This window comes from Camellia sinensis, chromosome 6 (assembly GCF_055761805.1).
Source record: "Camellia sinensis isolate YWXY chromosome 6, ASM5576180v1, whole genome shotgun sequence".
NCBI classification, from domain to species: domain Eukaryota; kingdom Viridiplantae; phylum Streptophyta; class Magnoliopsida; order Ericales; family Theaceae; genus Camellia; species Camellia sinensis.
The window spans coordinates 60,436,158-60,574,373 of NC_138966.1; the positions used below are offsets into that span (position 1 = coordinate 60,436,158).

At 40.5% G+C, this 138,216-nt stretch overlaps 1 protein-coding gene across 1 annotated transcript; it reads left to right on the plus strand.

Annotated features, from left to right (window-relative positions):
• The first annotated feature begins 9,986 nt into the window (after positions 1-9,986).
• LOC114256811 (serpin-ZX-like) lies at positions 9,987-115,535 on the plus strand. The gene is made up of 2 exons (XM_082873843.1): positions 9,987-10,391; positions 114,476-115,535. The coding sequence occupies exons 1-2, from the start codon at positions 10,005-10,007 to the stop codon at positions 115,253-115,255; spliced, it is 1,167 nt and encodes a 388-aa protein (XP_082729969.1). The 5' UTR covers positions 9,987-10,004; the 3' UTR covers positions 115,256-115,535.
• The last annotated feature ends 22,681 nt before the right edge of the window (positions 115,536-138,216 follow it).

Sequence of the window (138,216 nt, forward strand, 5' to 3'; positions counted from 1 at the left end):
ACAAGTTTTGTGAAGGCACAAATTGATTGGTAGCCAAGTCCTGGTTGACTAATACTAAGTGTATGCTAGATGCGCTTTTGACCACATATGAGGCAGATTGAGTATGCCTCATTGCCCTCAAATTTTCCAGTTATGCGCTCAAATGTGAGACCCTTAACCTTTGTAAAACCTATGAAGGTCCTTGACTTTTGAATTATTTCAATAAAGACCCTCAAATCCTTATTTGTCTTCAATTTTAGTTACATAGTCAAAAATGGCCAAGCGAAAACTTGAAAACCCTGATTGAACCTGGAGCTCAAGAATTATTCCAAAACCCTAATAATAATTAAATTAATTTTCTATGTATATTTTCCATTCAAGAAACACAATTCGTTGTTTAATTCAAAACAAATAAACTTTAACCGAATTAAATTTCTAGACCTCAAATAAATTAAATACTACACTTAATTAAATGTTCAAATTCATAACTTAAGATTTTGGTCCTCATATTTTTCTTAATTCACATGTTGACCCCAAACTAGTACCACTATATATATATACATACTTGTTCCAATTTTCTTAAACAAATAAGTTTGTAAATAAATATCTTCACAAAATATACAAATTGTACACAAAACAAATCATAGAAATCCCTCAAATCCTAGAGGATATGGGCGGCCACCCCATTGTACACATATGTAGGGTACTTTTTGTGACAAATTTGCATAATTTAAGGAAGAATAATTTGACCTAGTACCAATTATATATGTATAGATATGCATATGCATGTACTTATAACTAGAATGAATTAAATTGGACCTAAGCCTAACTAGATCATAATTAAGTACATAATTAAGGCTCTAATCATCATACATTCCATTCTATCCTAACTAGATCCAAGCCTATTCAATTGAATTGAAACTAAGGACATTTTGTGTTACGCCCCAATTTTTAATTACTCGGAAATATTACCAAAATCCTTTAATTTAGGTCCCTTTTTTTTTTACAAATATCTATTACCCTTGAGTAATAGAAACATAATTTAAACAAATTCTTTCTTGCAGTAAATACAACAATAATAATAATACATGCCAAGCTTCCGCTATGAAGTTACAAATAAATAATTACAAATATGAATGTACAAAATTCATTTCCTTCACATCTACTATGAGATTACAGATAAGAGATACATGGACTCTAAAACTCTTCAACTAATGAAATCTGAATTTTCCCTTCCTGAAAAAATAAAATAAAATAAAACAACGAGGGATGAGCACTAATGCCCAGTAGGAAATCTCATAGTTCTAAAGCAATAACTATCACATATATAGAAATAATCATGCATGCAAGGTGATACCATATAGTAAGGAGACGTTTTGTAAGTTCAAAATATTATACATAGAGTATCTTTTTCTTAAAATTTCATTTGAGCACTTAAGAAAACTCCCTGCCCTAAATGTTGTTTCTTATCATTGAGAGCCATAAATTCTCTTTCAAAACAAGTACACTTAAGAAAGAACATCACCTTACAGTTATTAACCCGATTCCAAATTACTCCTCATTTCATTTCCATTTTAATATTCCTCACTTCATTTTCGTTTTTCCCTTATACTATTTCCAATTACTATAACTACATAACACCAAAATCCAAATTTCCTTTATATTCAAAAAGACATTCCTCATACCCTTAACTCCCACTTGTCTAACAATTACATCACATTAACATTTACATTATCAATTAGAGTTCAAACATAACCCAGGAATAACAAACCCTTTTTAATACAATTTCTCAATTATTTACAAAATCAAAACTAATAATTTTCCTTTATAGTCACAAGCAATCCAGTGAGTCCATCATCACCAACCTCTAATCCAATTACCATTTCATTTTCCATTCTTTCAAATAATGTCATATCAAATACCGGATCCATTAACAAGTCATCTCCATGAGTCACACGATTTACTAGTCACAAGTCGAAAGGAATGCAAAACCTCACGCTTTACCGGTCACAAGCCGGAAAGAACGTGGAACCTCACGCTTTTCCGGTCACAAGCCGGAAGGAATGCGGAACCTCACGCTTTATCGGTCATAAGCCGGAAGGAACGCGGAACCTCACGCTTTACCGGTCCTAAGCCAGAAGGAACGTAGAACCTTTACATATCCCAACATACCATACACTTTACCAAGCGCTACTCCGGAAGGAAAGAAAAACCTATTTTAAGCGCTACACTTTGCCATCTCAAAATACAGTGAGAAACGGACCCCGAACAACATTACATTTCATGAATTTTCTCAAGTCATTCATCATTGTGATTAGTGGGCAAAGCCGACACATCATCCATTATTCTCGTAACACATTTGTTCAAAAAACACATCCATAGAGGCATAAAGATTCATCTTTAAAGTGTTCGCAATTCTTGGGTTCAAACTATTTCTTTACTCTTCCATATTATTATAATTCTTCAAATTCAATTTTCATAACACATTGATTATCAATTACTACGTGAGGCTATAAATTAAATCTCTTACATTAATTTCTTTGATACAACTCATTCATGTAACACCGTCATATTTCACAATCTCCGATTTATCATTACTCACACTCATCTTAACCCAACCTAGACTTAACACAATTTAACATAACTCAATGCAATTCAACATAACACAATGAGATTCTTAAATATCTGCTTCATCATTTTATCACAAATCTCATATCATCCATACCATTAGTAATTTCTTTCCCCCAAGTTTGATTTCATATCATAACATATTTAAAATATCAACGTTAAGAGTTCGATCGCAACTTTTACATAAATTTTCAAACTCTTTAAAATTTCAATTAGACTTGTACATGTGTAATTTAACACCTTAATTTCATGATACTACTTTCAATTTAAGCAAAACCAACATCTATCTTCCTGAACCAAACTAGGGTTTTAAGAGAAATTAAAGTTTTTCGTGAAACACCTTTTATTCTAATTCTCCCATTGATTATACACCCAAATTCATAACCCAAAATCATGACCCAACAAGTAAATCCCAACTTTTCAAACCCTAAACCCCCAATCTTATTATTTATCATAATATGCTTAAAAATATAAATTTTGTATTTATATAAGAAAATACCACAAATCTATCTATAAATGAGAGTATTGAAGGAGAACTAGAAATCCCTACCTCTTGAAGAAAGGAGATGACAACCCAAAAATCACTGGCGACGAAACCACGAACTATTTAGACCAAAAGGAATCCCTTGATGAGATCTACAATCTTTCTCAAAGGACCATGGTGAAAAGATCACTCTAGGTGAGTAGATCTAAAGATCTAAGCGAAAAAGTTAGAATTTAGAGAAAGAGAGAGAGAGAAGAGAGCTCACGGTGTAGAGAGAGAGGAAAGAGGAGAAAAATGAAATGAATATATGTTTGGAGCCTATTTATAGTAGCAAGGTAATAATAGAACAAAAGCCCCAAAGCCAAATGAAAAGAACAAGTCAAAAATCCCCAAAAAGTAGGGCCCAAACCAGCACAAAAATCTGAAAATTACACACAGGTGTTGACCCTTACGAAGAAATGCTTAGACACCAATGTGTGCAGCAAACAAGGGTCGACCCTTGCAACCAGAGGTGTCAACCCTTTATTTCATAATGCAACCCAGAACAAGACAACAATGGAAAGTTCGATACTAGGGACTCAGGTGTCAACCCCAAAAACTAGCGAAGGCACTAAGAGCAAGGCAATAAGATGGTGTCGACCCCCAGGAAGGAAAGTGTCAACCCTAGAACAAATTTTCCAAGTTTTCAAAGAATTTTCAACACACACAAATGTGAATGAACAATCCCAACAAGTTTAAATCAATTTATACTCCTCCAAAACACATATACAACAACTCCAAAGACTCCCAAGAAACAAAATAAAGGAATTAGATACACCCTTAAAGAGGTTAAAGGATACGAGTGTTACATTTTGGACTTTTCACCATTCTTTTTTTTTCTATAAATACACCAAGTCCCTCTACACTTTTGAGCACAAAAACACCCTCAGACACTTACATTTCAGCTGAGAAAGAGAGGGAGAGAGAGTGAGCTTTGGTGGTAGAGGAAAGGAAAAAGAGAAGAAATTGTGCAAACACTTCACTAGGCAATCAAGTAAGCCACAACACAACTCTCTCTTCTATTTCCTTTTTCAAATAAATGTTATTAGAGGTTTAAAATAATATTTTTAGATGTGTTGTAATGGTATTCATTTGTTCAAATTTGATGAATTGGGCTTTGATCCTTTTTCTACTCATATTTCCTCTTAATAGAAGCAAAACTACATTTTTTTCCCATATCTCACATTATTTCCAAAGGCATACCATCACTCTAAATATTTGAGTTATTGATACATTATTTAGTATATTTTCATCACAAAAGAAGTGAAAAATTTCCCTTAATTGGCCTCTTTTCTTACCAATCTTCTTATTTTGAGTATTGTACATGAAAAACTAGTTTTACGGCCAACTTTTGAAAATTCTAGAAACATTTAGAAAAATCTCCTGGATCTTAGTTTTATGTTAAAAACTTCCTTAAAGAGTTATATTTCAAGAAAAATTGGTTTCATTGCAAAAGAGTGAGCGGTTTGTAAGAAAATCCGATTTTCGTAACGATCGACGAATCTAGACAGTGCTGGAGTATTTCTTAAATAACTAAAAATCTAGAGAAGCTATTCCATTTCCAAAAAATGTTCTCAAAACTAGATAAAATTCTCTATCAACCATAGGAAGGCAAGGTTTGGGAAAGATCTGAAATGGTCCTTTTGATTTTAATCTTTAAATGGTATTGAATCTAAAGATTTAGTTTTCCATTGATGTTTTATGATCATGTCTTCATGAAAATGCTTATTAGTATATGATCATGTTTTGGTATGATATTGCATGTGTTATGGTTATGTTCCTTATCTTCTTCATCTGATGATTTTCATGCTTATGTGGATATTACTATTTTGTTAAGTTGTTCTGACCTTAATTTAAGACATCTAACTCAACGAAAACCTTAATTGGGGTGGTATTGGATTTTCGATCACTTGAATAATGAAGAGATGATAATGTGTTATGTATGGATTGATGGGATGTGCTCCCTAATTAAAGGTTAAGTCTTGCGCAAACAGTTATCGCGTAAACCCTAGAATGGAACGGACATATTCGGGCTTTTGCAATAATTTGATTTGGTGAGATAAGGTTTGGTCCAGATGGGACATTTAGAAGGATAAAATTTTTTTTTGAAAGAATAAGGTTGGATTCAGGATGATAAAACCTTTTTCTTTTTGCCGTCCCTTTTGAGGTCCACCGATGGTGTTACGTAGTATGTAACTATTGCAGGCATCCATCATAAGGTCTGCAAAGCAGCAAAAAGGGGAGTTCTGAATAGTCTGGTGTCCAATTCTTATGGTTGGAAGGATGAAATCTCTTTGAGACATTTCTAGATTACTAACATCTAACCTTGTAATCCTTTATTATTGAATGATTATCATGCTTCATTAATTGCTGGTTATTATTGTGATGGTGTATTGGATAGGGAAAAAGGGACGGGGTATGTCTGCATTTACTAGGCATTCAAAGCTCATGGTGTTTCATGCCAGGTTTTGAAGACTATTAGACCGATCAAAGGCAAAGCTGAAGTATTTGAAGGCGTATGGCTACCCTATGAGAGTTAGGAGCTAGTATTATAAACGCATTTTGAGATTGTAAGTGATTAATTGCTTGTTGTATTTAAGAGAAGATCTCGTAATTATTATATAAATCATTTGTAATCTATCCTTATACTCTGTAAATTCATGTAGACCTTGTGTTAATACCTTATCAAGATCTGTCAAAAATGTAGTTTTTCTATCTAAGGTATATTGACTCCTCCGACCTTCCTGAGATCTTGCTTGGTTATTAGACAAATGACTCATTAGTGGCGTTTCCTACTCTTATAACCTTAGATAAACCCTATATTTATTTGTTGATATATTCTCTGATGTTCCCAATTTTTGGGACGTCACATCTAATGGTGAGAGTCTTTGACTTGGAGATGTCCACATGAAAGCCTCCCTTAGGCCTAGTTTGTGATTTGTTTTATGACTACTTCTTCTCGAGGGTTTAGCAGGAAAAGAAGAGAGAGGACTTCTTACAATTTCATTAGAGGGACTTGTCTGTGAGCCAATATGAGGCTTAGTTCTCTTCACTTAGCTAATTTACCTAGCAATTAATCCCTAATGATATACACGAAAAGCTATGCAAATGAACAATTTGGATCATCAAAACAGGACCCGTGGTGGGTCTCACAAGTGCCTTAATATCTTCAAATTGAATGTCAAATTGAGAGAAGCCTAGTCAATTTATATATTGGGATAGATATAGAATAATAATATTAAATTAATTTTCCAACTATATTGACAAAGTTGTGTCTTTTTTACACACAATTTTTCAAACACGAGTTGCTTTAAATTTATTTCCAAAACTCAAGTTATTTTTAAAATGTTTCAGTTTTTCTCAAATTCAAATCTTGAAGTTGAGAGAATTTGAGAGACTTTTGAGGCCCACCATGAGTTTTGGTTCAATGATCCGAACTGTTCATTTTGTAGGGCCCACAGTTGATTTGATAATAATAATCTTTTTCATGATAAGATGAAAAAATATTCACCATGTTTGTTTCTAGTTTTTTTGAAAACACTTTTTAGAAAATTCTAATTTCTTGTTTTTCATATTTTTTTTTTTTGATTTTTTTAAATATTTTAAGCAATTTTTTAAATTTCAGACACACCTAATATAAACACACTTAAAAGGTATAATTTTTGTGAAAAAGTATTTAAAAAAATTCACTAAATACCAAAAATACAAAAATATATATATATATATATATGGAAATTCAGTATATTTTTCGTATTTTTGTGTATTTATTAATTTTTTAAAATATTTTTTCACAAATATTTTACTTTTTAGATACATCTAAATACGGTGCATCTAAAAAAGTAAAAAAAATGCTTAAATTTTTTAAAAAAAATTTACTAAAAACAAAAAAAAAAACGAAAAACAAAAAAAAACTCAGTTTTCAAAAAACTGAAACCAAACACACTAATTGCGATTATTGAATCGTTCTAATTTTTTTTCATGGATAATATATGTTGAAGGGCCTATAAAATAAACTATTCAAATCATAGAAACGAGACCCTTGGTGGGCTATACAAGCCCCTTAAGTTCTCTCATGTTTTCATTTTTTAGTAGGGCATTTAGACCAGAGGTCTATTTGTGAAATTGTTGGGCCAATAGGTCCAAACTTAAACCTTTTTTGGGCCAAAAAGATACCTATCTGTCTATCTATTCAATGTCACTTGTCTATCCAACTATTTGTTCAAATGAAAAACTACCTATTCAAATGTCACCTATATGTACACGTGTTACTTATCTATTTACCTAATTGTTCAATGTGACCAATTTGTGTACCTCACCACCACTAGTTGAGGGTCATTGCCAGTCGCTGTCTGCCAACAACTTTTCCCGTAACCTTTTCAACCAATTTTCCAGTTACTTTTCCGGCAACCTTTCAATGTGTGTCCTTATCATGAAAAAAGATTAAACCTTAAGTTAAATAACATATGACCCCACACAAATGAACTTTTCACAAATTAACCCTTTTCAATATCATATTTTCAAACACAATTTTAATTATTTGAAATTGTGTCTTAAAAGTAAGGTTTGAGTTTTAAAATTGAAGTTATGTTTTAACTTCAAATAATAACATAAATTTAAGAAGTTTAAAATAGGTAAGGTTTCTCTCATGTTGGCTATCTTAATTTGAGAGAGTGTTTGGGTTTGATAGGTCCATTTTATTATCAACTTTGGTGATCTGAACCGTTCACTTTTTAAGACTCATTGAGTAAAATATTCATGCAAAAAATAAGATGATTGGATATTGATAGTTATATATTTGAATCAAATTTGTATTACAAAAAATGAATGGCTTTTCTTGAAATTATATTTGGAATTCATTTTTTAAAAACAAATATGATTCAAACATATAGCTACTGATATTCAATCTTTATTTTTTATATGAATATTCTACCCAACAAGTCCTAAAAAATGAACGGTTTGAATCACAAAAATCGATACCATAATGGGCTTACCAAGCTCTCAAATTGATATGACAATTTGAGAGAAGTCAAATCCTTTAAAATAATTTGAATTCGAAAAATCTATTTTAAAATAATATGAATTAGGTAGAGCAACAACCATGATTTCTCGTAGGCCTCGTTTGTTTGGCTCCATAGGATTGAGGAGATTAGGAGTATGGTGGGATTAAGTGATGAGATTATTTGTGTGGTTGTATTAGGTTAGAGATGTAAGATAAAGAGTGTTTGTTTGTACACTATCAGATTAGAAATGCTACAGATAGTATTAATATATAAAATTAATATTTTTTTTCTCATAGGGTAATGTTGTGCAACATATGTAAGTTATGACATTTATATGATTAATTAGTATAAATATCATAACTCAATTTTATGAGTCATAATAAAATATTTAAAAAAAATTACAACAAAACACTACATAAGATATAATGAATGAATTCTTGATTCAGAATCAAAATAATGTCATAATTAGTATTAGAATAATGTTATATGTACTAATTAATGTAGTAACTAGTATACTAACAGATGATGTGACATAATTTTAGAGGTTTTCGATATTTGTAATTTGTATAATAGGTAAGATCAGTGTACTAATGTGTACATTAATTAGTACATGTAACACTACCGTTAATATTAAATCTTAATTAATATTCTAATATATGATAATTAAAACTACAAAAATCATAACTAGGATGAATAGAATTTCCATTCCATGCATTTATTTTCCTCGGCCGTAAGGTACCTTGCGGTGCTCAAAACCATAAAAGTAAAAGCAAACACTGCTTAACGGGTACGCAACGGTCTCCCAAGTCAAACACAAAAGGAGCCATCTGTGGACACGTGTTTTCATTTAAAAACAGATGATTCATCGTGATTCGCATCCCAAAAATTTTAGAAATCTAAAAATTTTATTAAATATTTTACATATGCGTGAGATTTACATAGACCTATTATATGAATTCTACATTCATATAAGATCTTTAATAAAATTTTTGATAGAATTTTTAGACCTTTACGTTACTATTCGCATCCTTAACCAGTAAGTAAGTAATTTTGGGCCCTCAATGATTTGGAGCTGCTTTTTGCACCGGTTTGCTGTGTGGGTGAAGAAGTGGAGATGTCTTGGTCTGAGATGCTGCAGTGGTTTGCTTCTAGCTGCTACAGTATTTGTGGGAAGCTTGGGCTCAAGGAGTGGGGTTTATGAAACTATAGTTGAGTCTTGATGATTATGGTGGAAGCTAGTTGCTAATGGTTGCTCTCTGCAATAGCTGCAATTTTGGTTTTGCTTTATTAGCTAGTTTGATGCTGGGAGTTGATTAAGTTGGTGAATGGAGTGCTAGTTTTCTGATACTCAGGGTAATGGGGCAACTGCTGGTATATTGGCTGTTTTTGGCTGCAAAATTCTGTGTTGTTACTGAACTGGTTTTGTGCTACAGAGTTCTCCATCAGGTGATGCTCAAGTAGTGGAGGCTTTGCAAACAAAGGCTTTTGCTAGATGTTAGCTATTGGTGACCTTTTGTTGTGCTGGTTTTTGTGTTGTCTGTTGCTTTTTGTTTTGTTTTTCTTCTGGTTGGTTGCTCACCAACTGTGATGGTGTGCTTGCAAGGGATTAGACGGTTATATTGGTGCCAACTTAGTTGGGATTGGTATATTCTCTATGATACTTTTGTACCCATCTATTTCCTTTTTTGGTATAATGTTTTATCGTTCATCAATAAAGGTTTTTTTTTTTTGCCAATCAAAAAAAAAAGTAAGTAATTTTGGGGACCCTCTATATATTTAGTATTTCCACCCGACTTGACTGACTTTCCTCTTTCTCACACTTTCTCTTCTCTTCTTTAAATTATTTTTTGCGTGTTTAGTATTGTGGCACGAAAATGGACCTCCGGCAATCGATCAACAGGCAAACAGGCGTCTCGTTGGCCATCGCGAAGCAAGTGGTGCTAAGCGAGGCCAAGGACTCGAACCTCGTCTTCTCTCCCCTCTCCATCCACGTTGTCCTGAGCTTGATCACCGCTGGCTCCAAACCCCCAACCCTTGACCAGTTGCTCTCCTTCCTCAACTCCAAATCCTCCGACAAACTCAACTCTCTCTCTTCGCCGCTCGTCTCCCTCGTCTTTGCCAATGGTGGACCCACCGGTCCGAGGTTGTCCTTCGCCAACGGGGTGTGGGTAGACCAATCTCTCTCTCTCAAGCCTTCTTTCAAACACATTGTCGACACTGTCTACAAGGCCGCTTCCAATCATGTCGATTTTCAGACTAAGGTAACTTCTCTCTCTCTCTTTCTCTCTCTCTCTCTCTCTACTACAACATCCTTATAATTACCATAATGTTAACTGTAGAACTTTAGAATTGATTGGTAAACAAGCTATCTATCTGGAATTCTATGAGCTTTTCTATGGTGAAATATGGAAGCCTAGATGTTTAATTAGATCAGTATCAGTGTCGATAAACCCGAATAAAGATTGGCATTTCGACTGTGTTGACCATTTGCAGGAGCATAGGGGGTAATTCCTACTTTGATTGCATCTTTCTACTATTTTTTTTTTATTTGCAAAAATAACAGTTCGGATTTGCAAGAAAAAAAAAAGAAGACAAACTTATAACAAAAATACCAAACACCATATGAGGTGCATAACCAAAAATCTCATCAATCAAAACTAATATATTGTCATAACTAATGAAAAATTGGTCGTAACTGAATAAAGAATTTTAGAAAATGGTATAACTAGGGGTGGTTATGGTACACCCTTTCAAGGGGTGTGTATGGTAGAATTTCCCAAAAAACAATAAGAGTTTGTGTTCCTTCCAAAACAATAAATGACCATTAGCTTTGAAATGTAACTGTTGTCCAAACAAATTTGAGCTGAAAGAAAATTTTGTTCAGGGTGTTGTGCCCAGGGAGAAACAACTACCAATACACGCTATCAAAGACAACAAGATTTATGTGGTTCAGCAGTGCGCCTATCCACAGGGAGAGAGAGAGAGAAAAAATTAACTAACAATAAACTCAATACATAGATTACCCATAGGAGGAGGAGCTTACTTAGCTCTACTTGTAGACCGCCCAAACTTCCTCCGCGCACCCCCCTTTCGGAGAGGGCGCGAATTGGGTTCTAGCTACTACAGTTCAGACTCCTATCACGATTCTGAATCTAATCTCACAAAGTGCAATGTAAGACTAATAAATCACCAAAGAGTCCAAATTCGGCAAAACGTTTTGGAAAATCGATTTTAATCAAAAAGTGCCAATCATGGACTGCTTTGCCAGATTTCAGAGTCGCCACCTAAATATTTTATTTTGGGAAATTTTGGAAACCCTGACTCGTGCCTAAGGCCACGTGTCCGTCATGACCAAAGTTGCCTCGGCTCGGGAACTTGGGTACAAGAGGGGAAGGTCCTGAAATGAGCACCCCCGCTCGCCCGATCAAAGGATCGGCCTCTACTACTCATGATATGTTGTTTTGAAAACACATGTGTTCTTATTCCGGTTATTTAGCTAACTTACTAACTTACAAGTATTCTTATTTAGCTAGCACATGTGTTCTTATTTAGCTAACTTACAAGTATAGACTAAATCACTCAATTTGGAACAACTCAACTCATGTTTATTTTTTTGAAAATGGTTTGAAAGTGCTACTCGTAAGTAGGTTAAAGCGCGGATTTGCCACCCTTAAGTGGGCTTGAAAACATGATGATTTTGCCCCTCTGCAAAATGGGCTTCAAACGCACATTTGATGAATTGTTCCAATTCAAGCAATAAAGCCTTGATCCATAGGCATTCGTGCAATTAATCATTTAAGCAAGTAGCCCCATGGCAAGCATGCTATCATGGCAGTCACTTACACACATGCAAGGATGCTAAAGCGAAAACACTTACAGTGTACTCCGAACCAAAACAGAAAACTAGTTAGAAATCAATGCATGATCCTAACTATGTTAAGTGCCTAATGCAACACATACAATAATCCAACTAAATAGGCTCGGCTATCTAATATGGCATATGAATGCAACAATTCGATAACATGCTTTTAAAACACGTATTCAAATATGTATTAAAATACAATGCAGTTTGAATGATGCGTTGAGCCCAGTGCATGCAAGACAAATGAATGGATGCAAACATGCAAGCATAAGATATGTTAATTGAAATATGCCCTAAACTAACCATCGTAAGCGGTTAAATAAATGGAAGAAAGACGTGGGGTTGGAAGACATTCACACACACACGCATACTTATTACAACAATATGCCCTAGCGAAGGAGGGTCCGAATACATAAGAACTAAGCTATGCTAAGCTGAGCTACTTATTACAAAACAACTAATTAACTAACTTAGCTAATTAATTAGTACAAACCAAATGAGATTGAATAACTAGCTAATCTAAGCTAATTAGAATATTACAAAGACGAATTGAATTAGCTAAACACATTAACTAATTAATTACAAAATCAGTAAATTAACTAGCTAAGCAAAGCAGTAAAATGGCCACGAGAGAGGATGACATGCATGCTCGGTGTGCTTCACCCAAAAATGCATTGCCTTGCCATGAGTTGCCTCTGTCTGCACTCATTGTGATCTCTGAAAATTGTGCCAACCTCCAGACTGCCTTTACTTTAAAACAGGAATCTACTGGTGGGCTGCCAGCCAGAAAAAGTGGCTGCCAGCCACTAAAATTGGCCGGTCGGCTAGTAAAACTAGCTGGTCGGCTAGTTGCTTCTCTAGGCTTCTAGTTTTGCTGCAACAAAGAGCAATAGAGCCAAGACAATGTATTTGCAAGGAAATGTGTGTGCAGCTACTCTCCTTATCATGCCTCAAGCTCAAAGAAGCGTAGTACTCGGCTCTCAAGCCACCAAGCACGCATCTCAATGCATGATGGCCAAAGAGCCAAGCTTACACAAGCTTAGTGAATGCACAAACAATACACAAAATGCCTCCACCCTATCATGCATGATCAAGGGTGTTGGCGACCAAGAAATATGGCACGTTTCATCACTTTGAGTATGAAACGTCCCACATTTCTCGTGTTTGGATTAATGTCCAATCCAAACACAATGCAATGCAAACAACATGCTTATCTTTCAATGCTAAAGTGGCATGCATACGACTCTATCATGTAAGCAATGCATGCAAGACATGTTAAAGGCCAAGAGCACTAAAGCTAGTGAAGTGTATTATACATGAGGCATGCACTATCAATCTCAAATGGTCAAACCAGCTATGGTCAGACCTTATGCATGCCAAAATAGTGGTCAAAATGCTCTAAAATGATAGCATGGAAGGCAAGAAAATGATGTGCATGCATTGGCTCATCAACAAGGCATGAAGCACAACTCTTAAACAAAATTAAAGAGTGATATACATGAGAGCATGATAGAGGTATAAGCACTAAAATTACATGTCAAATGATGACATATCATACGAACATCACAAGTATAGCATGCTAGAGGGCTTAAAGTAGTAAAGGTAGCGAAGTACACAACACTAAGGCTATGCAATACAATGCACAAACAACCAAACCAACCAAAAACAGAGTTATATCATGCCAAAACAATAGCCTAAATACGCTGAAATTAAGGCATAGAACACAAGGAAAGCATGCTCATTTGATGGCCCGCAAGCAAGGCATGAAGACTCAACTCTCAAATGCAATGAAAGAGTGATATATGTGAGAGTGAGACAATGATATATGCTCTGAATTTACATGCCAAATGATGCCATATCATGCAAACATCACAAATAAGGCATGTTAGGGGCTTCAAAACAAGAGACTAGCAAGGCTAACTATACTATAGCTATACAAAGCTTGAACCACATGGCCAAAACTATTCAAAACAGTCCTAAAGCATGCTAAATCAAAGCCAAAAACATGCTGGAGTGGAGTTGTAGACCGCCCGGAACTCCGCTCCACGCGCGAGGGCGCAAATTGTGGTTCTTAGCTAGTACAGTTCGGACTCCTGTCACGGTTCTGAAGCTAATCTCACAAAGTGCAATGTAAGACTGATAAATCACCATAGAGTCCAAATCTGGCAAATCGTTTTGAAAAATTGATTTTAATCAAAAAGCGCCAAACGTGGACTGCTTTGCCAGATTTCAGAGTTGCCACCTAAATATTTTATTTTTGGGAAATTTAGGAAACCCTGACTCGTGCCTAAGGCCACGTGTCCGTCATCACCAAAGTGGCCTCGGCTCGGGAACTTGGGTACGAGAGGGGAAGGTCATGCAATGAGCACCCCCGCTCGCCCGATCGAAGGATCGGCCTCTACTAACATGATATTTTGTTTTTTAAAACACATGTTCTTATTCCGGTTTATTAGATTAGCTTACTATGTGATGCGCACAACATACAAGTATAGACTAAATCACTCAAGTTGGAACAAAACATCTCATGTTTGTTTGTTTGAAAATGGTTTGAAGTTGCTACTCGCAAGTAAGCTAAGACGCAGATTTTGCCACCCTCAAGTGGGCTTAGAAAACATGATTTGCCACTCTCAAGTGGGCTTAAAACTCTCATTTCGATGAATTGTTCCAATTCAAACAATGAAGCCATCATCCACAGGCATTCATGCAATTAATCACTCAAGCAGAAAACCTCATGGCAAGCATGCTGTCATAGCAGTCACTTACACGCATGCAAGGATGCTAAAGCAAAAAAGCTTACCTAGTACTCCGAGCCAAAACAAAAGCTAGTTAGTAATCAATGCATGATCCTAGCTATGTTAAGATGCCTAATGCAAACATGCAAAAATGCAACTAAAATAGACTCGGCTATCTAGAATAGCATATGAATGCAACACTTGATAACATGCTTTGAAACACGTAATCAAGTACTAAGATACAATACAGTTTGAATGATGCGCCGAGCCCGGTGCATGCAAGACAAATGAATGATGCACGCATGCAAACATAAGTATGCTAATTGAAACATGCCCTAAAACTAACCATCAAAAGCTGGTAAATAAAAGGGAGAAAGACGTGGGGGTTGGAAGACATGCATCACACACACGCACGCTTATTACCACTGTTGTGCCCTCTCGACGGAGGGTCCGAATAATAAGCTAACTAGCTAATCTAAGCTAATTAAACTAATTATTACAAAACGAAACTAATTGACTAATCCTAGTTAACTAATTAGTTATTACAGCACAAATTGAATAGTTAAGCGCATTAACTAATTAAGTACAAAACCAAAGCATTAGCTAGCTAAGTAAAGAAGCTAAGTAAAGCAGTAAAAGAAGAGGTCCTCAGGGCGAGAAGTGCATGCATGCTCGGTCGCCTCGTTCGGAAATCCATCGCTATGCTCCAACTTGCCTCTGTTTGTAATTGTTCTCAGGACACTGCGCAAAGCTCCAAATAGCTTCTACTCTATCATGGGAACCTCCAGGAGCATTGCCGACCACTTATTGGTGGTGTAGACCACCTGCCGACCACTTACACTTGCTGCAGACCAGAAAAAGTGGTCGGCCAGCTACTTTTTCTGGTCTGCCGACCAAAAAATTCTACACAACTCTGGTTTGCTGCAACAGAGAACAAGAAGGGGCACAACAGTGTATTTGCAAGATATGTATGCACAACCACCCTCTCTATCATTTCTTAATCTCAAGGGAGTGCGGTTCTCGACTCTCAGGCCATCAACCGAGCATCGCAATGCACGATGGCCGAGAAGCCGAGTTTGCACAATTCAATGTAAATGAATGCACAAATAACAGATAAAAAGCCTCCGCCTCTATCATGCTTGATCAAGAGGGTCGGCGACCGAGAATTGAGGCACGTTTCATCACTTCAAGTATGAAACGTCCCTCGTTTCTCGTGTTTGGATCAACGCCCAATCCAAACACAATGCAATGCATGCAACATGCTCAACCTACCAATGCAAATGGCATGCAAGCACAATCCATGCATGCACATGCAAACAAAATGCAAACGCAATGTAATGCAACATCATGCAATGCAACAACATGCAAACTAAATGCATTTCTATGAATGCTAGAATGGTATGCACAAGATTCTAACACATGGAGAATGCATGCATGGCATGTTCGGATGCTAAAGCATCAAAGCTAGGAAAGAGCATCTCACAAGAGGCATGCAAAACAATGCTCAATGGACTTAAACCGAATATGGACAGACCTAAATCATGCCAAAACAATGGCCATGATGCTATGAAAGGATGGTATGAAAGGCAAGATGATGCATTCACATGCATTGGCTCACCAATTAAGCATAAGAGCACAACTCTCAAACATGAGCAAGGAGTGACAAATATGAAAGTGTGACAACACTACAAGCTATGAAATTATGTATGAAATGATGCCAAACCATTCAAACAACCCAAGTATGTCATGCAAGAGGGCCTAAGGCACAAGGCTACTCAAGGAGACTACACAAGAGGCATGCAACACATGGTATAAATGAAGGAACCAATCATGGATAGAGCTCAAATAGGTCAAGATAAGGGCCAAAACAGGCTGAGATAGGAGCTCAAAGGTCTAGGCATGCATGCATACAAGCTAGGCCACAAACAAGGCAATAATGCATGACCCTTAGAGGCTCTCAAAGGGTGAAAGGGGTGAGAATATGGCAATGCTATATGCTCTAAAATATCATATTAAATGATGCCAAATCATGTACATGTCACAAATGAAGCATGCTATGGTGCTCAAAACTCAAGGCTAGCAAGGCCAATTGCACTACGGCTATGCAATACATGAACCATATGGCCAAGGCAACCCAAAACAGTCCTAGAGCATGCCAAAATGATACTAAAACATGCATGAACTAAAGCTAACACATGCTAACATGAAGGGCATGAAGCATAAAGTATGCAAGGCCAATAAGGAGGATTACACTACACCTACCAAAACCAAGCATGAGATGACTTCACCAACAAAAATTAGAGTTGTAACATGGCAAAACAAGACCAAAAACACACTGATGTGGCAGCCCAAAAGCTTAGGCAAGATGGCATACACAATGGCTCATGTTCAAGGCATAAAGCACCAACCCTCCAAAGCATTGAAAGAGTGAAAGATGTGAGTGCATGACCACACTAAATGCACTGAAATCACATACCAAATCATGCCAAATCATGCAAATGGCCCAAGCAATGCATACTAGTGACTTGGAAACTCAAAGCTAGTGAGCTAGAATGCACTAAGGCTATACAAAGCAAGGCATGCATGACCAATACAACATAAAACAGAGCTCAAGCATGGTAAAACATGAACAAAAGCCTCTTTGAGTAGAGCCAAAAGCATGCTAGAATGATGGTCCAAAGCATGATGCATGTTAGGCTAGTGAATGAAAATGCACTACAAGTGCAAGGAGCATGTAAGATGCTATCAAACCAACCTAAAACAGAGCTAAGGCATGCTAAAACAACACCAAAAACATGCTGAGATAGAGCCAAAATGGGCTAGCAAGACATGCTAAAACATGAGGCATACAAGGCTGGCAACCAAGATACAAGGAGAGAGGATGACCCTCTCCTATTTAGGACCTCAAAACACCCTTTCCACCACTGAAATTCCTCTGAGTTTCAGTGGTGAGAAGGTCAAAAAGAGGTGGTCCTGATAGCTTGAAAAGATAGCACAAAACAAGACCAAACAAGGCACAAGAGGGGGTGGACCACCCCCAACACCAACAAAGCCTTAAACAAACATGTTAAGCACTAAAAATCAGAACTTTTTGTAGTTTAAAGTTAGGCCTAAAACATCATGCAAATGGGGCCAAAAGCTTAATCAAAACAAAGCTTTAAAGGGGTTAGAGACTTACCCTTGTAGAACAACTTCAAGGAAGCAACTCCAGCAACCTTTTTGGATCAAAAGCAATCCAAAAAACACAAAACCAGCTTCAAGAAGCCACATCAACAAGAGTGTGGTGTTTCACTATGTGTTTGTGTGCAAAAGTGTGAAGGAAAGGCACGTTTAAGCACAAATATGAAGAGAAGAAGCAATATAGACATACAGTTGTATATCTATAGCTCTAAGCAAAAATCTGAACCTGAAGCAAGAGGGAGGAGGTTCCCACTTATAGAAAATCAAAGTTCAAGCTTGTTGAGCAAGCTAGGAGCTCCAAGCAAATATCTGCAGGAAACTGCAGGAAAGCTGCCGACCAGTTGAAGTGGTCGGCCAGCTACATCCACTGGTCGACCGACCACCAAAAGTGGTCTGCAAGAAGGCCAAGTGGTCGGCAAGGGGGGAAAGGTGGTCTGCACCAAGAAAGCAAGGTGGTGGCATGGCTGCCGACCACTTTTGGTGGTCCAAAGACCACAAAGACCAGTTGGCTGACCAGAAAACTGGTTGGCGGGGGAAGAAAAGTGGTTTTCAGGGAGAGAAACTGGTCTACAACCCTTATTCCACCCTCTAAGCAAGGAAAATAAGGTTTGTGCTAAAAACAAACCAAAAATGATGAAAGACGAAAGTCTGCCGGACAAGACACGCAGCCGGAAGCCTCGAAAACTAGTCTACGAGCACGAAAAGTGGTCTACAAGACCTCTGTGTCCCTCTAGGCAAAGGCAACAAGGCATGGTTCAAAAACCAAGCCAAGAGGAGAACATTAAGCGGTCCCGAGACAAGGCGCGCAGCTGAAGACTCTGGAAATCAGAAACTAGTCTACAAGAGGGAAAAGTGGTCTACAGACCCCTCTCTCCCTCCAGACAAGGGCAACAAGGCTTGGTCCACAAATCGAGCCAAAACACAAAGAGTTCAGAGGCCCAGAGGCAAGGCACTCAGCCGAAAACTCTGAAAACTCGAAACGAGCACAAACATACGCAATCACCGCGTGCTCAAACAATGACGTCTGAGTCTTAAGTTCGGTCAAAAATGGGGTGTCTATAATTGCCCCCTTTGACAGAACTCGGAAGTCAAGAAGTGACGGGAGTGAATGTCAAAGCCGAGAGATGACCCATTTTTGACAAGGCCGAAGACTTAGACAAACAGGCAAGATAACAAATAGATGCGCCCGCAGGCAGGGGCAAGATGCAAATGACATGCACAATGCCGAACATAACTTATGATCATCCAAAGAGTGCTGTGATGAAGAAATTATGCAAAATAAATGCAACATTTTAAGCGAATGCTATACGAAGAAATGCTACAGCAAAACTCATACCTAAGCAAGTAAACACGAACTAAACTACATTCCATACAGAAAGGATGTAAGAAAATTATGCAATCTTAGCGCACATGTGCGATAGATACACAAAGTGAGCATGTGTGATAGATACACAAAACGAACGTGTGATAGATACACAATGCGAACGTGTGATAGCTACACAAAGTGAGCATGGTGTGATAGATACACAAAGTGAGCATGTGTGATAGATACACAAAGCGAACGTGTGATGGATACACAAAATGAATGAAGTGTGATAGGTACACGAAGTGAGCATGGTATGATAGATACATAAAGCGAACATGTGTGATAGATACACAAAACGAACGTGTGATAGATACACAAAGTGAGCATGGTGTGATAGATACACAAAGAGAACGTGTGATAGATACACAAAGTGAACGAAGTGTGATAGATACACTAAGTGAACATGTGATAGATACACAAAGTGAGCATGTGTGATAGATACACAAAGCGAACGTGTGATAGATACACAAAGTGAGCATGTGTGATAGATACACAAAGTGAACGAAGTGTGATAGATACACTAAGTGAGCATGGTGTGATAGATACACAAAGCAAACGTGTGATAGATACACAAAGTGAGCATGTGGTAGATACACAAAGCGAACGTGTGACAGATACACAAAGTGAGCATGTGATAGATACAGAAAGCGAACGTGTGATAGATACACAAAGTGAGCATGTGTGATAGATACACAAAAGGAACGTGTGATAGATACACAAAGTGAACGAAGTGTGATAGATACACTAAGTGCGCATGGTGTGATAGATACACAAAACGAACGTGTGATAGATACACTGAGTGAATGAAGTATGATAGATACACTAAGTGAACGTGTGATAGATACACAAAGTGAGCATGTGATAGATACACAAAGCGGGCGTGTGATAGATACACAAAGTGAGCGTGTGTGATAGATACACAAAACAATCGTGTGATAGATACACAAAATGAACGAAGTGTGATAGATACACTAAGTGAGCATGGCCTGGTAGATACTCAACGTGAACGTGTGATAGATACACAAAGTGAGCATGGTGTGATAGATACACAAAGTGAGCATGGTGTGATAGATACACAAAGTGAGCATGTGATAGATACACAAAGAGAACATGTGATAGATACACAAAGAGAACATGTGATAGATACACAAAGTGAGAACATGTGATAGACACACAAAGCGAACGTGTGATAGATACACAAAGTGAACGAAGTATGATAGATACACTAAGTGAGCATGGTGTGATAGATACATAAAGCGAACGTGTGATAGATACACTAAGTGAACGAAGTGTGATAGATACACTAAGTGAACGTGTGATAGAAACACAAAGTGAGCATGTGTGATAGATACACAAAGCGAACGTGTGATAGATACACTAAGTGAACGTGTGATAGATACACAAAGTGAGCATGTGTGATAGATACACAAAGTGAATGAAGTGTGGTAGACACACAAAGTGAGCATGGTGTGATAGATACACAAAGCGATTGTGTGATAGATACACAAAGTGAGCATGTGATAGATACACAAAGCAAACGTGTGGTAGATGCACAAAGTGAGCATGTGTGATAGATACACAAAGCGAACGTGTGATAGATACACAAAGTGAACGAAGTGTGATAGATACACTAAGTGAGCATGGTCTGATAGATACACAAAGCGAACATGTGATAGATACACTAACTGAACGAAGTGTGATAGATACACTAAGTGAATGTGTGATAGATACACAATGTGAGCATGTGTGATAGATACACAAAGCGAACGTGTGGTAGATACACAAAGTGAGCATGTGTGATAGATACACAAAGCGGACGTGTGATAGATACACAAAGTGAATGAAGTGTGATAGATACACTAAGTGAGCATGTGTGATAGATACCCGAAGCGAACATGTGATAGATACACAAAGTGAATGAAGTGCGATAGATACACTAAGTGAAGAGAGTGTGATAGACACACTATATGAACAAAGTGTGATTGATACACTAAGTGAAGAGAATGTGATAGATACACTATATGAACAAAGTGTGATAGATACATTAAGTGAAGAGAGTGTGATAGATACACAAAGCATAATCAATTTTAAACAGAACTTCTCTGAATGAACCGCATATCCAATATCGCTTGGGTGCGCCATCCTCAAATGAACCGTACATACAATATCGTGCATGTATGACAAAGAAACTTGATAGGTACAATGCAATACAATGCATGATGTTTAAAGAATGCAACAAACAAACACAGCGGCGCTTTAGAAAGCACCTCACCGGGTGAGTGGCGATGAACCGCTCTACTCTGACGGGGATCTCCCCTTGTGTTCCTCAAACACTTACCTTCAACTCACAGTACAAAGGTCCTGAAACGCTGACAAGGGGTAACTTCTGCATGTAGAAACCACAAATGCCGTTTTCCTTCCTGATCATATTCACAACCTTCCCTATTCTCCAATGGGGTGACAGACTAGGTTGGTTCAGTGTCCTGAATTGAGGTGCGCACACGCTATCTCAACCTATGGGGCTCCATACAGATTTCAAGCCAGGGATACACCCCTGGGTATTTAAACCAGACTTTAGCCTCAGAAATCCCGAACCTTTGCATTCTAGGCATCAGCCATTCGAACTCTAGTTTCCACTGTCGCAGTTGGTCTCTTAGGAACTCATTGCAAACACAACCAAGATGCCCTTGGCAGGGACCGCTACTCAGGGAGAGCAATTCTGATTGCCATTCTGGCTTGAAGCAGACTTGATCTTGAGCTTGAGGTAAAGGCACACTCATACTTCGGAGCATTGAAAAGGCCTGAGGAGGTGCATTTGGAATGCAATTTCAAAACTTTTCTGAAGTTAAAACAAACTCAGATGCTTTGATTTTCCTTCTTTTCTTTTGCTTTGCAGTCTGGAACCCATATAGCTTCAGATAGGTCCTGGTTCTACCGTTCTGACATGACCTGGGTTGAACCCTGCAGTTCATGAAAGAAAAAATCTTGTTTTGCACATTTGTGGAGAACGGCATAACACTCTGAGCACAAAACAATTCATTTTGAAATTGAAATTGAGGAACGAGTTCTTAACCGGGTATTGAGCCTACGACTGACCACAGCCAAAACGACTTAACAAAGAGAAAGACAAGGTAAAACAACCTAAACACATCTATAGACACCCGAAACGAGTCAAAACAAGAATCGAGACAAACAAAACAACACACACGACACTCAGACATATTCCAATGGCAAGAGACCTCTCAGTCTATGGGGAGCCCACAGCTTCTCCGGGTATTTTTTCCCACCCTTTCTTATTTGTGATTCTCACATCACTCTGACACTCAATCTCTTTTTCTCTGAAAAGCCATTTCCTCACTTTTCTCTCAGCGGACATCTCTCTATTCTTCAATCTCTCATTTTTTTATCCCTCTCCTGGGTAGTTGATGGATAAACAAGAAGTTGCGGGCTCTTGCCCCTAGCATTATGCTAGATTCTCTTTCTTCCGCTCACAACAGTGAGCTTTCCCACAGAGGGGTTGCAACAGGATGTGTAGTAGATCCACAGCTGAGATCGGTTGACAATGACCTTGGCTTAGCTTGACCGAGGTGAGTTTTAGCACGTCCCACCGGCCAGGTATACAATTGATTAGTCACACAGACATTGCGTTTTCTAAGTCCCCATTCTAGTTCAGACGCCAATTTTTGATTTGATCATCCAGATGAGGGAACCGAATATCCCGCTCCAGTTCCAATTCGTGCTTCGCACTTGTCTTGATACCCCGTTGCTTGGAGGATGTAAGAGCTTTATGCCCTTTGCTGTTAGCTTCAGTTGTGCCCTTTTTTGGCAGGTGGAGTGCCCTTTCTGGCAAGTACGTTGACAACGGGGAAAAGATAGGAAGTCTGACTCAAATGTGCCCCTAGTTCATCATTCTGACCATTTTTTGTTTTGATTTTCTACTAAAACAATTTTGACCAACATAAGAGTAAGATTAACACGCTTGTTCAACTTTTCTGATTCAAAATCATGCAAGTCAGGCAATGAGCACTGAAAATTTTCCTTTTTTTGGGTCCAAGAAATGGTCCAGTTTTGGAATAATATTCGAGAGAAAATTAGTCAACCTCATTAAAAATTCTCAAAAAATGTTTTTACAAATGGCCACTATTCGACCAACACAGAATTTACTCTTGAGATGCACAACCGCAGATCCAAAATAATGGAAAATTTCCCCTTGTCTAAATGGCACTGCACAACAATGAAAAGTTGCCCCTTGTCTGAATGGCACCACAGTGCACTGTAATCAGTCCTCAAAGTGACAATCACAATCGAACTCTCGGATACAGAGAAGACAAAGATGGTGTCATGACCCGAACCCGCCCTCGTGGGTTAAGGACAAAACCGGCCAGTAATCATGAGATTACCTACGGCCTCAAACTAAAACAAATGTATTTTTAACAGAGATATTGGGGGCCAAACGGAAGCAGTTCAAAACTTTGTCCATAGAGCTGTGCTTACATGGCACATCCATACAACCAAACACATATACATTAATAACTCCCAATAGAAATGCAGTAGCATATGTTCTATACAAACAGGATCATCCAAAACTAAGTCAACCCATGACAACTATATACAGACATATGTAAAGTCCTCGCCAACATGACAAAAATAAAATAGTATAGCAGAAAGGCGAAGACAGGACTCGTGCGTGAGACACTATGGCTGACTCTCCAAAACTTGGTTGCTCCACACAAACTTCACTGGGGCTGGGTCTGGACCTCTCTTGGCTCACCTACAAACACATGAATAAGCGTGAGCAATAGCCCAGTGAATAATGTCAAATAAGAAGATACAAACAATATGTAGAATAGCATACTCCGAGCGACCTTAGGCCCAATTCACATTTTTGTTTCACATTTATATACGCAATTTAAGTCAAGTGACTATGGTTTCAAACGTACTGGCCTTTGGCCCATTTATCTTTCATTCCTGTCAAACGGCCTCTGGCCCACTCATTTGTATCAAAACGGCCTCTGGCCCACTCATTTGTATCAAAACGGCCTCTGGCCCATCCATTCATGTCAAAACGGCATTTGGCCCATCCATTCATGTCAAAACGGCCTTCGGCCCATCCATTCATGTCAAAGGGGCCTTTGGCCCAATCATTCATGTCAAAACAGCCTTTGGCCCATTCATTCATGTCAATCGGTTGTCCATAATTCAAACTAGTAAACTAGTAGAGAAATAAGCAATTGGACAATTGACAAACTTCAAAATATCGATGTTACTCACAGTGATCGGTTGGTTGGTTTGCCCTAGAGCTTGACCCTACACAGTCTATGAACACAAAAGGGTCACCAATAATTCAATCCGTTCTTAAATTCACATTTTCCTCTTTAGGCTTTATTATTATCTCTTTAATTCAATTACAATGCTTAATGCATGCCTAAGAGTACTTAGAAGTGAAAGAGAACGGAAAACGGAACTCAGAATGCATAAACAAAATTTCAGAAAGCAGGGTCCCCGCTCGAGTGGACCCTTGAGGCCTGCAAAAGTACTGGGAGCATCAAAATTACGCTCAAGCTTGAAGTCTAGTGCTCGAGCGGAAGGCCTCTTGTCCTGGCTCCCCGCTCGAGCGTGAAATTACCCCGCTCGAGCGGACGCCATGTCTGCAAAAAGTGCTAGATGCATCATTTTTACGCACGACCGTGAACTCAGACGCTCGAGCAGAAGGTCTGTCTACATAGCTCCCCGCTCGAGCGTGGACTTTCCTACTCGAGCCGACATCCAAGCTTGCAAAAATACTGGGAGCACGAAGTTCACGCTCGAGCGGCGATTTCCCCGCTCGAGCGGACTTCAAATTTCTGGAAAATCCAGAACATGTTCTTGAGCTTCAACTTCAAATTCAAAGGCTCCAAATGCATGATTTTGACTCAAACTTCATGTATATGTGTACTAACATGGTACAAACACTAGATTACAACATTTTGAAACTCAATTTCATAAATCAAACCCATGCATGGCTCATTCTCCACCAAATTCATTATTAACATAGTAACTTCATGCATTCAAGGCTTCTACTCCCATAGATTGTACATGCATGTGACATATAACCCTCATTCTCATCCCATATGATGAAAAGATGGTCAAACACATGGATTTCGACCAATATTCAACATGAGTCATGTAATTCAAGCCCAAATATGCAAATTCAAGACAACTACACATATGCATGCATACATTGACCTTCAATTCAACAAAACTAACCCAATTTCATGTCAAACTTACTCTTGATTACCCAATTAGCTTGAACACACAAAATTACAAACTAGAATCCATGAGATACTCACCTAGGTGCTTAATTCTCCCAATCTATGGCAAAATCTTGGGTTTAATCTTCCAATTCTCCACAAACTTGAGCCAAACACAACTTTTCTACTCTTACCCTCTCTAGCCGACCCTCTCTCTACTCTTAGAGTAAAAATCAGCCAAGATGCAACAAAATAGGAGAACTGAGGTGTGGTGCCCCTTTTACAACAATTCCCACTAACTTAATTTAATAATAATAAATAATTGGGCACTAATTCAATAATTTAATCAACTTAATTTGGTCCGAATCAGTTTTCAATTAAATTTCACCGTAGGCTCTAAAAATCACGCTAATCACAATGGCATAATCAATTTTGGGTTCTGTGGCCGATAAGGCCTTCAATTTAATTTTCAAAGCAGACAGTCGAACAGATATTCCTACGGTGAACAGATAGAAATTCAAAACCACATATTTTCACATAATGGCACACAAAATCATATTAAACACATAATCATACTTAGGTTAAGGACCAATTAACATATTACGGGACAGGGGTATCACAGTCTTCCCCCCTTTTGGAAGTTTGGTCCTCCAAACTTAATTTACCTGCGTCGGGAAACAAATGTGGATAGCGTAGTCGCATTTCCTCCTCTTTTTCCCACGTGGCATCCGCCCCATAGTGTTCTTTCCATTCAACTTTCACCATTGGGATGGACTTGTTTCTCAGTTGCTTCACTTGTCGGTTAACAACTCGTTCCGGCCATTTAGCGTATTCCATATTTTCATCCAAAGCTACCCGGTGATAATCAATCACATGAAGCGGGTCTCGAAGGTAACCCCTCAACATCGACACAGGAAACACATTATGGATTTGTTCGAATCCCAGTGGCAAAGCAACTCTATAGGCTACAGGGCCAAGCCTTTCCAAAATCTGAAACGGTCCGATGTAACGGGGCGACAACTTGCCCTTCTTTCCAAACCTGATTTGGCCTTTTATTAGGGACACAGGAATGAACACATGGTCACCAACCTCATACTCAAGAGGTCTTCTCCGAACATCTGTATAATTCTTTTGTCGGTCCTGAGCTATTTTGAACCTTTGCTGAATGATCTTGATTTTCTCAGAAGTGTCTTGCACAATTTCAAGCCCAAATAAAGCTCTATCCCCGACTTCTGTCCAACAAATAGGTGATCTACACCTTCTACCATACAAATCCTCGTATGGTGCCATACCGATGCCGGAGTGGAAGCTATTATTATAATCAAATTTTGCAAGTGGCAAATAGTCTTCCCAAATCCCCTGAAAGTCTAAAGCACACATCTGAAGCATATCTTCCAAAGTCTATATTGTTCGTTCTGATTGCCCATCTGTCTGTGGGTGGAATGCAGTATTGAACCTTAGTTCTGTCCCCATAGCTTCCTGCAAACTCTTCCACAATCTAGATACAAATTTCGGATCTCTATCCGACACAATGGATACCGGAACTCTGTGTAAACAGACAATCTCATCAACATATATGGTAGCCAGTCTATAAGCATTAAACGTAGTTCTAACTGGCAGAAAATGTGCAAATTTAGTCAGTCTATCAACTATAACCCAAATAGAATCCATACCTTGAGAAGTCCGAGGCAGGCCAACAACAAAATCCATAGTCACATGCTCCCACTTCCATTCAGGAATAGGGAGAGGTTGAAGTAGACCGCCTGGTTTCTGATGTTCAGCTTTGACTTGCTGACGTTAAAGACACTTGAACACATATTCTGCAATCTCTTTCTTCATTTCAGGCCACCAATAGGTTTGTTTCAAATCCTGATACATTTTATTATTACCCGGATGCATGGCAAATACGGATCTGTAGGCTTCATCTAAAACCCTCTTCTTTAGTTTTGGAATATCTGGGACACACATTCTGTTCCGGAATCTCAACATTTCATTCTCAATGCCAAATTCTGCCTTCGAACTTGTCTCATATTCATCAATCACTTTCTTGAGGAATTCATCCTCTTTCGGTTTCTGTTTGATTTCATCAATGATTGTGGACTCGGCTGTAATAGCTGCTATCAATCTGCCCTGTTCACACATCACTACAATTTCAGACTTCTCCAAATCTTGCAAGATCTCTTTCTATTCAGTAAACAACCAAGCCATACTCCCCGTTGATTTTCTACTCAAGGCATTGGCAACTGTGTTAGCTTTCCCGGGGTGATACTGAATCTCTAAATCATAATCCTTTATCAGTTCCAGCTATCTCCTCTGTCGCATATTCAACTCCTTCTGCGCGAAGAAGTATTTCAGACTTTTGTGATCCGTGTAGACTTCACACTTTGCTCCATACAGGTAATGCCGCCAAATTTTCAAAGCTAAAACAACTGCGGCTAGTTCTAGGTCATGCGTTGGATAATTCTTTTCTTGTGGCCTCAACTGTCGAGAGGCGTAAGCAATAACCTTTCCGTTCTGCATTAGCACACAACCCAAACCTTTATAAGACGCATCCCTGAAAATTACAAAATTCTCCGTACCTGAAGGTAGTGTCAAAATTGGTGCGGTGGTCAATCTTGTTTTTAGTTCATGAAAGGCAGCTTCTCTTTCGTCATTCCATTCAAACGGTTGCCCTTTTCGTGTCAATTGGGTAAGAGGCACAGCTAATTTTGAAAAGTCTTTCACGAACCTTCTGTAATAACCAGCTAAGCCCATGAAACTGCGAACTTCTGTCACATTTGTCGGTGTAGGCCAATTCACAATTCCCTCTATTTTCTGTGGGTCCACTGAAATTCCTTCCTTGTTGATCACGTGCCCTAAGAAAACAACTTTGTCCAACCAAAACTCACATTTCTTTAGTTTAGCAAATAATTTCCTTTCCCGAAGTATTTGTAAGACAGTTCTCAAATGATGTTCATGTTCAAGTCTATCTTTAGAATATATCAAAACGTCGTCAATAAAAACCACAACAAATTCGTCAAGGTAGGTTTTGAAAATTCGGTTCATTAGGTCCGTAAATGCTGCCGGAGCATTAGTCACTCCAAATGGCATAACAATAAACTCAAAATGTCCATACCTCGTTCTGAATGCGATTTTCTCAGCATCCGCTGCCATAACTTTCAGCTGATGATACCCGGATCTCAAATCAATCTTACAAAACACCTGTGACCCCTACAACTAGTCAAATAAGTCATCAATACGGGGTAGGGGGTATTTGTTCTTTATTGTTACCTTGTCCAATTCCTGATAATCGATACACAGGCGTAGGGTTCCATCCTTCTTTTTCACAAACAACACTGGTGCACCCCAAGGTGAAGTGCTGGGTTGAATAAACCCCTTGTCAAGCAGGTATTGCAACTGTTCTTTCAATTCTTTCATTTCGGCAGTAGCCATTCTGTAGGAAGTTTTAGAAATGGGCTAGGTGCCTGGCACAGTCTCAATAGTGAACTCTATCTCCCTGTCCACCAATTCCCCTGGTAGTTCATTTGGAAACACATCTGGAAATTCTCTAACAATAGGGATATCATTTAATTCAGCATTTACAGATTATTCAGACAACACATAGCACAAATAACCCTGACACCCTTTCCTGATCAGTTTACATGCTTTCAATGCAGATATCAAATAAGGTGGAGGCACTACCCCATTACCCACAAACACAATCTCTTTATGTTCTGGTGGTTGAAATACAACTCGTTTTGTCACACAATCAATGGTGGCACAATACTTGGTCAACCAATCCATGCCCAAAATTACATCAAAATGCCTAAAGTTCAAGGCCAACAAATCTACATATAGGATAGCATCCTCAACATGCATACCACAAATCCGGTATATAGATTCACATAACACAAATTCCCCAGATGGAGCCGACACACATAGTAGATATGGCAGTAATTATAAAGGTCTATTCAGTCTAGATGCAAATGCATATGTCACAAAAGAGTGTGTGGATCCGGAATCAATTAATACAAAAGCATCCTGATTACATATGGAAATAGTATCTGAGACAACTGCGTTGGCAATCCGTGTATCGCCTGGAACAAGCGCAAAGACTCTCCCCTGTCTCACGGTATCCCCGGTGGTAGCAGATCTCAAAGTATTTCCCGGCTTTGGGATCGATGCAGTGGAACTAGCAGTTATCTTTCCACTATTGTGATTACAATCTCGGGCTATATGCCCTTGTTTCCCTCATTTGAAACAAGCTCCTGACACACAGTAACAAACTCCACGGTGCTTTCTGGTACAAATGTTGTACATGGGAGCTGTGTCTCGGAAAGAATTTGAAGTATTTGAGGAGCCTGTATTTTGCTTCTTTGAAAAGAAGCCCTGTCTTTTGTTGCCTTTCCACTCTGTTGTTGGCTTAGTTTGTCTAGCTATGTTAGCCTCTGATATGATGGCCCTGTCTAGCACCCCAATGTAGGTCTCTAGCTTCAAGACATTCACTCTTTCTAGGATGTCACTTCGGAGCCCACCTTCAAAGTGTCTCACCTTCTTATAGTCAGTATCAATTACATGTGGTGCAAACCTGGCCAATTCGGTGAATTTGGCCTCATACTCAGCTACAGTCAAACTGTCTTGCTTTAGTTCCATGAACTCAGCTACTTTCCTATCCCAAACACACTGCGGGGAGTACTTGTCATAGAAAATTTCCAGAAATTTCACCCAATCAACATCTCTATGATTTTCCCTCATTAACATCCACCATCTTCTTGCCTCGTCTTCTAGCATAAAAGTGGCTAGAAGCACTTTCTGTGTCTCCGAGTAGGGGAACACTTCAAACAATTTCTCAATGCCGAGAACCAATGCTTCAGCTTTCAACGGATCTAATCCACCATGAAACTGTGGTGGTTTCATTTTCTTGAATTCTTTGGTGAGAGCTATGATTCGGTCATCATTCTGATTGTCTGGCACGGGTGGTGCCGGAGGTGGAGGTGGAGGTGGCGGATGTGGTTGCTGCCACTGTTGTTGCCACTCCTGTTGTTGTCTCAATGTTTCTGCCATTTCCTATATCAGTCTTTCCATTCTGTCCATTCTGGCAGTAAAGGATTCCTCTATCTCATCACCTCTTGTTCTCACCATCTGATTAAACTTAGATTATGCTTCATACAATAGATTTACAAGTATGCATATATTAAAGAGCATACATATTCGAATAATTTGCAAAACAAGCAAATCACAGCTTATAACACATAATTGTTCACATTTAACAGTTAAGCGTATTCTTGATGCTTTCAGATTCATACTTATCACATGAATGCATCCTAGATCTTTTCTAGACGCTTATTGCTCTTTTGGATAAGTGTGTGAGTTATTAACTCGTGCTATGATACCACTCTGTCATGACCCGAACCCGCCGTCGTGGGTTAAGGACATAACCGGCCAGTAATCATGAGATTACCTACAGCCTTAAACCAAAACAAATGTATTTTTAACAGAGATATTGGGGGGCCAAACGGAAGCAGTTCAAAACTTTGTCCATAGAGCTGTGCTTACATGGCACATCCATACAACCAAACACATATACATTAATAACTCACAACAGAAATGCAGTAGCATAAGTTCTGTACAACCAGGATCATCCAAAACTAAGTCAACCCATGACAACTATATACAGACATATGTAAAGTCCTCGCCAACAAGACAAAAAAAATAGTATAGCAGAAAGGCGAAGTCAGGTCTCGTGCGTGAGACACTAGGGCTGACTCTCCAAAACTCGAATGTTCCACACAGACTGCACTGGGGCTGGGTCTGGACCTCTCTTGGCTCACCTACAAACACATGAATGAGCGTGAGCGATAGCCCAATGAATAATATCAAATAAGAAGATACAAACAATATGTAGAACAACATACTCCGAAAGGCCTTGGGCCCAATTCACATTTTTCTTTCACATTTATATACCCAATTTAAGTCAAGTGACTGTGGTTTCAAACGAACTGGCCTTTGGCTCATTTATCTTTCATTCCTGTCAAACGGCCTCTGGCCCACTCATTTGTATCAAAACGGCCTCTGGCCCATCCATTCATGTCAAAACAGCCGTTGGCCCATCCATTAATGTCAAAACGGCCTTCGGCCCATCCATTCATGTCAAAACGGCCTTTGGCCCATTTATTCATGTCAAAACGGCCTTTGGCCCATTCATTCATATCAATCGGTTATCCATAATTCAAACTAGTAAACTGGTAAAGAAATAAGCAATTGGACAATTGACAAACTTCAAAATATCGATGTTACTCACAGTGATAAGTTGGTTGGTTTGCCTTAGAGCTCGACCCTACACAGTCCATGAACACAAAAGGGTCACCCACAATTCAATCCGTTCTTAAATTCACATTTTCCTCTTTAGGCTTTATTCTTATCTCTTTAATTCAATTACAATGCCCAATGCGTGCCTAAGAGTACTTAGAAGTGAAAGAGAACGGAAAACGGAACTCAGAATGCATAAACAAAATTTCAGAAAACAGGGTCCCCGCTCGAGCGTGGACTTCCCCGCTCGAGCGGACCCTTGAGGCCTGCAAAAGTACTGGGAACATCAAAATTATGCTCGAGCTTGAAGTCTAGTGCTCGAGCGGAAAGCCTCTCTTCGTGGCTCCCCGCTCGAGCGTGAAATTACCCCGCTCGAGCGGACGCCATGTCGGCAAAAAGTGCTGGATGCATCATTTTTACGCTCGACTGTGAACTCGGACGCTCGAGCTGAAGGTCATTCTACATAGCTCCCCGCTCGAGCGTGGACTTTCCCACTCGAGCGGACATCCAAGTCTGCAAAAATACTGAAAGCACGAAGTTCATGCTCGAGCGGACTTCAAATTTCTGGAAAATCCAGAACATGTTCTTGAGCTTCAACTTCAAATTTAAAGGCTCCAAATGCATGATTTTGACTCAAACTTCACGTATATGTGTACTAACATGGTACAAACACTAGATTACAACATTTTGAAGCTCAATTTCATAAATCAAACCCATGCATGGCTCATTCTCCACGAAATTCATTATTAACATAGCAACTTCATGCATTCAAAGCTTCTACTCCCATAGATTGCACATGCATGTGACATATAACCTTCATTCTCATCCCATATGATGAAAAGATGGTCGAACACATGGATTTCGACCAATATTCAACATGAGTCATGTAATTCAAGCCCAAATATGCAAATTCAAGACAACTACACACATGCATGCATCCATTGACCTTCAATTCAACAAAACTAACCCAATTTCATGTCAAACTTACTCTTGATTACCCAATTAGCTTGAACACACAAAATTACAAACTAGAATCCATGAGATACTCACCTAGGAGCTTAATTCTCCCAATCTATGGAAAAATCTTGGGTTTAATCTTCCAATTCTCCACAAACTTGAGCCAAACACAACTTTTCTACTCTTACCCTCTCTAGCCAACCCTCTCTCTACTCTTAGAGTCAAAAATCAGCCAAGTTGCAACAAAATAGGAGAAGTGAGGTGTGGTGCCCCTTTTACAACAATTCCCACTAACTTAATTTAATAATAATAAATAATTGGGCACTAATTCAATAATTTAATCAACTTAATTTGGTCCGAATCAGTTTTCAATTAAATTTCACCGTAGGCTCTAAAAATCACGCTAATCACAATGGCGTAATCAATTCTGGGTTCTGTGGCCGATAAGGCCTTCAATTTAATTTTCAAAGCAGACAGTCGAACAGATATTCCTACGGTGAACAGATAGAAATTCAAAACCACATATTTTCACATAATGGCACACAAAATCATATTAAACACATAATCATACTTAGGTTAAGGACCAATTAACATATTACGGGACAGGGGTATCACAGTCTTCCCCCCTTTTGGAAGTTTGGTCCTCCAAACTTAATTTACCTGCGTCGGGAAACAAATGTGGATAGCGTAGTCGCATTTCCTCCTCTTTTTCCCACGTGGCATCCGCCCCATAATGTTCTTTCCATTCAACTTTCACCATTGGGATGGACTTGTTTCTCAGTTGCTTCACTTGTCGGTTAACAACTCGTTCCGGCCATTTAGCGTATTCCATATTTTCATCCAAAGCTACCCGGTGATAATCAATCACATGAAGCGAGTCTCGAAGGTAACCCCTCAACATCGACACAGGAAACACATTATGGATTTGTTCGAATCCCAGTGGCAAAGCAACTCTATAGGCTACAGGGCCAAGCCTTTCCAAAATCTGAAACGGTCCGATGTAACGGGGCGACAACTTGCCCTTCTTTCCAAACCTGATTTGGCCTTTTATTAGGGACACAGGAATGAACACATGGTCACCAACCTCATACTCAAGAGGTCTTCTCCGAACATCTGCATAATTCTTTTGTCTGTCCTGAGCTGTTTTGAGCCTTTGCTGAATGATCTTGATTTTCTCAGAAGTGTCTTGCACAATTTCAGGCCCAAGTAAAGCTCTATTCCCGACTTCTGTCCAACAAATAGGTGATCTACACCTTCTACCATACAAAGCCTCGTATAGTGCCATACCGATGCTGGAGTGGAAGCTATTATTATAAAAAAATTCTGCAAGTGGCAAATAGTCTTCCTTACTCCCCTGAAAGTCTAAAGCACACATCCGAAGCATATCTTCCAAAGTCTGTATTGTTTGTTCTGATTGCCCATCTGTCTGTGGGTGGAATGCAGTACTGAACCTTAGTTCTGTCCCCATAGCTTCCTGCAAACTCTTCCATAATCTAGATACAAATTTCAGATCTCTATCCGACACAATGGATACCGGAACTCCGTGTAAACAGACAATCTCATCAACATATATGGTAGCCAGTCTATAAGCATTAAACGTAGTTCTAACTGGCAAAAAATGTGCAGATTTAGTCAATCTATCAACTATAACCCAAATAGAATCCATACCTCGACAAGTCCGAGACAGGCCAACAACGAAATCCATAGTCACATGCTCCCACTTCCATTCAGGAATAGGGAGAGGTTGAAGTAGACCGCCTGGTTTCTGATGTTCAGCTTTGACTTGCTGACATTGAAGACACTTGGACACATATTCTGCAATCTCTTTCTTTATTTTAGGCCACCAATAGGTTTGTTTCAAATCTCGATACATTTTATTATTACCCAGATGCATGGCAAATACGAATCTGTAGGCTTCATCTATAACCCTCTTCATTAGTTCCGGAATATCTAGGAAACACATTCTGTTCCGAAATCTCAACACTTCATTCTCAATGCCAAATTCTGCCTTCGGACTTGTCTCATATTCATCAATCACATTCTTGAGGAATTCATCCTCTTTCTGTTTCTGTTTGATTTCATCAATGATTGACGGCTCGGCTGTAATAGCGGCTATCAATCCGCCCTGTCCACACATCACTACTTCAATTTCAGACTTCTCAAAATCTTGCAAGATCTCTTTCTGTTCAGTAAGCAACAGAGCCATACTCCCCGTTGATTTTCTGCTCAAGGCATCGGCAACTGTGTTAGCTTTCCCGGGGTGATACTGAATCTCTAAATCATAATCCTTTATCAGTTCCAGCCATCTCCTCTGTCGCACATTCAACTCCTTCTGCGTGAGGAAGTATTTTAGTCTTTTGTGATCCATGTAGACATCACACTTTGCTCCATACAGATAATGCCGCCAAATTTTCAAAGCAAAAACAATTGCGGCCAGTTCTAGGTCATGCGTTGGATAATTCTTCTCATGTGGCCTCAACTGTCGAGAGGCGTGAGCAATAACCTTTCCGTTCTGCATTAGCACACAACCCAAACCTTTATAAGACGCATCACTAAAAATTACAAAATTCTCCGTACCTGAAGGTAATGTCAAAATTGGTGCGGTGCTCAATCTTGTTTTTAGTTCACGAAAGGCAGCTTCTCTTTCGCCGTTCCATTCAAACGGTTGCCCTTTTCGTGTCCATTGGGTAAGAGGCACAACTAATTTTGAAAAGTCTTTCATGAACCTTCTGTAATAACCAGCTAAGCCCATGAAACTGCGAACTTCTGTCACATTTATCGGTGTAGGCCAATTCACAATTGCCTCTATTTTCTGTGGGTCCACTGAAATTCCTTCCTTGTTGTGCACGTGCCCTAAGAAAACAACTTTGTCCAACCAAAACTCACATTTCTTTAGTTTAGCAAATAATTTCCTTTCCCAAAGTATTTGTAAGACAGTTCTCAAATGATGTTCATGTTCAAGTCTATATTTAGAATATATCAAAACGTCATCAATAAAAACCACAACAAATTCGTCAAGGTAGGTTTTGAAAATTCGGTTCATTAGGTCCATAAATGCTGCCGGAGCATTAGTCACTCCAAATGGCATAACAAGAAACTCAAAATGTCCGTACCTCGTTCTGAACGCGATTTTCTCAACATCCTCTGCCTTAACTTTCAGCTGATGATACCGGATCTCAAATCAATCTTACAAAACACCTGTGACCCCTGCAACTGGTCAAATAAGTCATCAATACGGGGTAGGGGGTATTTGTTCTTTATTGTTACCTTTTTCAATTCCCGATAATCGATACACAGGCATAGGGTTCCATCCTTCTTTTTCACAAACAACACTGGTGCACCCCAAGGCGAAGTGCTGGGTCGAATAAACCCCTTGTCAAGTAGGTCTTGCAACTGTTCTTTCAATTCTTTCATTTCGGCAGTAGCCATTCTATAGGAAGTTTTAGAAATGGGCTGGGTACCTAGCACAGTCTCAATAGTGAACTCTATCTGCCTGTCCACCAATTCCCCTGGTAGTTCGTTTGGAAACACATTTGGAAATTCTCTAACAATAGGGATATCATTTAATTCAGCATTTACAGATTGTTCAGACAACACATATCACAAATAACCCTGACACCCTTTCCTAATCAGTTTACATGCTTTCATTGCAGATATCAAATAAGGTGGTGGCACTACCCCATTACCCACAAACACAATCTCTTTATGTTCTGGTGGTTGAAATACAACTCGTCTTGTCATACAATCACTGGTGGCACAATACTTGGTCAACCAATCCATGCCCAAAATTACATCAAAATGCCTAAAGTTCAAGGCCAGCAAATCTACATATTGGATAGCATCCTCAACATGCATATCACAAAACCGGTATATAGATTCACACAACACAAATTCCCCAGATGGAGCTGACACACATAGTAGATATGGCAGTAATTCTAAAGGTCTATTCAGTCTAGATGCAAATGCATATGTCACAAAAGAGTGTGTGGATCCGGAATCAATTAATACAAAAGCATCCTGATTACATATGGAAATAGTATCTGAGACAACTGCGTTGGCATTCCTTGTATTGCCCAGAACAAGCGCAAAGACTCTCCCCTGTCTCATGGTATCCCTGGTGGTAGCGGATCTCAAAGTATTTCCCGGCTTTGGGATCGATGCAGTGGAACTAGTAGTTATCTTTCGAATATTCTAATTACAATCTCAGGCTATATGCCCTTGTTTCCCTCATTTGAAACAGGCTCCTGACACACGGTAACAAACTCCACGGTGCTTTCTGCTACAAACGTTGCACATGGGAGCTGTGTCTCGGGAAGAATTTGAAGTATTTGAGGAGCCCGTATTTTGCTTCTTTGAAAACTTCTTCTTTGAAAAGAAGCCCTGTCTTTTGTTGCCTTTCCACTCTGTTGTTGGCTTAGCTTGTCTAGCTATGTTAGCCTCTGATATGATGGCCCTTTCTAGCACCCCAATGTAGGTCTCTAGCTTCAAGACATTCACTCTTTCTAGGATGTCACTTCGGAGCCCACCTTCAAAATGTCTTGCCTTCTTATAGTCAGTATCAATTACATGTGGTGCAAACCTGACCAATTCGGTGAATTTGGCCTCATACTCAGCTACAGTCATACTGTCTTGCTTTAGTTCCATGAACTCAGCTACTTTCCTATCCCAAACACACTGCGGAAAGTACTTGTCATAGAAAATTTCCAAAAATTTCATCCAATAAACATCTCTACGATTTTCTCTCATTAACATCCACCATCTTCTTGCCTCGTCTTCTAGCATAAAAGTGGCTAGAAGCACTTTCTGTGTCTCCGAGCAGGGAAACACTTCAAACAATTTCTCAATGCCGAGAACCAATGCTTCAGCTTTCAACGGATCTAATCCACCATGAAACTGTGGTGGTTTCATTTTCTTGAATTCTTTGGTGAGAGCTATGATTCGGTCATCATTCTGATTGTCTGGCACGGGTGGTGCCGGAGATGGAGGTGGAGGTGGCGGATGTGGTTGCTACCACTGTTGTCGCCACTCCTGTTGTTGTCTCAAAGTTTCTGCCATTTCCTGTATCAGTCTTTCCATTCTGTCCATTCTGGCAGTAGAGGATTCCTCTATCTCATCACCTCTTGTTCTCACCATCTGATTAAACTTACATTATACTTCATACAATAGATTTACAAGTATGCATATATTAAAGAGCATACATATTCGAATAATTTGCAAAACAAGCAAATCACAACTTATAACACATAATTGTTCACATTTAACAGTTAAGCGTATTCTTGATGCTTTCAGATTCATTCTTATCACATGAATGCATCCTAGATCTTTTCTAGACGCTTATTGCTCTTTTGGACAAGTGTGTGAGTTATTAACTCGTGCTCTGATACCACTCTGTCATGACCCGAACCCGCCCCCGTGGGTTAAGGACATAACCGGCCAGTAATCATGAGATTACCTACGGCCTCAAACCAAAACAAATGTATTTTTAATAGAGATATTGGGGGCCAAACGGTAGTAGTTCAAAACTTTGTCCATAGAGTTGTGCTTACATGGCACATCCATACAACCAAACACATATACATTAATAACTCACAATAGAAATACAATAGCATAAGTTCTGTACAAACAGGATCATCCAAAACTAAGTCAACCCATGACAACTATATACAAACATATGTGAAGTCCTCACCAACATGACAAAAAAAAATAGTATAGCAGAAAGGCGAAGTTAGGTCTCGTGCATGAGACACAAGGGCTGACTCTCCAAAACTCAGTTGTTCCATACAGACTGCACTGGGGTTGGGTCTGGACCTCTCTTAGCTCACCTACAAACACATGAATGAGCGTGATCGATAGCCCAGTGAATAATATCAAATAACAAGATACAAACAATATGTAGAATAGCATACTCCGAACGGCCTTGGGCCCAATTCACATTTTTGTTTCACATTTATATACGCAATTTAAGTCAAGTGACTATGGTTTCAAACGTACTGGCCTTTGGCCCATTTATCTTTCATTCCTGTCAAACGGCCTCTGGCCCATCCATTCATGTTAAAACGGCATTTGGCCCATCCATTCATGTCAAAACGGCCTTCGGCCCATCCATTCATGTCAAAACGGCCTTTGGCGCATTCATTCATGTCAAAATGGCCTTTGGCCCATTCATTCATGTCAATCGGTTATCCATAATTCAAACTAGTAAACTGGTAGAGAAATAAGCAATTGGACAATTGACTAACTTCAAAATATTGATGTTACTCACAGTGATCGGTTGGTTGGTTTGCCTGGGAGCTCGAACCTACACAGTCCATGAACACAAAAGGGTCACCTACAATTCAATTCGTTCTTAAATTCACATTTTCCTCTGTAGGCTTTATTCTTATCTCTTTATTTTAATTACAATGCTCCATGCATGCCTAAGAGTACTTAGAAGTGAAAGAGAACAGAAAACGGAACTCAGAATGCATAGACAAAATTTCAAAAAACAGGGTCCCCACTCGAGCGTGGACTTCCCCGCTCGAGCGAACCCTATAGGCCTGCAAAGGTACTGGGAACATCGAAATTACGGTCGAGCTTGAAGTCTAGCGCTCGAGTGGAAGGCCTCTCTTTGTGGCTCTCCGCTCGAGCATGAAAGTACCCCGCTCGAGCGGACGCCATGTCTGCAAAAAGTGCTGGATGCATCATTTTTACGCTCGACCGTGAACACGGACGCTCGAGCTGAAGGTCTGTCTACATAGCTCCCCACTCGAGCATGGACTTTCCCGCTCGAGCGGACATCCAAGTCTGCAAAAATACTGGGAGCACGAAGTTCACGCTCGAGCAGACTTCAAATTTCTGGAAAATCCAGAACATGTTCTTGAGCTTCAACTTCAAATTCAAAGGCTCCAAATGCATGATTTTGACTCAAACTTCATGTATATGTGTACTAACATGGTACAAACACTAGATTACAACATTTTGAAGCTCAATTTCATAAATCAAACCCATGCATGGCTCATTCTCCACCAAATTCGTTATTAACATTGCAACTTCATGCATTCCAAGCTTCTACTCCCCTAGATTGTGCATGCATGTGACATATAACCCTCATTCTCATCCCATGTGATGGAAAGATGGTCAAACACATGGATTTCGACCAATATTCAACATGAGTCATGTAATTCAAGCCCAAATATGCAAATTCAAAACAACTACACACATGCATGCATGCATTGACCTTCAATTCAACAAAACTAACCCAATTTCGTGTCAAACTTACTCTTGATTACCCAATTAGCTTGAACACACAAAATTACAAACTAGAATCCATGAGATGCTCACCTAGGAGCTTAATTCTCCCAATCTATGGCAAAATCTTGGGTTTAATCTTCCAATCCTCCATAAACTTGAGCCAAACACAACTTTTCTCCTCTTACCCTCTCTAGCCAACCCTCTCTCTACTCTTAGAGTCAAAAACCAGCCAAGATGCAACAAAATAGGAGAATTAAGGTGTGGTGCCCCATTTACAACAATTCCCACTAACTTAATTTAATAATAATAAATAATTGGGCACTAATTCAATAATTTAATCAACTTAATTTGGTCTGAATCAGTTTTCAATTAAATTTCACCGTAGGCTCTAAAAATCACGCTAATCACAATGGCGTAATCAATTCCGGGTTCTGTGGCCGATAAGGCCTTCAAATTAATTTTCAAAGCAGACAGTCGAACAAATATTCCTACGGTGAACAGATAGAAATTCAAAACCACATATTTTCACATAATGGCACACAAAATCATATTAAACACATAATCATACTTATGTTAAGGACCAATTAACATATTACGGGACAGGGGTATCACAGATGGCCCGTTCAATCTCATGGACAGGACAGTTGAATTTCAAGTGTTTATGGCTGGACATCAGAATGAAGTTGCCTACGTATCCCAAACATGGGAATCAAGCCTAACGTATTTCCAGGTCAGGTACACTCGAGTATTAACCTCTCCTTTTACGCTCTAACTTTTGCCAAGACTGCCCTTCCGGGTTTTCAGGCCTGCGAGCTATGTTTTTCCTTTCTTTTCAATTCTTTTCATCTTTTCATTTCTTTTCATTCTTTTCTTTTTCTCTTTCTTTTCATCTTTTTTTCTTTTTTCATTTGCTCTAACTCTTGCCTGGGTCGCCCTTTCGGGTTTTTGGCCCAGCGAGTCTCTCAAGGGTAAAAAGTGTAACAAGTCCATGTTGAACGGTCGTAGGATCTCGAATCCATCTGAATCCAAGAGAATGGTTGCTGTTTGCTGATAATATAGAAGTCCATCCAATGGGGGCTAAATTTGCCTCTAGTGTTGTGGATAGGAACTCAGTTGTCCTTCAGCAAAAACTTTCTTCTTTCCTTCCTTCTAGGATTTGGCATTCTTGCCAGTCTTCATTGGTTTGCAAAATGATCCATCTTTGGCTCTTCGAGCACATCTGACATTTTTGCCCCTAGTTCAAGGGCTACTTCTGATCTAGCTTTTCAAGCTTTCTTTTAACGACGTTTGACCTTCTCGATCTGACTTTCTTGCCCTAGTTCATGGGTTGCTTCAAATTAGGCTATACAAGCCTTACATTGTGGTTGACCGTTGAACATTTTGAATCCAAGTTCAAGGTTTGAAAGCAAAGCGGTTGAGTCTGGAGGCTGAGACCAATCCTAGGCTGCACAATCTCAAGAGCGATTCCGCACAGGTCTTCGTAGAACCACGCAAAACATTTTTTTGAAATCTTTTAAGAAAACAACTAATCACTCGCGTCGAATACAATGTAGAACCAATCTGGATCAAGCCAAGATCCTTCCCAGTACTCACATGAACAAGCATGATCTCATTCATTAAGGGCTTAGCACACCTCTCTTTCTCTCAATTGATCAAATTTGGCAAATCCCGAGGAATTCCTTCCTCTTCGTTTTTGTCACAATGTTCGAAAAGTTTTGAAAAACTTAAGTTAATGTAATGATTTCAAGGCACAGAAAAGTAGGTGAAAAGCACGATCGTTTCATTCAAATCTTCTGGCACAACTGGCTCAAGGTAGAAACAAATACAAAAGTGTGAAAAACACTGTTGTTTTATTCAAATCTTCTGGTGCAACTAGCCCCATGGCAGAAACAGACTCAAAAGAAAGAGTGTAAAAGACAAACACAAAAAGACAGTGATGTCCGAGGTAACACCCCCAAAATCACACGACTCTAACACAACAGGACTGACTCGATATAACAAGACAGACGCAACTGACTCAGTATGAAAGGACTGACTCAACACAACACAACAGAATTGACCCAATACCCAAGTCAGAAAGTAAAATAAACAGCATTCGCAAAGTGCTCAAAACAGTGTGTGCCATCCCCATATCTGGAGTAAGCTGAGCGCCATCCGCAGGTGGTTCATCCCCTGATCACATGATCACATTATCCGCCAAGTTCACTGATCCAATGTCGATAGACTTTGCAAGACTGGTACAACGATGACCTTGTTGTCAGTCAGATCTTGTACATCATGGCGAAGACGAAAGCAACTATCAGTGTCATGACCGGTTTGTTGATGGAAGGCAGTACTTAGCCGAGTCATGCTTTAGAGGGAAAGGATCGGGTAGGGGCTGTTGTTCCAACGGTTTCAGATGTCCTTTCCTGAGTAGGACCCCTAGAGCCTTTGACAAAGGCATATAAAGTGGGATGAAAACCCTCTTGCCTCAGGGTAGATATTTGGCTGTTTGTGAGCTAGTTCCAGATGCACTGGTGAATGGGGTAGCTATTTTTGGTGTGGTGGTGGTGACCATGCCCACCTTAGAAGGTCTTGCAGCTGCATCACCACTGGTGGTAGCATTCGAACTGGGGGTAAATGCCCTCCTGGGCTGCTCTTTCTCCTGGTCAATAAGGCCCTGCTTCATCGCGTCCTCGATCTGTACCCCGATCTCGTACAAGTCCGCAAAGGTGGGAATGGGTAAGACGATCATTTTTTGCATCATCTTAGGCTGCAGGTTCCGCACGACCATCCTTATCTGGTCTTTGTCGGAAGGCCTTGTAGTCACCATCGAGGCCTTTGCTCTTCATCTCGTCACAAACTCTGAAAACCCCTTCTTTGGCTCTTGGCGGGTGACTTCAAGATCACGAGTTGTGACCTCGATCTGTGTGTTGTAGGAGTATTGAGCAACGAAGGCCTCAGCCATCTCTTCCCAATTCTGTTTCACAGAGTTCTCTAATTTCGCATACCAGATTATGGCTATCCCAGACATGGCCCGGCTGAATAGTGACAGCTTCTGGGCTGTGGTCAAACCCATTGGCCTCAGGACATCAGCAAATAGGTGGAGGTGCACTATTGGGTCTCCAGAGCCATTGAATCGGTCAATATGTGGCATCTTGAACCGGTCCGGTAATGTCACCGCTGAGTCGGTGTATTCATCCTCTATATCTGGAATGGAATTAACGCCTTGAGCCTTCTTGAACAGTTTTTCTAGCTTGCTCACTTTCAGCACTGTTGGATCCGCCTCAGATTCAGATGGTGTGTCCACTGGATTAGCCGATGCTTTGGACAGCTGGGGTAGGATTGGGGGTAGAACTGTCCCCCTTGGGATATCCGTATTTTCCTAGACATTTGCAGTCTCCCCGGGTGTCAAAACCCTAGGTGGGGGTGGGGGCAGATGCGAAGCAGATGCTTCGGCTTGTTGTGGTGGATGCTGCTGCTGAAGCCTAGCAATCAACTCTGACTGTTGAGCTATCACTTCTGCCTGACGTGTAGTAACCTCCGCCTGGCGGGCAGCGTCCCGCTACATGGCCTGCATGGTTTCTTGGAGCTGACACATCATGTCCTCCATATTAACTGAAAACTACAGATCTGACTGAACAAGTGTGTATTCCCTCTCTGAGGTGGAAACAAATATCTCAGCCCAACTGCGCACAGGTGAGAAGGATAATGACCGCTGATCTGGTAGCTGTTGTACTGGTGGTCTATGCCTGACTGACCTTTTCTTGCCTTACCACTAGTGAAGGAAACACTGGTTGCCTGTAAATTGAATCTCTGACCTGGCAAAGTCTATCAACACAAGTGCAATGTACTCGGGAGATGTCGGACCCTTCCGAAGCTATTGTTCCAGGACTACCTAGCAAAGAGAAAACACAAAGCATGTAATAACGCGACCCTCGTATATGTTTTCTGGTATGCTTTCGGTCCCTTACTCTGTACATTTATGTGTTTACTGTGAAATTCCATGTGAAATTAAGTTTAATTGAGTGAACCTTATGGTTATAGATTTATATCTGTTAAGTAAAGAAATATCTGTTACAGTTGTGATGTTTGGATCTGAAATTGGAAGCTTTGGGAGCTTGATAATCTGAAATTGACTTTATATTTGAGATCAGCATAATTTTTAAGTCATAATAAGCATTTTTGTGAAAATCTGATTCGGGATAATTAAACTGATTAATTTTTATTTTAATCAACTTATATACATATATATATATATATATATCTTTAAACCATTGAGTTGGGAAGGGTGTCAAAATATCTCGGAGAAAGTGTAGAGAAGTTGAGCAAAAGAGCTAGGAGGCAAGAAGCTCATCAAAGAAGGAGAAGATTGGGAAATTTGTAGAAATTTGAGTTTAAGGTAAGTTAATCCATCCACAATAATCCCTTATTTGGACTTGAACAAGGCTCTCTTGGTATTTATATGGTTAGGGTTTGTAATTGAATCACTTGTAGGGAGGTTGTATCATTTTGACCATTTTGGGTTAATTGAGCTTTAAAGAGATGAATTAAATTCTATTCCTTCCTTTTCATTCTTGAATTGCGTATGTATTTAGATGATTACATATTTGAGAAACTAAATATGGTTAGAACTCAAAGTGATTAAATTGTGTTTATGAGTTTAAAGCTTTCAAGGATCAAATTGAGGTTGTGGATTATGTTTATGGTAATAACACATCCTAAAAATTACATTGTTGTGCCTATTTTTCTACTCCTCCATGTGTTGGCTTTGTTGCATTTGAGGCTTGGTTCGGACTGTCTGATTTTGCCCAGGCCGCACGAGTGGCCATGGGCACCACACGAGTGGAACATGGAAAAAAATAGAGCATTGCATTCTGCTTAACCCACCACTCGAGCGGCCAAGTCCACCGCTCGAGCGGCCCAGTCACCGCACGAGCGGCCAAGGTGGGCGCACGAGCGGCCATCCCTGTTTCAGCATGTACTAGGTAACTTCAAATAGGCATACCGTTTGCATCCGGACTTCGTTTTGAGTGATTCTTGAGCCTAAAATCAAGCCCTAGAAGTCTAGTTTCCAATGGTGGTGGTCTCACTCCCAAATTCTAAGTACAGAAATAGATATTCCCAAATTAGTGGGAGCTATTCACTTTCTAGTTACCGGATTTGTACTATTTCCTCGTCTGAACCTTTTTCCTACCGATTCCTCCTATCTTCTGAGACATAGATTATAACCTATGGAGGACTAATGAGTTTAGAACCACCATGGCTATTGATTATGGAATAAGAAAGAGATTAGTTTTCTTCTCATAATCTGCTATGGGCATTGTGTTTGTAGGTCCAGACGAGGACATCGTCTCACCGCTGTCAGAGACCTATCACTGTGAGTAATAGTACTGTAGTAATATATTCCGTTTATTGTTAATAGTTATTATTAACGTTCATTTATTTGTAAATTGGCTATGTCTCCGCATGATAAACAATTGGAAAAGTTATGTGCATTATGGAATAACGATACGCTTAAGAACTCGAGATCATTCTGTTTTGTCAATGATGGGCCAAAGGCTGTAATGATGTGAATTGTTTTGTCCCTATTAATTGTACTATAATGATACATGTGCCTTTTGTTAATAGTTATTATTCATATTCTGATACACGCAAGACAACTATGTCCACTTGTAATAAACTATGGGAATTTATGTGCACTATTGTGTAATGGTATTCTTATGAATCTGGGATTATCCCAATCTGTTAATATCTGGGCCAGAGGCCAATCTGTTACTATCTAGGCCAGAGGCCAATCTGTTAATATCTGGGCCAAAGGCCAATCTGTTAATATCTGGGCCTGAGGCCGATGTGTAAGATATGTTGGGCCTAAGGCCGTTCTGCATGATATTGGGCTTGAAGCCTCTCTGTATAAAAATCGGGCCCAAGACCATTCTGAAAATGTTTATAAGATTAGATTAATTTTATGACCTCTGCACTTATATGCGTTATAAATATTACAATTCAAGTTTAATCATTAAATTATTTGAGTGTTATTATTCACTGAGCCTTGCTCACTTTGTGTTATGTATATTTCTGTAGGCAATCAACTTGGAGGTCGGTCTTAGTTCAGCTTTGGTCACCCCTTCTTGGTCAAGCCATGTAAAGAAGCTTATGCATTTTGTGGGGTTTCCTTAATGAACCCCAGTTTGGTCCATAATCTTTTTTCTAATGTAATTAGTCGTGTATAATCTCCTTTACCAATATTTTTGCTATATGCCCACATGTGGAGTTGGTTCTGTATACATGCCCATTTATGTTATTGTATAAATGCAAATATCTACTTCTTGTATATCTGTCTATCATATGAGGAACTGTTTAATGGCACATTGAGATCCTGGCATATAGGTGTGAGCTCGATGGATGTTAATTTATATTATTTTATGTTATTAAATGCTTCCGTTCAGGCCCCATATGTTTTATATATCGAATTAACTGTTCGTTTCTGAAGTAATCATGCCCAAACTTTTAGGGGCGAGTTTGGGGCGTGACACAGCACCTCAGCCAGATTTCACCAGAACCAATATGAGCAAAGCTGAATGACTATGCTCTCTACTGAATTCTGCCCAAAATTTTGCCTGTAAATTGATACACTCAAGTAAAACTGATTGCCCCAAATACTGATGCCCGCAGGCCTGATACCCACACTTGCAAATTGATACATGCATTTCTGTAGAGGCACACTCTAAAAGCACATAGCAAGCAAGTGAGAGCCAAAACAACCCTATGAAGGGGTAGGGTTTCCCTGTCCTATCTTGTCAGGAGCTAGGGTTTCACTACGCACACAGCAGTTTCAAACAACCTGCAATCGGGTAAGCAACCTGTCCTAGTTTGGAATGGTCACTATAGTTTCCGATATGCACTAGGTCGAATGGTCAAAAAGGGTGCCCCGGTAAAAATCGAGGTTTGTGTTCCCGTCGTGGCAGAGCCCTCAACCGGTCAGCCTTACCGCACACTTTTCCAAGCAAGCCTCCGGCAAACCGTTCAGGAATTGCACATGGCAAACATGGTGTCCTAAGTGCACCAATGCATATGCAGTGCAAAGGGACACATAAGTGTAAACAAAATAAGATATCATGAGTTCGAGACAAGTTTTCTAAATCCCCAGCAGAGTCGCCAGAAACTGTAGACCGCCCGAAACCCCGCTCCGCGCGCGAGGGCGCGAATTGTGGTTATTAGCTACTACAGTTCAGACTCCTGTCACGGTTCTGAATCTAATCTCACAAAGTGCAATGTAAGACAGATAAATCCCCAAAGAGTCCAAATCCGGAAAATCGTTTTGGAAAATTGATTTTAATCAAAAAGTGCCAAACATGGACTGCTTTGCCAGATTTTAGAGTCGCCACCTAAATATTTTATTTTTGGGTAATTTAGAAAACCCTGACACGTGCCTAAGGCCACGTGTCGATCATCACCAAAGTTGCCTCGGCTCGGGAACTTGGGTACGAGTGGGGAAGGTCATGCAATGAGCACCCCCGCTCGCCCGATCGAAGGATCGGCCTCTACTAACATGATATTTTGTTTTTTAAAACACGTGTTCTTATTCCGGTTTATTAGATTAGCTTACTATGTGATGCGCACAACATACAAGTATAGACTAAATCGCTCAAGTTGGAACAAAACATCTCATGTTTGTTTGTTTGAAAATGGTTTGAAGTTGCTACTCGCAAGTAAGCTAAGACGCAGATTTTGCCACCCTTAAGTGGGCTTAGAAAACATGATTTGCCACTCTCAAGTGGGCTTAAAACTCTCATTTCGATGAATTGTTCCAATTCAAACAATGAAGCCTTCATCCACAGGCATTCATGCAATTAATCACTCAAGCAGATAACCTCATGGCAAGCATGCTGTCATGGCAGTCACTTACACGCATGCAAGGATGCTAAAGCAAAAAAGCTTACCTAGTACTCCGAGCCAAAACAGAAGCTAGTTAGTAATCAATGCATGATCCTAGCTATGTTAAGATGCCTAATGCAAACATGCAAAAATGCAACTAAAATAGGCTCGGCTATCCAGAATAGCATATGAATGCAACACTTGATAAGAAGCTTTGAAACACGTATTCAAGTAAGTATTGAGATACAATACAGTTTGAATGATGCGCCGAGCCCGTTGCATGAAAGACAAATGAATGATGCACGCATGCAAACATAAGTATGCTAATTGAAACATGCCCTAAAACTAACCATCAAAAGCTGGTAAATAAAAGGGAGAAAGACGTGGGGTTTGGAACACATGCATCACACGAGCACGCTTATTACAACAGTTGTGCCCTCTCGACGGAGGGTCCGAATAATAAGCTAACTAGCTAATCTAAGCTAATTAAACAAATTATTACAAAACAAAACTAATTGACTAATCCTAGTTAACTAATTAGTTATTACAGCACAAATTGAATAGTTAAGCGCACAAAACCAAAGCATTAGCTAGCTAAGTGTAGACGCGCCCGTGGGCCTCACTATAGTTCGGACTCGATTTGTGTCACGGTTCTTAATCTAAACCAAAGAGTCCAAATCTGGCAAATCGTTTTGAGAAACTGATTTTTGAAAAGAAGTGCCAAACATGGACTGCTTTGCCAGATACAGAGTCGCCACCTAAATATTTTATTTTGGGGAATTTAGGAAACCCTGACTCGGTGCCAAAGGCCACGTGTCCGTCATCACCAAAGTTGCCTCGGCTCGGGAACTTGGGTACGATTAGGGAAGGTCAGCTATGAGCACCCCCTCTCGCCCGATCCGAAGATCGGCCTTTACTAACCGTGATATCTTGTTTTGAAAGCATTATGTGTTCTTATTCCAGTTATTAGCCTAGAATTACTACGTTATGCGTACAGCAAACAAGTTATAGACCAAATCACCTAAATTGGAACAAAACATTTCATGTTTGTTTTGAAAATGGTTTGCTACTCGCAAGTAGGCTAAAATGCAGGTTTTGCCACCCTCAAGTGGGCTTTTAGAAAAGATGGTTTTGCCACTATCTAGTGGGCTTAAAATTCACAGTTTTAATGCGTTATCCCAATTTGAGCGATTCGACCTCCATCCGCAGGCATTCAAGCAGTTATATCACATAAGCAGCTAGCCTCATGGTAATCATGCAATTATGGCAACACTCACACGCATGCGGCATGCTAAAGCATAAAAAGCTCACCTAGTACTCCAAGCCAAAATAGAAATCAATTAGTAATCACATGCATGATCCTAGTTCATATTTGAAATGACTAATGCAACACATGCAAAGATGCAATCTAAACAGGCTCGGCTATCCTAAACATGGCATGTGAAATGCTGCAACTAACAAATACTCAACTTGGAATTGAAATACGAGTGCAGTTAGCATGATGTACCGAGCCTAGTGCATGCAAGACAAATGTGTGAATGCACGCATGCATAGCATAAGGTATGCTAATTTAAATATGCCCTAGTCTACCATCATAAGCGGGTAAATAAAAGCGAAGAAGGACGTGGGGTTGGAAGACACACACACACTCACCCACACTTATTACACAATTGCCCTCACTCAGAGGGTCCAAATAAATATTACAGTCCAAATAAATAATACATTAATTATTATAGAATCTCTAATTAATTAACAGAATGAATGCAAAAAGAAAGGTGGCCACAGCCCCCGCCTCGAGATGCGCGAATGATGCATGCTCGAACCCGTCTCGCCCGGAAAGTCCGTACCATACCACTGCCGCCTCTGTTTACACTGCCCTGCTTCTCTGAAAATTGCCAAAGTTCTGGGACAGGTCCCCTGAACACTGTGGAACACCATCCGCTGGAGGAAATGTCCACCGGCCATTGAAAATATCCATCGGCTGCTGATAAAGTAATCGGCCATTCACCAATGGCCGGTCGGCACTCTATACTGCCGGTCGGCCAAAAATCCCTGCAGAATCTGGTTTTTGACAACAACAAGGATAGACAGTGTATGGCATGGAATTTCAAGCAAGTGTATGCATGGCTACTCTCCCAATCATGTAACGGACTCAAGGGAGTATGGCACTTGACCCTCGGGCTATCAATTGTGCATTTGATGCATGATAGCCTAAGGAGCCAAGGTTGCAATTCAATGTAAGAATGCATGCAACACACAAATGAGGACCAAGATCCTATCATGCCAAAGTCAAGGGCCTCGGTGACCGAGGGTTGAGGTGTGTTTTGTCACTCGAAGTACAAACACCTCTCATCCCTCAAGTTTGGTTTGACACCCCAAACCAAACAATGTAATGCATGTATGCACTTGTGATTCAAGTTATGTAACATGAGGCTAAGATGCAAAACATGTCAAACGTGATGTAACCTATCATGTTAAGTATGCAAAGTGCTAATCATATGGATGCGCGACAACACGCGGCTTTTGAGATGCACGACAATGCAAACGAACTGTGCACACCAATGCACCAAAGGTCTTGCACCTTCCAAGGATTTAAGGTCTCCTAGACCATGTATATACAATACCTGTGCGGCTCGTCTGGTTGCACCAGCCTTAAATGAACTGTACATACAATATCGTGCCTGCAAAGAAAACAAACTTAACAGGTACAATGTGATTAACAACATGCGTATTAATGTATTTGAAAATGCATGACAACGCAAAGCAGGTGAGAAGCATAACAATGCTGTGAAGACATAGATAGGTAAGTGGAGCACGCGGTCTACGCAGGCAACGAAATTGATCATAAGCATGCGGTCTACGCAAGCAATGAAATTGAACATAAGCATGCGGTCTACGCAAGTAATGGAATTGATTACAAACATGCGGTCTACGCGAGCAAAATATGCGGTCTACGCAAGTAATGAATTTGAACAAACATGCGGTCTACGCAAGCAAAACATGCGGTCTACATAAGTAATGAATTTGAACAAACATGCGGTCTACGCAAGCAAAACGTGCGGTCTACACAAGTAATGAATTTGAACAAACATGCGGTCTACGCAAGCAAAACATGCGGTCTACGCAAGTAATGAATTTGAACAAACATGCGGTCTACGCAAGAAAAACATGCGGTCTATGCAAATAATGAATTTGAACAAACATGCGGTCTACGCAAGCAAAACATGCGGTCTACGCAAGTAATGAATTTGAACAAACATGCGGTCTACGCAAGAAAAACATGTGGTCTACACAAGTAATGAATTTGAACAAACATGCGGTCTATGCAAACAAAACATGCGGTCTATGCAGGTAATGAATTTGAACAAACATGCGGTCTACGCAAGCAAAACATGCGGTCTACGCAGGTAATGAAATTGATTGAATGCATGCAAAATGCAATGAAATGCGCAAAACCGTGCGATGCGTTTTAGACAACGCAAGCGCACAAGACAGTGCGATTGAGATGCGATACGCATGGGGCAACTCTTGAGTTTTGTAAAAGCCAAAAGGATACGAAAAGGATACACCTTGCACGAATTCGAGTGCCACGCACAGAAGACACGACTCGAACTCAAAACGGAGGCCGGTTGAGTGTCAGAGATGCATCTTCTTGTACTTCTTTGAGCTGTGAAGAGCCAAAACTACAGATCTGACCCAAACAAGGATGCAGGAGGCTCACCGGCCGGAAGAGGAGGCCACCGGCTGTCCATCGGCCATCAATACATTCCACCGGCCAAATATTTGGCCGACCGGCCAAAAGTGCCTAAATCGGGGTAGATTTGACTTTTCACCTCGGGTCTTTTAAAATAGGGTTCCAAACCCTATTTTACACATCCTCCTTAGCCGAAAATCCACTCCCTCTCTCTCTAGAGCATTTTTCTCTCTTCTTTTCTCCGTTTCTTTGTGTTTCACGCTCGTTTCGTCGTTCGATTCGCGTATATCTTCGCGTTTCAAACATTTTCATCCGAATATTTCTTCATTTCGGTGCTTCCTTTGCCCTTTCCACCTTTTGGGGTTTATTCCCCTCGAGTTTCTCTCGACTTGCGTGCCTTTTCCACTTCCCGGCTTCTCGGGCCACTTTTCACCCTCTCAGGTTGACTTTCCGGTTGACTTTCCACATTTTCGCCCGATTTTCCCTTTTCCGGCTATTTTCTTACCATTTTTGACATGGCCGACGATATTCCACAGGGCGGGACTCCCCCGGATCATGAGATGGATCCCGGGGTTGAGCTCCTCCCGTTGAGCGTCCGCCCGTTCGACCCGGCGACCTACCGGCCGACGATTCATGTGCTACCTCCTGACGGACTTCGCCAGTTTCGGAGTTTCGACAGAGCGATGCCACCAGAGCTCCTCCTGCGTGAGCCTACATCTCACTTATCCTTCGGCGCTTCTGAGGTAACATTCCTCTCTCTGTTTTATTTTCTGCAATGTAGAATATAAAAACTGCCATAACTGATTACATTCTTTAACTGCTTGACTCAGATACACTGACACACTGTGCACTGTAGTTGATCGCAACCATACTGGCAGCTGATATCTGTTTGAGGCTGACATGTGCACACACTGTAGTTTATTGCAATCACACCAATACCCGATATCTGTTTGCATCTAAAAAACTTGCACGCATGCTATATTTGTACTGAACCATGCCAACACGCTGACACATCACACGTTGTAGTTCACTATAAGCACACCAGCACCCGGGATCTGTTTAAATCTGAAAAACTTGCACGCATGCTATATTTGTACTGAATTCTAAATGCCCTTCAAAACTAGTATATTCAGTATTGCCTCGCAATTATTTGTTTGAAAACAGGGAGATTCCCATACCGTCCGCGGGTATGGGAACATTGCCGCTCGGGACTGGTATGCTGAGCTTCCCGGCGCGGTTCGCCACATTGTGGACCAGGCGGGCTTCGGCGCTTTTTGCAGGGGATTATCCAGACTCACTGCGAGCAGGCCTCTCCTTGCTGCTCTAGTGGAGAGGTGGTGGGACACCATCGACTCGTTCCATCTATCTACGACGGGAGACATGACGATGACTCCCTATGATTTCTCGATGCTCACAGGCATCGGGGTAGGGGGTGATCCGATCCCCTTCGACACTGATATGGACGAGTGGACTGCCGCTCAGATCTATCTGCTTGGCGAGGTGCCACCTCTCGCCCATCCAGGCTTTGTTCGTTACTCCTGGTTCGAGGTGCAGTTCAGGGTCCAGCCCGCGTTGGTGGAGGAGGCACAGATGACCCAGGAGGCCGTGGAGAGATATGCGCGCAGCTTTCTCATGCTCCTACTGGGGACGACCATTTTCGCCGACAGGGCGAACACCGTGCCCCTGTGCCTGCTTAGTGCACTGGTGGATGTCAGGCAGATCTTGCACTATGATTGGGGTGGCGCCGCTCTGGCAACACTCTACGGGTATATGAGCTCGGCTTCCCGTGGCAGCGGACAGTTGCTCGGGGGCTACTGGCGTGCTTGGGAGGTACGTTTCTTTTTCGCTTTTCATTTCTGCTTTTCTATCTTCTGTACTCTGTACTGTATTCTGTATTGTACACACTATAGTCTGCTTTTCACTAACTGTATACTACACACACGGCACACACATACACTCTACTTTACACTGACTGTACACTGCTCACACTGTACACTGTATACAATACACTGTCTGCGCAACACACTGCACAACATGTGGCCCTGTTATTCCTGTTTTATTTTGCACTCCGCTCTTATCTAATAATCATATTGATGTTTTCTCTACAGTTGTGGGTCTATGCCTACTTTCCCAGGCTTGCACCCGTGCCAGACACGGAGACCCCCCTCGTCGTCCCGTTCTCACGACGCTTCGACGTGAGATGCGTGCGGAGGCCACGAGAGACATTTAGCTTCTTTCGCCGCTACTTCGACACTATCACCCCTGCCGAGGTACATTTTCTTTCAGAATTTATCTAAGCTTTGCTTTTCACTGCATATTTCAATAATGATAGATAACAAACTGTATGTCACTTTCAGATCACTTGGCAGCCTTGGGCTCCGTTGCCGGCGACGATTCGGGACCGATTTGCCGGTGCTGAGGAGACCTCGCGTTTCTGGATCTTATTGGAGGGCCCGGTCTGTTGGGCTTGGTACCTGGGTGAGCGTTTCCTACGCCAGACCCTAGGGTACCAGAGCAGATAGTCCCGGTTCACCCCCCTGAGGACATGAGGGAGACCGAGAGACTCACTACCGAGCAGATGGCCGATTATACTATCGGTTGGGAGGCGACCCGCTTCAGAGGTATCGGCGACTACAGAGAGTACGTGCAGACGTACATTATGCGGTCTCTGAGCGGTGGCCGTCGAGCTGAGGGAGCCCGGCCCGTGGCACCAGCAGCTAGGGCAGGAGCGGGAGCTGGAGCAGGAGCATCGAGGAGGGCTCGAGTCCGTGGCAGGGGCGGAGTTCAGGGAGGACGGGGGACCGGTTGGCCTGCTTTGCCCACTTTACTAACATACAGAGGGCAGGACGGGGCGACCTACCAGATCCCCTTTGCTCCTCCCCCGACTGGTCATGAGTTAGCCGGCATCCCCGACTTGCCTCCGGTATGTATTACTTCATTTTGCATCTTGCATTGGTATTTCATTTCAGTTTATTTCATATTCTGCGAAATACTGATACATATTGTACTCTTGCAGGCGTCCTCCGAGTACACCCGGTAGTCCGTGGAGTTGAATGCCTCCATGATGGGGATGTTACAGCGAACCTTCGACCTCCTGGCCCTCTACAGTATTCCCTATGTTCTTCTGACGACGGTCTCAAACCATTCGTAAGCTGATTCACGTAGTCTGATGCACGACACAACACCTGACACACTGATCTCACAGCATCTGATACACTACATATACTGTATTCTGCACTGTACTCTACACTGATAAACTGCTCACGGCATTCACACACTGTACTCATACACCGTATTCTGTACTGATAAACTGCTCACGGCATTCACACACTGTACTCATACACCGCATTCTGTACTGATAAACTGCTCACGGCATTCACACACTGTACTCATACACTGCATTCTGCACTGATAAACTGTCCATAGTATTCACACACTGTACTCATACACTGCATTCTGCACTGAAAAATTGCCCACAGTATACTGATGCATTTGCCTTTTATGTACTTTTTTCAGCCTCCCTTCCAGATTCCCGTTGTAGGAGGTGCTCCAGCTAGACCTTCCATCCCCGCCCGAGGGAGAGATGAGGAGGGCAGAGTATTCCCCCGCACCAAGGCGGGGCGCACTCATGTCGGGAGTAGTTCGCGGGCTCCAGTCCCTGATGATGATGATGACGAGGAGTCGGAGGCGGAGGCAGAGTCGGAGGCGGAGTCATCGGAAGAGGAGACCGGAGGCGGCACTGGCTCGGGCTTTGATGACGATGTTGATGATGCTCCTGGACCTTCGTCCAGGAAGAGGACTAGGACAGACTGATAGCTCTCGGAGCCGCTTGACATGGACACAGATTTTTGTTGTTTTTCTTCTTTCTTGTACTTCTCCCTTTTGTTGGTAGTTAGGATACTTTGTACTGCCGCAGGCAGATTTTTGTTTCCAAAACTTGTGTACTTGAAAAGATGATGAAATGAAACAGGCTTTTTATCTGAAAAAGTGTTTACATCCGTATATCTTTACATTTCATACTTTGCATTGCATCACACCATATTACACCTCAATGTAAATGAAATTGATTGGTTGTCTGAAAATTGAACACTTGCACTGTAATAATCAAATAGCTAAACAGCCAACAGCAAAATAACCCAAGCAACCCACTGCCTGATTCTGGATACACAGCCCTTACTCTACTGGGGATTAATCTGCATACAGCCCGTAACACAGCATTTGGTCCATTTTGCACACAGCAAATCCTGAACAAACAGCCCAATCTGACAAGACGGACTACGGAGATGAAACCAGCTGGAGTTGAAGCACGCTCAGATGCCCCGAAATTTTTTCTTTGGCTTCGCACCGATGTAGAGAATGGCACAGCACTCTGAGCATGAACGATTTTCGAAATAAAAAGGATTTTCAACCGGGGTATCGAGCCTACAACTGAACACAGCGGGGAGAACTCAAACAAAAGGGTACACGACCTAAACACAACGAGACACGCTCGGAAAAGACCTAAAACAAAGGTTAAGGTAAACAAAGCGGAGGACACGACACGCGGACATGTTTACAAACAAAAGACCTCAGATTTCGACGAGCCAGTTCCTCTGGGTGTTATTTCCCACGCTTTCTGATTTGTGATTCTCATATCACTCAGCCCTCAGGCTCGGTTTTTCTCTCAAAACCCTTTTTCTTACTTTTCTCTCAACTTACACCTCTCTATTCTTTATTCTCTCATTTTTCGTCCCTCCCCAAGGTGATTAATGAATGAATAGGAAGTTGCGGGTTCATGCCCGATGCCGTTAGCTCACAGTTATTTCTTCTGGTGACATTCAGCCGAGGTTTCGGGTAGGGAAAGCTTCTCTCGGCGAACAGGGTGCCCTTCTGGCATGTATGTTGACGGTAGGGGAGAGACAGAATACCTAACTCAACTGTGCCCCTAGTTCATCACTTTGACCATTTTTTTGTTTTGGTTTTCTACTAAAACAGTTTTGATCAAGATGAGAGTCGAATTGACGTACTTGTTCGATTTTGATTTTAAAACCTTGCAAGTCAGGCTGTAAGCACTGAAAATTTTCCTTTTTGGGTCCAAGAAAAATGGTCCAGTTTTGGAAAACGGAATAGTTTTCGAGAAAATAGTCAACCTCAGTAAAAAATTTCAAAAACTATTTTGCAAAGAGTCAATGATCAACGAGCACGGAACTTACTCTTTGAGATACACAACCTCGGATCGGAGGCAATGGAAAATTGCCCCTAGCTTGAAGGGGGTGGATGGCAACGGAAAGTTGCCCCTGGTTTGAACGGCGACTCATGGCAACGGAAAGTTGCCCCTTGTCTGGATGGTGTCGCAACATATTGTAAACAGTCCTTACCAGTGATGATCACAACGAACTCTCGGATGCTAAGAAGACGGAGATGGTCAAAACCAATATATGGACACAGTCACCTTGAAGGTGTTGAGGGCTGGACCTCAGGACGAAGTTACCTAGATACTCCAAACATGGGAATCAAGGATGATTAAAAACCATTGCATGGACTTAGTTGCTATGAAAGCGTTGTGGGCTGGACTTCAGGATGAAGTTGCCTACGTATCCCAAACATGGGAATCAAGCCTTACGTAGTTCCAGTTAAGGTATACTCAGGTATTTTAACCTTCACTTTTTAGGCTCTAACTTTTACCAAGGCGCCCGATGCGGGTTTTCGACTTTGCGAGCTTTTTTTTTCATTTTCTTTTCTTTTCTTTCTTTTTTTTTATTTTTTGTCTCTTTTCATTCTCTTTTTTTCTTTCTTTTTTGATTTTTTGTATCTTTTCATTCTCTTTTTTTTTTTTGCATTTTTTGTATTTTTCTCTTGCTCTAACTTTTGCCTGGGTCGCCCTTCCGGGTTTTCGGCCCAGCGAGCCTCTCAAAGGGTAAAAGTGTAACAAGTCCATGCCAAATGGTTTTTGAAGTTGAAGCCTCTCTGTATCTAGGAGAACGGCTGTTGCAATGATTTGTAGAAGAATCCACCATGGCTACTCCACGAGCTTCTTCTGGTGAGATCTAATCTCTTTTTTTATTCGGCTTTGGTGCCTCTTGTTCGAGGGCTGCTTCAAAACTGGCCACACGGGCCTCCTTAGATAGTTGACCGTTGAATGTTCCGAATGAGTTCAAGGTTCAAAACAAATAGGTCGAATCTTGAGGCTGAGAGCGATCCTAGGCTGCACAATCTCAAGAGCGATTCCACACAGGTCTTCACAGGGCCGCGTAAAACATTTGTTTTTGAAAGTTTTTAAGAAAGCGACAAATCGCTTGCGCCGAAGATAGTGTGGAACCAATCTGGACCAAGCCAGGGTCCTTCTCAGTACTCATGCTAACAAGCATGATTTCATTCATTAAAAGGCTTAGCATGCCTCTCTTTCTCTCAAAATGATCAAAATTTTCCAAAACCCGAGGAATTCCTTCCTCTTTGTTTTTATCACTGCAGTGTTTAAAAGGGGTTTTCGAAAAACTTAGGTTAATGCAATGAGTTTGGCGCGCAGAAGAGCCAGCGAGATGTACTGTCAACCCATTCAAATCTTCTGGCACAACTAACTCACACTGAAAGCAAGCATGAAAATGAGATAGCCACAGCTGTTTCATTCAGATTTGTTGGTATAATTGGCCCTTCGACAGAAACAGACTCAAAAACAAAAACGGGTAATTACAAGACAAAACGGTGTTCGAGGCAACAACCCCGGAATCACCTGGTATTCTATACAAAGGGGACTGACTCGCTACAACAAGACAGACCCTTAAGCAAAAAGACTGACTCAAGACAAAGAGACAGACTCAAAACAAAAGACTGACTCGATACCCAAGCCAGAATTTACAAAGCTAGCGTTCACAGATGCTCAAAAATGTGTGCCAGACGCCACATCCAAAATATACCAAATGCCACCCGCAGGTGGTTCACTTTCTGATTACATACTCGCAGTATCCTCAAAGTCCAACAGCTCGGTGCTAACAGACTTCGCTGAGGTAGGTGGAAGAATGACCTCATTGTCGATCAGATCCTGCACTTCATGGAGAAGGCGGAAATAGTTGTCGGTGGTGTGACCGGTCTGTTGGTGGTACGCGCAGTACAAAGTAGCATCATGTGTGAGAGAGAGATTCTTTAGGAGAGGCCGAGGTTCAAGGGGTTTGAGGTGCCCCCTTTCGGCAAGAATCTGAAGCGCCTTAGACAGAGGCATGTAGAGAGCATGAAAGGTCCTGCGCCCTCAGGGCAGGTATTTTGAAGTCTGAGCATTCTTACTAGACGCACTAGCAAAAGGGTCGGCAGGCACTGCCTTAGCTTTCTGATCTTTCCCAGGTGCAGGGTTGGGAATAGGAGGAACTGTTCTGGCATGACGGGGCCTATCCCGATTTTCTGACTGACTTGAACTGCCCTCAGGTGGAGTGGGGAAAGCATCCTCCACAGTTTTTGCCACAACTGCGAATATCTGTTGCTTGTTCATCCCCCCAACTTTCAAAGCCACGACTACCCACAGCAGTTGTTCAATGGGATCGGCATCTGCCTTCATCTTGTTCTTGCCTCTGGCCTCAGCCTGATCAAGGGTTTGGGTTGCTACTTCAGAGCGAAGCCCGGTTGTTGCTGACACGTCGTGGCTGTAGCTGGAAGCCACCTCTGGCTGGCTGAGCTCTATCACAATCCGCCCCAGTAGCGGGGGCTCCTGTGGTATGAAATTCTCGGCATACGGTGCCGCTGGTGGTGAAGCCGACATTCCATAGGCCAGATCGGCCATGGATCTCTGGAGGTCACCAATCATTCCCATCAGCTTGAATGTAGTGGGCTCGCGAACCTGATACAACTAGGGAGTCCAGATCAGGTGCGTGACAGGCGACCTGGGCGGATGCGATACATCAACATTGGTTTCATCCTGCAGGGTGATCCCTTGATCTAGCGTAGCCATCATAACCATAATCTCTTCTGAATTCTGCGTCATCATAAGTCCGCTGTACTGAACGGTGACTGACGGATCAGATATTTATCTTGCCTCAACAAAAGGGGAATACTAGCTACTCTGTATCAACTCTCTGAACCTCTGAACTGAAAGGAAAAACAAACAGCATTTCAGCCCAAACAGATCAAACAGATCAAACACGGGTGTAGTCGAATAACTGCACTCTACTACTGATCACTGTTCCCCAGAATCACTGTCCCCAAAACTGAACCTGATACCCGCAGATAACTGATTCTCAACAACACTGATACTGGTGCCCTCGGGCCCGATACTCAAACTTGCAAACTGGTATGTACGTTCCTGTAGAGATACACTCTAAAGCACATAGCAGATAAGTGAGAGCCAAAACACCCCTATGTTGGGGTAGGGTTTCCCTGTCCTATTTTGTCAAGAGCTAGGGTTTCACTATGCACGCAGCAGTTTCAAACAACTTAGCATCGGGTAAGCAACCTGTCCTAACTTGGAATGGTCACTATGGATCCGAATATGCACTAGGCCGAATGGTCGAAAAGGGTGCCCCGGTAAAAATCGGGGTTTGTGTTCCCATACTGTCAGAGCCCATAACCGGTCAGTCTTATGGTCATGCCTTGACAAGACAAGCCTCCAGCAAACCGTTCAGGAATGGCAGATGGCAAACACGATGTCCTAGGCGCACTAATGCACATGCAATGCAAAGAAACTCGTAAGTGTAATCAAAACAGGATATCACGAGTTCGAGTCAAGCTCTATAAAATCCCCAGCAGAGTCGCCAGAAACTGTAGACGCGCCCGTGGGCCTCACTACAGTTCAGACTCGATTTGTGTCACGGTTCTTAATCTGAACCAAAGAGTCCAAATCCGGCAAATCGTTTTGAGAAACTGATTTTTTAAAAGAAGTGTCAAACATAGACTGCTTTGCCAGATACAGAGTCGCCACCTAAATATTTTATTTTGGGGAATTTAGGAAACCCTGACTCGGTGCCAAAGGCCACGTGTCCGTCATCACCAAAGTTGCCTCGGCTCGAGAACTTGGGTACGATTGAGGAAGGTCAGCTATGAGCACCCCCTCTCGTCCGATCCGAAGATCGGCCTCTACTAACCGTGATATCTTGTTTTGAAAGCATTATGTGTTCTTATTCCAGTTATTAGCCTAGAATTACTACGTTATGCGTACAGCAAACAAGTTATAGACCAAATCGCCTAAATTGGAACAAAACATTTCATGTTTGTTTTGAAAATGGTTTGCTACTCGCAAGTAGGCTAAAATGCAGGTTTTGCCACCCTCAAGTGGACTTTTAGAAAAGATGGTTTTGCCACTATCTAGTGGGCTTAAAATTCACAGTTTTAATGCGTTATCCCAATTTGAGCGATTCGACCTCCATCCGCAGGCATTCAAGCAGTTATATCACATAAGCAGCTAGCCTCATGGTAATCATGCAATTATGGCAACACTCACACGCATGCGGCATGCTAAAGCATAAAAAGCTCACCTAGTACTCCAAGCCAAAACAGAAACCAATTAGTAATCACATGCATGATCCTAGTTCATATTTGAAATGACTAATGCAACACATGCAAAGATGCAATCTAAACAGGCTCGGCTATCCTAAACATGGCATGTGAAATGCTGCAACTAACAAATACTCAACTTGGAATTGAAATACGAGTGCAGTTAGCATGATGTACCGAGCCTAGTGCATGCAAGACAAATGTGTGAATGCACGCATGCATAGCATAAGGTATGCTAATTTAAATATGCCCTAGTCTACCATCATAAGCGGGTAAATAAAAGCGAAGAAGGACGTGGGGTTGGAAGACACACACACACTCACCCACACTTATTACACAATTGCCCTCACTCAGAGGGTCCAAATAAATATTACAGTCCAAATAAATAATACATTAATTATTACAGAATCTCTAATTAATTAACAGAATGAATGCAAAAAGAAAGGTGGCCACAGCCCCCGCCTCGAGATGCGCGAATGATGCATGCTCGAACCCGTCTCGCCCGGAAAGTCCGTACCATACCACTGCCGCCTCTGTTTACACTGCCCTACTTCTCTGAAAATTGCCAAAGTTCTGGGACAGGTCCCCTGAACACTGTGGAACACCATCCGCTGGAGGAAATGTCCACCGGCCATTGAAAATATCCATCGGCTGCTGATGAAGTAATCGGCCATTCACCAATGGCCGGTCGGCACTCTATACTGCCGGTCGGCTAAAAATCCCTGCAGAATCTGGTTTTTGACAACAACAAGGACAGACTGTGTATGGCATGGAATTTCAAGCAAGTGTATGCATGGCTACTCTCCCAATCATGTAACGGACTCAAGGGAGTATGGCACTTGACCCTCGGGCTATCAATTGTGCATTTGATGCATGATAGCCTAAGGAGCCAAGGTTGCAATTCAATGTAAGAATGCATGCAACACACAAATGAGGACCAAGATCCTATCATGCCAAAGTCAAGGGCCTCGGTGACCGAGGGTTGAGGTGTGTTTTGTCACTCGATGTACAAACACCTCTCATCCCTCAAGTTTGGTTTGACACCCCAAACCAAACAATGTAATGCATGTATGCACTTGTGATTCAAGTTATGCAACATGAGGCTAAGATGCAAAACATGTCAAACGTGATGCAACCTATCATGTTAAGTATGCAAAGTGCTAATCATATGAGATGCAAATGTAATGCAAACATGGACAAATATGCCCTAAGGCTAGCATGGGACAACATGTAACGAGCCAAATAAGCAATAAGCATATGATAAGCATGCAATGGTGGACTTAAACCATAAATGGCAGACCTCAACCTTGCCATAAACAGAGGCCAAAATGATGTACAAGAGCACAAATGATGCATGCAAGTGTACACACGTCAAGGTCCATCACCTAAGCATGAAAGGGGGCAACTCTAAGCATACTTGAAGGTGATATAAATGGGCATTAAACCAACATGCTAAGCTCTGAAAATGAATAGAGGATAATGCCAAATCAAACAAAACATGCAAGTAAGGCATGCAACAATGACCAACACTTGAAGCCAATAAAGGGGGTCAAACCAAAGCTATGTCAACCAAACCTTAAAGGACCAAATGAACTAAAACAGTCCCAAGGGACTCCAAAACAGGACTAAAGCATGCATAGATCAAGGTCAAAACATGCCAAGGAATGAGTCCAAAACAAGGGCATTCAAGGCCACCAAAAGGGAGCATCACTGAATACCTATCCCAAGCAAACATGGCATGAATTTTTCAATGCAAAACAGAGTTCTAGTATGCAAAAGGGCCCTCAAAACCCACTGATGTGGCAGCCCAAGTGACTTAAACATACAAGCATGCACAATGCCCATTTCAAGGCACAAAACTACAACACCTCAAGGCATAAAAGGATGATAAATGCTGTCATACAAGCATGATATAGGAACTGAAATAGCATAAGAAATGACTCCAAATCATTTAAACAACCTAACCAAAGCATGCTAATGACTCATTTGCTCAAGGCCAAAGTTCTAGAATGCGAAGGAGCTATGCAAAACACGACGAACATGACAAAAATAGTGGCCAACAAACCTAAAGCATGAAAAATCATGACCAAAAGCTTCAATAAGCTAAGCCAAATCATGAAGATATACTAAGCTAAATGCATGGCACATTTCTAGGCAAAGTAAGGAATCACAAAGCAAGTACAAGATGCATGCTAAGGGCTACAAATCCGACCAAAGACAGAGATATAACATGACTAGTAGGCACCCAAAAACCTCTGAGATGGGACCAAAAACAACCAAGCATGCATGTTGCCCTTTTAAGCCAAAACAAAGGTAAAGGAAGGACAAGGGGGAGAGGGGTGTCCCTCCCCTACACAAGACTCCAAAATCACTCCATCACCACTGAAAATCCACTGGATTTCAGTGGTGAGAAGACCAACACAACAAAGCAAACAAAACTTAAAGAAAAAGGCACCAAAATAGGCCAAAAGAGGCCTAAGGGGAGGAGTTCGACCCCCAATGCCAAAACACCCTTAATGAAAGATGTTAAGCACAAAAAAACAAGACTTTTTCATGTTATACACAAAGCCTAAATCAGCATGCAAGATAGGTAGAAAACTAGTGCATAATTGGGGAAACTAAAGCAAGTGTCTCACCCGTGAAGAAACCTTGAAGAACAGATGATCCAGCCACTCTCTATTGATCAAAATCAGTCCAAAACCTCAACAAACAGCCTTCAATGCCTCTTAATCTCGGTATAAGGTGTAATGGTGTGTGTGTTAGTGCAAAAGTAAGGTGAAAATGCACTTTTAGGCTTCCAAACACACCCTAAGGATGAGAGAGAGGGAGATATAGAGAGAGAGGATGATATATCAGATATATAGATATAGAAGCTCTAGTTTTTTGATTCAAAAGCTCTAACCCCCCAACAAAGGGAGAGGATAAGTGCTTATATAGGCAAAGGCCAAGGTTCTAAGCTTCTCCAAGAAGCTAGATGAAAGGGGCAAAGGGTGCAAAAGGGTTCTTGGCTTCTTGGAGAAGCTAATATAGCTGGCCAAGCTTCCCCAAGAAGCTTGGCCAAAGGGTTCAAGCTTCTAGAAGGAAAAGGGGTTCAAAGGTTCACACCAGCCAAAAACCGCACGGGGAGGAGTGATGGTACATTCCAGCTGGCACAGCTGGCATGCACCATGCCTCAAGGGTGCAAAGGAGTCACACCGGCCAGCAAAATAGGTCGCCGGCAAAATAAAGTGCCGGCCGGCCAAATATAGTGCCGACCGGTCATTGATTTTAAGGAACCAAGGCCGGTGGCACCCATAAACAGCCGGTGATGCTAGGGGAAGGCCGGTGGAATGTAGGGATGGCCAACAAGCCATTCCCCGCCCTTCAAGGCAAAAGAACAAGTGTTTGGTGCCAAAACCAAACACGGAACAGTCGAGTCGAGAGATCCTGAGGCAAGGCGCGTAGCCAAGACTTTCGGGAACTCAAGACGAAACACAAACAAAGAGGATCACCGAGTGTTCCAATGGTGACGTCCAAGTCTTGAGGACGGTCAAAAATGGGGTGTCTACACTAAGTAAAGAAGCTAAGTAAAGAAGTAAAAGAAGAGGTCCTCGGGGTGAGAAGTGCATGCATGCTCGGTCGCCTCGTTCGGAAATCCATCGCTATGCCCCAACTTGCCTCTGTTTGCAATTGTTCTCAGGACACTGCGCAAAGCTCCAAATAGCTTCTACTCTATCATGGGAACCTCCAGGAGCATTGCCGACCACTTATTGGTGGTGTAGACCACCTGCCGACCACTTACGCTTGCTGTAGACCAAAAAAAGTGGTCGGCCAGCTACTTTTTCTGGTCTGCCGACCAAAAAATTCTACACAGCTCTGGTTTGCTGCAACAGAGAACAAGAAGGGGCACAGCAGTGTATTTGCAAGATATGTATGCACAACCACCCTCTCTATCATTTCTTAAGCTCAAGGGAGTGCGGTTATCGACTCTCAGGCCATCAACCGAGCATTGCAATGCACGATAGCCGAGAAGCCGAGTTTGCACAATTCAATGTAAATGAATGCACAAATAACAGATAAAAAGCCTCCGCCTCTATCATGCTTGATCAAGAGGGTCGGCGACCGAGAATTGAGGCATGTTTCATCACTTCAAGTATGAAACGTCCCCCGTTTCTCGTGTTTGGATCAACGCCCGATCCAAACACAAAGCAATGCATGCAACATGCTCAACCTACCAATGCAAATGGCATGCAAACACAATGCATGCATGCACATGCAAACAAAATGCAAACGCAATGTAATGCAACAGCATGCAATGCAACAACATGCAAACTAAATGCACTTCTATGAATGCTAGAATGGTATGCACAAGATTCTAACGCATGGAGAATGCATGCATGGCATGTTCGGATGCTAAAGCATCAAAGCTAGGAAAGAGCATCTCACAAGAGGCATGCAAAACAATGCTCAATGGACTTAAACCGAATATGGACAGACCTAAATCATGCCAAAATAGTGGCCATAATGCTATGAAAGGATGGTATGAAAGGCAAGATGATGCATGCACATGCATTGGCTCACCAATTAAGCATAAGAGCACAACTCTCAAACATGAGCAAGGAGTGACAAATATGGAAGTGTGACAACACTACAAGCTCTGAAATCATGTATGAAATGATGCCAAACCATTCAAACAACCCAAGTATGTCATGCAAGAGGGCCTAAGGCACAAGGCTACTCAAGGAGACTACACAAGAGGCATGCAACACATGGTATAAATGAAGGAACCAATCATGGACAGAGCTCAAATAGGTCAAGACAAGGACCAAAACATGCTGAGATGGGAGCTCAAAGGTCTAGGCATGCATGCATACAAGCTAGGCCACAAACAAGGCAATAATGCATGACCCTTAGAGGCACTCAAAGGGTGAAAGGAGTGAGAATATGGCAATGCTATATGCTCTGAAATATCATGTTAAATGATGCCAAATCATGTACATGTCACAAATAAAGCATGCTATGGTGCTCAAAACTCAAGGCTAGCAAGGCCAATTGCACTACGGCTATGCAATACATGAACCATATGGCCAAGGCAACCCAAAACAGTCCTAGAGCATGCTAAAATGATACTAAAACATGCATGAACTAGAGCTAACACATGCTAACATGAAGGGCATGAAGCATGAAGTATACAAGGCCAATAAGGAGGATTACACTACACCTACCAAAACCAAGCATGAGATGACTTCACCAACAAAAATCAGAGCTGTAACATGGTAAAACAAGACCAAAAACACACTGATGTGGCAGCCCAAAAGCTTAGGCAAGATGGCATACACAATGGCTCATGTTCAAGGCATAAAGCACCAACCCTCCAAAGCATTGAAAGAGTGAAAGATATGAGTGCATGACCACACTACATGCACTGAAATCACATACCAAATCATGCAAATGGCCCAAGCAATGCATACTACTGACTTGGAAACTCAAAGCTAGTGAGCTAGAATGCAATAAGGCTATACAAAGCAAGGCATGTATGACCAAAACAACATAAAATAGAGCTCAAGCATGGTAAAACATGAACAAAAGCTTCTTTGAGTAGAGCCAAAAGCATGCTAGAATGATGGTCCAAAGCATGATGCATGTTAGGCTAGTGAATGGAAATGCACTACAAGTGCAAGGAGCATGCAAGATGCTATCAAACCAACCTAAAATAGAGCTAAGGCATGCTAAACAACACCAGAAACATGCTAAGATAGAGCCAAAATGGGCTAGCAAGACATGCTAAAACATGAGGCATACAAGGCTAGCAACCAAGATACAAGGAGAGGGGATGACCCTCTCCTATTTGGGACCTCAAAACACCCTTTCCACCACTGAAATTCCTCTGAGTTTCAGTGGTGAGAAGGTCAAAAAGAGGCGCTCCCGATAGCTTAAAAAGATAGCACAAAACAAGACCAAACAAGACACAAGAGGGGGTAGACCACCCCTAACACCAACAAAGCCTTAAACAAACATGTTAAGCACTAAAAATTAGAACTTTTTTTAGTTTAAAGTTAGGCCTAAAACATCATGCAAATGGGGCCAAAAGCTTAATCAAAACAAAGCTTTAAAGGGGTTAGAGACTTACCCTTGTAGAACAACTTCAAGGAAGCAACTCCGCAACCTTTTTGGATCAAAACAGTCCAAAAAACACAAAACCAACTTCAAGAAGCCTCAACAACATGAGTGTGGTGTTTCACTATGTGTTTGTGTGCAAATGTGTGAAGGAAAGGCACTTTTAAGCACAAATATGAAGAGAATAAGCAATATAGAGATAAAGATGTATATCTATAGCTCTAAGCAAAAATCAGAACCTAAAGCAAGAGGGAGGAGGTTCCCTCTTATAGAAAATTGAAGTTCAAGCTTGTTGAGCAAGCTAGGAGCTCCAAGCAATCCCTCCATATGGAGGATGCATTCTGTGCCCAACAGCTGGCACAGCTGGCAAGAAAATATCTGCAGGAAACTGCAGGAAAGCTGCCGACCAGTTGAAGTGGTCGGCCAGCTACATGCACTGGTCAGCCGACCACCAAAAGTGGTCTGCAAGAAGACCAAGTGGTCGGCAAGTGGGGAGAGGTGGTCTGCACCAAGAAAGCAAGGTGGTGGCATGGCTGCCGACCACTTTTGGTGGTCTAAAGACCACAAAGACCAGTTGGCCGACCAGAAAACTGGTTGGCGGGGAAGAAAAGTGATTTTCAGGGAGAGAAACCGGTCTACAACCCTCATTCCACCCTCCAAGCAAGGAAAAAAAGGTTTGTGCCAAAAACAAACCAAAATGGATGAAAGATGAAAATCCGCGGGACAAGGCGCGCAGCCGGAAGCCTCGAAAACTAGTCTACGAGCACAAAAAGTGGTCTACAAGACCTATGTGTCCCTCTAGGCAGAGGCAACAAGGCATGGTTCAAAAACCAAGCCAAGAGGACAACGTTAAGCGGTCCCGAGACAAGGCGCGCGGCCGAAGACTCTGGAAATTGGAAACAAGTCTACAAGAGGAAAAAGTGGTCTACAGACCCCTCTCTCCCTTCAGGAAAGGTCAACAAGGCTTGGTCCACAAACCGAGCCAAAACACAAAGAGTTCAGAGGCGTGGAGGCAAGGCACTCAGCCGAAAACTCCAGAAACTCGAAACGAGCACAAACATGCACGATCACCGCTTGCTCAAACAATGACGTCTGAGTCTTAAGGTCGATCAAAAATAGGTTGTCTATAGGAGCATACACATGCTAGAATGAGAGGCATGAAGCATGAAGCGTGTTAGGCCAACAAGTATGATTGCACTACAAGTGTAAGATGCAAGAAACCAATGACCAAACCAACCAAAAACAGAGTTATGGCAGGCCTAAAAAGTCACAAAAACATGCTTGGAATAAGCTTCACAAAGGGAGAAATACATGCCCATGTACTAGGCCACCAACACAAACAATCAAGAATACAAGGAGAAGAGATCACCCTCTCCTATTTTGGGCCACAAGAACAGCTTTTTACCACTGAAATTCCTCTGAGTTTCAGTGGTTAAAAGGCCAAGCAAGGGGTGATTCAAAAGCTTAGAGGGGTGGCTTAAGAGGCTTAACAAGCCAAAGAACAAAACAAGGGAACCACCCCCCTAACCACACAAGGCTCAAACCAACATTTAAAACCTTAAAAACGAAGTTATTAAGAGGCTAAAACCAGCCTTAAAGTAGCATGCAAAGGTGACAAAGCTCTTAATCAAAACAAAGCTTAAAAGGGACAAGTGTCTTACCCTTGAAGAACAACAACAAGACAGCAACTTCAGCAATAATTCTGAACCAAAACAAACTCCAAGACCTCAAATCAAGCTTCAATGGACCTTAGCTCCAAAGTGAAAGTGTTTGAGTAGGTGTTTGTGTGCAAAAGTGTGAATAAACAACACTTCTAAACACAACAGCACAATATAGAGAGAGTGTGTGAGAATTCTAGAGGGAGAGGGAGATTTTAGCTCTGAAAAATCTAAACCCTCAAATAGGGGGAGGAAGCTCCCCTTAAATAGGCAATGCAAGCCAAAAGGCTTACTCAATCCCTCCATATGTGTATGGAGGATGAGTTCAATGAGCCACAGCTGGCTCAAAAGATCTGAAAATATCTAAAAGGAGAAAAATTGGCTGCCAGCCAGTTAAGTGGCCAGCCGGCCACTTCAATTAGCTGGCCGACCACTCCAACTAGTTGGTAAAGAGAAAGTGGCTGGCAACTGCCAAGAGTGGCCGGCAAGGCCCCACTCTCCTTCAGCCAAGAGGCACCAAGGTTTAGCCAAAAAATAGGCCAAAACACAAAGGGTTTAGAGGCTCAAAGACAAAGCACTCAGCCGAGACCTTCGGGCGTTCGAAACAAGCACAAACATGCGGAATCATCGTGTGCACAAACGATGACGTCTAAGTCTTAGGGTCGGTCAAAAATGGGGTGTTTACACTACTCAACTCACATGAATCGCTGATCACTCTCTCACCCTTTGCTTCTGCACATCTCAGTTGCACTCAAACCCCATCACATATACTCCCTATTTATAGATCAAATGGGAGAGCCAAAGTCAAGTTTGGCCACCAATAAGCCACCGACAAGCTTTACGACAACCACCCTCCAACGGATTTTTTGGCGGGGCTTGGGTACTAAATCTACAGCTCACCTTCATTTTCTTCATTTGCATTCAATCTTGGCTTTCATGTTACAACTTGGATGAGAGGTTAAGCCAACAATCCACAAATCTCCATCTTGCAAAGGATTCTCCAGCTACTACACTAAAACAACCATTGATTAAAGTCATGCAAACTTGAACAAAACTTCACCTTGGCGAGATACCCAACTAACCAAAATGAATAACTAACCAACCAAACAAGTTCTTTGAAGCAAACATAATCCAATGCCAAATGAACCAAGCAAATGCCCAAGATACATCGAGCCAATCCAAGCAATCAGCCCCTTTACCCTTTTCGGGTAATCCACATTCGCACCCCCTAACTGAGTGTCCTGTACCCTGTCACCTGGGATGCCCTGCAAAGCTCACTGTGCAAACTGTTGAGGCTTTTTCCCTCCTCACTTTTGTGTACATTTGGAGAGATTGCAATAAGTCATCAAAACTTGAGCAAAAGAAACTCTCTTCTTTCCTGGCATACTCTTTGCAATGTCGGCCCTTGCATATTTGAACCACCAACCAATGGCGACTCTAGAAATTAATAGGGATGGGGTCACTCCAAAAACTTAAGTTCCACACATTTTTTGAGATTTTTTTAAAACTAATTAACATTTGAACTTCTCCAACTTTAAGTAGAATAAACTTTTAATAAAATACTATTATCTTCATAAAACAAAAAAAAATACATAAACTTCTACAATTGCGTTCGATAAGGTGCCATTTTTTCGAATCGTCATTGTCAATGGTGTCAAACACATCATTTTCTATACATGTGATGAATCAATCATTTAACAATTGATCTCCTATTCGGTTACACAACCGACTCTTTAAATATTTCATTGCCGAGAAAGCTCTTTCTACTGTAGAAGTTGCAACCGGTAAAAGCAATGATAATGTCACAAGCAAATATACCAATGGTTATATAAGATTCTTCTTTGTCTTCACCAATTTCTTATCAAGCTTGCTAATTCCTTTTGCTTCTAAGAAATCGTTGTTTGACCATGCAGCAAAAATATAGTTCACAAGTTGATCATCAAGCTTCATGAGTTCTAAGGAAGAAAAATTTGATGGATAAAACTCTATAAAACAGATCAACCTTTGTTTGTCAACAGTAGAAAAAGTGTCATTAGGATTCAAGCAAGCCACACAAATAAGCAATTCAGTAGTCGCCTCAATAAGGCAATTGTTAAGCTCTTGAAATTGCATATCTATAACTCTATAGTTTAGCTCAACACGAAAGTGATGTAAATTTGTGATTTTTGGGCTTTGTGTTATGGCCTTGCAGGAACTACATATATCTCATTCATGTTCAGGATTTAAATATCATGTTTCCTACAAAATGGAAGACACTTCAGTTACTAAAAAATTCCACCCATCATCTTTCATCATCTACAATCGTTGCTTAGGCACTCTTACTAATGTCATAGCATTTACAATATCTTGTTTTTGCTTTTGTAATGGTAGTGACAAATCATTAGTGATTCCCAATATCCTTTTCATCAAGTGTAAACCAAAGGCGAACTCAAAATTTTGCACATTTTGCGTAAGAGAAGAAGCCTAAACTCTTTGGTTGGATTGTAGATCATCTTTTACAACAAACTCCAATACATCAATCACAGAAGTGAACATTAAAATCATGTTTGCAATTCTCCCATGATGTGATCCCCAATGAGTATCGCAGGCTCATTTAAAGCTAGTTTCTTGATTCAAACCTCTTCCACTTTTAAGTTCACCATTGTCTAATGCTTCCACAACCTTAGCAGCCTGTTTTTCTCAAAGGATATCTCTTCTCTTACAAGAGCCACCTGCAACATTCACTAAACTAGCAATCAAGCAAAATATTTTAGCAACATCAATGTGATTTTTAGCAACAGCCATAAGAGGTAATTGATGAGCAAAGCAATGCACATAAAATGAAAATTTATTCTCTCTCAAAATTAATGCCTTGAGGCCATTGAATTCAGCTTGCATATTGTTAGCCCTATCATAACCTTGCCCACATACTCTTGATAAACTTAATCCATATCTTGAAAGTAAAAACTCAATCCCCACTTTAAGTGATAAAGCAGTAGTATCAATTACATGTACAATACCAAAAAATTGCTCAATAATACTGCCACATCTATCCACATACTGAACAACAACGGCCATTTGTTCTTTGATTGTTATATCTCGAGACTCATCAACTAATGTGGAGAAAAGGTCATTATTAAGATTCTTGATGATAACATTTGCAGTTTCACTCACACAAGTATTTTTAACGTCCTTTTGAATATCAGAATGATGCATCTTTTTTGGTTTGAAGAGGGTTGTAGCCAAAACTAAGCATCCAGAGACCCAAGGAGATATGCTTCTTTTATATCCTTTGCAATCAATGTAGATAATGCTCGAGGGGCCAAATCCAGGATCTCATGATAAACTGGACGATAGAGAGCATTCTTTGCCTAGAGTATTCCCTAACACAATCTCCTTGATGGATTCGTTATGATCATCAATATGCTTTAGAAGCTCAAGAAAATTCACTTTAATAATGGAATCATCGGATTCATCATGACCGCGGAAAGGTAACCCATTACATAAAACAAATCTTCCACAATAAAATGATGCACTCAATCAAGTTCGATACGCACTCTTATCTTTTTCAGATTGCTTACGGAAAACACTTTGAATACTTTGCTTTTGATTCATTAGAGCTTCACACTTCTTCCAAGCTTGGTTATGGGCACTATTGTGATCTCCAACATATGATTTTGGCCTTTCTTTTCTATTCCAAACTGAGAATCGCTCTGTTGCAAAAGCATGCCAATTGACATTAGACCTAAACAAGTAACAACACAAACAAAAGGTTGCAGCATTTTCAATAGTATATTGTAACCAGTTTTTATATTCTTCAAACCAAGAAAGGATAAATCGGTGAGGCTTTCCACCAATGTTTCTTTGAGGGAAGTTATGGCTAATTGCTGGCAAGGGCCATTTTGCAAATAAGCTCTTTTTATTGCATTTTGATAATTTGGATGATAACTTGGATGATAACTTGAGATTCTTTTTCTCAATCCCGGGTCTGAAGGAAGATTGCTTAAATCAAATTGAATTTGTTTATCACCACAAGTTTCTTGAGTAGAAAGATGACTCTTGTATTGGGGTTGACTTTCTTTTGACAAATTTGTCCATATTTGTTCGAACTATAATAAATTTTTTTAAACAAAGAAAAAGAAAAAGAAAAAAAAGTAATGAAACAATTACAATAAAATTTGTCCCTAAAACTAACAATTTAAAGATTTTATTCTAAGCATGAACAATTTTAAAAAACTGTACAAATTATATCACTTTCATATATACATATATATAGATATATATAAATAAATACATATATTGTACAAACATAAAGGGTGTTCAATGGAACATTGAAGTTAATTAAGAATGCTTGTTCTTGTTATTCAACAAAATTTTCACAGCGAAGCTCACCCGAATATTATTGGCCAATAATCAAGTTCATGCAATCATACCAATATTCTAACCAACAACCATGACAAAAAATTCTGTGAGGAGCAACAAATATATTTACAATCACAAAATTAATTCCAAATTTTATTTTCCCTAAATTGAAAATTATAAACCCTATATTTACATAAACAAAGATAATCCTAAATAGAAATAATATATTTTAAATTCCTATGAAGCACGGGTACTCCAAAAATGTTGTCGTACAAGTACCGGGTACTCCCCGGGTGCGGGTGCGGGTACGCGTACCGGTACGGCTACACACATACCGGGTACGCCAAAAATGCACCGGATACGTCTTATATGGTTAGTATATGGATGGGTACACCACGAGTACGTTTTGGGTACTCCGGGGTAAAAAATGAGATTTCTTATAAATTAAAGGGTACCTGAGCAATTTTTTATGTCTATTTTAAAGAATTATAAAAATCTGGGATTCTTTTGTAATAAATAAAACATGAAACCAAATAAAATTAGGGTTCTTTATTCTCTCTATCATTCGATCATCTCAACTCCTTCCATATCTCATTCCGAAATACACCAAGGCTGAAGAACTTCGAAGGTGCTAGGTTCCATGTCTATTCGATCATCTCCTTCCAGAAATACTCCCAAGAAAGTCTGAAGAACACTTCGAAGGTGCGATTGAAGAGGTAAGTTCATCTTCGATTCTTTCCCCTTTTCTTTTTCGATTCTTTATCCTCTTTCTTTCATTTTTTTTTCTAGATTTTTGTGTTGTTTCTTCACTATAAACGATCGATTCTTCTTTTCTCTTTGGTTTTCTCTTTCTTTGATCCTTCATCTTCTTCTTCATTTTTCTTGAACTCTTTTTTTTCTGATATATGTCCAAATTTGTTGAACTAAGATCTGTCCTTATTTATATTTTTTTTTTCTAATATATGTTTAGATTTTTGAACTAAAATCTGCCCAGATTTGTTGAACTAAGATCTGTCCTTAATTTTTTTCTGATATATATCCATATTTTTTAACTAAAATCTATCTAGATTTGTTGAACTAAGATCTATCCTTATTTTTTTTTATTTTTTTTCTGATACATGTCATAAATATATATGCAATATGATATTGGTTGTAAAGCTTGATGACAAATTAAAATCCCTTGACACCTTAAATTCTCTTTCGTAGCAGTTTATTTTGAGGGGGAGGGATGGGGGTTTTGTAACTGAAAAATAGAGCATTAATTTGTGATGCATAACCATTGGTTTTGAGTTAAGTTAAGTTATTTGTATGTTTCCACATTGGTTAATTTCCTTGCAATGCTTGATGTTGTGGGTGGATAGATATGATTGGTTATTGTTTCATTGTCTGTTTCCACATTAGTTATTTGTTTTTCCTTTGGTGTTGGTTGTTTTGCTTGGATTATGGACTGAATTTGCATTGTTTTCCCTTTGGTGATGGCATTGTTGAATTGAAATATATTAATATTTGTCTTTTAGTTTTGTAGTTCTCTTTTTAGTTTTGATATTTAATTTTAATTTGTAAGTTGGATCCTTTAACCATAATTATAAAAAAAAATTTAAAAAAAATATCAGCGTACCGCAACCGTACCCGTATCATACTTTTTTGGGATATTACCGTATCGGTGTACCCGCACTCGTACCCGTACCGTACTCATACCCGCACTCGTGCTTCCTGGTTAAAATCCATGCAATTATTATTTTTTTAATTTCGTTATGTGAGTAGGAATCTTCTGAAGAAATTCGTTTTGTTGCCACAAACGAGAGATAGAGAAATGGATGTGGTCCAGAAAGAAATATGTAAGTTAGAGGGACTTTAGGTTCCTTAAAGTTGACTTCTAGTGATAGTGGTGGGTCCTTATATTATTTTTTTATTTGTTGGGGTCAATTGGTTAACTAAAACTTTTGTTAGGTTTTTGTAATTGGCAATTCCACTTGACAAAACTTTTTTCAGTTGTAATTTTATTCGCTCTTTTGTTTCAGTGAGGCTATGAGTGTTTATATACGAATCCAACCCGAATTGTGCCTATGCAGAGAAATTTGAGATCTTAATCCTTTCATTTTTTCCACTTCGCTGACTAAGTACTGGGACTGAGCTGCTCGGTCAGCTCGCGGGGGTCGATAGGGCAGCACCTCGAGGGGGGTAAGGAGCAACACCCCCGAAGCAAAAAGTAAAAATGCAGTCGAAGTTGTTTGACCGCTCGAGTGGTCATTTGTGCACTTGAGCGAAGAAAAGGATCATCCAGTATTTTTGCGGAGCGCTTGAACTTCTAGGAAGAAAGTTTTACCGCTCGAGCGGTGAAAGTTGTGTTCGAGCGGTCAGCTTATATGTTTCGCACTGCCTTTAGTCACACCGTTCGAGCGGTCTGCGAGATCTTATTTTCTATAAAGTGTATTGTTCGCTATTTTTAGGGTGGGTAGATTTTCAAAGAGGAATAAAATACAAAGTGTTGTATATTAGAGGGTGTTTTATGAGTGTTTCCGTGATGATTTAAGAGTGATCAACGGATCCGTGAACTTCATATCAACATCATGAAGAATTTGTTTGTTTTTGTTTATTCACAAAAGAGAAACTTGTTCTTCGGTAGATTTCGGAGAACTTAGGCTTGAAGCTTTAGTGGATTCCGGAGTGGCTCATCGGCATTGTGGATTCAACATTGGGCAAGACAATTCCAAGGTGAAGATGGAGGAGGAATAGGCATGTAGGGATCGGTTCAATTCGGGCGTGGATTCGCTAGAAAATTGAGGATACATTTGTGTAATTTCTTTTTGTCTTCTTAGTGGATTGTTTTGTGGCTTTGACATATGATTTTTTTTATCACAACTAGTGGCGCTTCAATTATGGTTTTTCCACGTTAAATCGTTGTGTCAATTTGTCCTTGATTGTTTGATTGAGATTATTATTTATTGTTTAAAAATTAAAATATAATCACAAATCAATAACTCAGGAATTTTAAATTTTTTAACTTTTACTATAATTTGTTTTTTCAAAGCTTTTTGGCTGGCTAGTAGGGGGTGGGACCCCTTCACCTACCATGTACTGTTGCCCTTGCTACCAACTTGTGCTTCTAAACAACTTCCTATACCTATATGCTCGTTGTTTGTGCCCTTTTGCTAATCCTGATTCCCTCGTTCAGCCATATGTGTTACCTACATATTCACAAATCAATAACTCAGGAATTTTAAATTTTTTAACTTTTACTATAATTTGTTTTTTCAAAGCTTTTTGGCTGGCTAGTAGGGGGTGGGACCCCTTCACCTACCATGTACTGTTGCCCTTGCTACCAACTTGTGCTTCTAAACAACTTCCTATACCTATATGCTCGTTGTTTGTGCCCTTTTGCTAATCCTGATTCCCTCGTTCAGCCATATGTGTTACCTACATATTCCTTTCACTTGTACTGGTTGACTAACAGTTGATAGCAGTTCTCTTTGTCAAAGCATCCTCCACAAGTCTGTACAAGTCACCAGTCATCTTTCCATGCAGCATCACCTTGTATCCCTTGAAAACTTAGAGAACTCCATTACTAGATGAGAACCTACACCCTCTCAAATCTAGCATTCCTAAGGAAATTAGATTCTTTTTCAAACCAGGCGCATGTCGGATTCCTATCAATTTGAGTATGCTAACATCCTTCATACGGAACTATATTATCCCTTTGCTAACAGTATTATTCACTATGTTGTTAGCCATCCTGATAGCTAAGAAGCATGGAGACTTCTAAAAAGGTGGCTTGTCCGTGTCGAACACTGACACTAGTCAAACACTTTCCCGACATGTGTCCGACACTCATCCAAATGTGTCCTACTGTTTTAAAAAGAATTTAGACTCGGACACACTCTTTGGATACTCTTTAGACATTTGGACAACACATGTCCATTGATTAGACACACACAACTAATTATAAGTATAAACAAAATAACTTAGAATACGATGATAAAGAAAAATAATATCAATTTATAGAAATTAGTGTTGTATTGCATTTATTCATTGTTTTAGAAAACGATCATAAATGTATAAAATTATATATTATGTGTGTGTCCCCCATATGTCGTGTCCTACGTGTTTTGAAAATTGCCATGTCGGCGTGTGTATTGTATTCATGTCATGTCATGTGTCTCTATCCGTGCTTTGTAGCCTGATAGTATTCGCAATAGCCTGATATGTAGAAAAATATCTCCTATTCGCACATATGTGAAAAGAACAATCTCAATCTAATATCCAAACTAGTTTCTCCTTACCAGAAGAGACTATGAACGCTTCAGCATCATCATCAAAAGTGTCAACCGCAATTGTTGTCTCTGATGGACTTGCCTTCACCTTGTCTACTTTGTGCTTCAGGCTCCTTAATGATGTGATCTTCTTTATTACAATAATAGCACTTCCTTTCTATTGCCAAATCTTGACTGTGAACTGTTTGGATTCACTCCGTCTTCTCGATATCCTTCCTCTGACATGTCTATCTTTGTATGCAACCATGACATTCGTTGGTGAGAATTTACCACTATTCTTTGTCTGCATTGACTCATGCGATACGAGCGTAGTAATCACCTCATCTAACTTCAGAGTGTCCTTTCCGTACGTCAAGTTAGTCCGAAGATATTCATACTTCAATGGTAAGGAGACCAACAAGAGGATCGTCTTATCCTCCTCAATCTTCGCCCTAATAGCGTCCAAATCCATTAAGAGCCTATTAAACTTGCCTAAATGGTGTATCATGCTTGTTCCTTCGGCTGTATGAAATGTGTACAATTGCTTCTTCAAAGTGAACTGATTTGTCAAAGACTTAGACTTATACCTTCTTTCCTATTTTTCTCAAAGGGATCTTTCTCGTTAATGATTTCCCAAAGTGTTATTTTTTAGAACTAATTAGATCACGTTGTTAGCCAGTTCCCCCATCTCTTGCCACTTGTCATCCTTCATCTGTGTCGGCTTTTCATACTTCCATTTGAGAGCTTCTACCACGCCCTCTTGTGTAAGAATGTCCTTCACCCTTCACTACCATAGAGTGAAGTCATTGCTGCCATCGAACGGTTTAATATTGAAACTTGCATTTTTTCCAAGCATGAGAATGTTGATCGCCATCGATTTATCCTATCCCAAAAAATCGTTCAGAATTTGAGAATTCTAACCTCGTGGTTGTCTGGAATGGTTAGTTTAGAACAAGGTTTCACAAGTCAGCAGTTATGGGGGCCTTACTGAAATTCCTAAAACACGGGTTAAACTGCAACTACAACTACAATTGAAACTCTCCAAAAGTCAGCAGCCAAAAGGCAATTTTGGAGACTTGTGTTGGAATATTCCTCGTCAGTGACAGAATATTTCCTCTCCAGTCATTGGAATCTATAGGTCTCACTGGAGAAGATGCATGTAGTGCATGGGGCGAGTGTTAACCACTCTTGACAACTTTGACCAAAATGTGTGATTCACCCCGGTGTTCGTTTGAGCTTATTTTTGTGCCGTTGAACTTGTATCAGTGAGACGCACCTTTTGTTATACTCATTGATTTCGAGCAACTTGATTTCTCGACAGTTACGGAAAATCACACAAAACCTTGCTCTAATACTAGTTTGTCGCGTCCAAAGGTCCATAAACAAACACCAATACACAAACACAATCAAAGACAACAAGATTTATGTGGTTCGGCAATATGCCTACATCCACAGGGAGGGAAAAAATGCACTAAAAATAACTCATTAAAGAGATTACACACGAGGAGCTCACTTAGCTCTACTCAACTCATATTGCTCTGCTACACCTCAGTTGCACTCAAAATTCATCACATATACTTCCTATTTATACATGAAATAGGAGAGCCAAAGTCAAGTTCGATCACCAACAAGCTATGAAGCACGAATACTTCAAATAGGGTGACGTATGTGTATCGTATCCGTATCGTATACCAATACTCCTTGGATACTCGCGGATACATATCGGATACTTATTAAAAGTATTGGATACTTCTTAATTATTTTTTTCATTAATTTTGGAATATCGGATACTTCAAGTCATGTTTACTTGTTTTATTAAATTAGAATTGTAGCGTTTCTTGCAAAGTAATAAAATGTAATATAATTGCAATTTAAATATAAGAATATTTTTCTAATACTTTGTTAAGTTTTTCAATAAGAAGAGCATAATGAGTGAAATAATAGAATTTATCAAATTGATGTATCCTAATTATTTCATGCATGTCCCCTATAATTACATAGAAATTAAGAATTAACAAGAGAATATAACAATGGTAAAATTAAATATCAATAAACAAATAAGCAAGTAAACTTGAATACAATATTTTTCACTAGTGTCAAAGAAAAAAGTATAGGGACAAGTTGTGAATTGTTCTATTATTGTAATATAAATATATTAAACTTGATATTGAAACGAAATATTTGCAAGACCTATTAAAAAATTTAAAAGTAAACAAGCTACTAGCTTAAATTAATACAAATTTCTTAGAGGTTAGTATTTTGCATTATAAAATTACATTGTGGTTTCTCAACGTTCTTTAGCTTATGTGTAACTCACTATTAATAATTTTAAAAAATAAAACGTATCCTAACCGTACCGGTATCCTATTTTTTTTAGGTTTTATCGTATTTTCATATCCGTATCGTGTCGTATCCGTATCTCATGTTCGTCTCTATGCTTCCTAGCCAACAAGCCATCAACAAGCTTTACGATAACCACCCTCTGACGGGTTGTTTGGCGGGGCTTGGGCACCAAATCTATAGCTCACCTTCATTTTCTTCATTTGCATCCAATCTCGACTTTAATGATACAACTCGGATGGAGAAGCTAAGCCAACAATCAAAAAAGGGACTTATGATCTTGACCAGGACTTCACTCTATAGCATGACCAATATAATCCACAAAAACTTTAGGGATTTCGACCTTGGGACTTACCCCCACCCTCACAATTGGATCAAGGAGCCTAACATAGATGGTGGTATTAATCGTACCGTTGCATGTGTAGTAACAAGAGGGGCTTCTAGGGTTTATTAAAGGCGTGCCTACGTGTGTGCCTAGGCCCAAGGCTCATCAAGGCACAGCCAGTGCACTTTGGTACATCTCTGGCCTGGTGATGTAAAACAAGCCCCATAAAGACGCATAAAGCATGGGCTTTGCGGTTAGTCTCAAGGCGCACAATTTGTGCGCTTCTTTAAAAATGTTTGTTTATTACAATTACAACCCTTAATTTCACTTAATCTCAATTTTTTTATTATTATTTTTTATTTTTATTAATATGTTGCTACTAGATTAAATCGATAAATATTTTTTGTAAATATTTAAAAATACCGATAAATGTACATTTCAATCCAACACTTTTTTAGCCTTAATTATACAAAGACGTTGTTTGGATATAGCTTTCTCCTTGACCATACTAACAATTGTCGTTATTTTCTTTTCTTCATCTACCTAATCTCCTTATCTTTCTCTATGCTTATCTTGTAAGACACTTCAATTTCATCACTATTTTTAAATATTTATGATTTTTGAGTTAGATGACTGTGTTTATGTGCAACCTTGGATTATTTGTCTATAATAAAATATTGGTATTTGCTGGTATTTATGTTTTAAAATATTTAATATTACATTTTCATATGTTGAACCATGAATTATTTGCTTAATTTAAATTATCTAATTTTTATCGTCGACATGAGCCTTGCTTCGATAAAGCCCACGTCTCGCCTTGCACCTAGGCCCTAGGAAACCTTGGTGCTTCAGTGCGCCTATCGCTTTTAATTACACTGCAACATCACTATGGGGTCGCTACACAATCCAATATTCTCATAGAGACATGAGGAACCTCCTGCATTCCAGCCGATGGTAGAAGATGATTGGCCCATTGATTAGCGTTCTACTTTGTTGAAATTAACATGCCAATGGAGGACGAAGAGATGAGCAAAATCTGCGACGAGATATTCAAGACCTGCTCGAAAGGGTAACCAAACCCAAATTTTCACTTAGAGGTTGAAATTGCAGATTGGGAAGAAGCCTTTGAGATGGAGGTATTTTACACCATCTCAGCATGGTTAATATTTTTGGAAGCCTACAAGTAGCAACCAACTTTTCAATCAACAGTTGAGTGGAGAAAAATGAAGTCAGATTTCACAACTTGCACAAAAAATAGAGATGGCAAAGTTGAGAAAATTCGTAGAAGTAGAGGTGATTGTTGGTTTAGCTTCTCCATTTGAATGGTAGTTTGGAAGTCAAAATTTGTTGCAAATGAAGAGAATGAAAATGAGATACATATTTTGTAAATCTATTTTAGCCAAGCTAGACTGTTGTAGGGTGGTTGGTATAAATGTTGGCTTCTTCTGTTGGTGGCCGAACTTAACTTTGGCTCTCCCATTTCATGCTTGGTCTTGCTAACAAGTGTCCCTAGGGCATATGTAAAAGATGAAAAATTTGAAGAATACAAAACACTTTTCACAAACTTCAATGCACTTTTACTTAAATTAATATACTTTTCATCATTTTTACATATTTTCAAATGACTTTTTATGTACTTCCCAACATTAAGCAATGCCCGTGGGGCACTCAATAGCATTTGCCATAGGGAGTATGTGTGATGGGTTTTGAGAGCAGTAGAGGGGTAGCAGAAGAAAAAGGTGAGAGAGTGATGTGAGTTGAGTAGAACTAAGTGAGATGTTACTCTTGTGTGTAATTTCTTTATTGAGTTTGTTCTTAGTGAATTCTCTCTCTCTCTCTCTCTCTCTCTCCGTTGACATAGGCACATCACTGAACCACGTAAATCTCGTTGTCTTTGATTGTATGTATTCGTGTTTGTTTTGGGGCCTTGGGCAAAACAAATTTGTATTAGAGCATGGTTATGTGTGATTTTTCGCAATTGCGCAAAAATTATGTTGCTCGAAATCAACTTTTGAGCATACTAAGAGGTGTGTCTCACCGACACGAGTTCAAAGGCTCAAAAATCACAGCTCAAACGGACACCGGGGTGAATCACACCTTCCAGTCAAAGTTGTCGAGAGCGGTCAACACTTACCCCACGCACCACACGAATCTTATCCAGTGAGATTGTAAGATTTCTGAATATTTTATGTATATTCAAATTGTGTTATAATATAAAGAATACATCTTATTATACAATAATCCTAACCCTAAGACTAAAAAGGAAAAGAAAACAGAAAACACTGCCATATATATACACAATCTCTCAGAATATATACACAATATACACTACCACATATATAAACCTAACCTAATATTGTCAAACCTCTGCTCAAACTCAAGGTGTTTTAGTAGAAAACACTGAGAGTTTGCCAAGAAGAAACTGAAACCGAGCAGTGGCATGAGTTTTGGTAAAGAAGTAAGCAAGTTGCAAAGTCGAAGAGACAAAAGGAAGTGAGATAGAACCATATTGCATATGCTGACGGACAAAGTGACAATCAATCTCAATATGCTTTGTCCGCTAATGGAAAACAATGTTATAGGCAATCTGAATCGGTGTTATTAAAAGCGCGCCAAGCCCCAAGTCCCATCCAAGCCCAAGGTTTGCGACTTGTAGTGTTCCAGGACAGGCGACTTCGATAAAGCATGCCTAAGTGTGCTGGGCCCAAGGTTTGCGCCTTGTAGCGTTCTAGGCCAGACAACTTCGATAAGTCGCATGACTAGTCTAAGGCACAATAAGGTCCAAGGCTTGTGTTTTGAGGGCTTTTTTTTATTGTTGCTTTAATTGGTTTTGTTTAAAATCTAACTATTGATTTAATATGGTGAAGATACAGAAGATCTCTACTCTTATTACAGATGCCAATACATTGAGCATTCAATCCCAAATCAATGATAGAAAAAAAAAAAAAAAAAAAAAATAGCCCTAATTCCTAGTCTCCGAAGAACACAAAATGTTTAACATTTCATTTTGTTTATGTTGAACTCTAAATTATTTACTTACATTAAATTAAATATTTTTTTTCCGTACAAGGTGCGCCTTACTTCGATGAAGCATGCGCCTCGCCTTGTGAACTAGCATGCAACATGGGTAGCATGTGTGTTTAGTTTGTTTTAGCCTCATTTCAACATGTATTAGGCATTGTTTTGCCATGATACACCTATGTTCTAAGTTGGTTTAGACATGCCATGTATGCTTCATACACTTGTCTTGTAATCCCATAATTTGGCCTTAACATGCATTGTGTTGTAACATGTGTTTTTAGCATGATTTTGGCTCAACTCCATGAAGCTTTTAGCCTTGTTGTAGCATGCTTAAGCTCTGTTTTTCATTGTTTCGGTTATGCTTGCATTGTTTTGTATAGCCACCATGCAATCTAGCTTGTTAGCTTTGGGTATTGAATCCTCTAGCATGCTCTATGTGGATCATTTCAGTGGTTTGGCATCACTTAGAATGTTATTTCAGTCCATATTTCATGCTTATAAACTTGCACTTATCACTCCTTTAATGTCTTAAAGAGTTTGTGTTTTATGCCTCATGAATGTGTCATTGTGTATGCCATCATGCTTAGGTCATTCGGATGCCATCTAAGTGGGTTTTTGGGCTCATTTTGACATGCCATAACTCTGTTTTTGGTTGCTTAAATCATGTCATGTTTGGTTGTATTAGGTGTAGTGTAACACCTCTTTGATGGCCTTGCATGCCTCATGTTTTTGCCCCTTTGTTTTAGCATGTTTTGGCTTTGGTCATTGCATGTTTTAGGCTGACTTTAGCATGATTTAGGACTATTTTGGGTCATACTTGCCATATGCTCTTTGTTTTGTGTAGCTTTGGTTCAAGTCCCTCGACTAGTCTTAGGTTTCAGTCTTGAGCATGCCATGCTTGACTTGTTTATGTGATTTGGCATCACTCCTAGCTTCATTTCAGAGCACATAATGTTGTCACATTTGCATGCTTTTCATTCCTTTTAAGTGTGCTTAAAGGTTTCCCTTTTGTGCTTAAAGTGATGGGCCATTAGCATGCATGTTTGTATGTGGTTTGGTCCCTTATCCCTTAGCATTTTGGCCACTGTTTTGGACCTATTAGAGAGCTGTCCATCTTGGTGTAAGACCATTCCCGCATGTTGTTGCATGCTTTCCTTGCATGTTGTCGCATACTTGGCCTATTAATATGTTGTTGCATGCTTAAGTGGTAGTGCATTTGGCATGCATCCTTTTGGTTTTACGTTGCTTAACATGTTGTTACATGTTTGCCTCACATGTTGTTACATGATTGAATGAAGTCACATGCTTGTTTGCATGCTTGTCTTTGCATATTGTTATATGCTAATTGCCTTGTGCAACATTGTTTTTTTGCATATTCATGTTGCATTAGCTTGCTTGCATGTCTAGGTTGCATAGCTTTAAGCATGCATTCCTTGCCCCTTGATAAACCATGATAGAGGTTGGGGGTCCCTCATTTGTTTTGTGTGCATTTTATTTGACATTAAAATGCACACTTGGCACCTTGGGCCATCATGCATTGAAATGCGTGATTGATGGCCCAAAGGTCGAGAACCATACTCCTTTGAGTCTCAAACATGATAAGGAGGGTGGTGCTGCAAACCTTGCTTTGAAAATGCATTGCCATGTTCTGTCTATCCTCTACTGCAGCAAAACAGGAATCTGCAGGAAGAGATGGTCGGTTGACCATCTTCAATGCCGACCGGCCATTAATTGTTAGCCAAGATTGCCACAAATGGTCGATGACCAGTTCCCCATGGCCGGTGGCCTCACCTCTTGGTCGGTGACATCCTACAGTGCTCAGGGAGTGATTCTGAAGCTTCCTTGGAACTTGTGAAGTTTCCAGAAGTACAGATCAGTGTAAACAGAGGCAGCATGAGTATGGCGATGGATTTCCGAGCGAAGCCGAGCGTACATGCATTCATCCCTCTTCCCGAGGCCTCTTTACTGCTTTCTTAGCTTAATTAATTCATTTAATTAATTAAGTATTGTGCAGTATTAAATTAGCTTGTTAGTTAATTAATCTGTATTATTCTTTCGGTCCCTCCCTCGAGAGGGCGCAATTGTGTAATAAGCGTGCATGTGTGTGATGCATGTCTTCCAACCCCCACTTCTTTCTCCCTTTTATTTAACCGCTTATGATGGTTAGTTTTAGGGCATATTTGATTTAGCATCTGTAACACGTCCGCGAGGGACCCCGCCACAGTTCGGACTCGATTTGTGTCACGGTTCTTAATCTGAACCAAAGAGTCCAAATCTGGCAAATCGTTTTGAGAAAACAGATTTTTGAAAGAAGTGCCAAACATGGACTGCTTTGCCAGATACAGAGTCGCTACCTAAATACTTTTTATGGGGGAATTTAGAAAACCCTGACTTGGTGCCAAAGGCCACGTGTCCATCATCACCAAAGTTACCTCGGCTCGGGAACTTGGGTACGATTGGGGAAGGTCTGCTATGAGCACCCCCTCTCGCCCGATCCGAAGATCGGCCTCTACTAACAGTGATATCCGTTTTTGAAAATGTTATGTGTTCTTATTCCGATTATTAGCCTATAATTACTATGTTATGCGCACAGCAAACAAGTATAGACTAGATTGCCTAATTTGGGAATAAGCATTGCATATCCGTTTGTTTTGGAAAAATGTTTTGGAATTTGCTACTCGCAAGTAAGCTAAAACACGGATCTCAATGAGCTATTCCAACTCAGACAATCCAACCTTCACCCACAGGCATTCAAGCAGTTATATCACATAAGCAGGTAGCCTCATGGTAATCATGCTATCATGGCAACACTCACACGCATGCAAGGATACTAAAGCATAAATACTTACATCGTACTCCGTGCCAAAACAAAGAACTCGTTAGCAATCAATGCATGATCCAAGTCCATGTTTAAAAGTCTAATGCAACGCATACGGAATGTCACTAGAGTAGGCTCGGCTAGTCTATGAATGACATGTGAAAATGCACAAGTAGCATGTATTCAAGTTAGATTTGAAATACTAATGCAGTTAGCATGATGCGTCGAGCTCGGTGCATGCAATACTGATGAATGATACACGCATGCATAGCATAAGGTATGCTAAATTAAACATGACCTATTACTAACCATCAAAGCGGGTAAGTAAAAGGGAGAAAGAAGTGGGGGTTGGAAGACATGCACACACTCACCCACACTTATTACAAATTCGTCCTCGCTCGGAGGGACCAAAAGAATAATACAATTCGAATAATGAATTAACTATCCTAGCTAATTAATTATTATAGACTAACTAAATTAATTAAACAAATTAATTAATTTAAGAAAGCAAGAAAAAAGGCCTCGGGAAGAGGACTCAATGCACACGTGCTCGGGTCTTGCTCGGAAGTCCACTGCCATGCGTAGGCTGCCTCTGTTTTCCTTGCTCTACCCCCCTGAAAATTGCCAAAGTCTCAGAATTGCTTCCTCGGACATTGGGAGACACCACCTGCTGAGGAGAATGGCCACCGGCAGTAAGATGTGATCATAGGCTGTTGATGAAGCTATCGGCCACAGATGGATTGCCGGTCGGCACTCTGTGCAGTCAATCGGCAAAAAGTTCCTGCATAATCTGTTTGACAGCAGCAGAGGACAGAGCTTTGCATGGCAATGCAATTCACGCAATGTATGCACCAACCATATCCCTTATCATGTTTATGACTCAAAGGGACATGGTCCTTGGTTCTCGGACCACCAATCGCGCATTTCAATGCGTGATGGCCCAAGAGACCAAGTTATGCATGTTGATTTCAAATGCAATGCAAACCAACAAACAAAGGCCCAACTCCCATCGCTAAATCAAGGAACAAGGCACGCATGCTAGATGGAGTGCAACCTAGGCATGTGAACTAGCATGCAACATGAGCACTAGCATGCAACATGAGCATACAATGCATTTATACAAGTATGCAAGCAAATATGCAAGGTAAGCATGCAAACAAGCAAAGGATGGACTTAAGCACGGTTTAGGCAGCCCTTACTAGGCCTCAAACAGTGGCCAAGGTGCTCAAAAATGAAGGACTAATAGGCAGACAAACATTCATGCAAATGATCTCCAACACTTCAAGCATTAAAGAGCAATTCTCAAGCTCACTCAAGAGGATGCAAACATGGACATATAGCATGCATTAAGCTCTAAAATCATGTTACAAGATGATGCCAAATCAATTTAAATAAGACAAGCAAAACATGCCACAATGGCCCAAGTGCTTAAGACAAGCCAAGGAGGCTTAAACCAAGGTCAAGTCCACCAAACCTCACAAGGCTAAGGGGACTTAAAACAAGTCAAATGTAGACTTAAACAAAGCCAAGGGTGCACTTAGATGGCATCTAAGTGGTCTAAAAGTGCAAGCATACTCCGAGGCCTAAACAAGGGGCATAAGGTAACAACCTTTAAACACATTGAAGAAGGATTAAATGCAAGCATATAAGCATGTCATAAGGACTGAGATAACATGTTAAGAGGTTCCAAACCATTGAAATGATACAACAAGGCATGCTATACACTTATATACTTAAGGCCAACAAGCCCAAGATGCAAAGGGGGCATGCAATGCAAGCTATGGTCGACCAAAACAACCAAGGACAGACCTTAAACATGGCAAAATAAACATGAAAGCTTCACAAAGCTAGGCCTAAAGCATGCTAGAACAATGGTTTACAACCTAAGGCATGTTAAGGCAACAAAATGGCATTACAAGGCATGTATGCTAAGCAAGCATGGTGTACCAAAAACAACTTAAAACAATGCTATTTTATGGCAAAATAAGCATAAATAATAGCTAAGGCATGGTCAACAAGAGCCTAAGCTAGGTGCTCCCTCAAGAGGCAAAAATGGTCCTTTTCAAGGACAACAATGAGAGGGGGTGACCTTCTCCTTCTTGGGACCTCAAGGCACCATCCTTACCACTGAAATCCCTCAAGATTTCAGTAGTGAGGAGGCCCAAACACCAAAGTCCCGAAGCTCACACAAAATAGCACAAAACAAGGGCCAAACAAGGCTTAAGAGGGGTCAAACAACCCCAAAGCTTAAAACACTCTTAACAAACTATTTAGAGGCCTTAAAAAAAGAACTTTTATGTATTATATGCAAAGCCAAAAAATAGTTGCAAGATAGGTAAAAGTAGTGTGTAAAAATGGGGTAAAAATGGACTAGTTTCTTACCCTTGAAGTCCTCCTTCACAAATGATGATCTTGTTGCCTCCTTGAGCTCAAATCCAGTCAAGAACACCAAGAATAACCCTCTGGTCCCTCAACAACCAAGAGAAGGTGTAACACTATGTGTTTGTGTGCAATAGCATGAACAAACACACACAAGAGAGAGATATAGAGATAGGAAATATGTATCAACCCTAACCCTAATCCAGAGCTCCCTCTTAAAATTTTGTAACCCTAATGTCAAGAGAGGAGCCCTCTTCTTATAGGCAACTCCCTCTTGTAAGGCTTTCAAAACAAGCCATCCAAGAGGAAAATCCCTCCATACACATGTATGGAGGGGAGCAGAGTGGGTGCCAGCTATCACAGCTAGCACAAAATATCTACTAAAAGTAAATGAACAGTGATCGGCCATTCAAAATTGCCATTTTGGCAAAATAAATGGCCGACCGGCAATATACATTACCGATGGCATAAAATCACTGGCCGGTGGCCTCAAGCCATGGCCGATGATGTGTGAGGATGCCTCACAAGGCATTCCCTGCCCCTCCAAGGCAAAACACAAGTGTTTGGTGCAAAACTAGACACAACACGGTCGAGTCGAGAGATCCTGAGGCAAGGCGCGCAACCGAGACCTCTGGGAACTTAAGACGAACACAAACAAGGGTAATCACCAAGTGTTCGAATGGTGACGTCCAAGTCTTGAGGACGGTCAAAAATGGGGTGTCTACAGCATCCTTATGCTTGCATGTTTGCATCATTCATCTGTATTGCATGCATCGGGCTCGGCGCATCATGCTAACTGCATTGTATTTTAATTCCAAGTTGAATACATGTATTGAATTGTCGCATCTCATATGCCATTCTTAGGGTAGCCGAGCCTATTTTAGTTACATTTCGTGTGTGTTGCATTAGCCATCTTAACATGGATTTGGATCATACATTTGATTACTAACATGTTCTTGTTTTGGCTCGAAGTACACTGTGAGTGTTTATGCTTTAGCATCTTGCATGTGTGTAAGTGTTAACATGACAACATGCTGACCATGAGGATATGTGCTTATGTGATATAACTGCCTAAATGCCTGTGGGTGAAGGTTAGGTTGCTTGAATTGGAATAATTCGTCGAAACCCGTGTTTTAGCCTACTTGCGAGTAGCAAACTTCAAACCATTTTCCAAAACAAAACAAATATGCGATGCTTTGTTCCAAATAAGGCGATCTAGTCTATACTTGTGTGTTGTGAGCATCACATAGTAAATTCTAGCTAATTAACCGGAATAAGAACACATATGTTTTCAAAACAAAATATCATGCTTAGTACAGGCCGATCTTCGGATCGGGCGAGCGGGGGTGCTCATAGCTGACCTTCCCCAATCATACCCAAGTTCCTGAGCCGAGGCAACTTTGGTGATGACAGACACGTGGCCTTGGGCGCGAGTCAGGGTTTCCTAAATTCTCCCAAAATAAAATATTTAGGTGGCGACTCTGTATCTGGCAAAGCAGTCCATGTTTGGCACTTCTTTCTTAAAAATCTGTTTTCCAGAACGATTTGCCGGATTTGGACTCTTTGGTAATTTATCAGTCTTGCATTGCACATTGCAAGATCAGATTAAGAACCGTGACATCGAGTTCGAATTGTGGTAGCATAAGCCCACGAGGGCACGTCCACAGTTTCTGGCGACTCTGCTGGGGAGTTAGAGAACATGACTCGAACTCATGATATCTTGTTTTGACTACACTTATGTGTTTCTTTGCATTGCATGTGCATTGGTGCGCGTAGGACACCGTGTTTGCATCTGCTATTCCTGAACGATTTGCTGGAGGCTCGCTTTAAGAAGCGTACCATAAGGCTAACTGGTTACGGGCTCTGCCACGATGGGAACACAAACCCCGATTTTTACCGGGGCACCCTTTGTGACCATTCGACCTAGTGTATATCGGAAACTGTAGTGACTATTCTAAACTAGGACAGGTTGCTTACCCGATTATAGGTTGTTTGAAACCGCTGCGTGCATAGTGAAACCCTAGCTCCAAACAAAATAGGACAGGGAAACCCTACCCCTCCATAGGGGTGTTTTTGCTCTCACTTGTTTGTTATGTGCTTTAGAGTTGACCTCTACATGGGAATACACATATTAGTCTGCAAGTCTGGGTATCAGGCCTGCGGGCATCAATGTTTTGAGAATCAGTTATATCTGCGAGTATCAGATTCAGATTTGGGGCAGTAATTTTGGAGAACAGTGATCAGTGGTCGAATGCAGTTATTCAGCTAAACTTATGTCTGTTCTAGTAAAATTGGGCTGAGATGTTGCCTGCTTTCTCTTTCAGGGTTCAGAGATTCAGTTTTGGAGCAGCCAGCATTCTCCTTTATTGAGGCAAGACCAATCAAGGCTTGCCAGTTCACCTGCCCCGTCAGTCACCGGTTACATCATCTCCGTTCAGTTCAGCAGACTTATGATGACACAAAATTTAGAGGAAATTGTGGTTATGGCAGCCGCATTGGACCAAGGAATCATCTTGCAGAATGAGACCAATGTTGAAATACCACATCCGCCTAGGTCGCCTGTCGCGCACCCGATCTGGACGCCCCAGTTGTTTTAAACTCGTGAGCCCACCACGTTTGAGTTGATGGCAATGATTGGCAACCTCCAAAGGTCTGTGGCTGACCTCACCTATGGAATGTCGGCTTCGCCACCAACCACATCGTATGCTGGGAACTTCATGCCGCAGGAGCCCCCGCTACTGGGGCGAATTGTAATTGAGCTCAGCCAACCTGAAGCTGTCTTAAACTCTGGCAATGACGTATCAACGACAACAGGGCTTCGCACTGAAGCAACAACCCAAACCTCCCACCAAGCTGAGGCTAGTGGAAAGAACAAGATGAAGGTGGACGTTGATCCCTACGAACAACTTCAGCAAGCTGTTGAGGCTCTAAAAGCCGAGGGGTTGAATAAGCAACAAGTACTCACGGTTTTGGCTAAGACTGTGGATGGCATCTTCCCCACTCAGACCGAGAGTAGTTCAAGCCAGAGGGAAAATCGGGATAAGGATCCTCGCACCGGAACTGTTCCTGCCAATCCTAACCCTACGCCCAGAAAAGATCAGAGAGCCAAGGCAGCACATGCCGATCCCTTTGCTAGTGCGTCTAGTAAAAGTCCGCAGACTTCGAAGTATTTGCCCCGAGGTCGCAGAGTCTTCCATGCCCTCTACATGCCTTTGTCTAAGGCACTTCAAATCCTGGCTGAAAAGGGGCATCTTAAACCCCTCGAGCCTCGACCTCTCCCAAGTAATCTCCCCCTCTCACATGATGCTACCTAGTACTGCGCGTACCACCAGCAAACCGGTCACAGCACCGATAATTGCTTCCTCCTTCGCCACGAAGTGCAAGATTTGATTGACAATGAAGTCATCCTCCCGCCGAGCTCAGCAAAGTCTGTCAGCACTGGATTGGTGGATTTCGAGGATAATACAAATATGTGATCAGGGGTAGGTCCACCTGCGGGTGGCGTCCAATTTACTTCCGATGTGGCGCATGGCACGCACTATTTTTGAACATTTGCGAATGCTAGTTTTGTGTTTTCTGACTTAGGTATTCAGTCAGTTTTGTTGTCTTGTATATAGTCAGTCTTTTTGTACTATGTCAGTCGGGTCTGTCTTGTTGTATCGAGTCAATCCTGTTATATAGAAGTCAGGTGATTCCGGGGATGTTACCTCGGACATCATTTGCTTATTTTGTGTTTGTCTTTTTGCTTTCTTCTGAGTCTGTCTCTGCTGCGAAGCCAGTTGCAATCAGGAAATTTGAACGAAACAGCTGTCATTATCATGTTTTTGTGCCTATTGCTACTTTGAGCCTGTTGTGCCAACAAGTCTAGAATGAAATGGCAGAGCATCCCACCTGCTCTTCTGCACCTTTAAATCATTGCATTGACCTAAGTTTTTCAAAATTTTTGAACACTGTGTTGAAAACGAAGAGAAAGGAATTCATTGGGATTTGCAAAATTTGATCAACTTGAGAGGAAGAGAGGCATGCTAAGCCCTTGATGAATGAGATCATGTTTGTTAATATGAGTACTGAGAAGGATCTTGACTTGATCCAGATTGGTTCTACACTATCTTCAGCGCGAGCGATTAGTCGCTTTCTTAAAATTTTTCAAAAAATGTTTTGCGCGGTCCTGCGAAGACCTGTGTGGAATCGCTCTTGAAATCGTGCAGCTTAGGATTGCTCTCAGCCTCGAGACTCGACCCCTTTTTTCTTTCAAACAATTGAACTTGCATTCAGAATGTTCAACGGTCAACCGCAATGTGAGGCTTGTATGGCCAGATCAGAAGCACTTCTCAAACAAGGGGCAAAAGAAGTCAGATAATGCACTCGAAGAGTCCAAGACGAAGATCGGCAAGAATGCCAAATCCTAGAAGGGAGGAAAGAAGAAAGTATTGCTAAAGGATAATCGAGTTCCTATCCATAACACTAGGGGCAAATTCAGCCCCCCATCTGATGGACTCCTGCATCGTCAGCGAACAGCAGCCATTCTCCTGGATTCAGATCACTTCAGGATCTCAAAACCATTTGACATGGACAAAGCTACACTTTTACCCTTAAGAGGCTCGCTGGGCCGAAAACCCGGAAGGGCGACCCAGGCAAAAGTTAGAGCAAGAAAAAGAAGAAAAAGAACAACAAAAAAAGGGGAAAATGCAACGAATGAAAAAAAGAAAAGAAGAAAAATGAAGAAAATGAAAAGAAAAGATGAAAAAGAAAAAAGAAGAAAAGAAATGAAAAGAATTGAAAAGAAAAGAAGAACAAAGCTCGCAAGGTTGAAAACCCAGAAAGGGCGGCCTTGGCAAAAGTTAGAGCACAAAAGGAGAGGTTAATACCCGAGTGTACCTTAGCCCCGGAACTATGTAAGGCTTGATTCCCATGTTTGGGATACATAGGCAACTTCATTCTGAAGTCCAGCCATAAACACTTCCAAATCGATTGTGTCCATGCAATGGTTTTGATCATCTTTGTTTTCTCTATATCCGAGAGTTCGGTTGTGATCATCACTCTGAAGGCTGATTACAATGCGCTGCGATGCTATCCAAACAAGGGGCAACTTTCCGTTGCCATACAGTGTTCTGCGGTATTATTCAAACAAGGGGCAACTTGCCTTTGCCGTGCAGTGTCCTTCAGACAAGGGGCAATTTTCCATTACTTCTGATTCGAGGTTACGCATCTTGAGAGTAGGTTCCGTGCTCGTTGAGTAGTGGCCGTTTGCAAAAATAGTTTTTGAGAATTTTTACTGAGGCTGACTAATTCTCTCGAAAATTATTCCATTTTTCCAAAAACGAACCATTTCTTGGACCCAAAAAAGGAAAATTTTCAGTGCTCATAACCTGACTTGCATGATTTCAAATCAGAAAATTGAACAAGCATGTTAATCTAACTCTCATTTTGGTCAAAATTGTTTTTGTAGAAAACCAAAACAAAAAATGGTCAAAATGATGACCTAGGGGCACAGTTAAGTCAGGTGTTCTGTCTTTTCCCCCATTGTTTACATACTTGCCAGAAAGGGCACTCTACCTGCCAGAGAAGGGCACGGCGGAAGCTAACAGAAAAGGGTCGAAAGCTCTCGTATCCTCCGAGCAGCGAGGTGTCAAGCCAAGCGCGAAGCGCGAATTGGAATGGATCAAGATACTCTACTCCCTTATCAGTGACACCGACTAGACGTCACCGGAAGAAATAGCCGCGAGCTGATAATGTTGGGCATGAACCCACAACTTTTTGTTTATCCATCAAACCATCCACGGGAGGGATAAAAGAATGAAAGATTGAAGAATAGAGAGATGTGCATTGAGAAAAAATGAGAAAAGGGCTTTTTCAGAAAAATAGAGATTAAGTGCCAGAGTGATGTGAGAATCACAAATGAGAAAGGGTGGGAAATAATATCCGAAGAAACTGGCTCCTCGCGAATTGAGGGGCCTCTCACCTTTGTAACACGTCCGAGTGTCGTGTCTTTTGTTTTGTTTGTCTCGATTCTTATCTTGAGTCATTTCAGGTGTCTGTGTTTGTCTTTACGTTGTATACCTTTTGTTTTCTGTTGTTGAGTCTTTTTTTTTCACTGTTGTTCAGTCGTAGGCTCAATACCCGATTGAGAATTCATTTCTCGATTTTCAAAATGAATCGTTTTGTGCTCAGAGTGTTATGCCATTCTTCACGTTTGTTATTCCGCATTTGGAGCATCTGAGTATGTTCCAACTTCTGCCAATCCCATCTTTGCATACCGTCTGTTTGGATTGAACTGTTTGTTCAGAATTAGCTGTGTGTCAAATAAACTAAGCGCTGTGTTATGGGCTGTACGTTCAGAATGAGCAGTGCGTTGTATGAGCTGTGTGTATGAGTTGTGTGCCGAAGGAACTCAGCGCTGTGTTATGAGCCGTGTGTTCAAAATGAGAAGTATGTTGTATGAGCTGTGTGTATGAGCTGTGTGCCGAAGGAACTCAGCGCTGTGTTATGAGTCATGTGTTCAGAATGAGCAGTATGTTGTGTGAGTTGCTTTGTTGTTAGTCAGTTCACCACCCAGTTATTACGATACAAGTGTTTAATTTTCAGACAAAAGTTCAATCTCATTTGCATTGTTATGTAAAGTGATGCGATGCGATGAATAAAATGTGCAAATATAACTCTTTTTCAAACAAAAAACTTGTTTCATTCCATTATCTTTTCAAGTACATAGTTTTCAGGAAAATAAAAGCTGTCTGAGGCAGTACAAAGTGGTACAAAGTGCTCAAACTACTAGCTAAAAGGAAAATAAAGCAAAAAGAAAGAAAAGCAGCAAAAGTCTAGATCAAAGTCAACTGGTCTCAGGCATGAGAGTCTGTCCTCGTCCTCTTCCTGGACGAAAGTCCAGGAGCATCGTCGCCGGCCCCACCATCTGAGCCTGAGCCTGAGCCCGAGCCCGAGCCCGAGCCCGAGTCATCTCCAGTCTCATCCTCAGACGAATCTGCCTCTGCCTCTGTCTCAGACTCATCATCATCCGGAATCGGTGCCCGCGAGCTGCTCCCAACATGAGTGCGCCATGCTTTGGTGCGGGGGGGTACTGTGGTCCCTCGCCCTGCTCCTCCTCCTCATCGGGCAGACACGGATGGTCCTGCTGGAGCACCCCCTGCAGCCGGTATCTAGAATGGGGACTAAAAAGGACAAATGGTAAATACATCAGTTATGCTACTCAAAGTAGAGTATGAATACAGAATCTAGTGTATGAGTACAGTGTATGAATGTTGTGAGCAATATATCAGAATAGAATGCAGTGTACGAGTACAGGGTATGAATGCTGTGAGAAGTGTGTCAGTACAGAATGCAGTGACTGAGTGCAGTGTATGAATGCCGTAAGCAATGCTGTGAACAAATCTGTGGGTTACAATGTATCAAAGCTGTGAGGGCCGCGTATCAAGTGCCATGTTGATAGTGCGATACATCAGACTATGTGTGAAACAGATTATACATAGTTTGAGATTGTGGTTGAAAGAGCTTATCGGGATACTGTAAATAGCCAGCAGGTCGAGGCTCCGCTGTAGCATCCCCATCATGGAAGCAATCAACTCCAAAGACTGGCGAGTGTACTCGGCGGAAGTCTGCAAGAGTGTTAGAAACATCAGTATTCTGTGGAACATCAAGGGAAATGAAATGAAATGACTGTATAGGATGCAAAATGCAGTAGTACATACCGGAGGCAAGCCGTAGAATCCGACTAGCTTGTGATTAGGCAGAGGGGGAGCGATGGGGATCTGGTAAGTCTCCCCACCCTGCCCTTGGCATGTCATCATAGTAGGCAGCTCGGGCCACCCAGCTCCCTGCCCTCTCTGGGGCCCACTCCTACCTCGGGCCCGAGGTGCCCGCGATGCTCCTGCTCTCGTAGCTGGCGCCGCTGGTCTCTCTCTCTCAACTTGGCCGGCACCAGTTAGAGGCCACATGATATAGGTCTGGACGAACTCCGCATAGTCGCCCTCATCTACAAAGCGCTCATGGATCCAGCCGATGGTGTAACTCATCATCTCCACTAAGGTATACCTCTCAGTGTCCCTCACATGGGTAGGAGGAGGTACTGGAACCGGCTGCTTTGGCACACCCAAGGTCTGCCGCAAGAAGCGCTCCCCAAATTACCAGGCATGGCAAGCCGGGCCCTCTAACAAGACTCTAAATTGGGCAGTCTCCTGAGGGCCGGCATACCGCTCCCGAACTGCGATGGGCAACGAGGCCCACGGCTGCCAGGTGATCTGTAAATAGTAGTAAATACAGTTTGTTATCTGTTATTTAAGGTATATTGAAAAGAAAAGAAACTAAACTGAAATGTTTGACATACCTCAGCTGCGGTGATGGTGTCAAAGTAGCGGCGGAAGAACATGAAGGGCTCTCGCGGCCTCCGCTCGCATCTCACGTCAAAGCGGTGGGAAAATGGGACCATGGGGGGAATCTCCTCATCTGGTACTGGGGCAAGCCTAGGAAAGTAGGCATACACCCACAACTACAGAACATAACAGAGCAGACATAAATAGGCTTATCAGATAAAGCAGTATACAGATAAAAGCGGAAATCAGAGAACAGTGCGCAGTGTATTATGCAATGTGTGCGGTGTGTTGTGCAGTGTGTGCAATGTACAGTCAGTGTAGAACAGATTGCACGTGCGCAGTGTATATGGTGTACAGATAATGAAAGGTAGAATTGAAAAGACAGGAAGGGTATGTGTACTTCCCAGGCTCGCCAATAGCCTCCAAGTAACTGCCCGCTGAGGCGGGAAGATGAGCTCATGTACCCGTAAAGAGTGGCCAAGCCCGCGCCACCCCAGTCGTAGTGGCGGATCTGTGTCACATCCACAAGCGCGCTCAGCAGATAGAGGGCGACGGTGTTCGCCCGGTCGGCGAAAAGTGTGGTCCCTAGCAGAAACATGATAAAACCACGAGCGTACTGCTCCTCCTCCTCCCGGGTAGTAGGCGCCTGAATCTGAAAATGATCCTCGAACCATGAGTATCGCACAAACCCTGCCCGAGCGAAAGGTGGCTGAGTACCAAGCAAGTATAGCTGAGCGGCATCCCACTTGTCCATGTCTGTATCAAAGGGGATCGGATCACCCCCCACTCCGATGCCTGTGAGCATGGAGAAGTCGAAGGGAGCCATCGTCATCTCCCCGGTGGCAGAAAGGTAGAAGGAGTCAGTGGTGTCCCACCACCTCTCCACTAGAGCAGTAAGGAGGGGCCTACTCGCGGTGAGGCGCGAGAGTCCCATGCAGAAGGTCTCAAAGTCGTCTCAGTCAACAATGCGACGGACCGCATCAGGCAGCTCCATGTACCAACCTCTGGTGGCAGTGTTCCCATACCCCCGGAAGGCATAAGAATCTCCCTGTGATCAAAACAAACAGTTGCGAAGCAGTGTTACAAATACAGTGTTGAATACACTCAGAATTGATGAAAATGCAGTGTTTGTGCGCGTGTTCAGATTCAAAGGGATATCAGGTGTGGGTGTGCTCGTAGTGAACTACAGCATGTGATGTGTTAGTGTGTTTGAGTGGTTCAGTAGAAAATAGAGCGTGTGTACACGTGTTCAGATTCAAACAGGTATCGGGTGTGGGTGTGCTCGCAGTGAATTACAGCATGCGATGTATTAGTGTGTCTGAGTTAAGCAGTTAAAGAACAGAATCGCTATTGCAGTTATGTGTTCCACATTACAGAAAATGAAACACGAAAAAGTGTACCTCAGAAGTGCCATAGGACAGATATGACTCTGGCTCGCGCAGCAGAAGCTCTAGTGGCACGTGTCGCTCATAGCTCCTGAAGTGACGGAGGCTGTTAGGAGAAAGCACGTGTATCGCCGGCCTGTAGGCCGTCGAATCGAACGGCCGGATGTGAAGAGGCAGGAGCTCGACCTCAGGGTCCATGTCCAACTCCGGGGGAGCCCCACCGCCTGGAATGTCGTCTGCCATCTCAAGAATAGTGTGAAAATGGCCGAAGGTGTGAAAACCGGGCAAGAATCTGAAAAGTCAACCCAAAAGTCAACCCCGAGAGGGTGAAAAATGGGCAGAAAGGTCGAAGTCCAAAAAAGACACAAAGATCGAGGTAAACTCGGGGGAAACAAAGCCCAAATGGTGGAAATCGAGAAAAGTACACCGAAACTGAGATTTGTTCGGTTCAAAACGTGCGAAATGAGGAGGTTTTCGCGAATCGAACGACGAAAAGGATGCTAAAACACTGTAAAAACTCCGACCGAGGGTTGAAAAATCACCTAGAGAGAGAGAGGAGATGTTTTCGACCTTGTGAGAAGTGAAAATATGGGGTTTGGAACCCCATATTTAAAGACCCGTGGCCAAAGGACAAAACTGCCCCGATATAGCAATTTTTGGCCAGTCGGCCAAATTGTTAGCCGGTCGACCAAATATTTGGCCGGTGACCTTATTTCGTGGCCGATGGATGGCCGGTGGTCTTCCCCGGTGGCTGGTGTATCTCCTACACCCTTTTTTGGGTCATTTATGTGGTTATGGACCTTCATTACTGAAGACAGTGCAAGAAAGTGCATTTTCAAAGCTTAACCGGTCTCCGTGTTGACCTTGAGCCGTGTCTTCTGTGCGTGGCACTTGATACGTACGAGATGTATCCTTTTTTTTTTATCCTTTTGTCTCTTGAGAGATTCGGAAATTGCTTTACATGCGTTGCATTACAACATTTTGTTGTGAGCACGCGTCGGTTATACATCATTTCACTCACGTTGTTATGCACACATTTTGTGCGTTATCGCGCACGCCATACTTGCATTATTTATGCACATTCTTTAGGTCGCATCATCATGCGCACCTTACATGCATTGTCATGCATCTTCCTTATCTCGCATTGTCATGCGCATTTCATTCGCATTGTCGTGCATCTCTTTACTTTGCATTGACGTACATTTTTCTTATCTCGCATTGTCATGCGCACGCCATACATGCATTATCATGCGTGTTCCTTATCACGCATTGTCATGCGCACCTTACATGCATTGTCATGCATGTTCCTTATCACACATTGTCATGCGCACCTTACATGCATTGTCATGCATGTTCTTTATCACACATTGTCATGCGCACCTTACATGCATTGTCATGCATGTTCCTTGTCACGCATTGTCATGCACACCTTACATGCATTGTCATGCATCTTCCTTATCTCGCATTATCATGCGCATTTTATCTGCATTGTTGTGCATCTCTTTACTTTGCATTGACGTGCATTTTCCTTATCTCGCATTGTCATGCGCACGCCATAAATGCATTATCATGCGTGCTCCTTATCACGCATTGTCATGCGCACCTTACATGCATTGTCATGCATGTTCCTTGTCACGCATTGTCATGCACACCTTACATGCATTGTTATGCATCTTCCTTATCTCGCATTGTCATGCACATTTCATTCGCATTGTCGTGCATCTCTTTACTTTGCATGGACGTGCATTTTTCTTATCTCGCATTGTCATGCGCACGCCATACATGCATTATCATGCGTGTTCCTTATCACGCATTGTCATATGCACCTTACATGCATTGTCATGCATGTTCCTTGTCATGCATTGTCATGCGCACCTTACATGTATTGTCATGCATCTTCCTTATCTCGCATTGTCATGCGCATTTCATTCGCATTGTCGTGCATTTCTTTACTTTGCATTGTCATGCATTTCCTTATCTCGCATTGTCATGCGCACGCCATACATGCATTATCATGCGTGTTCCTTATCATGCATTGTCATGCATATCTCTCATGCATTGTCATGTATTTCCTCATCATGCATTGTCATGCATATCTCATTTGCATTATCATGCATTTCCTTATCATGCATTGTCATGCACGTCTCTTCCGCATTATCATGCAATTCAGTATATGCATTGTTATGCATTTCAATAATTCGCATTGTCATGCATTTCAACAAACGTTCATTGTCATGCATCTCTTGTATGCATTGTCATGCATTTCGAACAACTCGCATTGTCATGCATCTTCCATTTGCATTATCATGCATGTCAATCTCTCACATTGTCGCATATTTCATGTGCATTGTCTTGCACCCCTCTAACTTGCATTGTTTTGCACGTTCCTTCTCCGAAACACCGGGATACGTCCCTATGTCCCCCCCCCCTTTTTTTTCTTTTTTTGGGAACACCGGGATATGTCCCTATGTTTCCCTTTCTTTGGATAAGAGCATTCGGAACATGTTCCGATGTCTAACCTTTTCTCCACTCGCGTGCCGCGTGTGGACGTATCTAACTTTTCTCCACTTGCGTGCCGCATGTGGACATAACTCTAACCTTTTCTCCACTCACGTGCCGCATGTGGACGTATCTAGCTTTTCTCCACTCGCGTGCCATGTGTGGACGTCTCTAACTTTCCTCCACTCACGTGTCGCGTGTGGGCGTATCTAACTTTTTCTCCACTCGCGTGCCGCGTGTGGACATATCTAACCTTTTCTCCACTCGCGTGCCACGTGTGGACGTCTCTAACTTTTCTCCACTCACGTGCCGCGTGTGGACGTATCTAACTTTTCTCCACTCGCGTGCCGCGTGTAGACGTCTCTAACTTTTCTCCACTCGCGTGCCGCGTATGGACGTATCTAACTTTTCTCCACTCGCATGCCGCGTGTGGACGTATCTAACTTTTCTCCATTCGCGTGCCGCGTGTGGACGTAACTAACCCTTACTAACCCCTTTCTCCCCTTTTCGCATTGTTACACACATTGCATGCGTTTTCGCTTTTGCTTTACTTACATGTGTTTATGCACGTTTCTCCGCTTTTCGCATTGTTATACACATTGCTTGCATTAGCGCGCATGCTTTACTTACATGTGTACATTTTATTCCTTACTTTACACATTTCTTGCGTTAGCGCGCATGCTTTACTTACATGTGTACATTTTATTCCTTACTTTACACATTGCTTGCGTTAGCGCGCATGCTTTACTTACATGTGTTCATTCCTGCTATACACATTGTACATGTTGTCGCATGCGCTTTACTTACATGTGTACATTTTATTCCTTGCTTTACACATTGCTTGCGTTAGCACGCATGCTTTACTTACATGTGTTCATGCTTATCTTCACAATTGCCTTATACATTGTACATGTTGTCGCATGTGCTTTACTTACATGTGTACATTTTATTCTTTGCTTTACACATTGCATGCGTTTCCGCGTGTGCTTTACTTACATGTGTATACTTTGCCTCATCTTTACACATTGTATACGTTGTCACATATGCTTTACTTACATGTGTTTGTGCCTTCATAGCATTGTTATGCGTCCTACTCGACTTGCGTTGTCACGCATGCCCTCCTCGTATTGTCATACTCCCTTCCGCATTGTCATGCGTCGCACTTAGGTTGCATTGTTTTGCATCCATTCCGCATTGTTATGCGTCATCCTTAGGTTGCATTGTCTTGCATCCTCCAACCTACGTTGTCTCGCACGTTACTTGCATTGTTATGCACACTTCACTTGCGTTGTTACGCACTTCTCACTTGCATTACGATGCATGTTTCTAACAATATTGTACCTGTTAAGTTTTCTTTCTTTTTTAGGCACGATATTGTATGTACGGATCATTTGAAACTGGCGCGACCAGACGAACCGCATAGGCACGATATTGTATGTACGGTTCATTTGAAGCTGGAACGACCAGACGAACCGCACAAGTATTGTATTCTCCGCATGAGACGTAACGAGAATTGAATAATTCTCTCACATCCTTTCTGCATGTAATGTAGTTAGATTTGTATCCGCCTGCTTAAACTGTTGCATTTATTGTATGTATTTGCTTCGTTACAGCTCTCTTTGCATGATCATAAGTTATGTTCGGTATCATGCATGTTATTTGCATCTTGCCCCTGCCTATGGGCACATATCTTGCTGGCTTGTATGCTTTGTCTAAGTCTTCAGCCTTGTCAAAAATGGGTCATCTTTGGGCTTTGACATTCACTCCCGTCATTGTTATGACTTTCGAGTTCTGTCAAAGAGGGGCAACTGTAGACACCCCATTTTTGACCATCCTCAAGACTTGGACGTCACCATTTGAACACTCGGTGATCATCCATGGTCGTGTTCGTCTTGAGTTCTCTAAGGTTTCGGTCGCGCACCTTGCCTCAAGACCTCTCGACTTGCTTGTTTTGTGCTTGGTTGTGCACCAAACACTTGTGTTTTGCTTCTAAGGGCAGGGAATGGCTTGTTAGCCATCCCCATATCTCACCGGCCTTGTTTTCTTGCTACCGGCCAAAGATTTTGGTCTATCAGCAATGATTTTGGTCGGCCAGCCATTTTTGTTGGTCAATCGGCCATATTTTCCAGCCGACCCCTTTCCAGCTGCTTTTGGCAGATATTTTAGCTGGCATCCACATTACACCTATGGAGGGATTTGCTCCTTGCTTGGCTTCTCTTGGAAGCCTTAGAATTTGAGCCTCTATAAAGAGGGAGCCCCTCCTCCCTCCTCCAAGGTACAGAAAAATTAGGGTTAAGGAGGACATATATAGTGTTATATCTATTTTTCTTGGTTTGGTCTTGTTTTGTGACCTAAGGTGAGTTTTGTCTTACTTTTGCACTAGAGCACCTAGCATTACACCATCCCTGGGTTGTTGAGGCCTTAGAAGGTTGTTGTTAGGGTTCTTGGACTAGTTTTGACCAAAGAAAGGTGTTGGAGCTTTGTTCCTAAAGAAGGTCTACAAGGGTGAGCATCCTTACTTTAGTTACCCTTTTTTTTCACAAGCTTTTAGCCTATCTTGCTTATTGTTTAAAGCTTCGACTATAACTGATAAAAGTTCTAATTTTGCATGCTTTAGAACTTTGTTTAAGGTCACTTTGAGGTTTGGGGTTGTCTCCCCCCTCCAAGGCCTTGTTAGGCCTTATTAGGCCTTGTTTTAGGCCATACTTTTTGGCCATTGTTTTGGTCTTTGCATGACCTCTCTACCACTGAAATCCAAAGGATTTTCAGTGGTGGAGAGGTGGTTTTGAGGTCCTGAAAAAGAGAGGGTCATCCCCTCTCCTTGTTGTCTTTAATGCTTGCATAAATAGCTTATGTGGTAGCATGTGTGTTTAGTTTGTTTTAGCTTCAATTCAACATGTATTAGGATTTCTTTTTCCATGAGACACCTCTGTTCTAAGTTAGTTTAGACATGCCATGTATGCTTCATACACTTGTCTTGTAATCCCATGATTTGGCCTTAACATGCATCGTGTTGTAACATGTGTTTTTAGCATGATTTTGGCTCAACTCCATGAAGCTTTTAGCCTTGTTGTAGCATGCTTAAGCTTTGTTTTTCATTGTTTCAGTTATGCTTGCATTGTTTTGTATAGCCACCATGCAATCTAGCTTGTTAGCTTTGGGTATTGAATCCTCTAGCATGCTTTATGTGGATCATTTCAATGGTTTGGCATCACTTAGAATGTTATTTTAGTCCATATTTCATGCTTATAAACTTGCACTTATCACTCCTTTAATGTCTTAAAGAGTTTGTGTTTTATGCCTCATGAATGTGTCATTGTGTATGCCATCATGCTTAGGTCATTAGGATGCCATCTAAGTGGGTTTTTGGGCTCGTTTTGACATGTCATAACTCTGTTTTGGGTTGCTTAAATCATGCCATGTTTGGTTGTATTAGGTGTAGTGTAACACCTCTTTGATGGCCTTGCATGCCTCATGTTTTTGCCCCTTTGTTTTAGCATGTTTTGGCTTTGGTCATTGCATGTTTTAGGCTCACTTTAGCATGATTTAGGACTATTTTGGGTCATACTTGCCATATGCTCTTTGTTTTGTGTAGCTTTGGTTCAAGTCCCTCGACTAGTCTTAGGTTTCAGTCTTGAGCATGCCATGCTTGACTTGTTTATGTGATTTGGCATCACTCCTAGCTTCATTTCAGAGCACGTAATGTTGTCACATTTGCATGCTTTTCATTCCTTTTAAGTGTGCTTAAAGGTTGCCCTTTTGTGCTTAAAGTGATGGGCCATTAGCATGCATGTTTGTATGTGGTTTGGTCCCTTATCCCTTAGCATTTTGGCCACTGTTTTGGACCTATTAGAGAGCTGTCCATCTTGGTGTAAGACCATTCCCGCATGTTGTCGCATGCTTTCCTTGCATGTTGTCGCATACTTGGCCTATTAATATGTTGTTGCATGCTTAAGTGGTAGTGCATTTGGCATGCATCCTTTTGGTTTTACGTTGCTTAACATGTTGTTACATGTTTGCCTCACATGTTGTTACATGATTGAATGAAGTCACATGCTTGTTTGCATGCTTGTCTTTGCATATTGTTATATGCTAATTACCTTGTGCAACATTGTTTGTTTGCGTATTCATGTTGTATTAGCTTGCTTGCATGTCTAGGTTGCATAGCTTTAAGCATGCATTCATTGCCCCTTGATAAACCATGATAGAGGTTGGGGGTCCCTCATTTGTTTTGTGTGCATTTCATTTGACATTAAAATGCACACTTGGCACCTTGGGCCATCATGCATTGAAATGCGCGATTGATGGCCCGAGGGTCGAGAACCATACTCCTTTGAGTCTCAAACATGATAAGGAGGGTGGTGGTGCAAACATTGCTTTGAAAATGAATTGCCATGTTCTGTCTATCCTCTGCTGCAGCAAAACAGGATTCTGCAGGAAGAGATGGTCGGTCGACCATCTTCAATGCTGGCCGACCATTAATTGTTAGCCGAGATTGCCACAAATGGTCGATAACCAGTTCCCCATGGCCGGTGGCCTCACCTCTTGGTCAGTGACATCCCACAATGCTTAAGGAGTGATTCTGAAGCTTCCTTAGGACTTGTGAAGTTTCCAAAAGTACAGATCAGTGTAAACAGAGGCAGCATGAGTATGACGATGGATTTCCGAGCGGAGCCGAGCGTACACGCATTCATCCCTCTTCTCGAGGCCTCTTTACTGCTTTCTTAGCTTAATTAATTCATTTAATTAATTAAGTATTGTGTAATATTTAATTAGCTTGTTAGTTAATTAATCTGTATTATTCTTTCGGTCCCTCCCTCGAGAGAGTGCAATTGTGTAATAAGCGTGCATGTGTGTGATGCATGTCTTCCAACCCCCACTTCTTTCTCCCTTTTATTTAACCGCTTATGGTGGTTAGTTTTAGGGCATATTTGATTTAGCATCCTTATGCTTGCATGTTTGCATCATTCATCTGTATTGCATGCATGGGGCTCGACGCATCATGCTAACTGCATTGTATTTCAATTCCAAGTTGAATACATGTATTGAATTGTCGCATCTCATATGTCATTCTTAGGGTAGTCGAGCCTATTTTAGTTACATTTCGTATGTGTTGCATTAGCCATCTTAACATGGATTTGGATCATACATTTGATTACTAACATGTTCTTGTTTTGGCTCGGAGTACACTGTGAGTGTTTATGCTTTAGCATCTTGCATGTGTGTGAGTGTTAACATAACAGTATGCTGACCATGAGGATATGTGCTTATGTGATATAACTTCCTGAATGCCTGTGGGTGAAGGTTGGGTTGCTTGAATTGGAATAATTCGTCGAAACCTGTGTTTTAGCCTACTTGCAAGTAGCAAACTTCAAACCATTTTCCAAAACAAAACGGATATGCGATGCTTTGTTCCAAATAAGGCGATCTAGTCTATACTTGTGTGTTGTGCGCATCACATAGTAAATTCTAGCTAATTAACCGGAATAAGAACACATATATTTTCAAAACAAAATATCATGCTTCGTATAGGCCGATCTTCGGATCGGGCGAGCGGGGGTGCTCATAGCTGACATTCCCCAATCGTACCCAAGTTCCTGAGCCGAGGCAACTTTGGTGATGACGGACACGTGGCCTTAGGCGCGAGTCAGGGTTTCCTAAATTCCCCCAAAATAAAATATGTAGGTGGCGACTCTGTATCTGGCAAAGCAGTCCATGTTTGGCACTTCTTTCTTAAAAATCTGTTTTCCAAAACTATTTGCCGGATTTGGTCTCTTTGGTAATTTATCAGTCTTGCATTGCACATTGCAAGATCAGATTAAGAACCGTGACATCGAGTCCGAACTGTGGTAGCATAAGCCCACGAGGGCGCGTCCACAATGGTCCCCTAGGGTTCGAAACTCACCTAGGTCTCTCGCAACTTCTTCTCGATTGTCCTCTCTATGATTGACTTTGACTTCTCATCCATAACAGCATCTCCAATAGCCTCCTGGCCTAGTCGACTGCCATTGACAGCCCTCCTGGCCTAGTCGATTACCACCGACAGCCCTATTGGCTTCATGCAACACCTCTGATGGATTTTTTTCTCTCGTCTCTCTCTCTAGTTTCGTTTGTTTGTTTGGTTTTGTCCTTTTGTATATATAGATGTTTAACCTGGTCCAGTGTTGAACAGTGCTTCTCTGAATAATAATAATAATAATAATAATAATAAAGAAGTATGAGTTGTTAATTCGTTAGTCATAGTGGTTGTGTTTGTTTTTCCCTTCTACCGCCACCTTCTGAGCTTGTGATTGGCACTAGTTTTGTTGAGGGTTCGGTAGTACAGTATCTATGGCAAATTCCACCAGTGTGTCGCCACCTAAGAATGAGAGTTCCATTATACTTACTACTATGACTGATAACCCCAACCCTAGTATTAAAATCACCACATCTCCATTCAATGGTCAGAACTATCTAGCGTGGTCGCAGAGTTTGACTATGTTTTTGAAGAACAGAGGGAAGATGGGATATGTTGATGGCAGGATACAAGCACCCAACACCACTGACCCGGGTTATGACCAATGGGAAATTACCTACTCTTTAATTATGGGTTGGCTTATTCATTCGATGGTACTAGACATTAGCGAGGGCTGCTTGTCTATGGAGACTGCCCAGGATGTTTGGGATGCTTTGGCTGCTACATATTCCCACAAAGGGAATTTCTCCCAAGCATTTGACTTACGCCGCTCTATTGAGAGCTCTGTTCAGGGGGAGCAGACGGTTCTTCAGTACTTCAACTTCCTCACCAACAGCTGGAAACGCCTTGATCACCTGCAGGACTATAAGCCTATTTACACTATTGATTCAGTCGGGTACAGGAAGTTCATTGCACAAGAATGGGTCTTCAAGTTTCTGGCAGGGCTCAATGTTTAGTATGATCCGGTTCAGAGTTGGATTTTGAGTATGGACACTCTTCCTTCACTTTAGGAGGCATTTGCCTATGTACAAAATAAGGGGAGTCGCCGGTCTACTATGATATCCCCTATCTCTACTGACTACTCTGTATTACTGTCTACTCCTAGAGATGGCCTTAGCTTAACTCCCATCCCTCCGTCTGCCGCCAAGGAATCTGTATTATGTGATTACTATAAAAAATCGCAGCATACTCGTGAGACATGTTGGAAGCTTCATGGGACTCCATTCGGGAGTCGAGGTGATCAGTCTGGTTTTAGAGGAGGTCGGTTAGGCCAGTCTAGAGGACGGGGTTCTCATCCACAGGCTCATCAGTCTAATACCGTTGATACACTTGATTCTACTTCCGCTTTCGTTGGCCAGCCTTCTGATGGTCTCTCTAACAAGACTACTCCTGAGCTTGAGGATGTTCTACGTCACTTGTTGGACCGCCGGTCTTCTATTGCTCTCAGTACATCTTTCTCGTCATTTGCCCGCTCAGGTAACTTAGACTCTTCTTCTTATGTTTTCTTGTCTCATAAGTCTTTGCCTTGGATTATTTATTCTGGTGCCTCAGATCATATGTCTGGCTTCTTTGATCTTTTCTCTGCCTGTAAGCCCTCTTCAGGTCAGGACAAAGTTAGGATTGCAGATGGTACTGTTTCTTTCATTTCTGGGAAGGTTTAGTCATGTCACTCTTGCTATGCCTCTATCTTCTGTTCTCCATGTTCCCAATTTTTCTGTTAATCTATTATCCTTGAGTCGTATTACACAGGATTTGAACTATAGTGTGATGTTTTTTCCTAATCATTGTCTTTTTCAGGACCTTGTCACGAGAAGGACGATTGGCAGTGGTAGTGCAGAAAATGGTCTCTACTTTTTGGATTAACTGGACAAGCTTGCTTATTTTTCCACCACAAGTCCTACTACCCGAGATGATTTATGGCTGTGGCATCGGCGTCTTAGGCATCCTTCATTTTATTTACTTAACCATTTATTTCCATCTGGTTTTGCAAACAATAATGTGTCTGAGTTTCTTTGTGAGTCTTTTCAACTTGGAAAACAACACAGAGCTTCTTTTGCTCCCAGTTTTAATAAAAGTTTAGTTCATTTTTCCTTAATAAATTCTGATGTCTGGGGTTTATCTCGTGTTATGTTTGTGAAAGGTCATCGATAGTTTGTTACATTTATTGATGATTTTTCTCGTACTACTTGGGTGTATCTCATGAAAAACAAGAGTAACGTTTTCTCTGTGTTCCGCAATTTTCATAAGATGATTTGTACTTAGTTTGGGGCCACTGTCAAAATCTTTCGTTCTGATAATTAGGAGGGGATACATAGATTTTGGGTTAGGGTAATATTTTTCTGCTCATGGCATTATCCACCAGACCTCTTGTACTAATACCCCTCAACAAAATAGGGTGGCAGAACGCAAGAATCGTCATCTTCTCGACATGGTTCAATGCATGTATTTTTCTATGTGTGCGCCTCGGTCTTACTAGGGCGACGCTGTTCTCATCGCTGCCCATCTTATTAATCGTCTTCCTACCCAGGTCTTGCAAAAACAAGCTCCTCTTCAAGTCCTCCTAGATTCCGAGTCCTTGTTTTTTATTCCTTCAAAAATATTTGGCTGTGTCTGTTTTGTCCACAATCACTCTCCTACTCGTGGTAAGTTGGACCCTTGCTCCCTCCACTGTATTTTCCTTAGGTACTCTCCTACTCAAAAGGGGTATAAGTGTTACCACCCTCCTTCTCGTAAGTGGTTTGTGTCCATAGATGTCACATTCTTTGAGTCCCAATCCTATTTCTTGTCCTCTCCGGTGTCACAATCCTTCCTTCAGGGGGAGCCTTGGTGTGAAATAATTCTTGTGAAGCCTTGGTGTGAAGTGATTCCTGTGATTCTTATGGTGGAATCAGTTGTTCTTGCACCACCACCTCCTATTGGGACTACAGAACCCAATGTCACCAAGGATAAGGAAGGGCAAGTTTATATCAAGAACAAAGACAGACAGAAAGTTAACTGGATACAAGAGACCATTTCTGCTCCTCCACTGCCATCTTCTGCTTCTAATGAGAGTTCAGGTAACTTTGAATCACTTGAATCAATTGATCTTAATGTTCCTATTGCCAAGCGAAAGGGTATGAGATCTTGTACTCAATATCCTATCTCAAATTTTGTGTCCTACTCTCATTTATCATCCTCATATAGAGCGTTTGTGTCAAATATTTCCTCTGTTAGCATTCCTAACCATTTTCAGGATGCTCTTGCTACCTCTGAGTGCAAACTTGCCATGATTGAGGAAATAAAAACACTTAGGAAGAATGACAATTGGGAATTGACTGGGTTACTTAAGAGCAAATGACTTGTGGGATGTAAAAGAGTGTATACTGTGAAACACAAAGCGGATGGGTCTATTGAGTGTTACAAGGCTAGACTTGTGGCAAAAGGGTTCACTTTGACATATGGCATTGACTATCAGGAGACCTTTGCACCAATGACTAAGATGAATTCGGTCAAAGTACTTCTCTCTCTAGCAGCTAATCTAGACTGGCCACCTCATCAGTTTGATGTAAAGAATGCCTTTCTCCATGGTGACCTCGAAGAAGAGGTATATACGGACATTCCTCCTGATTATGAGGATCATCAGACAGAAAGCAAAGTATGCAGGCTTCGGAAGTCATTATATGGTCTCAAACAGTCTCTAAGGGCTTGGTTTGAGAGATTCACTCAAGCTATGCTTAAATATGGCTTCAAACAAAGTCAAGAAGATCACACCTTGTTTGTGAAACATTCCTCACATGGTCAGACTACTGCACTCATTGTTTATGTAGATGACATAGTTCTTACAGGCAATGATAGTGAGAAAATACCTTTGTTGAAGAAATATTTAGCCAATAAGTTTGAAATCAAAGACTTGGAGAGCTTAAAGTATTTTCTAGGAATTGAAGTTGCTCACTCCAAGGATGGGATATTTATCTCACAGGGGAAGTATGTGCTTAACCTGTTGAACGAAACTGGGATGCTTGGCTGCAAGGCCTGTGACACTCCACTGGAACCCAATAAGAAACTAGAGGATGATGAAGGAGGAGCAACTGTTGATTGGGGGAGCTATCAGCGATTAGTGGGTAAGCACATTTACCTATCTCACTCCCGTCCTGATATTGCTGTTGCTGTCAGTATGGTTAGCCAGTTTATACATGTTCATCGTCAAATTCACTTCAAGGCTGTCATGAGAATTTTGAGGTACTTGAAGTCTGCTCCTGGTAAGGGTCTCTATTTTTCAAAGTATAATCATCTTCGTATGGAAGCCTATACAGATGCTACTTGTTCTGGATCAGTAACTGATAGGAGATCGACTTCAGGGTATTGCACCTTTGTTGGAGGCAACCTAGTTACTTCGAAGAGTAAGAAACAGAATGTGGTTGCCAAATCAAGTGCAGAAGCTGAGTTTAGAGCTGTAGCACAAAGGGTGTGAGCTCTTATGGATCAAGTAATTGTTGAGTGATTTAGGCATTGATCAGATGGATTCCATGTGGTTATATTGTGACAATAAGGCCACTATCAACATTCCTCACAATCTGGTTCAATATGACAGAACAAAGCATGTTGAGATTGATCGCCACTTCATTAAGGAGAAACTTACTAGTGACACAATATGTACTCCCTTTATGCAGTCAGGTGAACAACTTGCTGACATCCTCACCAAGGGAGTTGGGAGTAAGCCCTTTCATGGCATCTTAGGCAAGCTGGGCATGAAAGATATCTTTGCACCAGCTTGAGGGGGAGTGTTAGAATAATATATTATTCTTCGGGTTATTATTTTGTAATTATTTTATGCCTTAGGGCTCCCTTGTAATTATTGATCTTCATTAATATAAGTAGGGGATGATATCCTAATCATTCCCTCATCTTGGTATTCTCTAAATTTATCAAATTGTTGGCTCAGCTTCTCCATCTGAATGGTAGCATGGAAGTCAAGATTGGCTACAAATGAAGAAGATGAAAGTGAGCTACAGATTTTGTAAATCTATTTAAGATGAGTTAGATTGTCATAGGGTGGCTGGTGTAAATGTTGGAGTCTCCTATCGGTGGCCGAACTTGATTTTGGCTCTCTCATTTCTTGTATAAATAGGGAGAATATGTGATGGCTTTTGAGAGCAACTGAGGTGCAGTAGAAGCAAAAGGTGTGAGAGTGATCAGAGAATGATGTGAGTTGAGTAAGCTAAGTGAGCTCCTCTTGTGTGTAATCTCTGTATTGAGTTTATTCGTAGTGAACTTTTTTCTTTTTCTACCAGTGGACGTAGGTGCATTGCCAAACCACGTAAATCTCGTTGCCTTTGATTGTTTGTATAAGTGTTTGTTTCTGGGCCCTGGGCAAAAAACTCACATTTTAGGTAATTTTTGGAGCAAAAATTCATGATAGATGGCATTTTCCCCCAATTATTGATGCAGGAAAGGCCCGAGAATAATGCATTCTAGAATATCATCATTTATCAGAGTGTCTCCAATGGGATAGCTAAAATTGTCTTTTAAATTGTGTGTTAATTGACAAAAGTGGTAAAAGTGGACTTAATTTTATGTGTTAAATGTTTGTTAATTAGGGAGTGAACGAGTGTTCAGTGGATTTAAAAAATTAAAAAAGAAAAAATGTGTTATTTTTTTTATTTTTGAGCAAGCATCAACAGAATTTGATTAATAACAAACTGGTGAAAATGAGAGGACAAGAAGTCCTCATACAATGACTAAAGATCAAAGCAGTAATCCACACCAAACAGTAAAAACGAGAAAAACGAAAAAGAAACCAATCCATGCTTATGCACAAAAAACGTACAAAGCGCGCCTAAGGCGCATGCCTCAAACTGTGATGCGCAAGCCTTTGGGGAGTAATGTCTAAAAATCAAAACCTTGATGCATTTTACCTTAGTCTCAAGGCGAGGCGAGCATTGAGGTGAGCCGCAGGGAAGTGTTTTAAAACTCTGGGGTTTACTATAGTTATGATTTATCCTGAGCGATCAGTCTTGTAAAGATAACCTCTAGTTGTAAGTGAAATACAATTTTATGTTAGCTTATGCCTCTATTTGAAAGGCCTTTTTGTTTGTTATTGTAATTAACCTATGCTAGTTCAATTTTGTCATTTTGATAATAATGTTGTCGATACTGTGCATGATTTTTATAAAATCTTATCTCAGTTTGTTGTTCTGTTGGTCTTTGAAGCATTATGTTCATTACCTAAAAGTTTATCTACTAGTTTTCACTTAACTTTAAGGATAAGATTCTGGATTCTCCTGGTTATCAATGTTAACCCTACAAACATCAAGATATTTGAAAGAGGAAATTTTATTTTGCTCCCCAAACTATCACTCAAAAATCAATTCAACCCCTATCCTTTCAATTGTATCAATTTGACACCCAAACTATTCGATTTTTGATCAATTTCACAATGTCGTCAACTGTCCGTCTATAATTAGACGGAACTTGCTAGCATGGCACCAAACTTCATTTAAAACATCATTTTACCCTCCCAAACTATCGCTCAAAAATCAATTAGACTTCTAAATATAAAAAATAATAATTTAAATTTGAATATTTAATAATAATTTTTCATCTAAAAAGTGAGAAAAATAAATTTTAAATAAGAAAGGTTTGAGTATTGGTGATGTTGAATACTCTTTACACTGTGTTTGGTTGGGGGATTTGGGGAGGGATTTGAAAAGGGAAAGGGAAAAGGTGTGTGAAACTATGTGAAATGTAGGCATATTTTTTTCACATTTCACCTACCTTTTCCATTTCTCTTTCTAAATTCCTCCTCAAATCCCTCAACCAAACACAATAATAGAGAGTAATTGCTAACTTTTGCGTTGAAGTGTCATTTAATTGATGATACAATCGAATAAGTACTAATCTCAATTTTGTAGGCGGAGATCTCAACATATTCATTTTCATCCTTCAATATAGTTTCCCAAATTTCAGAAGAAGATGTTTCTCTCATAATAAGTGTGGTCGATCAATCCTATTGAAATTAATCTAGGGAATAAGCTAGCTACGCACGTGTGCGCGCATGTACACACACAAATAGAGTAGCTAATGAATTTTGAGCTCAATTAGTTTCTCCAAGATCACCTCATGGTAATTTGAGACTAAAAGAGACAACTCTAAATGAGGCTTTTTATATTTTTCAATTATTTTTTTCGTAACGTATACTATTTAAAATTTATTTTTCTCATTTTTTTTATATAAAATGTATTAATCAAATATTTAAATTTAATTTTTTTTATATTCTGGGTTCTAATTGATTTTCAAGGGATAGTTTGGGAGGTGAAATGAAATTTCAAATAATGTTTTGTGTCACGTCAGCAAATTCTGTCTAATTTTAAAATGGCAACTAATGACGGGGTAAAATTGATATAATTGAAGCCAGAGGGGGTGAATTGATTTTTAAGTGATAATTTAGGGACAAAATGAAATTTTCTCTATTTGAAATGCTTTCAATCGCCCATTTTTTTGAAAGTTATATTTGGAAGAAGAATGATCCGGTCAATTGTTTTATCCATGGATGGATGAAAGTTGTAATGGAGAGACATCACTATATCTCCACGGTCCCTGGCTGTTGGACTAATTATATATAAACCAGCACTATGTAAATTAAGGATTAATTACACTTTTCACCCCTATAGTTTGATTCAAATTTCACTTTAGTCTCCTATAGTTTTAATTAGAACAATTTGATCCCCATATTTTAAGTCTAGTTTCAATTTTGTCTTTCCTTTTAAATTTTTGTTAATTTTCTATGTTTATACCTTAAAAAATTGACGAGTACCTCAAAATTGTTAATCCTAACTTTCAATTTAGATAGAAGGACCAAATTAAAATTAAACTTAAAGTGGACGAGTGTCCTAAAACTATTAATTTTAACTTTCAAATTAGATGCAAGGACTAAATTGAAACTAGACTTAAAGTTTAGGAATCAAATTGTTCAAATTGAAACTATAATGAGTAAAGTGAAATTTGAGTCGACCTACAGGGGTGAAAAGTGTAATTAACCCATAAATTAATTATGCTTATTGGCTTCATGTTGACTGTTTTGATAATAGATGTGCTATTATCATTATTTTTGTTGTTGGTCATGGTGAAGGCAGTTGAGGTCACCAATATAGTGAATTCATGGGCTGAAAAGGAGACCAATGGCCTTATCAAAGAAGTTCTTCCATCTGGTTCAGTTGGCAGTTCAACCAGGCTCATCTTTACAAATGCGCTTTATTTTAAGGGAGCATGGAATGAAAAATTTGAGGCATCAAAAACAAAAGATCATGATTTCTACCTCCTTAATGGGACGTCAGTTCAAGTGCCCTTCATGACCAGTAAGAAGAAGCAACTTGTTAGTGCATTTGACAGTTTCAAAGTCTTGGGAATTCCTTACAAACAAGGTGAAGATAAGCGCCGTTTTACTATGTACTTCTTTCTCCCAGATGCAAAAGATGGATTGCCAGCTTTAATGGAGAAAGTTAGTTCTGAATCTGGGTTCTTAGATCACCACCTCCTATACCAAGAAGTAGAAGTGGGAGATTTTCAGATCCCAAAATTCAAGATTTCTTTTGGGTTTGTAGCTTCAAAAGTTCTAAAGGGATTGGGATTGGTCTTGCCTTTCTCTGGCGGAGGGCTTACCGAGATGGTGGACTCCCCTGTTGGTCATAACCTATATGTTTCAAGCATTTTTCACAAATCCTTCATTGAAGTTAATGAAGAAGGCACAGAAGCTGCAGCTGCTTCTGCAGCTGTGATACAGCAGAGGGCATTGATGTCAATGGATAAAATAGATTTTGTAGCTGACCATCCATTTCTGTTCGTAATTAGAGAAGACATGACCAGTGTGGTGCTTTTCATTGGCCATGTGCTTAATCCCCTTGCGGGTTGATTGAACCTGCTGCAGTGGAGAAAAAAAGTGTATGGAGATGAAGCCTAATGTACACGAGTCTAGTGACTTAAATATCTGCTTGATGTTTGTATTTTGCTTATGTTAAAGACCCACCAGGTAGAGCAGGGTTGGCCAACATCTCTCTGGTCTTTCAATTTTTGGTCAGTGATCGACAGTAAACTGTATTTTTATCTGTTTGATGTATTGCATTCTATGTTTTACCAGTTATGGCACTCTTTTTATTTTATTTATTTTTTAAATGTGTTTCATCATTGATAATGCATTCCTCTGTCATAATACCTGATGGATCTAGTATTAAAATCAACATAGAATGCATCTTGTACAGCCTCCTCATGGTTCCAATGTAGCAACTACCAAGTGTTGATATCAAAACTGTCCAATTGTTGAATTTCCTGTTAGATTGATCAGTTTAAGCGGCTAATTCGGGTTTTTGCATAGCTCTAGCGTCAAGTGTTGACAAGTATGTTTTCCACACATGGTAACGGGTAAGGAACATGATTTTTTTTGGAAAGAATCCCTTTTATGTTATTGCATATACGCGTTATATGGCGACATGAATGCCCTCAAGGCCCTGTTTGTTTTCAGATATAGAATAGAGGGGATTCATAGTGAGGGGATTGTTAGTGAGGAATTGTTAAATTATTTTTATATAAAATAATAAAACAAATAAAAAAATATAAAAAATTAAACATTAATATTTTAAAAAAATTCCCAATATATAAAAAATAAAAAAAATAAAAAAATTTATAATCCCCTCACTATTTTTCTAATACCATCTCTATTTACTCATTATCAATCCCCCTTCCAAGGGGACTATACTAATAGCAAGGGATTAATAGTCCCCTCCCCATCTCTCAAAACAAACACCACATTAATAATACCAAGGGATTAGTAATCTCAATCACCTCCCTATAACCCTAAACAAACGGAGCCCAAGAGTGTACATGATGCTCGGTAACATTTAAATTTACTTTTAATAGTCAACCAAACATTATCAGAAGTTGTTTACTTTTCAAAAGAAAATATATTTGGTGGCAAAACATACAATCTAAAATAAAAACAGTGAATTTTGGGCAAAGTAACTCAATCCTTATTAGAGAATACATATCACTCCTGGCGAAGGCTCAACCTTTGTTATACTCCTGGCGAAGGCACCGACGAGTAACATGAAACACCAAATAAAGGTTATGTAAACCTTTGCTTTCATAAAATAGTTATACAAATTGCATTTTTAGGAGTCTCGGGCTTAATGGCCACCCCACATGTTAGCCACACTTCCCAATTCAGGAAGATGTAATGTAGAATTTCAAGAAAAAGGAGAGGGAAAAGAGAGAAATAAGATGAAGAAGTGAATGTTGATATATATGCTTAGGGATGAAAAGCAATCTTACCTGTTGTGATTGTGGTAATACTTCGGCTTGGAAATGAGAACTTGGAGTAGGGGTCCTGGAATTTGGGCCGAGTAACAACTTTGTTTGTAAGGCTCAAGACTCAAGTCTGAAGGCGAATTGACTGAGTAACAACTGCATTTGAAATCTAGGGACTCCAGTCCGTAACAACTAGATTTGAAGGCTTAGGACTCAGGTCTGGAGCCAAATGAGCAGAGTAATGGCTAGATTTGAAGGATCGTAACTCAAGTCCGGAGGCGCTGGCAGAGTAACGGTTTGATTTGAAGACTTGGGACTCGGGTTCGAATGTGAGCAAGGCTTTAGAGAAGTCAAGGGATAGCTTTTTCAACTTGGCAATGGTCCAATTCTGGTCCAAAATTCCTTAAAACTAAGGGAAGGAGGCCGGTATTCGTAGGCAAAAGCCCAGCCACATGATGCAACTAAATGCTTTCTAGAAGCTATTTTGTGTTTTCTAAGTGGGCCAAAATTGATTGCCAAAAATAAAGAGGATACTATCTTTTTACAAAATTTGGCGTGTTGATCGTAATGGCGAAGTCTGTTCGATGCCTTGATTTCTGAGTTTGAGTGGTTGAAAGATATCTCTCGATCACTCAAATTCACAGATGAATGCTTTCCAATTTAATTGGAATGAAGCCAAAGATAAGGGAAAAGCTTCCTAGGGTTTATGTATATCCCGGTTGCATTGGCAGTGTTAGATTAGTTTGATTTTTCCTTGTCCATTTCCGAAACAGAGGAAGTTCATAGGCATTTCCAAAGGCTTGAAAAATGAAAAGATCCTGAAGAAACCGAAAAGGATACCGCTATAGACACCCCCTTTTGACGGCCTTAAGACTTGGGCGCCTTTTTCTAAGCACTCGATGATGAAAATATGGAACGTTTGTTACTTTCGATTTCTCCAGCAGCAAGCTCAACCTTTTTTCACCCATTTTGGCCGAATTTTTTTAGACCTTTAAAAAACTTGTTTCAGAAATGATTTTTGTCGTGCACAAATCTGATCATTTCCATGATGTTCGAGCTCATCTTTTTAATCAAAATGTTGTGATTTTTGTTTAAATCAATCAAAGACAAAGTGGGAATGAATGGATAAGAGGAGAATCCTCTCGGAAAACCTCATTTTCTCTACAATTTGCTTTAGCCACACAAAATTTAGTCCAGCTGTACAAGTTTTATGCCTGATTGGCCATGAAAGAGATGGTCGGACATATTTTGGTTGGCCGTACAAATTTGTCGAGAGACAGAGCAGTTTCTGGGAGATGGTCCCTCCATGCATGTGAGGTTGCCACCTCCGCAATTTTTGCGTGAATTACAGACCAAGTAACCTTCAGTCTATAAATTCACCACTCTTTCACTTGTTGAAAAGGAAAAGAGGTTTACTAAGGCACAAAGACACTCTTCTTTGATCTCAAAGCCTTTTGGGACCTTCAAATTTTCTCTCTCTATACTTACACCTATAGATACACCATTGGAGCTTGAATTTTGAAGTTATTTTTTGCTAGGAATTCAAGGCTAAACGTAGAAGATTGAGGGTGCTTGGAAGATGGTTTGCTAATCAAGGACCCTTTTTTCATTAGTTGAAGTGAGTTCTTCAACTTTCTTTACACTTTATTTTTCTATTTCTCTCTTGCCAATCACTCTGAAATTCTGAATTTAGTAATTTAATATGTGATTGGGCCTTGTGAACAATGGAGGAGATTAGCCACCCCTCCATAGGATTGATTGGATTAATTGAATTCTAGTTTTTCTTGCACTTTCTCTCTCATTTTCTAACCTCCCAAACACTTTATTTTCTGATTTTCTTAGGTAATTTAGATTAGATTTGGCCTTGTATAGAGAGTTCTAGTCCTACCCTATAGCTTGTTTTCATGATTCTCCTATTTTCCTTTATTTTCTTTCATTTTGCATCATTTTCTCACCATTTTTCTCATCATCCAAACAAGTTTAATTCTCATAATTCAATCCATGTTCACATTCTAATGAGTATTTGGGTTGTTTTGTGATATTAATTGGGTGATATATGAGTCTGCATTCGTGGTTAGAAATTTGCGGAATCTATTTTCTTCACTTTCTTTTACTTTCCATCATTTTCTCTCTACTTTCTTGGAAGCCAAACATGGCTTTCACCTAGAAGTGATTTGTAATCTATTCTCTCCATCTATTCTTAACATGGATTTGGATATTTATTTTTCCTTTTTCATGAGAGATGATATAGATTCATATTCACTTCTTTGTTGTGCTTCTTGTGTTGTTTTGTTTTATTTGATTTTCTTCTATGATCATCATGGATCTTCCATATTATTGATGACTATGGGAGATCATCATCTCATCTATTCTATGGTGAGAATGGTGAATTTAGTATGTTTTCATTTCTTATTTTTTATTACTTGATTTCTTCTACCTTTTCCTTGATTATCTTCATGATAAAGAGAAATAGATTTTGTTTTCTTCATCATTTGCTACTCTTTCTCTCATCATGTGGTGATTGAGAATGAGATTCTCTATCATGTTCATTATGAAGTGTCCATGGCATAGGTTGGTTCAATTCTCTCATTATTCATGGTGATTGAGGATGAATTCATCATGTCTAGCTTCTAATAACATTTTAAGAGGATTAGTGCTTCTCTCTTGCTTTTCTATGCTTGAGAATCACTTTGGCTTATTTTCTTTGTATTATTTTGCACCTTAGTTCCTCTTACTTGGTAGCTTTTCCATTTTTATTTTGATAGCTTTGTTAGCGTAGTTAAGTCATCCATGTTAGCTTTTATTTTGGTTAGTAGTTGCTTCCATTATCCTTGTTGAGTAGTCTCTTTTGTTTGTAGCTTTGATGTATATCTCCCTTATTTTTTCTTTTCTATACCTTTTATTTAGAACTTTCCTTATCTTGGCATCATGTTTTCTTTATTTCATCATTCTTCGTGTTTTGCATCCATTTTTCATGCATAAGACTTGGCTCATTTTATCTCTCATTTCTTTACTTCTTATGTGATTAAATGTGCTATCATATGATTGGTAGCCAAGTCTTTAGTTGTATTTGTGTGTGTGTGTGTGTGTGTGTGTGTGTGTGTGTGTGTGTGTTGCATTAGTTCATTTGAATCTAGGATCTTGCATATTTTTCTAACACTTTTGCTTAGCTTGGTGCAGATGATTACTAGGTGAGCTTCTTTTATCTTTGTATCCCGATTGTGTGTGTTTTTCTCACTATGTCTAGCATTCTTACCATGCAGCTACTTGCTTACTTAATATATCTCTTTGGATGCTGGCGGATGGAGGTTATTTTGCTTAAATTTGGATGATATTGATTTCCATGCTTACAGGCTCATCTTCTCTAAGTTGAACTTTTTCAAAATGCATGAAATTAAAACATTCCAAAGTAAGTGATTTAGTCTATACTTGTTTGATTCACATAGTAATTTTAGCATTAATAATTGGAAAATGAGCAAATATTGATAATGAATCTCACATCTAGAATTAGTAGAGGCCAATCTTTGATCGAGTGAGCGAAAGTGCTAAATTCATGACCTTCCTCCCTTATACCTAAGTTCCTGAGCCAAGACACTTTGGTTACGATAGACAGTAGCCTTTGGCACGAGTCATGAGTTTTCTAGTTTTTCCAAAAGATTAGGTGGTGACTCTAAGTCTGGAGATATAGTCCATTTTTGACATTTTTTGTGATTAGTGAATTTTTAATAGATTTACTAAATTTGGACTCTCATTATGTTTCACATTGCACTAGTGGAACCATACCGGGGGTTCTAGCTGTTGAGCCTTCTCGAACCCCCCGTCCGGGAGATCCCACAACCCTAAAAAGGTCTTTAATGTTCTAGAGATGGTGGAAAAGTTTGTTTACTGAACCGATGTATCGATCTTTCCCTTTTGTCGATCAAAATATGGCTTTTGGGGCTCGAATTGCCTAATAGATATTTTACAAGCTAACATGTATGAGGATCGAGCGAGGAAAGACATTTTGTGAGGTTTTGGTTTGATTCGATTACTATGTATGGTTACTGCACCCTTTTTTAGTGCACTCTTTTTTACACATCAATTTTGACCCATTCATTTTGAAATTGAGTATCAATCATTGAATCATTGGATTCCATCATATTTACCGAGGGACATATTGTAGATACCCCATTTTGACCGCCTCCAAGACTTGGGCACTTCATTCTGAACGCTGGATGATAAAAGTTACACTGTGCAATCTTTTGAACTCTCAACAAAGAAATCTAGATTCTAGCTCTAATCCCAACCTTACACCCTATTTTGACCAAAATGCTTTAGACCTTAAAACCCATTTCTCCAAGCGTTTCTACGATGTTCTCAGGCTCGCATTCTAATTAAAATGTTTTACCCTTTTAGTAAACCGAGCAAGGACAAAGTGGATTTGATTGGAAGAAAGGACACTTCTCTAAAAACCTTGTCCCTCCCTCCAACCTACACTGGCCAAATAACAGTAGCCTAGAAGGCAGCTTTTAGACCAGACCGTGAGTTATTTAGCCTGGCCGTGGGTCACCCGATCGGGTTTCATTGGCGATAGGCACTGTATCTGGCGGGATTTTGCCAGCTGTCCTTTTTTTAATATATTTCCAACCAAAACACTTCAAATTCTATAAATAGACCCTCTCCTTTCAAAATTTAGGGTTAAAAAAAAAATCACAAAAGGTTTTTGAAGTTGTAGGAGCTTAGAGAATACCCTTTCCTTGTAAAGCTTTTCTTGACCTCCATATCACCTTTAGCTATACATACACAATACATACACCATTAGAGTTTGTTCTTGAAGCTTTTTGCTAAAGTTTCAAATGATATTTCATATACTTGAGGGTGTTGGGATTGAAGTTTGATAACTAAGAAGTTACTCCACTCTTCAAGATGTAGAGCTTTGCATCCTTTCATCTACTTCTCTTTTACTCTTTTCCTCTCTTTCTTCTTTTTTTATATACTGTTGTTGAGTTGTTTTGGGGCTAAAATATGTGATTAAGGTTACAAAAAGTGTAGGGGTTGGTCATATTTCCTTAGGCTTGATTACTAGTTGTTAACTCTAGCTTCCCTGCACTTGTTGTTGTTGTTGTTGTTGTTGTTGTTGTTGTGTGTGTGGGCTGTTTAGTGTGCTAATTAATTTGAATATGGACTACAAGGGTTCTAGTCCTCTCCGCTACATGACTTCTATGATATGACCAAGTTGAATATGTTCTCTTATTTTCTATGCTTTGAATACTATATTTGCACTGTTGTAATAGCATCATAGTCCTCACGGATTTGGTATGTTTAGGATATAAGTACCAATCCGTCTGAGTTGATCGCCTTACTTTTGTTCTTATAGCTTTCCTTAGTATATTGGAACCTTGTGGTCATAGGAGGTTTAGAGCTTAGCCACCTCGCCACAAGTTTGATTAACTAGCTGTAAATCTTTTGCTTTCATGATATTGTTGTCTACCTCGAAGCTAGGTGATAGTTTCCGTGTCAAAAGTGTTGAAAAACTCTATTCTCAATCATTTGCAAAAGATGGAAATGGATGTCTCATCCTTATTCCATGAATAAAAGCGTAGTTGTCAACAACTTTGATGAGTTGTGTCTTTAAGCTTTGATAGTTAGCTTGATTTTTTATTTTCTCCCTTATTTCCATTGTTGATCATATAGGGCTCTTTATCAAAAAGTGTTGAAAACTCTTTTCTAGTTCCACTTTGAAGCATAGAAATGGACGTCTCATCCTTATTCCATGAGTAGGAAGAGGAGCTTATAACAAATTTTGAGTTGTTCTATTTGTTTTCTTTTAGTTTTGATTTTGTTCTTTTTGAAACAAAACAAGAGCTCTTTATCAAAAAGTATTAGAAACTCTCTTCTGGTTCCTTGCGAAGCATGGAAATGGATGTCAATCCATATTCCATGAGTAGGAAGAGAGGTCTCTAATATTTTTCTCCAATGATGCAACCTCTTGTTTCCAAGACTTTCACCTAAAATGGTCCTCATTAACCTATTCTCTCTACTTTGAGTACTCATTTACTCTTATTCATTATGAGATGTAGTAGGTTTGAACCATTTCTTCATTTAAAGTTTCTAGCTTTAATTCTCATTATTTGTTTTTTTTTTTCCATTTTAGTCGCTTCTATGAGCATCGCATATTATCTTGTGATATTTGTTGGTCTTTGAATCAAGTCTACCTCTTCCTTGAATATCTTCATGATAGGAAGGAGAAAAAAGGACAAACATTTTTTGGAAACACTCTGTCTACACTGTTATTACCTCACTGCACAAAATAGGTTTTTTGTTGAAATTGAAGCACGGCCGTCCTTTATTGGACGCGATTGGGCCTCATTGTGGAATAGTCAAGCCTCAAAGTGAACAAACAGTGTACTGTTGTTGGCAAAACAGAGCAGTGGCTGAGGGTAAAACAAAGCAGTTCTCCCAAAGGCAAACAAAGCAACTTCTGGAGGATGTTCAATATTTTTAATAACTGGTATATGCGTGTTGTGTATAGTTGATGTATTAACGGCATGCTATATGCACGTCATAGAAAGTTTTGTTATTTACAGCTAATATTGCAAGCCGTAAAAAAATCATCGTTATTAGCATTCACGACCTACGCAATAGACATGTCGTGGTTGGAAAATTATTTACGACATGCAAAAAAAATAAGTCGTAAAAGTGAGAAACCACGGCTTGCATGTACTGTATGGCATTGATGTAAAGCCATAAAAACCCAGTTTTGTTGTAGTGTTCTCATTTGCGCACGCGTGGTTCTTGTCCTTTTTTTTATATATAATATTTATTGCTGTAATATTTGCAAATGTAATAAATAGGTAATTATTCGTTCGATGGTGTAATAATTAGTTGATTAGGCCATTCGAACCCTCTTGTAAGAGGGCAAATTTGTAACACTTGATGTTTGTCTTCCAACTCCCATTTCTTTCTTCATTTTATTTACATGCTTATCATCTCTGTTTATAGCATCATGTTTTCGTTTCTATCATTCCCATGTCTCGCATCTATTTTTGCATGCATTAAGGTTCGACTCATCATACATAGTGCTCTTACTACTTCTTAAATGATTATGTGCGCTACCTCATGTTTTGAGTTGCTTCACATGTTATGTTAGTAGCCAAATTTAATAGTTACATTTTGTATGTGTTATATTAGCCATTTTGCATATTAGGATCACACATTTTTCTAATTATTTCTTATCCTTTGGCTTGCCGTGGATGAGTACTACGTGAGCATTTTCGCTTTGGCATATCATTCGTGTGTGTATTGCCATATTTAGCATATTACCATGAGGCTACTTGCTTACTTGAAATATTTCTATGAATGCCTGTGGATGGAGGCTTTTTTGCTTAAATTGGAATGACTTTGATTGTTGTACATATGAGCTCATTTTCCTTTGAGTTGCACATATTTGAAAACTCTTTCAAAAAATATGAAATCAAAGATCGGCCTTTACTAAGTCATGATGTGAGTTTTATTAACATTATGCTCATGATCGGGTGAGTGGGGTGCTCAATTCATGACCTTCCCCTCTCATAACTAAGTTCCCGAACCGAGACAACTTTGGTTATGATAGACAAGTGGCCTTTGGCACGAGTCACAAGTTTCCTAATTCTCCAAAAAAATATTAGGTTGCAACTCTAAAATCTAGTAATGTAGTCCATTTTTGGCATCTCTTGCGATTAGTGGATTTTTCTAGGATTTGCCAAAATTGGATTCTCATTTTCTTTTGTTTCATATTGCACTCTTGAAATCAGATTCAGAACCACAGGAGTTCGAACTGTAGGAAATCACATCTGATGAGACTAAACCCCTTCAAGGAGTGCGGAAAACCAGCTACACATATTAAGAGATTGTAAAATCCAAATGACCAAAACCTTTATAACCCACAATTGCCAAAATAGACTGATTCACTAAGGAAGATGTCACCTAATTTTTATGGGAAAATTAGGAAACTCTAATTCCATGTTAATTTATCCAAGTAACCCATCACCACAAAAAATTTTGACTTAAGAGTTTAGATAGGAAATGAGAAGGTTTGACTGAACACCTATTTTCGTCCAATCTAAAATATTGACCTCCTCTAATTCCTTTTTGGAGATTTATTTCCTTGTTTAATCCATATACTGATTTTATTCATCTTGTGCCTTTAGACTAAACCTACCAATTATGTGATTCAAAAAAATTAGGCCATGATGCTCTACTAGAATAATTATACACTTGTAAATCTTTTTCTTTCTAACAATTTACGAATTTCATAAAAGTTATGATTGTTTGTGGTTTTATTATAATTTAATCATGTAATCTGTGGATGATCAATGTTGCAGGTCTTTTTATAATGTGACATAATATGTACCACACAATAGTTACATATCATACATCTTTTCAAAGAGTGCACATTTCCTTTAACTCGAAAGTTAGATTTACTTTCAAACTCAATGATGTGGCAATTTATTAGAATATATAAGTCAACTCTCTCTCTCTCTCTCTCTCTCTCATATTATTTTCTTATCATCTACCTATCCACACGGTTTTCTGGTCTTTCACCAAGGACACACAGGCCAACTTAACATTTGTAACCACACCCCCTACCCAGATTCACCAAGTATGCTCAATACAAATGGGTGAGAAAACAATTTCAATTCTCCTAGTCCTTATGCAATTTTTACAACAATCATAACTTTCCTCCACCGATAGCCCAAAACAAATATCTCTAAGCAAATAAAATAATTTCCACAAAGATAAACTTTCCAAGTCCCAAGATGTGAGTGGTAATACATACCCAACTTCACCATTTTTCATTAATAACAATCAAATTCCATGTTTCCAACACCAATACCAATCATTTATGCAAGATCAATACTTAGGGAAAACCCCATTTTTCTTCCAAAATCAATTCCAAATATCACAACCAACCATTTTTTCACCTTTACACCTCATTTCCAATCCCACAACCATTTCCAAGAAACCATTTAAAAATTTCTCTTTTTAATTTTTAAACCAAAATCTTAGGTTTGTTCAAAAATCTCCAAATTGCAATATTGTTTTAGAAATAGCAAATACCTAAGTTAAAAAATATAAAAGAGTGCGGAGAATCCCTACCTCAAGCTTAGAAGAGACAGAAGGAAGAAAAAACCAAAAGTCAACGATGACGAAACAACGATTTGCTTCGATCAAAACAAAGCCCTCGGCAAGCTCTATACTTAATCTCAACGGAGCAAGGTAAGGAGATGCTTCTGCATGAGTAGATCTGAAGATCTTTACGAAAGAAAGTGAGTTTTAGAGAAAGAGAATGTGAGGCCCCTGAAATATGTATTCACTTTAAAAACCCTAATGTTTGAATTATTTTCTTAAAGCCCCTCCGTTACTTGAATTAATTCGAATCTTGTCGATTAGCATTACTATTTTTATTTTTATCAAAACAGGAATTACCCTAGCCGGATTAGGTTCCCTAATCTAATTTAATTCTACATAAGTTACGTGTATTTAACTCCAAGCCCTCACTCTTTATTTAAATTCAAAACTAACCCCAAAAACTAGTACTTGTACCTTGTACCTTGAAGTACCATCAATCATGTAAGATATATATATATATACACCTTGAGGAGTGTGCCCTAGGACCAAAATTAATAAAAAAATATGGCCCTTCCACCCTTCCCTATGGCCGGCCCTTCTAGGAGAAAGTGAGGAAACCATTTTCAAATATATCATCATGAAATTCTAGAAAAAAAACACAACCTAGTGCCCTAGACCTAGGATGCAAATTCCAAAACTAGTTCCATTTTAACTAAGTGTTGCCAAATCCTTGAGTAAGCCCCCCCCCCCCCCCCCAAAAAAAAAAAGATCACTTCTATTCCTTTAAACTTCAAACAAATCCTAAACTTTCCATCCATTTCCAACTAATGGGCTTTTAGGACATTTTACATCAAAATTGCCTATATATACCAACCTCCCCTAGCTTGGCAAAGCACAAAAACCACACCCACACAAACACATTCGGCTAGAGAGAGGGAGGAGAGCAAGAGAGAGAAGTCTAGAGGAGAAGAATGAGGAAAAAGAGAGCCTTCTTGTGCAAAGTAGCAAGTAAGCCACAAACACAATCTTCTTTTTCATTTTCCTTTTTTTCAATACATGTTTCTAAGGGTTCTAAATAATGTTTTCAGATCTATTATTAATGAGTTCTTATGTTAAAAATGCTAAGGGTTGAGTATTGATTCCATCTCTCTTGTATTTTTCCCATTTTGGCACAAAACCATCTTTTTTATGCCAATCTCTCAACTTTCCAAGGGCACTCTTTCAAGAAAAATTTTTGAGTTAAATATATGTTAGTTAGCATGTTTCCTTCACAAAAGAAACGAAAACTTTCCCTTGGTGGAACCCTTTTCTAATAAAATTTCTTGTTTTGGGCACAGTACCTTAGAATCTATTTTTGCAGCCCACTTCCAGAAATTCTAGAAAAATGTATAAAATTATTCTGGATCTCTATTTTATGTAAAAACCTTCCTTAAGGTGTTAGTTTTCAACTAGAATTGGTTTCATCGAAAAAAATTAAGCAGTTTGCAAGAAAATCAAATTTTCGTAACGGTCGACGCGTCTGGACAGAATTTGGACAGCGCTGGAAAGTTTTCTAAATAACTTAAAATCTGGAAAAGCAATCCCATTTCTGAAAAATGTTCTAGAAACTAGATCAAATTCTCTACAAATCATAGGAAGGCCGAGTCCGATGAAGGATCTAAAATAGTCCTTTCCTTTTAATCTTTATGTGATATTAAATCTGGAAATTTTGTTACGAATGGATGTTTTATGCCCCTATATTCATGAAAATATTTATTAGCTTATGATCATATCTTGGCATGATATTGTATGTGTTATGTTATGTTCTTCATCTTTTTCATCTTATTGAGGCATGCTTGTGTAGATATTATTATATTATTAAGCTATCTAACCTTGATTTAAAACATTTAACTCAACGGGAAACCTAATAGGGAGGATATTGGGTTTTCAAGCACTTTTGTAATGAAAAGATGAGAATATGTGATATATGGATTGTTGGGATGCGTTCCCTATTTGAAGGTTAAAGTCTTGCGCAAGTGGTTTTCGGAATCCTTGAACAGAGCGGTTGTATTCGGACCCTAGGTGGTTTGGTGTGAGGAGGGATTTGGGCAAGTCCCTATTTTACCGTCTCTTTTGAGGCCCTGCTTGTCACACCCAGAACTCGCCCCTAAAAGTTCGGGCATGACCTGTGTAGAAACGGACACTTAACCTGATTTATATAATATATGGGGCCTGAACGGAAGCATTTAATATTACAAAGTAACATAGAATAACATCCATTGAGCTAAAACTAACATGCCAAGATCATATACGTGAGAGCCATTTATTTATATGCATACCCATACACATAATTGAACGGAAAACGGAATATTGGTAAAGAAATGGGTCACATACATACATTTTAACCTAAGGAAATTAATTAAAATGCAAGCCAAAATTTTAACAAAACTTCACGTAAAGGCATGGGCTTGGTCTGGGAGCCTGGGCATACTGGGGTTGACAATTGAAGGGTGAGCATCAAGGGTTAAGACGGACTCCCAAAGTGATCACCTACAAAACAACATAATACAAAATGAGCAAAGCTCAGTGAATAATAGTACATAAACGATGCAATGCTCAACTTGAATTATAACACGTATCGATGCATACATAAATAAATAGGGCATAAGGTTAATTGATTCTGTATTAATTTTAGAACGGCCTTAGGCCCAGTCTTGAAACATAATGACTTGAAACATAATATCTTGGAGCATAATGGCTTTAAGCCCTTGAATATAGTGGCATCAAGCCCTTGAACATAGTGACATCAAGCCCTTGAACATATGGCACGAAGCCCTTGAACAATTTTTGTGTGAATTCAAGAGGTGTCTACTTAGTTCCGCGTAGCACTTTGTTTCATATCATAACAACTTATACAGAATGGCCATAGGCCTCATAACTTTCACATATGTATGGACTCAAGAGGTGGCTCGTACGGATTCTAGAGGTGGCTCGCCTTGCAGCACTTAGTTTCGTACAGCACTTTGTTCCATACAGTAATTAATGGGTCTTACAGACCAAACCATACATATCATGACATACTATAAACGGAAACAAATGCATTCATATTCATTATGCTGGAATCATAATTAGAAATCATACTTGATTATACGTGGCACTTCGCTAGCGCTAACAAATCAATATAAAGCGTTCTTGTTAGTTCCATAAAGGAATCCCCCGATACTGAGAACTTATAACATGCGTGAACTTGTAACATACCTAAACTTGTGCATACTTGAACTTGTAACATATGTAAACTTGTAACATCCTTGAACCACGGTATTATTACCCTCGAGTAAGGGCCGTTAGCTAAGGATACCTTGGACAATCATTCAATGAGTCAAACGTAACATGTTAGAAAATAGGGCATTTCTTGTTGTATGCTAAACAAAGACAAAATAATTCACATTCTCATGAGGTTCACACAATAATGTTAAACCTTTACACTTAAGTCGTGGATTTTGCATAACTTCTAAGTCACACGAATACACATGGCTTTCTAATTATTCTGAATCTTCAAAGGTGTCTATAACTGATTGGCCTGTGGCCTATGAATCAACAAAACAGTATGCTTTCGTATTTACTCAGAAGCCTTCTTAAAAAATGAACATAATTTCTCTTTATTCATTAGGAAATGGCGTAGTTCACTTGATCTATTAATCAGTGGCATATAGAAGCATACACCTTTGTTTGATCATTCGTATATGTTAACATAGTTGACTTGTAATTAATAGAGTATTAATGGTAACCATTACATCATTCACATGAATTGACATAGTTAACTTAAGTTTAACAGGGCATTCCAGATAATTATTAACAAAAGGTAAGCACATTTTACAGATTGAATGCTATCAGAGATACGTGAATACCATGGTTCCATAGTGCTTATACCTTCCCGTGGTTCGTCTTGAATCACTATAGCTATCTTGCAAATAGCGTTAGTACTCTTTGTCAACAGTAAATAAAATGTACTGTGCAATAATGCTTTTCGATTTTCCAATCAACATATTGTTAACATAATTACTTGCAAGGAACAGAATATTAGCAATAAGAATCATTGACGATAATTGAACGTACGACTACCGTACTACTGCTCACAGTGCTACAACGGAGTGCTTGTCCCTCCTGGAGTGTGTCCTGTACACATACATAACTTAGTCATTAGTTCTTTTTCTTTCCTAATGCACTTCCTGCTTCATTTTACCTCGAACGAATTTACAGGCATCTTAAGGACAGCAAACACACTTTTCAAAAATACCAGCGGCATAAGCACGCAAAACGGAGCGACTAAATTTTTGTAGCTTGGGCCGCACGTGCGATTGTGAGCCCCGCACATGCGGCAAGAAGCCCCGCACGTGCGGCGATTCTGGCAGAATGCAGTTCGAAAGTGAAGAAAAACCCAATTTTTGGTACACTTCTTCAAGGCTCAAAATAGGTTCTTTTAATGGTAGAATATGGTTTAATAATCATGTATATAAACATTATAACATATCTCAATCTCAACATAACTTGGATCTTTAATTTGTAAAACTTATGAACATAATCTAATTCCACAATATTTCCACTTTCCTTACACATACACACATATATACAACCATGTATCCATATAAATAGGTTCAAATTTGATAATTGAGGAAATAAGGTGAAATTCTCACTAGATAATCCAACACGATTCCAAATCCATTAAGCATTTAGCACAACAACATAGAGGAATTCCTTGGAGTCAATTAGAAATAGTTAGACATACATTGAAATCCTTTAAATTTTCCCCAATTCCTTCTTTGAAGAGCCTCCTTCTCCTCTTCTCAAACTTTTCCCTTCTTTCTAACCCTCTCCAGGAGATATTTATGTTTTGTTTTGAGTGATGGTTTACCCCCAAGTCAAAGATATAAAAAAAAAAAAAACATTGATATACATAAAAGTAAATAAAGACAAAATTTAATCAGTTTAATCATTCCTAAATGAAATTTCACATAAAATCATACTATGACCTAAAAATCATGCTGATCGCAAATATAAAATTAATTCCAAATAATTAAGCTTCTAAGGCCTTCAATTTCTGATTCAAACACTTGAAGTGTAACAGATATTTTTCAAATTAAACAGATACACATCCATAAGCATAAGATTCACTTCATTAAACTTACTTCCACGTAAAAGTTTGCAAGAAGTATTTAGCTGCACAGAATAAGGGACCGAAAATGTGTCGAAAAATATATGTACGGGGATCGGGTCATTACACTGTGGTTGGCGCTACGCGGTATATAACCGTTGGTAGGCATCCGAGGTTAGTTCTGCAACAAAGCAGCAAAAGAGGGGGCATACCGAATAATCCGCATCCGATTCTTGTAGTTGGGAGGACGAAATCTCTTTGGGGGATTTGTAGTTTACTGACATCTAAATTAACCCTTTATTTATTTACTTGAGTGTCATGTTTTATTACTTGAGGTTATATTGGTGTTTGTGTGTTGGACTGGGAAAAGGGAACGGGGTGTGTGTGTGTTTACTGGGCATTCAAAGCTTACGGCGTATCATGCCAGGTGACGAAGAGGAACTCATAGCCGGAGATAACGAGCCTGAAACTTTCGAAGACTTTTGGCTATCTAGAAAAATTAGAAGTTTCTTATTGGATATTTTGTAAAGACTCATGTGAAGATTTAAGCTTCTTTTAGGATGTAATGTAATGGAACCATCTTTTGAATTAAGTATGTTTGTAGTTGTTATGTATTTATATTCTATGTATGAACCTTATCGTTGCTTATGAGACCTTGTGTCAATGCCTTTTAAGATCTGTCAAAAGGGCAGTGCGCTGCCTAAGAAAGCTGGACTTAGAAAGGAGGCTAATTTGACTCCTCCGGCGATCTGGGATCTTACTTGGTTATTGACCATAGGACTCATTAGTGACTCTCCCTTGACTGAAACCAATAGTGTAGAATCGGGGTGTCACAACTTGGTATCAGAGCCTAGGTTCAACCCTTAACCCTCGCAACCCTATACGCGACTCTAGAAGCCCTTACCCCTTATCTTATTTTATTCTATCACGCTACTATAAGAAGATTAACTAATGAAAGTCTTTTTCCACCTTAGGATGTCATCGGGAGACTATCCAAGACGCGTTGTCAGTCTCGACTCGTGGGGTACTTTCCGCATGCAAGGAAGGAGGGCCATGTCAGTTAGCCCCTGCTTTAGCCGCCGACGCTGTATAAGTGCCACCAGGGAAATAATCAGAACTGAGATACGTAAGGTGGAGACGGAGTACTCCCGCTATACGAGGGAGCAGAAGTGGTCCTTGGTGCGGTGTAGACACCCCATTTTTGACCATCCTCAAGACTTGGACGTCACAATTTGAACACTCGGTGATCATCCATGTTTGTGTTCGTCTTGAGTTCCCGGAGGTCTCGGCCACGCGCCTTGCCTCAGGATCTCTCGACTCAACTGTTTTGTGTTTGGTTTTGCACCAAACACTTGTGTTTTGCTTTTGAGGGGCAGAGAGTGGCATGTGGGCCACCCCCACACCTCACTGACCATGGCTTGAGGCCACCGGCCATTGTTTTGTTGCCATCGGCCATATATTTGGTCGGTCAGCACTCTTTGTGGTCGGTCGACCATGTATTTTGCGATTTTGTCATTTTTGGCTGGCCAACCACTGTGCATCTGCTTTTGCAGATATTTTTATGCCAGCTGTGCTAGCTGGCATACACCTTGCACCCCCTCCATACACGTGTATGGAGGGATTTCACTCTTGCTTAGCTTGTCTTGTAAGCTTTGCAAGGGTGATCCTCTATAAGAGGAGGGCTTCTCCTCCCTCCTCAAGGGTTAGAGGGTTGAGTTCCAGAGGTCTGGATTAGGGTTAGCCATAGTGTATCTATTCTATTCTTATATCTCCCTCTCTTTGTGTATAAGTGTGTGTTTGTCCTTACTTTTGTGCACAAACACCTAGTTTTACACCTTACCTTGGTTGCTGAGGAGCCATTAGGTTGTTCTTGAAGTTTTGAGCTGGTTTTGAGCTAAGGAAAGCAGCTGGAGTGCTGTTCTTGAAGGGGTCTACAAGGGTAAGAACTTTACCTTTAAATACCCCATTTTTGCATAGTCTTTTTGCCTACCTTGCATCTTTTTTTGAGCTTAGTGTATAACATATAAAAGTCTTGTTTTTACTTTCTTAAAATAGTTGTTTAAGGTTGCTTTGAGCTTTGGGGTTGTTTGACCCCTCTTAGGCCTTGTTTGGCCCCCATTTTATGCTATTGTGGTGAGCTCCAGGACCACCTTGTTTGGGCCTCCTCACCACTGAAATCTTGAGGGATTTCAGTGGTGGGGATAGTGCTTTAAGGTCTTAAGAAGGAGAAGGTCATCCCCCCCTCCTTGTTGCCTTAAAAAAATGCCATTTTAGCCTCATGTGTGATCACCATTTTTAAGTTCATGTTGGCCATGTCTTAAGTGTTATTTGTGCTTATTTTGTTATGATATAGCACTGTTTTTAGTTGGTTTAGACACGCCATGCATGCTTAGCATACTTGTCTTGTAATGCCATGAATTTGCCTTAACATGCTTTGTGCTTTGAGCCTTGTTATAGCATGATTTTGACCAAGCTTTGTGAAGCTTTTATGCATGATTGTACGCTTTAGCTCTTTTTTTAATTGCTTTGGCCATGCTTGACCTGATTTGTATAGCCACCTTGCATTTTGGCTTGCTAGCCTCGGGTGTGTGAGTGTTTAGCATGCATTGCTTAGCTTGTTTCAGTGGTTTGGCACCACTTATAGCATCATTTCAGTTCCCATGGTATGCTTGTATGCTTGCATTTGATGCTCCCTTAATGCTTTAAAAGGTTGTAGTCTTGTGCTCCGAGTTTGGCCTCTTTTGTATGCTTCCATGCGTAGGCCACTTAGATGCTATCTAGGCGTGTCCTTAGCTTTGTTTAGGTCTGCCTTGGGACTACTTTAAGTCCTCTTAGCCTTGTGAGGCTTGGTTGGTATGGCCATGGTTTAAGCCCCTTGGCTTACCTTGAGTTTCGGACATCGTTGCATGCTTAGTTTGTCTTGTTTACTTGGTTTGGCACCTTTTATAACATGATTTCAGAGCTTAGTACGTATGCCATTAGTCCATGATTTTCCTCCCTTTTAGTCTGCTTAAAAGTTGCCTTTTGATGCTTAGGAATTGGATCATGTATGCATACATGCTTGTATGTGCATTTGGCCCATTTCCATAGCCTTTGGCCACTGTTTAGGCTTAGTAGAGAGCTGTCCACCTTGGTATGAGTCCATTGTTCGCGTGTTGTTGCATGCTCACCTTGTGTGTCGTTGAATACTTGGCCTACCGCATGTGTTGAATGCTTGAATCATAGTGTATTTGGCATGCATTCTCATCTTTGTTTTGATTGCTTAACATGCCACATGTTTTGCATATTTGCATGTTGGCATTGCATCTTGCATGCTCAATTAGCTTGCATACTTGTTATATGCTTTCCATGCTTGCCACATGTTCTTGTTGCCTACTTAGTTTCCACGCCTAGGGTGCATTGCATTGAACATGTATGCCTTGCCTCTTAAAATCAAGTGATAGAGGTTGGGCCTTTATGTGCTTATTTGGTTTGCATTTCATTTGACATGAAAGTGCACAACTTGGTTTCTTGGGCCATCACGCATTGAAATGCGCAATTGGTGGTCCGAGAATCGAGTACTATCCCCCTTTGAGTCATAAACATGATAAGGGGTGTATTGGTGCACACATTTGCTTGAAATGCATTGTCATGCCTTGTTTTGCCCTCTGCTGCTGTCAAAACAGGTTCTGCAAGAAGCTTTGGCCGGTCGACTACATCAAGTGCCGATCGACCAATTATTGATGGCCGATAACTCCATAGATGGTCGATGACGACTTCTATTTGGCCGGTGACCATTCCTCATGGCCGGTGGCATTCCCGAGTGTTCATAAGGTATACCTTGGGAATTGTGTCATTTTCAGATGAGCAGAGCAAGGAAAACAGAGGCAGCTTGTGCATGGCATTGGATTTCCAGGCGAAACCAATCCAAGCACGCGTGCATCCCTCTTCTCGAGGCCTTTTAATGCTTTCCTTAGCTTCATTGATTTGTTAATTAATTACGTGGTCCATAAATTATTTAATTAGCTTGTAGGTTAATTAAAGTGTATTATTCTTTTGGTCCCTCCGAGCGAGGGCGAATTTGTAATAAGTGTGGGTGCGTGTGTGCATGTCTTCCAACCCCCACTTCTTTCTCCCTTTTACTTACCTACTTTGATGGTTAGTATTAGGGCATGTTTAATTTAGCATACCTTATGCTATGCATGCGTGCATCATTCATCAGTCTTGCATACACCGGGCTCGGCGCATCATGCTAACCGCATAGTATTTCAATTCGAAACTTGAATACGTGCATCAAGTTGTCGCATTTCACATGTCATCCTTAGAGTAGCCGAGCCTGTTCTAATGACATTCAGTATGCGATGCATTAGCCATTTGTTAACTTGAACTAGGATCACGCATGATTACTAACTAGTTCATTGCTTTGGCACGGAGTACGATGTAAGTATTTATGCTTTAGCATCTCGTATGAGTATGAATGTTAACATGACAGCATGCTTACCATGTGGCTATGTGCTTATGTGATATTACTGGCTGAATGCCTGTGGGTGAAGGTTGGATTGTTTGAGTTGGAACAACTCATTGAAATCCATGTTTTAGCCTACTCGTGAGTAGCAGATTTCAAATCATTTCCAAACAAACGGATATGTGATGCTTTGTTCCAAATTAGGCAATCTAGTCTATACTTTTGTGTTGTGAGCATCACATAGTAAATCTAGGCTAATAATTGGAATAAGAACGCATAATGTTTTCAAAACAAGATATCATGGTTAGTAAAGGTCGATCTTCGGATCGGGCAAGAGTGGGTGCTCATAGTTGACCTTCCCCAATCGTACCCAAGTTCCCGAGCCGAGGCAACTTTGGTGATGACGGACACGTGGCCTTAGGCAAACGAGTCAGGGTTTCTTAAATTCTCCCAAAATAAAATATTTAGGTGGCGACTTTGTATCTGGCAAAGCAATCCATGTTTGGCACTTCTTTACAAAAATCTATTTTTCAAAACGATTTGCCGGATTTGGACTCGTTAGTTCAGATTAAGAACCGTGACAATTTGAGTCCGAACTGAAGTAAGCCCAAATGAACAAATCGGGATTTCCCTCCCGGTACGTTCGAGGACGTCTACATGCGGCGCCGCTTACAATTCTTGAGCCGGGCAGTGAAGAAGGCGATCCGAATGGAGCAAAATGATCAGAGGATGGACTTCTTGATGCACCAAGCTTTGACCACCAGAGCATACCGCCAACCACCAACTCCGGCTGAAAGTCACACATCTTCTTACCAGGAGCCAAGCAACAATCAACCAATGAATATGGAGCAGTCACCAGAACAGTAAGGAGCAAACCCAGCCTACCCTACAGAGGTGTCATCTAAACACAATCCTCCCTCACCAATGTACACCCCCCGCTCTCCGGACCAAGCCACTAACTCCGCTGACGAAGACCCAGAAGAAGACTTTGATCTGTCGGGAAACGAGAACTAGTTCGAGGAGTAGTAAAGCTAGACTTTTGTAAGACCCGCTGATGGGGATCCTTAGAATAAGATAGCTTGAACCTTGTAAAGCGTAGATGCTCTTTGAATGTTACTCCGACATAGGAGCCCTTTTTGTAATGATGCCTATTATAATATATGAATGATGTATTGATCTATGTTATTGACTGTTACTTGCTTTAGTGCACCCTAAGGAAATTGAACCTTTATTTCAACTTTGAGCAGTAAGGATTTCTAAGACTGGAAACCAACTCATCATGTGCCGTGAACAGAATGGTGGACACGCGAGCTAATGGCTATACCGAAACCAGCAACAATGTACGAAACCGTCCCAGAAATCAACACGGACCCATCACCGCAGGGGCTGACATCCCCAATAACCTAGGTCATCAAATTTTGGAGGAACTAGGGCAAATAAGGAACAATCGGCAGAATGAGAGGACTCGACTCTTTTCTAAGTTTCAGAAGCAGAGGCCTCCAAAGTTCACAGGCGTACCGGACCCGAAGATAGTTGAAAATTGGCTTCAACAGATAGAGAAAATACTAGATACCATGAGCATAACCGAGGCCGTTGATAGAATAGCTTTGGCAATATTCGAGCTTGATGATGAGGTTGACCATTGGTGGGTGTTAATAAAAAATACTCGTGACGTAGCGAGCCTATCATGGAACCAGTTCAGGGAACTATTCCTAAATAAATATTTCCCAAGTACTATCCGTCGAGAATGAGTCAAGGAATTCCAAAAACCTAGAACAAGGAAATACAACTGTGACCCAGTATGTTGCAAAATTTGAAGAGCTAGCCCGTTACGCAACCAGATACATAGCAAATGATGAAGAGAAAGCAAGGATGTTCGAGTGGGGACTGGACCATATAATCAGGGGAAGAGTCCTTCCGCAATGACTCCCCTCATATGCTGAGGTGCTGGAGACGGCATTAGAATCTGAAGGGGAAGTAAATGACGCCAGGAAAGCTTGGAACAAGAAAAAAGGGAGTCGGGCGTCTATTAGACCTCAGAGGAACCAAAAAGGTAGCATGACCTCAAAGCCCTACTCCAGACCACAACCACAACAACAACCACAACAACCACAGCAACCGATCTAGAGAGGAGGTTATCAACAAAAGCCGATGGGACAAATTTAGTGCTTTCATTGCCAACAATTAGGGCACAAAAAGAGTGAATGCCCCCAACTCCCTCCATCTGGATACCAAGGAGGTGGTTCCGGAGCAAATGCCCAGGCATTAGGTGGGCAGAAGCCTTGGACAAATAAGACAGGATCTACCAAGCAGCAGCACCAGAAGAGTGGAGGAACTCAGAACGCCAAGACCAGTGGTAACCAAAAGGCAACCGGCAGAATCTTTGCCCTGCAAGAGGAAGAAGCGGACCCGTCTGTAATTGAGGGTAATTTAGTACTATACAATTCTTGGGTGCATGTTTTATTTGATACTGGTGCATCGCATTCTTTTATATCGTCTGCTTGTACTAAGTCATTAGAACTTGTATGTGAACCTTCAGAAACTGCCTTAAGTGTAATGTCACCTATGGGAGGATGCGTTCGGGTAGGATCGATCTATAAGGACTGTAAGATAGGGATGTCGAACCTACGCTTAACTTGCGACCTTCGTGTCATGGAAATATTGGACTCCGATATCATCTTGGGCATGGACTGGTTGTCCGCCCACCGAGCGGTGATCGACTGTCGTCAGAAGAAAGTGGTAGCTCATACGCAAGATGGAACACGCTTCCTGTTTAAGGGAGATAGACAAGACCCCATGGCTTCAACAAAACATCGGATGCAGTGGCACGATCAACTTGCAGGTAGGATAGCAAGTCTAATTCTAAATGAGGAAGGCCAAGGAGAAATAGAACTTCCGCGCATAGTAT

Excerpts from the sequence above, each read along its gene's own strand:
- LOC114256811 (XM_082873843.1), top strand. The coding sequence starts at position 10,005 with ATGGACCTCCGGCAATCGATCAACAGGCAAACAGGCGTCTCGTTGGCC. Across the intron at positions 10,392-114,475 it reads ATGTCGATTTTCAGACTAAG|GCAGTTGAGGTCACCAATAT; the intron begins GTAACTTCTCTC and ends GTCATGGTGAAG.